This window comes from Dendrobates tinctorius, unplaced genomic scaffold (genome assembly GCF_039654945.1).
Source record: "Dendrobates tinctorius isolate UK_male_01 unplaced genomic scaffold, ASM3965494v1 ptg000028l, whole genome shotgun sequence".
NCBI lineage: Eukaryota > Metazoa > Chordata > Amphibia > Anura > Dendrobatidae > Dendrobates > Dendrobates tinctorius.
Window position 1 is genome coordinate 3,426,408 of NW_027361696.1, and position 144,179 is coordinate 3,570,586.

At 44.9% G+C, this 144,179-nt stretch overlaps 2 protein-coding genes across 23 annotated transcripts; one reads left to right on the forward strand and one right to left on the reverse strand.

The window, feature by feature from the left end:
- Window positions 1-14,829: 14,829 nt before the first annotated feature.
- KCNJ1 (potassium inwardly rectifying channel subfamily J member 1) lies at window positions 14,830-110,274 on the reverse strand. 4 transcript variants are annotated; one of them, XM_073569999.1, is made up of 3 exons: window positions 107,496-107,603; window positions 94,487-94,598; window positions 14,830-17,343 (listed from the first exon to the last, which is right to left on the reverse strand). In XM_073569999.1, the coding sequence occupies exon 3, from the start codon at window positions 17,319-17,321 to the stop codon at window positions 16,200-16,202; it is 1,122 nt and encodes a 373-aa protein (XP_073426100.1). In that variant the 5' UTR covers window positions 17,322-17,343; window positions 94,487-94,598; window positions 107,496-107,603; the 3' UTR covers window positions 14,830-16,199. The 4 variants fall into 4 exon arrangements, with proteins under 4 accessions (XP_073426100.1, XP_073426102.1, XP_073426101.1 ...); XM_073570001.1 differs by lacking the exons at window positions 94,487-94,598; window positions 107,496-107,603 and adding an exon at window positions 109,576-110,274; XM_073570000.1 differs by lacking the exon at window positions 94,487-94,598 and having other exon boundaries at window positions 107,496-107,627.
- Window positions 90,453-117,769, forward strand: KCNJ5 (potassium inwardly rectifying channel subfamily J member 5). Of its 19 annotated transcripts, none has more exons than XM_073569978.1 (7): window positions 109,127-109,254; window positions 110,283-110,470; window positions 110,740-110,826; window positions 111,543-111,598; window positions 113,018-113,097; window positions 113,942-114,894; window positions 117,048-117,769. In XM_073569978.1, exons 1-7 carry the CDS (start codon window positions 109,142-109,144, stop codon window positions 117,329-117,331), a joined length of 1,761 nt encoding a protein of 586 aa, XP_073426079.1. In that variant the 5' UTR covers window positions 109,127-109,141; the 3' UTR covers window positions 117,332-117,769. The 19 variants fall into 19 exon arrangements, with proteins under 19 accessions (XP_073426090.1, XP_073426089.1, XP_073426082.1 ...); XM_073569979.1 differs by having other exon boundaries at window positions 113,945-114,894; XM_073569980.1 differs by lacking the exon at window positions 110,740-110,826.
- The last annotated feature ends 26,410 nt before the right edge of the window (window positions 117,770-144,179 follow it).

Below are 144,179 nucleotides of genomic sequence, written 5' to 3' on the forward strand. Positions count from 1 at the left end.
TTGTTGCAACAGGTGGCTGAGACTGCTGGTTCCAGTGAACAACGAGTCCTGCAGAAGGAGATCAGAGCCCTGATGAAAAGACAACAGGTAGAACTCTCTGGCGGAGAAATTGGCAGTGTCAGAGTGAGTGATCCCTTCCCCACTGCAATACCCCCCAGATGTGAAATGTTGGTTTGGTGTCGGGCAGCTAAAGGTCTTAGAGGGAGAGATTACCAGGCATTGGTAGAACCAGTATACTCCGATAGCAGGCCCACTGTCCTGACAGCCAGAGGGGTGGTTGATGTACGAAAGGGGAGAGTACCTGTACGCCTTTTGAATTGTGGGGAGGAGGAGGCCACAATAGCTCGGTACGCCACAGTTGCTAAGCTGCTCACTGTCAATAACAACTCTTTGCAGGCAGCAGAGCCCTTGGTCTCATCCGATCAGGTGGAGGACAATGGCTCTGTGAAACAGATGGAGGAGTGGTGCCAGCAACTGCAGGTGGGAACTGACTCTACGCCCTCCTACCAGAAAAATGGGGTATACAGAGCGACACAAGAGTATGAGCGGGTATTCAGCAAACACCCACTAGATTTTGGGTAGGCAAAAGGGGTTCAACATCATATCCCCACTGGAGACCATCCACCCATAAAGGAGAGGTACCGACCTATACCCCCAACACAATACCAATGTGCTAAGAGTATGTTGAGGGAGATGAAGGAAGCAGGTGTTATCAGAGACAGTTGTAGCCCATGGGCAGCTCCCATAGTTTTTGTAAAGAAAAAGGATGGTACCATGAGAATGTGTGTTGATTACAGGAAAATTAACAGCATTACACATAAAGACGCCTACCCACTACCTAGAATTGAGGAATCATTAGCTGCACTTAAAACTGCTAACTACTTTTCCACCTTAGATCTCACTAGTGGGTATTGGCAGGTTCCTGTGGCAGAGGCAGACAAGGAGAAAACAGCATTTACCACTCCAATGGGTCTCTGTGAGTTCAATTATATGCCATTCAGGCTCTGCACAGCCCCAGGAACATTTCAACGGCTGATGGAGTGCTGCCTGGGACACATGAACTTTGAGACGGTCCTGTTGTACCTGGATGATGTCATTGTTTTCTCCAAAACCTATGAAGATCATCTGGAACACCTGGCTGAAGTGTTTGAAGCTTTGTCCAATTTCGGCCTGAAGGTGAAGCCCTCCAAGTGCCACCTCCTGAAGCCCAAGGTGCAGTACCTCGGGCATGTGGTCAGTGCAGAAGGTGTGGCACCAGATCCTGATAAGGTCACAGTCATCCGGGACTGGCCGAAGCCCAGCAACCTTCATGAAGTACGCCAATTCCTTGGACTGGTAGGCTACTACCGAAGATTCATCAAAGGCTTTAGTGAAATAGCCACCCCTATGCAAAATCTTCTGGTGGGGCAGTCCAAGAAGACCAAACAGAAAAATTCCACCTTTGAATGGACTGAAGAGTTGGAAAGGTCCTTCACCAGATTGAAGATGGCTCTCACTGGAGATGAAGTTCTGGCCTACCCAGATTATGACAAACCCTTTGTGCTGTACACTGATGCCAGCAATGTGGGACTAGGAGCTGTACTGTCGCAGGTACAGAATGGAAAAGAAAGAGTGATCTCCTACGCCAGCAGGAAGCTGCGTCCCATTGAGAGGAACCCTGACAACTACAGTTCTTTCAAGCTGGAGTTCCTTGCCATAGTCTGGGCTGTCATCGAAAGGTTCAAACATTACCTAGCCTCCGCCAAGTTCACTATCTTCACGGACAACAACCCGTTGACGCACTTGGACACTGCAAAACTAGGCGCACTGGAACAGCGATGGATGGCTCGGCTATCTAACTATGAGTTTACCATCATGTACCGGGCAGGGCACAAGAATGCCAATGCTGATGCGCTGTCCAGAATGCCTAACTTACCAGATGCAGGAGAAGACCCTGAGGCTCTTGAAGAAATAGAGTTACCTCCCTTCCACCGGCCACTTGCGGCCCAGCGTGCTCAAGGAGTGAGAAATAGACGGTCTGGCTTGAAGGAGGTCACCCTGAATCCATTGCCCCATCATGACTGGGCAGAAACGCAAGATAGTGACCCTGCAGTCCGCCTGGTGAAGGAGCTACTGTCACAAGCTGACTCACGCCCAGCGTCGGATGCTTCTAAAGAAACCCAGCAGTTGTGGAAGGAAAGAGGTCGGCTGTTCATTTATGACGGAAAGCTGTGTCGGAGGAGTATCAATGCCCGCACTCATGAGCTGGTTTGGCAGGTGATAGTCCTAAAGAGAGAGGCATCAATGGTCCTGGAAGCATACCACAATGGAGCTGGACACTTCGGATGGAAGAAGTTGGAAGCCTTGCTCCGGGAGAGGTTCTACTGGGCTGGTATGAGGAAAGCCATTGAGAGGTGGTGCCGGAACCTGCGCAGGAAGGATCGAAAGAGCCAGATAGCTCCTCTACAGCCAATCATCACCAAACAGCCCCTTGAGTTGGTAGCCCAGGACCATGTGAAGCTGGTTCCAAGCCAGTCAGGCTACATCTGTGCTCTTACCATTGTGGACCACTACTCAATATTCCTGGTAGTTGTGCCTGTCAAAGATCAGACAGCCAGGACAGCAGCCAGAGCATTCCAACAGCACTTCTGTAGACCACATGGATACCCTGAAAGAGTGCTTACAGATCAAGGTCCAGCTTTTGAGGCAGAAGTGTTCCAGGAATTCTGTAACTTGTATGGTTGTAAGAAGATCCGGACAACACCGTACCACCCACAGACCAATGGCATTTGTGAGAAGTTGAACCAGGTAGTGATTGACCTACTGAAGACTTTGCCCTTGGAGGAGAGGAATCTGTGGCCAGAGAAGTTGCCAGATCTGGTGGACCTCTACAACCATATTCCAGTGAATTCCACCAACTGTACCCCAGCCTACTTAACGAGAGCAAGACATGGTAAACTGCCTATTGATTTGGACATGGGAGTCCTTACGCCCGAAGTAACATCACCAGATGCTGACTGGGATACAGAAAGACAATAACAGTACAGAAGAATGCAAAAATGCATGGAAAAGAGTCTAGCCCAGGCAAGACAAAAAAAGGAAAAGCTTTACAATCAAAATGCACCTGCCATTCCTTTGTCGCCGGGAGAACAAGTCTTAAAAAGGAAGAGAAGATTGCACAAATTGGATGATCAATGGGAAGCTGAACCTTATACAATTCTGCCCTCAAACTTTGATAATACCAAGGTATGCCTTATTAGCAAAGATGGAGGAGAAACCTCAGCAGCAATATCAAGAGATCACCTGAAACTATGTCCTGACCTGCTGAAGGAAAGAGTGGAAGAACCGGATAACATCCAACCCATACAGGAAGAAGAGAAGGTCAGCACAATACTTGGGGAATTCCCTGCGAATTGGACTAAAGTAAATGATGCTATAGTGGTGCCGGTGTTAACGTAACATTTCCCCAATTGGTAGCACAGGAAGACGTGACTCAAAGAAATCCTGAGGGTCAGGAAAATCAGGCAGCAGATGCCACACCAGCAGTGGAGCCAGAGAACCCTCGCCCTGCCAGTGGTGAACCTGTTATGCCCCTGGTGAGTCTAAGAGTTCGCAGACAATCTAGGATCCCTGTGTCATGCAGAACCCCCAGTGGTGTATCCAGTACATTACCCCCTACACCAGTATTACGCAGGTCTACCCGCATTACACAAGGAATACCACCCATCACATACAGTGGGGAAAAAAAGTATTTAGTCAGTCAGCAATAGTGCAAGTTCCACCACTTAAAAAGATGAGAGGCGTCTGTAATTTACATCATAGGTAGACCTCAACTATGGGAGACAAACTGAGAAAAAAAAATCCAGAAAATCACATTGTCTGTTTTTTTTTCATTTTATTTGCATATTATGGTGGAAAATAAGTATTTGGTCAGAAACAAAATTTCATCTCAATACTTTGTGATATATCCTTTGTTGGCAATGACAGAGGTCAAACGTTTTCTGTAAGTCTTCATAAGGTTGCCACACACTGTTGTTGGTATGTTGGCCCATTCCTGGAACTCCAGTGTAACTCAGTACTGGGAGTACTTCTTTCGAATAAGCACTAGTAAGGAGACTGCACAACCCATCTACTGAGAGAGATTCCCTGAATTGCTTCCAGGCTAGCCTGCTCCAATACCATCTGTAATCAGGAACCTGGACTGCAGTTACCAAGTAAAGGTACAGAAATTGCAACTCGCTGTGTCTTGTCTGTTTCCTACCTTTCCGGCACCGCTACATCCCCGTGCCGACCACATCTACACTGCCCTGGGACTATAGCTTCACCTGTGGGGAGCTTTTACATGTTTGCTGCACCATACCATCAGTCCCAGCGGATCTGCATGCAGCGTCGGCTTAAGCACCACAGGTGGCGTCACGAACTATTCATCTAACTACATTCCACCATTCACAACATCCCCTTTTAATTGGGTGCCCAGGGCCACAGTCCGGGTCAGCGCTGCTGTGACTCATCCCGCTGACACCGGCCCGGCACCGAGTACCCCACGGCCCTGGGAGGGCGACCCACAAGGACTTGAGAAATAGTGTAAGCATCAGAAAGACTAACCTGCCACCACCTGCAGTAACTGCCGATAAACAGTACACTATTCCGTCGAGGGATAAGTATTTCAATTGTGAGTGTCCCATTCACAAAAAACCACACTCGTTGAACAAATGTAGAGGCTTCAGATCCAAAACCATGCAGGAGCGCAAGAAAATCCTCAGTGAACTTGGGGTGTGTTTCAAGTGCTGCGCCTCATTAGAACACATGGCCAAGGACTGCAAATCTGCCATTAAGTGTGAAGAGTGTCATAGCGACAAACACCCATCAGCCTTGCATCCGACCTCATCCATCAGCGATCCAGCAGTCACAGTGACCCGTAGTCCAGCAGCAAGCCATGGGGGGGAGCCACAGAACCATGACAAGTCTACCACAGCTGTCTCCTGCTCATTCATGCTCAGAGGTATGTGGGGAGAGCCAAAGTGATAAATGCTGTGCCAGGATATGCCTAATCAGAGTTTATCCAGAAGGGCAACCAGAGAAGAGAGTAAAAATGCATGCCATCATTGACGATCAGAGCAATCAATCCCTAGCAGGACCTAAGTTCTTTGAAGCCTTTGGAATCAAGGGACCAGCAACGCCCTATACTCTAAATACTTGCTCGGGCCGCACAGAGACTAGCGGCAGGAGGGCACAAAGTTTCATTGCTTCTCCTATCATTGAAGGCATAGAAATACCCCTACCTACATTAATCGAATGCGATCAAATACCTGACCAAAGGGATGAGATTCCTACCCCAAAAGCTGTGTTCCACCAACCACACCTAAGACACATAGTCAGCGTTATCCCACCTATGGACACAGATGCTGAAATTGTACTTCTGATCGGCAGAGACAATGTAAGGATACATAAAGTCCGTCAACAGTGTAATGGTCCTGACTACGCCCCTTATGCCCAAAAACTCGACTTGGGGTGGGTAGTAATAGGAAATGTATGCTTGGACCGAAAAAGAGTCGATTCCTTTAAGACCAGCGTATGCCGAGATGGACGAACTACTTTCTGCAAACCATGCCCTCATCACTATAGGTGAAAGAGGAGCCTCCAGATCCCGTACAGCTGCCTGATGTCATCCCTTCTCCCTATGCAGACAACTTGGGAAGATTGGTGGTTCATACAACTAAGGATGACAGCAAAGCAGCCCCGTCAATGGAAGACATGGAATTTCCTTAAAGGGAATCTGTCACCCTTTTTTTGGACAATCAGCTGCCGGCATTGACATCAGGAGCTTATCTACAGCATTCTGTAATGCTGTAGATAAGCCCCCGATGTAACCTGAAAAATAAGAAAAACACGTTAGATTATACTCACCGGAGGGGGCGGTCCAGTCAGATGGGTGTCGCGGTCCGGACCGACGCCTCCCATCTTCGTACGATGCCGTCCTCTTCTTCCCTTCCTGTAGTAGTACAGAATGCTGTAGATAAGTCCCTGATGTCAATGCTGGCAGCTGATAGGGCAAAAAAAAAGGGTGACAGATTCCTTTTACGGACGAGACTAATCACTGGGTTTTTCCCCTACCCTTCCGAGCTACCAGGGTAAGACTCCTGAACAATAGTGAACAAGCCTTGTCCAGATTCAACTCTCTCCAGCGCACACTTAGCAACAAACCGGAGATGAAAGAACACATTGTCACCTTTTATGAGCAAGATATTCCATAATAACCATGCGGAGCCAGCGCCTCCCTTAAAGGAAAATGAGGAGTGCTGGTACCTACCCTCATTCGGAGTATATCACCCATGGACAGGGGTGAACCTAGCCTCTCTGCTGACCGAGGCGAACAGCAAAATGATGCCCCCCGCACACAAAGTAAATTTTTATACTGTAGCCATATTGTAAAACTGAGTACAATAGTGGACATTTTGATTTAGATAAACAGAAAAAAATAAGGTGTCCAAACACAAGGATGTCAGCGGCATCACACGCACATACAAGAACAACACAGAAGTATCCAGAACAAGGGTCATTAATGGCAATGGTAGGCCTGGCACAAGGCCAGACTGGGACAAAAATGCAGCCCTGCCACACAAATCCCACCAGCCCACAAACTATAAAGCTATGTGCACACATTGCATATTTTTGTGCAGAATTTTCTGCACAAAAACTGCATCTCCTGCCAGAAACCGCAGGGTGGTAGTATTGCGGTTTTTATACGGTTTTTGTGCGGTATTTGTGCAGTTTTTGTGCGGTTTTTGATTGCGGTTTTCCTGCGGTTTTCATTCACTTTTTGATGCAGTTTCTATGCTTATTTCATGCATTTTTTGTGCGGTTTTGCTTGCGTTTTTCAGCCTGATTTGTCTGCCTTTTTTGTAAGCAATAAATAGAGAAGAAACTTCAAAAAAGAAAAAAAATGTGATGTCATTTCCTAGTCCAACCTCTTCTCATCAATCTCCATTTTGGAATCTGCACACTTTCGTCATCATGAGTGGTAACCGTGAAAATGAGCGTAGTGAACAACGAAGCACAGAGCATGGCGAAGAACACGGTGAAACTAATATATGGCTACGCAGGCCACAACGACTCCAGTCTTTGGGAGTATTGCTCAATTATCTGAATCAGCAAAGACTCCAGGTAAGCAACACTATGTGTAAAATATTGTTTTTGAGTCCTCATCATACATAGTGAGATGGCTAGCGAGATCGCTGAAACATCACAGCTGTTGTGACGCAACAGTGACCTCGCCAGCAATCTTGCTACATGTGACGGATATGGGCGACCGCCCCCCTGCTGGATATCGCTGATCGTGCTTGAATGTCCTGTCCATTTTTTTATCGCTGGTGTCCCGCTGGCCGCATGCATCGCTATGTTTGCTGCCAATGAGCGACTGCGATGGTGACGCAGAATTCAGGGCCATAGGCGGGAGTCGTCATAATAGCTGCTGAGTGACAAGGTCCCAATGACCGCTGAAGTTGTTACGGATCGCCGTATTGTTGCTGTGTAATTGAATAGATCTGCCTGTTTGACAGCTTACTAGTGACCATGTAGCGACGTACCAGCCATCTTTACCACATCACATCGTTCTCGTGAGCGCTGGAGCGTCGCTAAGTGTAACGGGACCTTAACCCATATTTTTGTATCTTACTTGCAGGCCAGAAAGAGACCAAGAAGAATGTGGGTACACCCCATTGTGGCAGAACGTACAGGAAAGGGTCACTTTCGTGTGCTATACCAAGATTTGAGAAGGTAAGTTAATCATATGTGAAGAGATTTTGTTATGTGAAAAGTTTGTCAGTAGAAGAAATCTGTATCTGATGTAACTTACTATTTTTTTACAGATATCCTGAGAAATTTGTGTCCTTTTGCCGGCTCACCATCCCGGCATTTGACCGGCTTCTGAGCATAATGGGAGAAGAGCTTACGTATATGGACACAGTGATGAGGAAGTCCATCTCTGCTGAGGAAAGGCTGCTCATCACCTTGCGGTAAGTATATTGTTTCATTTTTGGGTTTTTTGTGTCATAAGGCCTTTTCACCTGTCAGTGTCTCTGGTACATGTGGTCACACTTTTCACATGTCCTGGAGACACTGCCACACGTACACCCAATTCAATGATTGGGTCTATGCACATGTCAGCGTGGTGTGATGGAACGTGTGTACGTGTGCCTTGTTTTTGTGTTTTTTTTAATGGTAGCACGGTCCACAAGACACACATGGATGTACTCTCTGAGACACAAATTGGCGCCGCTGGAAAAGCGCAACAGTGCTGTTCCCTGGCGGCAGGTGCTGAAGATGCTCTCTCCCCAGCTCAGCTGCCAATTGGCGCAAACAGGTCATAATGAGAGATGTCTTTTGCACCTGCTGCGGCGAACCCACATTACTAGACTGGGCCCCCTCCATTTAAGTACAACCAAAATTATTATTGGTATTGTTGGACTAGGAAGTTTACGACAGCATTTCAGAATGTTGTACAAAACCATGAATGGCGGTGTCCGCATCTTATAGCGGCAATCATTTCTAATAATCATTTTTTTTTCATTTTCAGATTTTTGGCCACAGGAGAGAGCTATACATCCCTACACCTCCAATTTAGAGTTGGTAAATCCACCATCTCTCAAATTGTGAGGTGCACATGTAAGGTGATCTGTCAGAAGTTGCAGCCCATCGTAATGCCTTCCCCAACCGAGGAGACTTGGCTGCAGGTTGCAGCAGGCTTTCAGTCTGTGGCCAAATTCCCAAACTGCATAGGTGCAGTTGATGGTAAACATGTAAGAGTGCAGAAGCCACCACTATCAGGATCACGCTTCTTTAATTATAAGAAGTATTTTTCGGTGGTCCTGATGGCGGTGGCTGATGCACATTACAAATTTGTTGCCTTCGACGTTGGTGCCTATGGTAGTACTGGGGATTCTCGGGTGTTGTGAACGTCACAGATTGGTCAGCAAATTCTTCGAGATGGCGGAACGCTCCCAGCCCCAAGACCTTTGCCGGGTTTCCACACATCCAGTGCCCTTTGTGATGGTATCGGATGAGGCGTTTCCCTTAATGATCACCCTGCTGCGCCCATACCCACGGAGGGGACTGAATGCCCGGCGGAGGATTTTTAATTATAGGCTAAGTCGTGCACGCAGATATGTGGAATGCACCTTCGGGATCATGTGTAGGATAAATAATTTACAATTATTCTTAAAATTCAGACCAATCCCCAGAAAACACATCAGGAGTAGGGATCTTTGGTTCGACAGCATGTGACTGAGTGAGATTGGTGGAAATTCCCTGCACCTCAGCAGTGAGCTGCTCCACACAATCAGACAATTGCTTAATCTCCATTAGAGAAAAAAATCCTCCTACGGCCCCAGAGAAAAAGAGGAAAAAATACATATAAAAAAAAAATTCTGACACTTTTTTTTTTTAACAATTCTTTCCTGCTTTTGAGTACCCTAGAATCTGCGGTAAGGCTGGTGATTCTGTTATGATTGGGTCACCGAGGAGGGAAACAAGACCAAGCCAAGTCACAGAAAAACCAGAGAGGTTGGTAACTACACGGATTGCAGACCCCTGATCCTAACCACACAACTAACAGTAGCCGTGGAGCGTACCTACGATGATTCTAGATGCCTCGTCACAGCCGGAGGACTAAATAAGCCTAAAGCAAGAAAAGAGGAAATCTAAACTGCCCCAGAGCAGACCCCAAAGGAATAGACAGCCCCCACACATGTATTGACAGTGAGACAAGATGAAAGCACAAACACAGGTAGAAAAAAGGCTGAGCAAACGATGGGGCCCACACTAACTAGAAAGGACAGGAAAGGAAAGATACTGTCTGCAATCACGCCAAAAAAAACTGCAAAAATGTCCAACACTTCTGATAGCAAAAAACCCCCTGAAGTCACTAGACTTCTCCCACTATATCAGCACTCTGGCATATTCTGGGAACAGAGCAAAAAGAGGCCAATCTAATAAGGGACAAAAAGCAAACTGGCACATACAGTGACATAAGAATGGAAATTCAGCACAGCACCAGCCGTGGCTGGCTGACCACACAAAAATCTGAATAGACCAAACCAAATCAAATGTGAACATTAGCAGAGAACACTTAGCTTGAGAAGTCAGGAACTGAACTGGAAACTAAGATCTCAGGAGGCAGGAAAAATCACCAGCATGGGAATAGGGAGTCGGCTGTCTTAAATCCAGTCTGAGACTCCAGATGTCCAATCCTCATCCTCATTATCAGGTGGCAGGTCTCTGTTAATTAGATCAGCTTCATTACCTCCTGCCACCACCAGAGGGAGCCCGGAAAGAGAACTCACAACTCCTCTGTCAGCACAACCAGCTCCCTCACCAGAAACCAGAGGCAAACCAGAAAATGAGTACACAACAGACATGTATATGTGATGCTGGGTGAAGGATAAGTAAGTGCACAACAAAGGGAAAAGGGAAGGGGGTGCCCAAACACTGGGGAAAAGTGAAGTGGAGACCCCTAGTCAGATCTAAAATCACCCTGTCTGCCCTAAATGTCCCCATATAGGTTCTGCACCTATCACCGAGCAGGAACCTAGTCCCTGCCTGACCCTAGCAATAGGCCCTACATAGGGAGGGGGCGTGGTAAGCACTAGTCAGTCACCACTAAAACTAAAGACAGAGAGGTTAGACGGATGGGGAAACGCTTAGCTTGAGAAGATAACCGAGATGTCACGCCAGCAATCCTCCAAGGGTCCTCAGGGAAGACACTAACCAACTGCTAGAACTTCCAACAATACTGAGGCAAGTATGAGCTAAAACCTGCACCATGCAGCAGCAATTGAATGTATTTAAACCTTCAGCCCAGGTGTGTGATTAGCAGCAGAAGGTGGAGGTAACTATTGGGTCCTAGAGAGAGAAGGCTATCGCTCCATAACAGAAATGCAAAAATCAAGAAGGTATTTGAGCTAAACGCAAAGACCTTCTACAGCCGGATCCGGGTTGAGTGTCTGTCACACCTGACACACCTGTGACAGTATAGTACTATACTGCCATTACATTGTGCTCAAGCTGCACTTATTGTATGGACCTGGGTTTCCATTGTAGACGGAAAGATATCCAGATATTACATATAAGTATAAAGGGGGTTTTACACTAAGCGATATCGCTAGCAATATCGCTAAAACGTCATTGGTTTTGTGACGTTATAGCGATATTGCTAGCGATATCGCTATGTGTGATACTTACCAGCGACCGGCTCCCCCGCTGTCCATCGCTGATCGCGCGAGAATGTCCAGCTCCATTTCTCGTCGGGCGCTTCCTGCTGAGACTTCCTGCTGTGACGACGAGCGACGCGTGGAGGCGGGCGGGAGGACGTCAGGATCGCTGTGTGTGAATGGTAAGTATCGTGCGCTGCGTCGCTGCTGAATCGCTGTGAGATCTTTCTGTATGAAAGCTCACTAGCGATCATTTAGCGATGCACCAGCGATCCTGACCGGGTCGGATCGCTGGTCGGATCGCTGGTGCATCGCTAAATGTAAAAGGGCCTTAAGACTTGACATGTTCAGTGCTGAATATTCATGATGATAGATGCTGGTATGGAAGACATTGTATTGGCAGGAGAATGCCAGCTGTGCTCCTGACAAAAAAAATAATCTATAATCTGTTTACAGTTAATTGTAGACTTGTCTCTAATCTCCTCTCCATTTCAAAACTGGTAGAACATTTGGCCTCCTCTTATCTAATCTGCTGTTTCTCTGATAACTCCCTTCACTTTTTACCCTACGCCTAATGTAAACGACTGTATTGTTGCATCTTGAACTTGGCAGCTTTGACACTGTAGACCGCTCTGCAGACTTTATGGATCCCGCTCTCTGAGTTCTCTGTGTGCCTCACTGACTGCTCTTTCAGCGCCTGAAAATTTGCCGTCTCTTCTCCTTGGGATTCAAAGGGCTCAGTCTTACGTCTCCTACTCTTTGCCTAGGCTGCATTCAAATGTCCGGTCAAATCGGATTGAGATCGGACTACAATGCATGGATTGGCCGCAGGTTTCCAGAGCGTAAAAGTTTCATATATTTGTATTAGGCTGTCTCACTCAGGTCGGGAGACCCACGGACAATCTGTGAATTACAGACCTATCCCTGAACAATTTGAGCAGATGCCTGAATGCGCCCTGTCAGGATTTAATCCTAGTTCCCCTTCTTGTTCCCTTACTGTCGTGTTTCCTCAAGTCTTGGTCTTGCATCTCTTCCTATTCCCCTTACTGTTGAAATTGCTCAAGGTTTGGTCTTAGGTTCTCGCTTCTTCTTACTGTTAGGTTTTTCATGGTTCAGTCTTGGTTCCTTTCCTTCTCCCCTTACTGTCAGGTTGTTGACAATTAATTCTGCAATAACCTTGGATCAATGCAGGCAGAGACAGTGACACAGAAGTTTGGATCATTCAGGGCATCTCCTGTTCTTTACTGTTGGTGTATAAAACAAATAAATATAAAGATTTTTACATCCTGTCACAAAACATAAATTAAACCCTGCTCAGCTGTGCACTAACTCGTCATTTCTTTCCTAACTACCTACCTCCCAAAAAAGAAACCAAAAAGACATGCATCTCACACCAATGGCGCCAACTGGAGACTATCAGGCCTCAGTCACAGAGTCTCTTTGACAGACATGTTCTTTAGTTTTCTCCTTCATCATTTAATTTGAATAATTTTCTTTTTGATTACTGCAACTCATTTGCTCTTCCCTTCACTGAACTCTCCCCTCTCCAGTCGACCTTGAATTCAGCAGCCAGTCTCCTGTTTCTGTCCAGCCAGTACACTGATGCCTCTCCCATGTGCCAGCCACTGCACTGGTTTCTCATTAACTACAGAATACAAACTTTTGATACTCACCCATCAAACTTTCTAATGATAAGACTAGGGGTCCCTTTAGTCAGACTGGTTGTGATCAGCAGTCATTTGTTGCCTAGTTTAGACAAGCTGCACAGAATGACTGATGACACAGTTGTTATTTGTGCATAGATGTCATTTTCTTGGCAGTAAATAATGGTTACACGCGGCGATGACCTGTCGAGAATGACATTTTTTTTAGCAAACATAAACATCACCTTACCCATAAAGAAGCATTTTCCTTATATATCGGGAGGATAATTGTGAATACTCTTTTTCGATTATTGGCCTAATTATTTGGGTCTTAAAGGCTTCTTTACTGGGGAAGATTTTTGCCCTTAACGAGCACTTATCTACTATATGGGTAGGTTCAGGATGCCCCTATCTTCTCTTAGATTTTAAGCCCCCCTCCACACGTCCATCTCCTACACCTCCATACAAAATGTATAGCTGTTGGGATCATTCAGCCAACATCTATCTCTCCTGAGTCTTTAATACATCGGAGTGCTTAGCTTGCCTAAGGGCCCCGTCACACATAGCGACGCACCAGCGATCCCGACAACCATATGACCTTGTCAGTATCGCTGGTGTGTCGCTACATGATCGCTGGTGAGCTGCCAAACAGGCAGATCTCAGCAGCGATCAGGACAGCGACGACGTGAGTGACAAGCGCGTACGTCACTTAGTTACCCACTGTGTACCTTAGATACCAGTGTGCTGGTGCAGGGAGCTGGTAACCAAGGTAAAAAGCGGGTTTCTAAGCGCGCAAGGCGCTTAGAAACCCACTGTTTACCTTAGATACCAGTTCCCTGCACCAGCGCGCTGGTATCTAAGGTACACAACGGCTAACTAAGTGACGCGCTCCCTTAGTTACCCGCGGTTTACATTGGAAACCAGCTCCTGCTCACTGATCGCTGGTCTCCCGCCTGCCACACGCAGCGATGCGTGCTGGCCAGCGGGAGAACGATCAAAAAAATGTCCAGGGCTTTCGAGCACGATCAGCGATACCCGGCAGGGGGACCGGTCGCTGATACGTGTCACACACAGCGATATCGCTGATGAGATCGCTGTTGCGTCACAAAACTTGTGACTCAGCAGCGATCTCTCTAGCGATCTCGCTGTGTGTGACAGGGGCTTAAGGGACAGTCTAGCTTATCTTTTAGAAAACAAAAGGGAAATCTGATGTGCTCGATCTGTCTCTTCCCCCAACATTATCTGTCAGAGGAGAGTCAGGAGTTCCCCATATACCAATATCAGCGGGTGCAACCTACGTTACTGTAATGTATTTGGGAGCCAGAATAGATACATTATTATTCTAATTATATGACTGGTATTTATGACGGCTGAAGACATGTGGCTCTGACCTATTATTTTTCTTTTCTATACTCTATTTATATTCAGATGCAATGTGAGAACGTCTGAAGGTGTCCTGTTATTAAGTTAATTCCCCAGAGTTGCTCGCTGCACATTACACCAAGCATCATTTACTTATATCATTGGTCACTGGCTTATAATTACCGTATAAGTTGGACTGGCAGCGAATGCAGCTACAGACATATATGTATATTTCATTGCCTTAGTTACACGAAGCCTTGATCTTACTACTATACTGGTGAACATTTCCTCTACCACTAGACATTTTATTGTTGTTATTTCTACAATCTTTCTGGTTCTTCTTCAGAAGTTCACCTTCTACAATGTAATTACACGTGTTACTTTGTGTCAGTACCTGAAGATGAAGGTGTGTGTAAAACTGATGAGATGCACCGGCAATGTTTGAACATGGCAAATTATCGATGCCGTCACATCAGTGGAATGTCCGATCGCGTATTCAAGTCCCAGGGGCACAACAGGTCTGCAATGAAGTCATTCACACAGACATCTGCAATTAAAGTGGCTGTGAATGTCAATTAATGAATTAATCATCTAATTAAAAGTTTAATTTTCCAGTGTATTACAGATGACACTACATATAATAGTAATATAATTTTTATTTATTTTTTTTTGCAAAGCCTTGGTTTAATTCACAATGGCACATAAATATAAAGAGATGATTTTATAGCATGACTTTTCATACATTACAACCATGTTTACCCTCAGTTCTGCAGTGACATTAAAGCCAGGACGAAACGGTGACACTGAGATCACTGCACACATTGCAACACTGAATGCAACAATTTCCAATTATGTTACCTTGTCGCTACGACATAGAGTGTCTATTGTTTCCAAATGTGTTGGATTTTTCATTCCTGGTTGAAAATTGCACGCAATTCACTTTCTATACACTTTGTTGCAAGTCACACGCGACGTGTGCGCAACTTGTCTGCCACTTGGTGGTTTTATTTACAGAAAAGTCAGAGCCACTTTCTGGAGACTTGCGGTCACATAGTCTGTAGCCCTAGCCTTATAGTACAGACCTGTACGATGGATACAGAAGTCTCTGAAGAACTCATTGCATAAGCCCAATAAGTGATTTTGTTTCACCATACAGTATTTCTTTGGCCTCCACTATAATATACAATAGGAATCATTTGGGTTTACTTTTCCTGTGGAAATTATATTGCATCCATATATAAATATATATATATATATATACATATTAAAAAAATACTGATGATTCTTGTGGCTAATGATAGGTCTACACTGCTGCTACCTATAGATCAGGAAGTATTTTGCTTTCTTAATTGCCTTTTACTTTTTATCTGATAATGCAACTGTAGAAAAGAATTAGCGACAAGCAGCCGTTCATCTCTTCTCCCTGCAGGATATAGTGGAACAGAGTTGTGCATGCTGCCGGATTACAAAAGTGCTGTAATTCTACATACCTATAAGTGCTAAACATAGGTTTGATTCCTATAATTTATATCCCTTGGCAGCAAATTTCTGCTCACTGTATCTTTAAGGGTCTGTGAAATGAATAGGACCAGTGTATATATGAATATATATTTCCTTATACTACATGCAAGTATGCCATATGAACACTCTGTATGCAGATGTCAACATATTCGGCTTAGTGTTATACATAAATTGTGATTTTTGTGCTCTGCTTACAACATTATTGTGGTAATAGTATGAAAAAGACTTAAGCTATAAAAGATATAATAATTTTTACACTTAATATATCACTAAGGTAGTTACTGTATTGTATATTTTTTTGAAAGCCATCTTTCTCCTTTCGCCTATCTATTTAGTTGATGGATCTTTAATGAGACATTTGAGGACTTGGTTTGTATATTTTTCTTTCTCATAGAGAAGTTTTACAAATATTCAGTCCATTAGACTCTTTCTAGCTCCTCATGGAAAAACCATACTCCTTCCAAGGAAAAAAAAACCCACCAAGCCTTTACATTTTGGTTTCACTTGCTCCGGCGGTCTCTGAAATCTCTGTGACACTGAAGGCAGGGTTGTCATAGCCCATCTTAAGCTTGATTTTGGCCTCCCTCTCATTGTACATACAGAATGCACAGTGTGGAGTCTCCACCTCAATAGTCTTGCTGAAGTTACTGAAGTCTACGCGATACTTTCCTTCCTTGGTTTTTGACACGATTGGGGCAAATCTAAACCCCCAGAGCACTTCCTCAGGGATGTAAGAAGTTCGGACCTGGCAGGTGGCACTTGTTGCCTCCACCGTGCCGTCTAAAAAGACCACAAGCTCAAAATCATGTTGTAATAAAGTCTCTGCTGACATCTCAAAGAAAGGGCTGCTTTTATCAATCACATGGTAAATTGTCAGTGGAGACACAAAAAAGAGGTTCTCGTTTCCTGCATCCACTACGAACTCAATATTGACTTGATCTAAGATGATCGTTTCCCCCTCTGGGGTGAGCGTCGTTTTCAGCAGTTTTCCATAAATATGACTCCCGATCAGAAGGCTTTTCCTGAGATTTGCCACTCTGATAAGTAGACAAAGCTTCCCCCCTCTTTTACTAATTACCGCATTCTTGCTGAAAGTTATCGTCTTGCCTCTCTTTTTGGGTCTCGAGATTTTAGCTAGGATGGCTCCGCACATGAAAGAGTTAATAATGACCCCCAAAATTGACTGAGCGACCAGCAGGAATATAGCTGTCCCACACTGCTCCGTCACACAGCGAAAGCCATAGCCAATGGTGACTTGGGTTTCCAAAGAGAAGAGAAATGAAGAGGTCAGTCCATTAATATTTTCAACACATGGCGTGCGATTAGCTGGTGGGTCAAACTCTGGAAGGTCTTTATGTAAGTAAGCGACGGCATACCACAGCAAGCCAAACAGGAACCAGCTCCCCAGAAAGGCTGAGATGAAGATGGTCATCTTGTACCTCCATTTCAGGTCTAGGACAGTGGTCCAGATGTCAGCCAAGAACGCGACCTGTTCTTCCACATTACCAAACTCAATGTTGCACCTTCCATCTTTAGACACCAGTCGTGCCCGGCGACGCTTGTTTTCTTTGAGGTGGATGTTGAAAGTCTTCCTCAGGTAGGAGAGCATCCTAGCCTAGAGTCAATTCCACCTGCAATGACAGGGATAATATCAGTCTGACAAGTTGTTACAGGCAGACAAAACTGTAATGTGATGGATCAGCGATTATGTATTACATGAAGAAAACTACTGGGATTCATGCCAGAGATTTTGGTGCTAGGTATTGCTGCTGTTCCTGTTCATCCACATCAACATTCAAGTAAACATTGGTGATCTCGACCTATAGGGATTATGCCTCGCTGGATATCTGACATTTCTGACAATATAAAGTCTATTTCTAGATACATACCATAAAAATGTAGTTTTCCTGTACTTATTTCAGGCATAGATTGAGTAATTTTGGACTTAATGACTCCAAGTTCTAAGATCATCACTGAAGTTATATTTTTACTTCTCCTTGTGGATGGGACACTGGGGACGACCTAATAACTGTTTTTTGATTAACATTTACTGTACATTTAATGATTGCAGAGTCAAGTTAATGGTTATTTCAGTCTTTGCTGGGTGTGTTGATGAAATAGTAATCGTCCTGCCGCTGATTTAAGAAGTAACTGGCCTGCACTATTTCTTATTCAGTGTTGGCCGTGCCATCCTTTCTCTACTGGTGACCCTCCTTGGCTGTAGATGCCTTGTTAACCATATAAAGATCATTATGTTGAATGCTGTATTGACCTTTACTATCTTTAGATCCACTCTCTAGGTCATGCCCTGAGTAACTACATAGGATGTAGAAGCATGGCATTCCTGCCCGTACTTCAGTTTCCTAATCACAATTCCTAAAACTATGCACCTGGTGCCACCAGACGGTGGGCAGCATTCTTCAACCTTACCCTCCGGTCAGCAGATAATGACCCTGGAAAAACACGCACAGCTGGCCCAGTGTAATTCTGTAGCTCAGTATTTCATCTTTGCTAATGTTTTTAATTTTTCTTTTAGAAAAAGTTAAAATAAGAACTCAAAATTGTCATGCAATATACAGGTGCTTCTCACAAAATTAGAATATCATCAGTTAATTTATTTCAGTTCTTCATTACAAAAAGTGAAACTCATATTATATGGTCAGAGTCATTACAGAGTGATCTATTTCATGTGTTTATTTCTGTTAATGTTGATGTTACAGCCAATGAAAACCCAAAAGCCATTATCTCAGTAAGTTAGAATACTTTAAAATGATTTTAAAATCCGAAATGTTGGCCTACTGAAATGTATGTTCAGTAAATACATTCAATACTTGGTCGGGGCTCCTTTTGTATCAATTACTGCATCAGTGCGACGTGGCATGGAGGCGATCAGCCTGTGGCACTGCTGAGGTGTTATGGAAGCCCAGGTTGCTTTGATAGCAGCCTTCAGCTCATCTGCATTGTTGGGTCTGGTGTCTCCCCAATCTCCATCTTGACAATACCCCATAGATTCTCTATGGGGTTAAGGTCAGGCGAGTTTGCTGGCCAATCAATCACAGTGATACTGTTGCTTTTAAACCAAGTTATGGAACTTTTGGCAGTGTGGACAGGTGCCAAGTCCTGCTGGAGAAATAAATTTCCATCTCCAAAAAGATTGTCGGCAGATGGAAGCATGAAGTACTCTAAAATTTCCTGGTAGAGGGCCGCTCTGACTTTGATCTTGATAAAACACAGTGGACCTACACCAGCGGATGACATGGCGCCCCAAACCATCACTGATTTTGGAAACTTCACACTAGATCTCAAGCAGCTTGGATTGTGGCCTCTCCACTCTACTTCCAGACTCTGGAACCTTGCTTTCCAAATGAAACGCAACATTTACTTTCATTTGAAAACAACACCTTGGACCACTGAGCAACAGTCCAGTTCTTTTTCTCCTTGGCACAGGTAAGATGCTTCTGGCATTGTCTATTGGTCATGAGTGGCTTGACACAAGGAATGCGACACTTGTAGCCCATGTCCTGGATACGTCTGTGTGTGGTAGCTCTTGAAGCAATGACTCCAGCAGCAGTCCACTCCTTGCAAATCTTCCCCAAATTTTTGAATGGCCTTTTCTTAATAATTCTTTCAAGGCTGCGGTTATCCCGGTTGATTGTGCACCTTTTTCAACCACACTTTCTCCTTCCACTCAACTTTCCATTAATCTGCTTGGATACAGCACTCTGTGAACAGCCAGCTTCTTTAGCAATTACCTTTTGTAGCTTACCCTCCTTGTGGAGTGTGTCAATGACTGCCTTCTGGACATCTGTCAAGTCAGCAGTCTTCCCCATTATTGTGGCACCTACTGAAACAGACTAAGGGACCTTTTTTACAGGCTTAGGAAGTCTTGCAGGTGGTTTTTGTTAATTATTCCAATTTACTGAGATAATAACTTTTGGGTTTTCATTGGCTGTAAGCCTTAATCATCAATATTAACAGAAATAAACACTTGAAATGGATCACTATGTTTGTAATTACTCTATATTATATATGCGTTTCATTTTTTGTCCACAAAAGTCCTATTAGGACTGACTGATCGGTGTAATGATAATGTACTAAGTGGATCATTTTTTATCTAGTGCCTTGCTATATTCATCGCAGCAGCGGTTATCGCTCCTGCTCCGGTTCAGCCAGCAGGAATCAGCATAAGCATCCTATCAGAACCCACTGCCCACTCGGCGGCTTCCATCATCCATATAGTGGATATAATTTCTCTTACAGTCAGAGATTCACTGCATCAGATAGTGCTCCTGCTTACCTTTTTTTGTCAGCATAAAACAAGCACAAGTAAGTGCAGATGTGTTCCTTTAACTGGGACTAAGTGTCCAACCTATGGTCACCGGTACTAATCAAATCAAACTCCTTTTCCTGCACAGCACCGTGATATTGGTCCATGAGCAAGTAACACTGTACCATGCCAAATGGAATAGAGTACAGTGAGTACAGTGGATATACGAGGTGCAGTGTGGATTATTAACATTATTGGTACTCTAATTTTATCTTTATTACTCCACCAGTATCATCGGCTACTACAAGAAATCATCACTACAAAACTATGGGCGAAGTATTCGCTAGTTAGACACCTTAAACTACATAGAATATTCTACAATTCCTTCATTTGAAGTAAGTACCAACAACTGAACCAATAATCCCTTTATCTACTCACAACCAAAGACTTCTCTTTTTTCTGTACATCTGCTCAGTATAGCGTGGTAAGTCACATATTTACATGCTCTTTTCCAATTTAAAACAGGAACCGACACAGTCCTGTCCTCTTACCAGCTGCATCTGAGTTCTAATTTTTAGATAGGTAGCGCCCATGTATACTCCATCCTATTGAACAATAAAACATTGTTTTTCAACTTGCATCTTGCAATTTCAAAGAAGAAACATAATAAGCAGCAGTGCAGCAATAAAGGCACCCCAAATTAATACTGGGTTACACACCCTTTGGCATTGATGACATCCTCCAAACTTTTCTTGTAGCCATCGATAAACTTCCTGCACTTCTCAGATGATATTTTCTCCCACTCTTCCTTTGGAGCTCTTGAATGTTTGCAGGGTTCTTTTTCCCAATGGGAGATTTTAGCTCTCCTCAAACTTTTTCAAAAGTATTGAGGTCAGGACTCATTGCTGGCCATTTTAAAACAGTCCATTTTTTTATTTTTCAACCATTCCTGCATCCTTTCCGATGTGTGCTTTGGGTCCTAGTCTTTCTGGAGGACCCATGATCTTCGACACAAACCAAGTTTTCTTACACTACATTTCGCTCTAAAATCTTTTGATAATGCTCTGATTTCATGATTCCTGTGATCCGGTCAAGGCCTCCAGTACCAGACGCAGAAAAGTAACCCCACAGAATTATGGATCCTCCACTATGCTTATCTGTTGGTTGGGTGTTCTTTTCCGTCTAAGCTTCATTGTGCCATCTGTAAACAGATTGTTGCTATGCATTGCCAAAAAGCTCTATTTTTGTTTAATCTATCCACATCACATTTTCCCAGAAGGATTGTGGTTTGTTAAGGTACTCTTTGGAAAAAAATCAGGCTCCTTTTTGTGTCTTTTCTTCAGTAAAGGTTTCTTCCTTGGCCTTCGCCCATGAAGCTCTGCTTGGTTGTTAAGTGTGCAGCATGTGGTATTTGTTGAAACCATAACCCCAGACTGTTCAAGGTTGGCCTTCAAATCTTTGAATGTTTGGTGTGGTGTTTTTTCCACTATTCGAACCAACTTTCGAAGACCTCTCTTGTCAATTTTCCTCTATTCCCCACGTCCAGGGAGGCTTTTAATAGTTCCATGTTTGTCAAACTTCTTAATAACATTGCGCACTGTTAAAACTGGGATACCAAGGTTTTAGGAGATGGCTTTCTACACTTTGGAAATATGTTGTTTGCTAATAGCAGTTCTGATGTCATCAGACAGCTTATTTGTCTTCAGCATTGTGACAAAGCAACAAGGCCTGCAATGTGGCTTTTTAAAACACTGAAGTCCTCATTCCAGGAGCGTAACAATATTGTATCTTACAGTTATTAGGTTCTTTAGAAGGACGTAGATCTGGGGATTTATTCTAATGGAATATAGGCTGAACTGGATGGACAAATGTCTTTTTCGGCCTTGCTAACTATGTTACTATGTTATTCATTGGCTATTTCATGTCACATGAGCACCGACAATCACAGATGATTTTTCATTCTCATGTCAGGTTTTTCTATTTTTCCCTCTCATTGTTTTTTTGTTTTAATTATTATTTGCTCTTTTGTATTTAACACGAGTACTCTATACAACAAAATCTTTTACTTGATTCATTTTTTTCAGGAGATATTCTACATGATGTACTTACATTTCATGGATGCCAATAAAGATGATCAGGACGGTATACTGCTATTTTTGCATGTAGAATGTTTTAGAACAGAAGGATCTGAGACTATTGTTGTCAACTGGTTGATTGTTTTCCCTGTATGAGCAAGAATATAGAAATGTATGTATGCTCGCAGGGCTGTTAATAACTGTTTACCTTAGTTCTCCTGTTATAACTTCCACATGCCTGCAGACAGGTCAGCATCATACCTTTACATTGCAGCGCATTCATGGTTATGGTTATAATTTGTACTCTCCTGACCAGTCACAACATTAATTATGAAATGTAAAAGAACAAACTCTAAACACAGTGTGTATATACATTACATTACTGATTCTGAGTTACATCCTGTATTATACTCCAGACCCGCACTCACTTTTCTGCTGGTGCAGTCACTGTGTACATACATTACATTACTGATCCTGAGTTACATCCTGTATAGAGCTGCACTCACTATTCTGCTGGTGCAGTCACTGTGTACATACATTACATTACTGATCAGGAGTTACATCCTGTATTATACTCCAGAGCTGCACTCACTATTCTGCTAGTGCAGTCACTGTGTACATACATTACAGATCCTGAGTTACCTCCTGTATTATACTCCAGAGCCGCACTCACTATTCTGCTGGTGCAGTCACTGTGTACATACATTACATTACTGATCCTGAGTTACATCCTGTATTAGGCTAAGTGCACACGTACCGGAACTCTCGCGGAAATTACCGCGAGAATTCCGGAATTCCAGTCCGCGGGAAAATCGCATTTTAAATTCCTGTGATTTTCCCGCGGAAAAACTAGCATTTTGCAAGCGTATTTAGCTTGCAAAATGCTAGCGTTTTCCAAGCGATCTGGAGCATCGCTTGGAGAACTGATTGACAGGTTGATCACACTCGTCAAACATAGTGTTTGACGAGTGTGACCAACTTTTTACTACTGAGGCCGCCTATGCAGCATCAGTAGTAAAAGATAGAATGTAAAAAAAAATAAAAAATAGTGTTATTCTCACCCTCCGACGTCCCGCGCATCCGTTCCCAGTAATCCTTTGCGAAAATGCCCGCGATGACGTCAGTTCTCGCGGGATCGCGAAGTCTCGCGGTAATTCGCAATGACGTTGCGCGAATGACCGCGAGACTTCGCGATCCCGCGAGAAGGGACGTCATCGCGAGCATTTTCGCAAAGGACTACTGGGAACGAGAGCGTGAAGAGAAGCGGGAAGGCTGCGTGGGACGCCGGAGGGTGAGAATAACAATATTTTTTATTTTTAAATTCTATTTTTTACAGGGATATGGTACCCAAAGCCCGGAGGACAGTCTCCTCTCCTCCGGACCATGGGTACCATCCGCAATTGTTCTGCTTACTTTCCGCATGGTGTGCACAGCCACATGCGGGAAATAAGCGGAACAATGCATTCCTATGGGTGCGGGATCGCCGCGATTCCGCAAATTAATGAGCATGCTGCGGTTTTTACCGCGAAGCGATTCCGCCGCGGTAAAAACCGCAGCATTAGCACAGCATTGCGGAATCCCATAGGAATGCATGGGATGCTTATTTTTCGCGTTTTCGTGGCAAAATCGCGCGGTTAAAACCGCCGCGGAAACGCGAAAAAAACGCCACGTGTGAACTCAGCCTTATACTCCAGAGCTGCACTCACTATTCTGCTGGTACAGTCACTGTGTACATACATTACATTACTGATCAGGAGTTACATCCTGTATTATACTCCAGAGCTGCACTCACTATTCTGCTGGTGCAGTCACTGTGTACATACATTACAGATCCTGAGTTACCTCCTGTATTATCAGGGGCGTATCCAGGGGGGGCAGCCGGGGCATTTGCCCCGGGCGCAGCTGTCAGGGGGCGCCATCGGGCCGCCTGATGCGGCCGTCCAAGCAGGAGAGTCGAGACTCCCCGTCAGCGGCATTCTGCCGCCCCCACACTCAGTTGATTCTCCCGTTCTCTGCCTTATCTGCAGAGAATGTGCTGCGCGTCAGTGTACTAGCGTCTTCAGACGCCAGTACATACATGTGACTTGTTGTTCTGTAAGTGCCAGCGGCGCCTCACCGCCGCCGACACTTCCGCATCAATGAAGCACCAGCAGCGTGATCAGGTCACATGATCACGCTGCTGACGTCACACGCCTGCGGCCGGCTCTTCAGAGGCGAAGACTCAGGCAGGCAGCGTTGCGGTTGGTGGTAAGTGCTCCAGACGGGTAATGGAGCTGAAGACGCCGAAGAAGGTTATTGATGTAAATTAGGACATGCTCTGGGGGCTAGGAAGGGATGGTTAGGGTCGGGGATGGACGCTAGCGGCTATATGGAGTCAGTGCAAGGGAAGATTGGGCCCGGACAGTGTGTGAGGAGCAAGGCCATGGATGGTGCAGACATATTCATGTGGTGTGGTGGAGAAAGATGAGGAACATATGGGGGGGAGGAGAAACCTGAGGACATTATGGGGGAAATCTGAGGATATTATGGGGGGAAACCTGAGGACATTATGGGGGAAACCTGAGGACATTAAGGGGGAAACCTGAGGATATTATGGGGGGAAACCTGAGGACATTATGGGGGAAACCTGAGGACATTAAGGGGGAAACCTGAGGATATTATGGGGGGACCTGAGGACATTATGAGGGAAACCTGAGGATATTATGGGGGAAACCTGAGGACATTATGGGGGGAAACCTGAGGACATTATGGGGGAAACCTGAGGACATTAAGGGGGAAACCTGAGGATATTATGGGGGGACCTGAGGACATTATGAGGGAAACCTGAGGATATTATGGGGGAAACCTGAGGACATTATGGGGGGAAACCTGAGGACATTATGGGGGAAACCTGAGGACATTAAGGGGGAAACCTGAGGATATTATGGGGGGACTTGAGGACATTATGAGGGAAACCTGAGGATATTATGGGGGAAACCTGAGGATATTATGGGGGAAACCTGAGGATATTATGGGGGAAACCTGAGGACATTATGGGGGAAACCTGAGGACATTATGGGGGAAACCTGAGGATATTATGGGGGGACCTGAGGACATTATGGGGGAAACCTGAGGACATTATGGGGAAACCTGAGGATATTATGAGGGGAAACCTGAGGATATTATGAGGGGAAACCTGAGGATATTATGGGGGGACCTGAGGATATTATGGGGGGAAACCTGAGGACATTATGGGGGAAATCTAAGGACATTATAGGGATAAGTGGGGATAAGGGAACATAATGTGTTGGGGGATTTTGAGCGGGGAGGGGGGAACATAATGTGTGGGGGGATTTGGAGTAGGGATATTTAATGTGTGGGGGATTTGGAGTGGGCATGGGGGATACTTATGTGTGTGGGGAGATTTAAGGACACAAATGAAGAGTGTATGTATGAGGAAACAGTATGGGGGATGGGTGCAGGCACAGTATGGTGAGTGGGGGATGGGTGCAGACAGTATGGGGAGCCAAACGGGTAAATGTATGTGGACACAGTATGAGTAGCGATGGAAAAAATCTATGTGGACACAATATGGGGAGTGAGGTGATGGCATGTGTGCAGACACAGTATGGGGAGTCAGGGGGTATGTGTGAGCAGGCAGTATAGAGAGTGAGGGGGTAATATGAGGAGACAGTTTGGTGAACAGGAGGGATGTTAGAGGAGACAGTATGAGGAGGGGAATAGTGTGAGAAGACAGTATACACTGTATTGCAGATATTTTTATTTAGGAGCATTATAATGACACTTCTCTCTTTAAGGGCATCATGTGGAGATTTGCTGCAGAAGACTGGAGAAGATGGAAGTCTGCAGAGATGAGATGTGGATGAGAAAACTCATCAAGGGGTCTGGACAAGAAGAAAAGAAGGAGACTGACTCCAGAGACGACGTCATCTATAAGGTACCTGGATGTAAATATTATTTGTGATACTGACTAATTCTCATGTTTTTTATTTATGTCAGGAGCATTACAGGGGTTGTCCAGGTCTGTGCTGAGTCTGCAGACATTCTATGTGACTGCAGACTTCTGAATTCTCACAGTGCTCACTGAACCTGTTAGGATTCTCTCGTGCCGGTAATTTACATACATGCGGTCACATGCTGACTAGACATGTGTGGCCTCACTCAATGATAATTACAGAGCGAGGCCGGGCACGTCTAGTCGGAATGTGGCCAGAAGTATATAAATCACATACTTGTGCTGACATGACCGTGTACTCTTGCCATCTTGCCACCAGTACGGGGGAATCCTAAGTGTGCAGTGCATTTGTTGTGAGAATTCAGAAGCTGCAATGTCAGGATTCAGCTCTGCAGGTTCCAGTAGTCATCACATGGACACTTCACTATGAAAATCGCATACTTATGGTCTTGTGACGAGCTTCTCTTCCTGCTTCTTTCAGTTTTTCATTGAACATTGAGATCATTAGGGAGAGCAGCTCGTCAGTACATGACCAAGTTTGGAAATCGCTTATGTACTGGTGGGGGGGGGCGCCGAACAGACCTCTTGCCCCGGGTGCCAGAAAGCCTAGATACACCTCTGTGTATTAAACTCCAGAGCCGCACTCACTATTCTGCTGGTGCAGTCACTGTGTACATACATTACATTACTGATCCTGAGTTACATCTTGTATTATACTCCAGAGCTGCACTCACTATTCTGCTGGTGCAGTCACTGTATACATACATTACATTACATTACTGATCCTGAGTCACATCCTGTATTATACCCCAGAGCTGCACTCACAATTCTGCTGGTGCAGTCACTGTGTACATACATTACATTACTGATCCTGTACTGATCCTGAGTTACATCCTATAGTATACCAGGGGTGTGGAATCAGAGTCGGTGTCCATTTTTGTGGAGTCTGAATCGGTATAAAATGGAACGACTCCTATCACATACAGTATAACACATTGGGTGCAGTAGTTCAGTGCATGATGTGCTGTAAAGGTTTTTATATGAATTTGGGAAAGTCATAAAATATCCTATAAATGTCTGTTCTGTTCCTGATTGTCATGATCCAGGTTGGATGATGACAGTTAAAAGCACATGTAACCTTTTTTTTCCCTTAAGCTTGTGCTTAAGATTTGGTTTTGCCCCTGGTGGCCATTAGGATTATTACACGGTGGTGTCTTTTGTTCTAGCTTGCCCCCCCCCCCGGTGATGGTGAGCATCATTGCACTCTGGTTTCTTTAATTTAGTGCATGATTATAAAGCAGGTGATTGCTCTGGCTCTGCTATAAAAGAGTGTCAGGTGTTGCAATCACTGTTGGTGATAGTGTTCATTTCCAACCATCCTTGGTGGAGAAAGGAGCTAGAGAGAGAGTTCCTTGCAGCACAGTCAGAGCCCTGGTGTGGAAGGAGTCAGAGGGGATTTCCTTGCAGCCCTGACAGAGCTTGGTGGCAGCTTTTCAGGAGGAAAGCTGCATTCTGGTGGTGGACTCTGTTGCTGGGAGCAAGAGCAACAGAGCAAAGCTAAGTGGGGCTTCCCTGTTTGTGCCTTTCCTTTATGTGTGTTTCAGTGCAGTGGTGGGATTAGTCTCTGCACCGGCCATTTCACTAGAAAGGGGTAGGTGCAGGGTGAGCTAGGGTTTAAAGGTATCCTGAGCGGCGCCCGGTGCGGAACCGGTCTAGGGATCGGTAGGAGTGTAGAGACACTGAATCAGGGGAGTGCAGGAGGTCTCCACGTCCCCGTTCCCTATTGCAGGGCCCACCATTGTAATCGTTTCCTTGGTGTTTCCCCTCATTATTTAAATTCGCCCTGCTGGAGGTGGTCTATCCGCTTTCACGTGTATTTCTGAAATTTGCCTGCTGGAGGCGGTGTATCCGGCTGCACGTTTTATTGTTTAAATTCGCCCTACTGGAGGCGGTGTATCCAGGGTCACGTCTGTCATATAAATTCGCCCTGCTGGAGGCGGTGTGTCCAGTTACACGTTGACCATTACACTGATCTTAGGATCTCAGCTTTAAGTTGAGATGAATCTGTGCTGCACTTTATGTACGTGATTAGTAGTGAGGAAATGCTGTTGAATCGTGAGTCGAGGAAATTGAAGAGTTGGAAGTTTGGCTTACCGACTCCACAGCCCTGTATTCTCCGGAGCTGAAGTTACAATTTGAGGCTTCAGAGCTGAAATTATTCACTATTTTCTTTGACTCTCTTAGAATAGCTCTATACAGTATATCATTTTTAATATGGAGGTTTGAGCAGGCCAAAAATATGTTGTTGCGGTCGGTCATAACTTTTTCTTAAACATGTGTTTTCTACAGCTGCTGCATTTATTTGCAGGGGAAGGGATGGAGAGCAGCAGATCCTTGATTTCCTGTTAATGATGGCATGTTCAGAAGTAGCTGAGGTGTGGGGCACACATAGTAAGGATTCTGGTATTTCTGGCAGACACTGTATGAACATCAATCATAACTTGTGCATGAAAACTAAATTTGTCAATTTTCTTCTTATGTCCGTAAATATTTGCTTTTTGTAAATTGATTGCAATTTTTGATGCCCCACATTCTGCCCCCATGATGCCGCCATAATGGCCTCAGTCCTCACTAGTGTTGAGCGATACCTTCCCATATCGGGAAATATCGGATCGGATCGGACCGATACCCAAAAAATATCGGGTATCGCCGATTCCGATACCGGAAACCCATGCAAGTCAATGGGGCACAAATAGCTTTCCTTGTACATCCAGTTCGGGAGGGGGGAAGAGTGTGGGCGGTGGGTGGGTGGAGACTGTGCGTGTGTGTGTGTGCGGGCGGGGTCTGTGCGGGCCTGCCGGGGGGTCTGTGCGGGCCTGCCGGGGGGTCTGTGTGTGTGCAGCCATCGTCCGATGGGACTACAAGTCCCATCGGGCTATGCCTGCTACAATGACAGTGATTGACACATTAGCCAATGATGGGACAGTAGTAGTCCCATCATCCGGCTAATGTGTTGAATGTAAAAAAAAAAAAAAACATACATACTACATACATACTACATATATACAACATTCATACAACATACACACATACTACATACATACTTCATTCATACGACATACATACATACTACATACATACTACATATATACTACATTCATACAACATACATACATACTACATATATACTACATTCATACAACATACATACATACATAGTACATACTACATACATACAACATACATACTACATACTACATGCAATACATTCATACATTCATACAATACATGCATATAGACATACAGTACATATAACAGAGTACATACTCACCATCACTTGTCACTTTGATCCCCGAAGCCAGTGTCATCTGTAAAAAAATATTAAAATAACAAACAACCAATATACTCCCTGATCCTCAGAAATCCACGAGTGTCCCACAAAGATCTCCCGTGGAGAACAGCAGCATCAGCTGATGCGACCGCTCTCTAGGGGCTCCAGGAATACAATGACGGGAGGTAGGTATCCTTCCGCACTGTATTCCTCCGCCACTGTAAAAAAAATAGTCCCTAGTCTCACTTTTGGCATTGCTTTGTGAGAAAGTTCCCATGCAGCTTTTGCCATAAAGTGAGACCAGTGAACTATAGTAACCTCTCAGTGATGCACTGCAGGAGATCGTCATGGGACACTCATGGATTTCTGCGGATCAGGGAGTTTATTGGTTGTTTGTTATTTTAATATTTTTTACAGTGAGATGACACTGGCTTCGGGGATCAAAGTGACAAGTGACGGTATGTACTCTATGTTATATGTACTGTATGTCTATATGTATGTATTGTATGAATGTATGTAGTATGTATGTTGTATGTAGCATGTTGTATGTATGTTGTATGTATGTAGTAAGTATGTAGTATGTATGTATGTTGTATGAATGCAGTATATATGTAGTATGTATATAGTATGTAGTATGTATGTTGTATGAATGTAGTATATATGTAGTATGTATGTATTATGTAGTATGTATGCTGTATGAATGTAGTATATATGTAGCATGTAGTATGTATGCATGTTGTATGAATGTAGTATGTATGTAGTATGTATGTATATTGTATGAATGTAGTATATATGTAGTATGTATGTATTATGTATGTATGCTGTATGAATGTAGTACGTATGTAGTATGTATGTAGTATGTATGTATGTTGTATGAATGTAGTATATATGTAGTATGTATGTAGCATGTAGTATGTATGTTGTATGAATGTAGTATATAAGTAGTATGTATGTAGTAATGTAGTATGTATGTATGTTGTATGAATGTAGTATACATGTAGTATGTATGTATTATGTATGTATGCTGTATGAATGTAGTATATATGTAGTATGTATGTATGTTGTATGAATGTAGTATATATGAAGTATGTATGTACTATGTATGTATGTTGTATGAATGTTGTATATATGTAGTATGTATGTAGTATGTATGGTTTTTTTTACATTCAACACATTAGCCGGATGATGGGACTACTACTGTCCCATCATTGTAGTATATATGTAGTATGTACTGTCCCATCAATGTAGTATATATGTAGTATGTATGTATGTTGTATGAATGTAGTATGTATGTAGTATGTAGCATGTATGTATGTATGTTGTATGAATGTAGTATGTATGTAGTATGCAGTATGTATGTTGTAGGAATGTAGTATATATGTAGTATGTATGTATTATGTAGTATGTATGTATGTATGTTGTGTGAATGTAGTATATATGTAGTATGTGTGTATGTATGTTGTATGAATGTAGTATATATGTAGTATGTATGTAGTATGTATGTATGTATGTTGTATGAATGTAGTATATATGTAGTATGTATGTATTATGTAGTATGTATGCTGTATGAATGTAGTATATATGTAGTTTGTATGTAGTATGTATGTATGTTGTATGAATGTAGTATATATGAAGTATGTATGTAGTATGTATGTATGTTGTATGAATGTTGTATATATGTAGTATGTTTGTTTTTTTTTACATTCAACACATTAGCCAGATTATGGGACTACTACTGCACACACACACACAACCCCCGGCAGGCCCGCACAGACCCCCGGCAGCTAGCACAGACCCCCGGCAGGCCCGTACAGACCACCGGCAGGCCTGCACAGACCCCCGGCAGCCCGCACAGACCCCCAGCAGGCCCGCACAGACCCCCGGCAGCTCGCGCAGACCCCCGGCAGGCCCATACAGACCCCCGGCAGGCCCGCGCAGACCCCCGGCAGGCCCGTACAGACCCCCAGGAGCCCGCACAGACCCCCGGCAGGCCCGCACACACCCCCGGCAGGCCCGTACAGACCCCCGGCAGGCCCGTACAGACCCCCGGCAGGCCCGTACAGACCCCCGGCAGGCCCGAACAGACCCCCGGCAGGCTCGCACAGACCGCGCATCATGATAACATCATTTCAGCAGCCAATCACAGCCATGCCATTAGGTTACATGGCTAACACAACTGGCTCATTGCATTATGGGAACTTCCGATTCCAGTATTCGATATTGTAAAAATATCGGAACTCGGTATCGGAACTCCGATACAGCGAATATCGGCCGATACCCGATATTTGCAGTATCGGAATGCTCAACACTAGTCCTCACATATAAATTAAGATATTACTAGCTTGACCCATGTGAAATTTTCGCACATCGATCTTCGGGGGCGCAGGCAATTTCAGAAAAAGCAAGCTGGTCAAATGTAAATGTATTTCATGAGCTGATGAACACAGACAGGTATTTATATATGTAGATTGGTAATACAATAAATTGTTTTGATAAGTAGAGGCAAAAAATGTTTTCTGGTTGAGGTGCTAACTGCAATTCATTGTGTATTTCTGCAGGTTTATGAACATGAATGTTTAAACTGTATTTAGTGATAAAATCGTGAATGTGTGGTTTTTTGGCTGTTTTCTTGCTGAAGGGAACAAGTTTACATTTCAAATAGTGTACCATGTGTGTGTGGGGCGAAGTAAGCAACAAAAAACAGTGCATGTCTACAAATGTGTTGGTAGTGTGCTTTGGGGTACTGTGGTGCCACCTGTAGGTCATTTTTCCTTACTGCAAGTTTATGAAAATTAATGTTTAAAGTGTATTTTGTGATCAAATCGTTGATGTATAGTTTGTTTGGCTATTTCCTTGCTGAAGGGGGCAAATTTACCTTTCAAATGGTGTATCATTTGTGTGTGTGGGTGCAGTATGAACGGGGATACAAAGTAATCACTGAAAAACAGTGTTTAGAAATAATACAGTAGATTATGTGAGGCAGCGACAAGTGTTATATGCGAGGGTCGCTATGTGTCCACCAGGATGTGCACAGAAGCATATTGAGACCGCTGGAGTGCATTGCAGTCACAGTCATGGCTGTGATTGCAGTGCAAAATAAAAGTAAGTTTGGTCTTGAGCAAGCTATTTGCCCAAGGCAGATTTAAGAAAGGCAGATTTAAGAAAACCTTGCATGGGCTTTTGTTTTTTGGAGTGGACTACAGGATGGTAGTGGGGCTGTCCCCTTCCTCCAGGCCAGGTCTTACAAGTGGCTCATTGACACAGATTTAATTTAAAAAAAAACCTGCCGGAAAGGGTTGGGTGTGTCAGTGTTGGTTTGTAAACTGCAGAGCAGGTGGCTCTGCAAAGCTTCAGCCTGTGTGAAGTAACATGGAGCCCTGCGGAGCCAAAGCATACAAGGCGTCCCTCAGCATACACGGTGGTGCAGTCGCCCACGGCAGCAGTCTGGAATACGGACTGTCTTGTTTCCCAGTTGCGATCCGGGGGATACCATTTGTTATCCGTTTGTGAGTGCGCTGTACATTAGAGAGACTTTGCTTTGAACTTTCCTGTGGTCACTGCCTGTCTGTCACACTGCACTAACCCTGCTGAACTAAAATATCCAATGGCTAATTGTAACAGTCATATAAATCCATTATAACCTCAAACCCTTGGGTGGGAAATGTAAGTAAGCAGGACACTTATTAACCAGGTTAATGTTACATGTTATTTTGAGTTCTGCATGGAAAATTTCTTCTGTGGCATTTCTGCATGGTCGGCCTTCTGTTTCCTGCCTCTGAGCCAACTCATTACAGGCCTTTACTGTGGGCACTCCAAGAAAACAAAAAGGGACATTATTTTAGTGAATCTGTAGTGTGGGGGGTAAAAAATGGAGCTGGAAAAAAAAAACAAAATTGCTTTAGGGTCTTATCCCAATAACAAAAGATGTCAGTAGCAGGGAATTTGCTCACCTGGCAAAGTTGTATGACCACAACAATATGATGGTAATGGTAATGGCTGCTGAAGACCCGCGAGATGATCCATGATAAATAAATGAGGAATAGGGTTGTTCTGCGCTGCCGAGAAGTTCAATATTGTGTCTGCAGATCGTGGATGAACAGACCTAGGAAATCATGAGAAATTCCCGGGGGGGGGGGGTTTATTGACCACACTTTTCGAAATTCACGTACTTCTTCTTCAGGACAAACTACAATCACAACTGTTTCTTCTGAAGTAGTAGTATGTGAACTTCGAAACAAGTTGACAATAAATATGCACTCTGGTCTATTCATTCACTTTCTCCAGTCCCAATATTGGATGTCTTATCTGTGCAGAAATAAAGCCTATTCCTTATTGATTTATCCTAAACTTGGGTGTGGCATTTTCAGATATGTATTTATCTAGAATTTTATCAAGTTTCAATAGTTTTATGAAATATGAGTCTGATGGTGGCAACACAAGTTGTTCCCCCTTGATGTGTCCATCCACTGAAGTGAGGTTGCCTTAAAAACTGTGGACTCTGTTTTACCTCCTTTCTGTCAGTGTCCACCTACTTTGCACAACGTATGCAATGCAGTTGTGCCACTCACAATAAACGGGCACGGATAAAAAGGAGAAGAATTGCGTAAAACATCTTTGTGTGTACCCCGGTTGTCCCATAAATGACCTGTATTTATATGATAAATGAAGGGACCAATCATGCGCCTTGCCGGGCTACCTCTTGAACCTCATCAAGAGAATGCCAAGAGTGTGCAAAGCAGTAATCAAAGCAAAAGGTGGCTACTTTGAAAAACCTAGAATATGACATATTTTCAGTTGTTTCACACTTTTTTGTTAATTATATAATTCCACATGTGTTAATTCATAGTTTTGATGCCTTCAGAGTGAAGCTACACTTTTCATAGTCATGAATATAAAGAAAACTCTTTGAATGGGAAGGTGTGTCCAAACTTTTGGTCTGTACTGTATATAAAAGTGAATGTATGTGTGTGTATCAATTCACACCCATGTCACAGCCCCGCCCAGTCCACATAGTCACACTCACTCCACACGCAAAGCCCCATATAATAAATATCTAAATATATATATATATATATATAAAACTAGCTGAAGAGCCCAGCGTTGCCCGGGCATAGTAACTAACTGTGGTTAGTTATAACAGATTATAATGATTATCCTCCATCCCATAGTCCAGTGTCCATATACCCATCATACATATCCTCCATCCCATAGTCCCGTGCCCATATACCCATCATACATATCCTCCATCCCATAGTCCCGTGCCCATATACCCATCATACATATCCTCCATCCCATAGTCCCATGCCCATATACCCATCATACATATCTGCCATCCCATAGTCTCATGCCCATATATCCATCATACATATCCTCCATCTCATAGTTCCGTGCCCATATACCCATCATACATATTCTTTCTCCAATAGTCCCGTGCCATGGTGACTGTGTTGTCATAAAAGGATGCAACCATTCTGACATCATCGTTGCCATGGCAACCTTTCAGTGCATCATCGTCGCCATAGCAACCTATTATAACATAATCGTCACCATGGCAAGCTATTATGACATCATCATCGCCATGGCAACCATTATGACATTGTCGATACACACATACACTCGTTTTAAATATATATAGATATCTAATAAATATATATAATAAATATAAGAAATATCTAATATATACATTTCATAGGCACATCTTCTTGACCACAACAGGTTACACTGCCTGCTGCTCATAGCAACCAATCACTAAGCATCTTTCAATTCACCAGAGCTGTTTGAAAACTGAAAGCTGAGCTGTGATTGGTTGCTATGAGCAAGTTTTCCTTGTATACAGTTGGGGTAACTGAGGCCTATTATTATTACTATGGTGTTATTGTCATTCTGTAAGGCTATGTGCACACGTATGCAGAAAATTTCTGCATAAAAACAGGACTCCTTCCCAGAAAACGTGCATTTTTTTCCGCGTGTTTTCTGCGCGTTTTTATGCATTTTTTTCTGCGTGTCCCCAGACACATAGAAAGCCAGAAATGCGGAATTTTTTGCGGTAAAAAACGCAGCAATATGCACAAAAAGTGCAAAATGCATTAAAATGAATGGGAAGCTTCTTTTAAGCGGTTTTTGAGCGGATTTTTGGTAAATCCGTGAAAAAAATGCTGTGTGTGAACACAGCCTAAAGCTGGAAATAACACAAGTAATTACCGTGCCGACACAGACTGCAGGGGGAGCCCAGAATCAGGAACTTCTCTTTGTCTGGCATGAAGAATCTCATAAACTTAAAAATTCAAACACAGATTAAAAAAAAAGAAACACAAGATTTCTCCAACCCAGGTATCATTTTAATCGGTGTAACAGCGCCAACCTGACAATGCCTGGTTCGCTTTAAACTTATTAATACAGCTACAAGTAATGGCACTCTAAATTAGTCCTTCTTTACAATTTCTAACTAAATGGTATCATACTCAGGGGGCGTAGCCACCACACTGAAATGCTCTGTGCTGCTGGGACACTGCGCCTCCACCGTGTACAGACAGGAGGGAACCTGGAGATGACATACAGGTATATACTATATACAGAGGGAGATGACATACAGGTATATACTATATACAGGGGGATACAGGTATATACAGGGGGAAATGACATACAAGTATATACTATATACAGGAGGAGATGACATACAGGTATATACTATATACATGAGGAAATGACATACAGGTATATACTGCATACAGGAGGAGATGACATACAGGTATATACTATATACAGGAGGAGATGACATGCAGGTATATACTATATAGGGGAGATGACATACAGGTATATACTATGTACAGGGGAGATGACATACATGTATATACTATATACAGGAGAAGATGACATACAGGTATATACTATATACATGGGGAGATGACATACAGGTATACACTCTATACAGGAGAAGATGACATGCAGGTATATACTATATACAGGAGGAGATGACATACAGGTATATACTATATACAGAGGGAGATGACATACAGGTATATACTATATACAGGGGGATACAGGTATATACAGGGGGAAATGACATACAAGTATATACTATATACAGGAGGAGATGACATACAGGTATATACTATATACATGAGGAAATGACATACAGGTATATACTGCATACAGGAGGAGATGACATACAGGTATATACTATATACAGGAGGAGATGACATGCAGGTATATACTATATAGGGGAGATGACATACAGGTATATACTATGTACAGGGGAGATGACATACATGTATATACTATATACAGAAGAAGATGACATACAGGTATATACTATATACATGGGGAGATGACATACAGGTATACACTCTATACAGGAGAAGATGACATGCAGGTATATACCATATACAGGAGGAGATGACATACAGGTATATACTATGTACAGGGGAGATGACATACAGGTATATACTATGTACAGGGGAGATGACATACAGGTATATAATATATACAGGGGAGATGACATACAGGTATATACTATATACAGGAGAAGATGACATACAGGTATATACTATATACATGGGGAGATGACATACAGGTATACACTCTATACAGGAGAAGATGACATACAGGTATATACCATATGCAGGAGGAGATGACATACAGGTAAAAACTATATACAGGAGTAGATGACACACAGGTATATACTATATACAGGGGGAGATGACATATAGGTATATACTATATACAGGGGAGATGACATACAGGTATATACAGGGAGAGATGACATACAGGTATATAATATATACAGGGGAGATGACATGCAGGTATATACTATATACAGGAGGAGATGACATAGGTATATACTATATACATGGGGAGATGACATGCGGGTATATACTATATACATGGGGAGATGACACACAGGTATACACTCTAAACAGGAGGAGATGACATACAGGTATATACTATGTACAGGAGTAGATGACATACAGGTATATACTATATACAGGGGGAGATGACATACAGGTATACAGGGGAGATGACATACAGGTATATACTATATACAGGGGAGATGACATACAGGTATATACAGGGGGAGATGGCATACAGGTATATAATATATACAGGGGAGATGACATACAGGTATGTACTATATACAGGAGAGATGACACACGTATATACTGGGGGAGATGACACACAGGTATATACTGGGGGAGATGATATACAGGTATATACTATATACAGGAGGAGATGACATACAGGTATATACTATATACAGGGGAGATGACATACATGTATATACACTATATACAAGAGGAGATGACATGGTATATACTATATACAGGGGAGATGACATGGGGATATATACTATATACAGGAGGAGATGACATACAGGTATATACTATATACATGGGGAGATGACATGCCGGTATATACTATATACAGGAAGAGATGACATACAGGTATATACTATATACAGTGGAGATGACAACAGGTATCTACTATATTCAGGGGGAGATGACATACAGGTATATAATATATACAGGGGAGATGACATACAGGTATATACTATATACAGGAGGAGATGACATACAGGTATATACTATATACAGGAGGAGATGACATACAGGTATATACTATATACAGGAGGAGATGACATACAGGCATATACTATATACAGGAGGAGATGACACGCAGGTATACAATATATACAGGGGAGATCACACGCAGGTATACACTGGGGGAGATAACACACAGGTATATACTATATACAGGGAGATGACATACAGGTATATACTATATACAGGAGGAGATGACATACAAGTATATACTATATACAGGGGAGATGACACAGAGGTATATACTATATACAGGAGGAGATGACATGGTATATACTATATACAGGGCAGATGACATACAGGTAGATACTATATACAGAAGGAGATGACATACAGGTATATACTATATACCGGAGGAGAAGACATACAGGTATATACAATATACAGGGGGAGATGACTAACAGGTATTTACAGGAGAAGATGACATACAGGTATATACCATATACAGGAGGAGATGACATACAGGTAAATACTATATACAGGAGTAGATGACATACAGGCATATACTATATACAGGAGGAAAAAACATACGGGTATATACTATATACAGGGGGAGAAGACAAACAGGTATATACAGGGGAGATGACACGCAGGTATATAATATATACAGGGGGAGATGACATACAGGTATATAATATACACAGGGGAGATGACATACAGGTATATACAGGGGGAGATGACATACAGGTATATAATATATACAGGGGAGATGACATACAGATATATACTATATACAGGAGGAGATGACATACAGGTATGTACTATATACAGGAGAGATGACACACGTATATACTGGGGGGAGATGACACACAGGTATATACTGGGTGGGATGATATACAGGTATATACTATATACAGGAGGAGATGACATACAGGTATATACTATATACAGGGGAGATGACATACATGTATATACACTATATACAAGAGGAGATGACATGGTATATACTATATACAGGGGAGATGACATGGGGATATATACTATATACAGGAGGAGACGACATACAGGTATATACTATTTACATGGGGAGATGACATGCCGGTATATACTATATACAGGAAGAGATGACATACAGGTATATACTATATACAGTGGAGATGACAACAGGTATCTACTATATTCAGGGGGAGATGACATACAGGTATATAATATATACAGGGGAGATGACATACAGGTATATACTATATACAGGAGGAGATGACATACAGGCATATACTATATACAGGAGGAGATGACACGCAGGTATACAATATATAGAGGGGAGATCACACGCAGGTATATACTATACACAGGGAGATGACATACAGGTATATACTATATACAGGAGGAGATGACATACAAGTATATACTATATACAGGGGAGATGACACAGAGGTATATACTATATACAGGAGGAGATGACATGGTATATACTATATACAGGGCAGATGACATACAGGTAGATACTATATACAGAAGGAGATGACATACAGGTATATACTATATACCAGAGGAGAAGACATACAGGTATATACAATATACTGGGGGAGATGACTAACAGGTATTTACAGGAGAAGATGACATACAGGTATATACCATATACAGGAGGAGATGACATACAGGTAAATACTATATACAGGAGTAGATGACATACAGGCATATACTATATACAGGAGGAGAAGACATACAGGTATATACTATATACAGGGGGAGAAGACAAACAGGTATATACAGGGGAGATGACACGCAGGTATATACTATATACAGGGGGAGATGACATACAGGTATATAATATACACAGGGGAGATGACATGCAGGTATATACAGGTGAAGACTGCATACAGGTGTATACTATACAAAGGAGATGACATACAGGTATATACTATATAAAGAGGGAAATGACATAATGACATACAGGTATATGCTATATACATGGAGAGATGACATGCATGTATATACTATAAACAGTAGGAGATGACACGCAGGTATACACTATATACAGGAGAGAAGACACACTGGTATATACTATACAGGGGGAGATAACACAGGTATATACTATATACAGGGGAGATGACATACAGGTATATACTATATACAGGGGAGATGACATACAGGTATATGCTATATACAGGAGGAGAGGACATGGTATATACTATATACAGGGGAGATGATATACAGGTATATACTATATACAGAAGAAGATGACATACAAGTATATACTATATACAGGAGGAGATGACACACAGGTATATAATATACACAGGGGAGATGAAATACAGGTATATACAGTGGGGCAAAAAAGTATTTAGTCAGTCAGCAATAGTGCAAGTTCCACCACTTAAAAAGATGAGAGGCGTCTGTAATTTACATCATAGGTAGACCTCAACTATGGGAGACAAACTGAGAAAAAAAAATCCAGAAAATCACATTGTCTGTTTTTTTTTCATTTTATTTGCATATTATGGTGGAAAATAAGTATTTGGTCAGAAAAAAGCAATCAAGATTTCTGGCTCTCACAGACCTGTAACTTCTTCTTTAAGAGTCTCCTCTTTCCTCCACTCATTACCTGTAGTAATGGCACCTGTTTAAACTTGTTATCAGTATAAAAAGACACCTGTGCACACCCTCAAACAGTCTGACTCCAAACTCCACTATGGTGAAGACCAAAGAGCTGTCAAAGGACACCAGAAACAAAATTGTAGCCCTGCACCAGGCTGGGAAGACTGAATCTGCAATAGCCAACCAGCTTGGAGTGAAGAAATCAACTGTGGGAGCAATAATTAGAAAATGGAAGACATACAAGACCACTGATAATCTCCCTCGATCTGGTGCTCCACGCAAAATCCCACCCCGTGGGGTCAGAATGATCACAAGAACGGTGAGCAAAAATCATCCCAGAACCACGCGGGGGGACCTAGTGAATGAACTGCAGAGAGCTGGGACCAATGTAACAAGGCCTACCATAAGTAACACACTACACCACCATGGACTCAGATCCTGCAGTGCCAGACGTGTCCCACTGCTTAAGCCTGTACATGTCCGGGCCCGTCTGAAGTTTGCTAGAGAGCATTTGGATGATCCAGAGGAGTTTTGGGAGAATGTCCTATGGTCTGATGAAACCAAACTGGAACTGTTTGGTAGAAACACAACTTGTCGTGGTTGGAGGAAAAAGAATACTGAGTTGCATCCATCAAACACCATACCTACTGTAAAGCATGGTGGTGGAAACATCATGCTTTGGGGCTGTTTCTCTGCAAAGGGGCCAGGACGATTGATCCGGGTACATGAAAGAATGAATGGGGCCATGTATCGTGAGATTTTGAGTGCAAACCTCCTTCCATCAGCAAGGGCATTGATGATGAAATGTGGCTGGGTCTTTCAACATGACAATGATCCAAAGCACACCGCCAGGGCAACAAAGGAGTGGCTTCGTAAGAAGCATTTCAAGGTCCTGGAGTGGCCTAGCCAGTCTCCAGATCTCAACCCTATAGAAAACCTTTGGAGGGAGTTGAAAGTCCGTGTTGCCAAGCGAAAAGCCAAAAACATCACTGCTCTAGAGGAGATCTGCATGGAGGAATGGGCCAACATACCAACAACAGTGTGTGGCAACCTTGTGAAGACTTACAGAAAACGTTTGACCTCTGTCATTGCCAACAAAGGATATATCACAAAGTATTGAGATGAAATTTTGTTTCTGACCAAATACTTATTTTCCACCATAATATGCAAATAAAATGAAAAAAAACAGACAATGTGATTTTCTGGATTTTTTTTTCTCAGTTTGTCTCCCATAGTTGAGGTCTACCTATGATGTAAATTACAGACGCCTCTCATCTTTTTAAGTGGTGGAGCTTGCACTATTGCTGACTGACTAAATACTTTTTTGCCCCACTGTACAAGGGAAATGACATACAGGTATATATTATATACAGGAGAGATGTATTTCTGGTGGGCTGTATTTCAGCATTTCTGGTGGGATTCCATCCGGGCCACTGGCTTTTCTACACCTTATGGAAGAGATTCTCTCTGTAACTTACTTCCTGTAGTGTGATTGGTGTATCCAGTGGGTTTTGGAAATGTTTTATTTTTTTCTCCATTGCTTTTAGTTGTTCCGTTATGTTTTTCTGTTCTTGGCTTAGTTCTCCTTCGGGATGTCTTTGTAGAGGCCTCCGAAGTACTGAAGCCAGATATTGCCATTTTGGATATGGATGTTGTTTTGTTGCTTTTTGTACCCACGTGGTTCCATAGTTCCCAGAAGGAGTTGTCTTGGAGGGTGTCTTGGAGTTGGTTAAGTTTGATGGAGATGTAGCTCTGCTTCTTCCTCTTGAGGATGGTTTTGTATTGCCTTTGTATGGAGTCGTAGGCATCCCTCAGACCCGGATGGTTGGGGTCTCTGTGTTTCTTGTTTGAGGCTGCTCTCAGGGTCTTTCGTATGGCTTTACATTTTCTGTCAAACCAACCATTGGTCTGTTTTTCTTTTGACCTTTTATAGATGACTTTTTTAAGGTCGAACGATTCGACCATGATGTACTATAAACAGGAGGAGATGACATACAGGTACAGTATATACTATATACAGAGGGATATGACATACAGGTATATACTATATACATGGGGGTATATACTATATACAGGAGGAGATTACATGCAGGTATATACCATATACAGGAGGAGATTACACACAGGCATACACTATATACAGGGGAGATGATACGCAGGTATACACTGGGAGAGATGACACAAAGGTATATACTATATACAGGGAGATGACATACAGGTATATACTATATACAGGGGAGATGACATACAGGTAAATACTATATACAGGAGGAGATGACATACAGGTATATACTATATACAGGGGAGATGACATACAGGTATATACTATATACAGGAGGAGATGACATACAGGTATATACTATATACAGAAGGAGATGACATACAGGTATATACTATATACAGAAGGAGATGACACAGGTATATACTATATACAGGTGGAGATGACATACAGGTATATACAGGGGGAGATGACATACAGGTATATACTGGGGGAGATGACATACAGGTATATACTATATACAGGGGAGATGACATACAGGTATATACAGGGGGAGATGACATACAGGTATATACTATATACATAGGGAAATGACATACAGGTATATACAGGGGAGATGACATACAGGTATACACTCTATACAGGGGGAGATGACATACAGGTATATACTATATACAGGAGGAGATGACATACAGGTATATACTATATATAGGAGGACATGACACACAGGTATATCTAATATATAAAGCTCAAGTGTGTGTATGTGTGTATGTCCGGGATTGGCATCCGCACCGTCGCAGCTACAGCCACAAAATTTGGCACAGTCACACGTCTGGACCCCGAGAGTGTCCTAGGCTATGTTGTGAGGTGAAATTTTTAACCCCGCGTGTTCCAATTCACCAAACAAGTTTACCCCTATCTACATAATGGGGAAAAAGTGTGTGTGTATCAAGCCCCGCCCCTCATTATGATGTCATAATGGTTGCCATGGCGACGCTGATGTCATCATAGGTTGCAAGCCCCGCCGCTCATTATGATGTCATAATGGTTGACTATGGGATGGAGGATGTGTGATGGGTATATGGGCACTGGACTGTGGGATGGAGGATATGTAGGATGAGAATATGGGCACGGGACTATGGGATGGAGGATGTGTGATGGTTATATGGGCACTGGACTATGGGATGGAGGATATGTATGACGGGTATATGGGCACGGGACTATGTGATGGAGGATATGTATGATGGGTATATGGGCATGGGATTATGAGATGAAGGATGTGTGGGTATATGGGCACTTGACTATGGGATGGCGAATATGTATGATGGGTATATGGGCATGGAACTATGGGATGGAGGATGTGTGATGGGTATATGGGAACTCGACTATGGGATGGAGGATATGAATGATGGGTATATGGGCACAGGCCTATGGGATCTTGGATATGTATGATGGGTATATGGGCACGGGACTATGGGATGGAGGATAAATATAATTTGCTATAACTAACCACAGTTAGTTACTATGCCCGGGCAGCGCCGGACTCTTCAGCTAGTACTATATACAGGAGGAGATGACATGCAGGTATATACTATATAGGGGAGATGACATACAGGTATATACTATGTACAGGGGAGATGACATACATGTATATACTATATACAGGAGAAGATGACATACAGGTATATACTATATACATGGGGAGATGACATACGGGTATACACTCTATACAGGAGAAGATGACATGCAGGTATATACCATATACAGGAGGAGATGACATACAGGTATATACTATATATAGGAGGAAATGACATACAGGTATATACTATGTACAGGGGAGATGACATACAGGTATATAATATATACAGGGGAGATGACATACAGGTATATACTATATACAGGAGAAGATGACATACAGGTATATACTATATACATGGGGAGATGACATACAGGTATACACTCTATACTGGAGGAGATGACATACAGGTATATGATATATACAGGGGAGATGACATACAGGTATATACTACATACAGGGGATATGACATGCAGGTATGTACTATATACATTGGAGAGGACATACAGATATACTGTATACAGGAGGAGATGACATACAGGTATATACTATATACAGGAGGAGATGACACACAGGTATATACTATATACAGGGAGATGACACACAGGTATATACTATATACAGGAGAGATGACACACAGGTATATACTATATACAGGAGAGATGACACACAGGTATTGTATATACTATATACAGGGGGATATGACACGCAGGTATATACTATATACAGGGGAGATGACACACAGGTATATACTATATACAGGGGAGATTACATATAGGTTTATGCTATATACAGGAGGAGATGACATGGTATATACTATATACAGTGGAGATGACAACAGGTATCTACTATATTCAGGCGGAGATGACATACAGGTATATAATATATACAGGGGAGATGACATACAGGTATATACAGGGGGAGATTACATACAAGTATATACTATATACAGAGGTGATGAAATACAGGTATATACTATATACAGGGGAGATGACAAACAAGTATATGCTATATTTAGGAGATAACATACAGGTATTTACTATATACAGGGGGAGAAGACATCCAGGTATATAATATATACAGGGGATATGACATACAGGTATATACAGGGGGAGATGACATACAGGTATATACTATATACTGAGGAGATGACATACAGGTATACAGTTAGGTCCATATATATTTGGACAGAGACAACATTTTGGTTCTAGACATTACCACAATGAATTTTAAACAAAATAATTCAGATGCAGTTGAAGTTCAGACTTCCAGCTTTCATTTGAGGGTATCCACATTAAAATTGGATGAAGGGTTTAGGAGTTTCAACTCCTTAACATGTGCCACCCTGTTTTTAAAGGGTCCAAAAGTAATTGAACAATTGACTCCAAGGCTATTTCATGGACAGGTGTGGGCAATCCCTTCGTTATGTCATTCTCAATTAAGCAGATAAAAGGCCTGGAGTTGATTTGAGGTGTGGTGCTTGCATTTGGAAGGTTTTGCTGTGAAGGAAACATGCGGTCAAAGGAGCTCTCCATGCAGGTGAAACAAGCCATCCTTAAGCTGCAAAAACAGAAAAAACAGATCCGAGAAATTGCTACAACATTAGGAGTGGCAAAATCTACAGTTTGATACATCCTGAGAAAGAAAGAAAGCACTGGTGAACTCATCAATGCAAAAAGACCTGGGTGCCCACAGAAGACAACAGTGGTGGATGACCGCAGAATAATCTCCATGGTGAAGAGAAACCCCTTCACAACAGCCAACCAAGTGAACAACACTCTCCAGGAGGTAGGCGTATCAATATCCAAATCTACCATAAAGAGAAGACTGCATGAAAGTAAATACAGAGGGTTCACTGCATGGTGCAAGCCACTCATAAGCATCAAGAATCAAAAGGCTAGACTGAACTTTGCTAAAAAAAAATCTTAAAAAGCCAGCACAGTTCTGGAAGAACATTCTTTGGACAGATGAAACCAAGATCAACCTCTACCAGAATGATGGAAAGAGAAAAGTATGGCGAAGGCGTGGTACAGCTCATGATCCAAAGCATACCACATCATCTGTAAAACACGGCGGAGGCAGTGTGATGGCTTGGGCATGCATGGCTGCCAGTGGCACTGGGTCACTAGTGTTTATTGATGATGTGACACAGGACAGAAGCAGCTGAATGAATTCTGAGGTATTCAGAGCCATACTGTGTGCTCAGATCCAGCCAAATGCAGCCAAACTGATTGGTCGTCATTTCATACTACAGATGGACAATGACCCAAAACATAAAGCCAAAGCAACTCAGGAGTTTATTAAAGCAAAGATGTGGAATATTCTTGAATGGCCAAGTCAGTCACCTGATCTCAACCCAATTGAGCATGCATTTCACTTGGACTAAACTTCAGACAGAAAGGCCCACAAACAAAAAGCAACTGAAATCACCGCAGTGAAGGCCTGGCAGAGCATCAAAAAGGAGGAAACACAGCGTCTGGTGATGTCCATGAGTTCAAGACTTCAGGCTGTCATTGCCAACAAAGGCTTTTCAACCAAGTTCTAGAAATGAACATTTTATTTACAATTATTTAATCTGTCCAATTACTTTTGGTCCCTTTAAAAACAGGGTGGCACATGTTAAGGAGCTGAAACTCCTAAACCCTTCATCCAATTTTAATGTGGATACCCTCAAATGAAAGCTGAAAGTCTGAACTTCAACTGCATCTGAATTGTTTTGTTTAAAATTCATTGTGGTAATGTCTAGAACCAAAATTAGAAAAATGTTGTCTCTGTCCAAATATATATGGACCTAACTGTATACTATACACAGGGGAGATGACATACAAGTATATACTATATATAGGAGGAGATGACATACACGTATATACACTATATACAGTGGGAGATGACATACAGGTATATACTATATACAGGGGGATGACATACAGGTATATAATATATATAGGGGAGATAACATACAAGTATATACAGGGGGAAATGACATACAGGTATATGCTATATACAGAGGAGATACCTGTATTTCATCACCTCTGTATATAGCATGAAACCTAGAAAGGAGAAAAAGTATAAGGAAAACATTGACTTATTGCGGTCTTGTCCACTTCGAAAGACTGCAAGATCCTGAGCCGATATAGACAGAGCTACAAAGCCCAGTGAGGAAAGACTGTGCCAACACTGTGACCAGGAGGCCCTGGAGGATGAGACCCACTTCCTGCTACACTGCCCCAAATACTCAGCAGTGAGGGACACTCACTTCAGGAAACTCTCACATCTCTTCCCGAATTTCATCACCATGAAGGAGGAGTAGAAAACATATATCCTGCTGGGGGAAGAAGAGAGAGCAGTGGAGATAGCAGCGCAATATGTGAGCGAATGTCATAGACTGCGAGAAAGAGAACTGTGATATGCCATGGACTTCTATGGCCCCCACCCTGGATCTGTCCCATGCCCCCCATTCACCTTCCCTATGCCATGGACTTCTATAGCCCCTCCCTGGATCTGCCCCATCCCCCCCCATCCACCTTCCCTATGCCATGGACTTCTATAGCACCATCCTGGATCTGCCCCCATCCACCTTTCCTACAGTCCCTATCCCTATTCCCTTTTGTACACTTGCTTTGGCAAAACTAATGTGTATTTCGTCCTGCCAATAAAGCTTATTTGAATTTGAATGTTTTTTTTGGACTCCCAGTAATCACATTTTTCTACCCTGTGGCTGAAGAGAAGAAAGTTGTTTATGGGACAACTCCTCCTTGAAGTCGAAATGAACATTAATCTTCCTATTCTCACATACAGTATATGGTAGACATTTATTGTTTTAGGGTGATTTTGTTATATGGTGAGATAACTATAGGTTTATAGTTTATATCTAGGTATAGTATAGGGGAAATGTGTAATTCTCAAATCCTTGGCTCAGTGGTTAACATTGCAGTGTGGCTCAGTGGTTAGCACTGTTGCATTCAAATCGCCCCAAGGTCAACATCTGGAAGAAGTTCATATGTTCTCTCCGTGTTTGCGGGGGTTTCCTCTTTGGGTTCTCCGGTTTCCTCCCACACTACAAGGACACAGTGATAGGGGATATAGATTGTGAGCCCTGTTTATGATGTCTGTAAAGTGCTGAAGAGTTAATGCTGCTATATAAGCAAGTTAAAATAAATAAAATCCCTGTAAAGCAACCTTCACTAGTGTTATTTGCATTCAAGGATAACATTATAGACTCAAGGGGTCGGGACTCGGGCCTTTAGGGACCCGAGAAATACAGACTTCTTTTCCCGTATGCTCTGTTTCAGCAGCGCTGTACAACAGGTACTATAGAGGGATGAGCTGATTATCACAGCTGCGACTCCATCATTCTGAGGATCGATGGGGATCCTGACAGCTCCACCTGCACCAATCCTCAATTTACGACATGCCCACCATACTGTTTGGTCTCATTATTTGATCAGCAGCAGCATAAATATAGAAGAGTCTTTGCATCTCCATGCTGATCCTGGCTTGGGGGTGACCCCGGCAGATTTGTTGGATCCTGGGAAGGATGTTTTTGCCTGATAATTTTATTTTTTTTAAATGTGGTTTTAAAAGGTTGTGAACAATTGGAGAAAAGATTCACCACTTATGTCCATGATGGAGTGGGTTATGCTGACAATAGTGTGGAGCGAGGCTGTAGCTTCTCACTATGAATAAATTTTTTATTAAAGTATACAGGCAAACAGGGTTGGACTGGCCCACCATAGAACCGGAGAATCCTCTGGTGGGCCCTGGCTTCTCCTTCAGGAGAATTCATAGTGCAAACCTTGCAGCTGCTATGGGGCTCTTTAGTGGGGGAAGAAGGTGGGCCCTCAAAATCAAATCCTTTGGTGGGCCCAGTGTTCTTCAGTCTGACACTACAGGCAAAAATCTGCTTTCTTTGAGTGTGTTGCCAGCCTCAAATGGGAAAGCAAGTCAAACGTTATTCCCGACACAAAATATTACTCACAACTGTAGAAACTAACAGAACTGGGTCCCCAATCTCTGTAAGGTGGCCGTACATTAGTGATTTCAGACAGCGCGTTCTGGTGACTCGAATAACAAAAAAAACTATACGGTAAAGTCACAAATTGCCAGTTTATCTCTGCTGCGATCTGAGTCTGACTTTCCATTGATGATATACTATCTGTGAATTGATAGAAATGGTTTTCTAACTATGGTACACGATGGCATTCTAACATGGACGATCAGTGTTTTTCTAGATATCTGCTTGCTTGGTCGGTAACTGTCAGTGCCCGGGTGTCTTGAATAGGCACAAACAGTTGACAGTAAATTGTCTAAAGTTGCCTTTTGGACAGTGTAAGGCTGTGTGCCCACGTAGCGTTTTTTAAGCATTTTTGATGCGTTTTTTGGGGTCAAACCGCATCAAAAACGCTTAAAAGAAGCATCCCATTCATTTAATTTAATTTTTATTTTATTTTTGTGCCAATGAATGCGTTTTTTACCGCTAAGGAAACGCTTAGAGGTAAAAAACGCAGCATGTTCATTAATTTCCTCTTAGGTCCGTGTTTTTTGGCTATTTCCAATAGTCCAAAAGACGTGCGGAAGAAACCCATCAAAAAACGGCAAAACGCGCGTTTTCAGGGAAGGAGAACTCGTTTCCTGAGCATTTAAAAAATGCTACATGGGCACACAGCCTAAAATATCTAAGCTATGGCCAGCTCAAGACTGTGCCCCAAAAGCGTAATTCTGTAGATCAAGATTGGAACCACTTCTGCGGCTTATGGCGCAATTTTATTTTACCAAAACAGAAGTGGACAAAACAGCAATAAGTCAATGTTTTCCTTATTCTTTTTCTCCTTTCTAGATTCATTTCTGGCAATATACATTATTTCCCACATACAATCAGTTAACTCTTTCTTGTGACTAAGCCTTTACTCTGTGATTTTATTTCCTTATAATAAGTGATAACATCTTTGTCTGCATTGTCTTGGAGCTTAGAAAGTAATGACGGACGTGCTCAGATGTGTTTTGTAGAGAGGGGTTAGGTTATCACTCAGACCTGCTGACATGTCACGTTATAGAGAAACTTCATTGTAAAAGTTTTATGGTAACGTGCTGAACCCGAATTTAATCAGGCAGGTTCATCAAATACGCTAATCCAATGTGGCGCCAGCTGGATGACTGCCTTAGTGACTGTCATATTTCTTTCTTCTATTATTTTATTTCTTGGTTGAATATAAAAGCTCTTATTTGGAGCAATTGTAATGGCAAACAATTCATGGAGGGTTGTTGCATCTTGAACACTTGTGACCTATCGACAGGATTTGCCGTAAATGTCAGGTGCAGGTCCCTCCTCACCCAGGTATGCTTGGCAGTTTTTGGGACTCCCTTTGGAGTGAGTGTAGGAAGCCTCACATGTGATGTCTCCTCTTCATTCCCTGCGATGTGAGATGGGGTGCAGTCCTCTATGTGGGACACACACAGGTGCGGACTGGGACTGCAATTCAGCCCTGACATTTGATATCACACAAGCCCATGTTGTCCCCATCCCCAAGAACCAGATGGGATATATTACTAATATTACCCTGGATGGAGGAAAGGGAGATTTACTACAAGACCAATATTTCTAATCATACCCTCGGCCTGCTGGTGTAAGTGACACACAGTATAGGTGTCTTGAGAACACCGATTCTGTTAGCAGCGTAGCAGACAAGGCAACCCACGACCAGACAGGCCCTTCTGGCATTTGCCAGAATTGCCAGATGGCCAGTCCGGCCCTGGACACACAAATATTCTTAAAGATCAGAAATGGAATACCTTGTTAAGGGCTCATTCACAAAGCAGTGTACAACATGGGTTGTAGAGAGCCATAACCTGGCATCCGTGGATGTGAGCAGAGATATACAGAAGCTTCCGGGGAATCGTATCTTCTAACCTGAAGTCATACTGAGGCATTATGTGGCAGCGGGTGCTGTACAGTATATATGGCAGCCGCCTGTATCCCTGCTGTGTCTGAGGCAAGATACCGGCAGAGATTACAGTACATCTGTGATTATATGCTGCCTGGCCTCATCAGTGGCAAATGTTCTCAGCTGATATCTCTTATCCCACATGAAAGCAAGCAATCCTTGCAATGCTATCTCACCAGTAATGTAATGATGGCCTTAAACAGGATTTCCCCTTCAATATTATGCATCCCTATGCTGGAAACTTGCCTCACTGTTTCCAGACATTGCTTGGGTCTGTTACATCTGATTACTAATAGGAGCGTACGTTACATGAAGCCTCTCATGTCAGGACACATGGATGCGGGTGTGACCGGTGTGCACCACAATTGTCTACTGTAAGCTAATGTACCATAGTCATCATCCACCACAATGCCCATCATCATCTAGTCATCTGTCTATTATACAGTTGTTCATTTAGTTCCTGCATTGTTCTCCTACTTACATCACTGTCACATTAACAGGAGGACCGGTCAGCGTGGAGAATGTTATCCGCTCCCATCCACTGACAAAGGCTTCAGCAGGACTTGCTCACACCTTGCAGATTTTATCAGTATTTCAAAGCCAAAATTAGGAAATATTGCAAAGAAGAGAAGCCGTATAAATTGAATCATTTTATCTCCTCCGTGTTATAGAATCCAGGCTTGGCAAATTGTCTGTATCTGCAGTGTGTACACAGGAGCTTAAGCTCCAGAAATTCCTGAACTCCCCTTGAAAATAAGACTTTTTATTTTTAGTGACCAAAAAAAAATAAAAATCGCTGCGTCTGATTTTTTTTCTTTCCCCCCTTGGGGGGAGGGTGAGGAATCTTGTGCAGATTATTGTAATTCTCAGCATATCCCAACAGTTCTCAGTGACCACTGGAGTTTTTGTATCAGAATTCCTATATCCTTATATTATCTTTACAATGAATTACCATGCAGCTGTATCACTTTTATGTGTTCTATTGCAATGATAACGAATGCCTTGTATACTCACCTGGTTACCCCGTGTCTACAGACTTGGTGTGAACTATCTCCCTTTCCTAGGGCTGTCCTTATATACAGGTGTCGGCAGACTCTGGCTGCTTTATATGCTGGTCCATGCTTAATGTGACTGGCTCAAAACGAGAGGGTGGAGGTGAAGGGCAGTAATAAATGTTATGGTCTTGATGTTAACCATTTCATTGTTACAGGCTTCACTGTTCAACATTTAATAATCTGGAAATAGGAAACCTGTGGATATATTGATCATAACTGCCTTGGTGCACAGACTGGGGATTATGCTTATTTTTTCTGTGCCCACCTTTACTGTTATTGTATTTAGTACCCCTATAGGTGTATATAATTATTGGAGATTCTGAACTCTTCATTATGTTTTGCCCTGAAAAATGTTACAATTATCATACACAGTCATGTGTGTCAAAAATACTACCAGCTATCGAAAAAATGGAGTAAAGAGCCAAACGTGCTTCACTGCAGAGGGCAGATTATGATTACCATCTCTATATGCACAACAGCGTTAGCAAAGAGGGTAAGAATAGAGAGAGGACGTTTCACTTGATATTTAATTTAAGCTGATGAGCACTTCCTCCAATTGCTGCTGTTCCATTGATTTTGAGGTATCTTTTTCTTCTGTGCCCCCCAATTCCAAAGTTATGCCTACCTGGAGATTCAAGGTTTCCCTTCAACCAACTGGGCGTATACCACAGATCATCAACGTGGCGTGACATGGAGGCAATCATCCTGTGGCACTGCTGAGGTGTTATGGAAGCCCAGGTTGCTTTGATAGCAGCCATCAGCTTGTTTGCTTTGTTGGGTCTGGTGTCTCTCATCTTCCTCTTGACAATACCCCATAGATTCTCTATGGGGTTACGGTCAGGCAAGTTTGCTGGCCAATCAAGCACAGTGATACTCTTGTTTGTAAACCAGGTATCGGTACTTTCGGCAGTGTGGACAGGTGCCATTTCCTGCTGGAGAATGACATTTCCATCTCGATGTGAGAAAGCTTGTCGGCGTAACATATGGAAGCATGAAGTGCTCTATAATTTCCTGGTAGACGACTGTGCTGACTTTGGTCTTGAACTCAGTTGACCTACTGTCATGCTCACCATGTCTGTTATGTCCGCCATGTCTGTTTTGCCTCATGACCCTGGAGCGGTGTGCACGCGCATCTCATGTCTGCTATCCTGCTTGTTCCCTAGAGCAGTGTGTACACTCACCTCATGTCTGCTGAGCTGCAAGATGCCTGCATTTCTGCTTTGCCTTCTGCGATCTTATCGTCATGTCTAGAAACCTTGATCATGTGACGTTTCCTAAGATCCTGCACTGTCTGGTTCTGCAATCATCTCGTCATGTCTGAAACTCTGATCATGTGACCTTTCCTAGGATCCTGCATTGTCTGGTTCTGCAATCATCTCGTCATGTCTGAAACTCTGATCATGTGACCTTAACTAGGATCCTGCACTGTCTGGTTCTGCAATCATCTCGTCATGTCTGAAACGCTGATCATGTGTCCTTCCTAGGATCCTGCACTGTCTGGTTCAGTGATCATCTCGTCATGTCTGAAACCCTGATCATGTGACTGCGCTCTGTGATCCTGGAGCATCTGAACTAGGAAGTTCTCCCCTGGTCCTGACCCGGAAGAGGAGGTGTTGTGCCCTATATCAGACCACCCCTTCCTTTGCTCAGGGCCTGAGTATTGTGTTGTGTCCCTGCATGGCTCTTGGTCTGTGGGGTTGCTCCCTCTATTCTGTGCCCTTGCACTCTGCTCTGTCGTGCGTCTCTGCACACGCTCCGTGCTCGTACTCCATCTCTTGTCCCGTGCCTTGTCTTATGTTTGTCCATTGTTCCATGTTCGTCTTTGTCCTGCTTGGACTTGTAGTCCTTCTGTTATTCTCTGCCTTGCCTGTTTTTGCCATGTCTTGCCTTCCCTATACTCTGTCTTGTTCCTCCCTATGGTCTCAGTCTTTGCTTGCTCTGCCTTGCTCTCTGTGCTATGGTGCTCTGTAGTGCTCCCTGGCACACGCACCATTCCTCCTCACTTTCCGTTTGTGCTCTTTTCCATGTCTAGTCCCAAGGATCTGCCTTGGCCCGGCTCTGGGCTTCGGCCTACACTCCGCTGCTAGCTCTCTTCTTGTTCTGACCTGATTCCGTTTTTATGCCTATGCTTCTGTCCCTGGTTCTGCTGGTTCTGTACTCTGTCTAAGCTCTGCCTGGTTTCTTGCCTTGTCTTCCCTTGCTGCTTCATGTGCTCTTTGCATATGCCTGGCCTTCCTAGCCTCCTGTTTGTGCCTCAGCCGTGCCCGCCCTAGCCGTGCCCGCCTGCTTGTGCCTCAGCCGTGCTCGTCGGTCAGTGACAGCTGTGTCGCCTGCCATGCCTCAGTCGGGTTCGCTGGAGTCTTGCCCGTCTGTCAGTGCCGCAGCCCGATCAGCTAGCCAGTGCCCCAGCCGTGCTCTCTGTGCTCCCTTGCACCTCACGCTGTTTCTGCACTGTGCTCTACGTGCTCTCTATAGCACGCGCAGGCCTCGCCTGCCCATGGCATACCTCCCCGTGCTTCTTTAAAAGTGCGCGCAGGCTTTGCCATGTCCAATGTCGTGCGCACTTGCACGCACAGGCCCTAACCCTGTCCTGGAACCCTGACCCTGGCGTGCCTCTCTGCACGCGCAGGACTCTGCCTCGCCTGACCCTGGCGTGCCGCTCTGCACGCGCAGGACTCTGCCTCACCTGACCCTGGCGTGCCGCTCTGCACCCGCAGGACTCTGCCTCGCCTGACCCTGGCGTGCCTCTTTGCATGTGCAGGACTCTGCTTTGTTACCTTGTGCCTTGGCATGTCTCTACACACGCACTCTCTTACCTTGTGCTTTGGCGTGTCTCTACACACGCACCCTGTCTCGTTTTGTGAACCCTGGCGTGTCCCTTACACACGCACCTTGCCTTGAACCTAGCCTTGAACCCTGGCGTGTCCCCTACACACACACCTTGCCTTGCACCTAGCCTTGGACCTTGGCGTGCTCCCTAACACGCACCATGCCTGGATATCTGTCGTGCCTCCTTGCCTGAAACCTGGTTTGCCTGCCAGATGCCCGGAACCTGCTGATCACTGCCAGAGATCGTAAGCTGGATGACTGCGGCCTGATGTCCAGAGCTGATGTCCGCAGCCTGATGCCTTGATCATGTCGATCGTTGCCAGAGGTCCAGAGTCCGATGCCATTGTGCCTTTACCTGTACCTAGGCGTGCCACCTGGCACGTACCATGCTATGGACCTTGGCGTGCCCACGCATGCACTTTGCACGTTTTGCTTGTTCTCATGTTTTTACACTGAATGTGATTCTGAAGTTATCCTAATGAAGATACCTTGCACCTACATCTTGTCTTGTCTTGCTTCTTGCTCGTCCTGTTGCCAGACACTCAATAGTGTCCCCCTGAGCCGGCCGTCTGGTCCCAGCTGCCGTGGTGGCTCACCCCCTTGGTCTTGCCCCTGACACTCCCTGTACAGGGGGTGGGTTCTCACTATGTCAGCTCGCCCTAGGTGGGTGGGTGCCACGGTCCAGAGGGTCCACTCTAAAAAGGAAAATGGGCTCAGCAGAAGCTGAGTCCATCACACCTACAACAGTAGATGACATGGCTCCCCAAACCATCACTGGTCGTGGAAGCTTCAAACTAGACCTCAAGCAGCTTGGATTGTGGCTTCTCCACTCTTCTTCCAGACTCTGGGACCTTGATTTCCAAATTAAATGCAAAATGTACTTTCATCTGAAAGCAACACATTGGACCACTGACAACAGTCCTGTACTTTTTCTCCTTGGCCCAGGTAAGACACTTCTGGTGTTGTCTATTGGTCAGGAGTTGCTTGACACAAGGAATGTGACACTTGTAGCTGATGTCTTGGATACGTCTGTGTATCGTGGCTCTTGAAGCAATGACTCCAGCAGCAGTCCACTCCTTGTGAATCTCCACTAAATTTTTGAATGGCCTTTTGCTAACAATCCTTTCAAAGCTGCAGTTATCCCAGTTGCTTGTGCACCTTTTTCTACCACACTTTTTCCATCCACTCAACTTTCCATTAATATGCTTGGATACAGCACTCTGAACAGCCAGCTTCATTAGCAATGACCTTTTGTGGCTTACCTTCCTTGTGGAGTATGTCAGTGACTGCCTTCTGGACATCTATCAAGTCAGCAGTCTTCCCCATGATTGTCAAGCATACTGAAAGAGGCTAAGGGTCCTTTTAAACCCTTCACGACCTTCGGCGTACTAGTACTGCTCTGAGGGAGGTGCATTTCTGACCAGAGCAGTACTAGTACGGCACCGCGATCACCGATCGCTGAGCGCTGCGGCGATCTCGTGCGGGTGTCAGTTGTATGCGGCAGCTGACACCCCGCAGCTGCGCCCACGATCAGTGCTAGCACCTATCGTGGGCATTTAACCCCTCTGATGCCACTGTCAGTAGTGACAGCGGCATAGTGAAGCATCGCGCAGGGATAGGGCTCCCTACACGCTTCCCTCAGAACGACTGCATTGTTCTGGTGTTCTCCATGGAGACCCCTGGCACCAAGATGGCCGTGGGGTCCTTGCAGGTCCTGCAGGGAGGTGGCTTGTCAGCGCCTGCTGAGAGCAGGACCTGAGAAGCCTCCTTCCCTGCCTGTAAGATCGCTGATCTGATACTAAGCAGTGCTAAGTATTAGGTCAGCGATCTGACATTATATAGTAATGTCCCATACTGGGATAATGTAATAAAGTTAAAAAAGTATATATTCTAATGTGTAAAAATATTTAAAAATCCCCAAATAAAGAAAAAAATAAATATTTTACCAATAAATACATTTCTGTAAATAAAAAAAATAAGTAAAAGAACACACGTTTAGCATCACCACGTCCGTAACAACCCGCTTTATAAAACTATTCCACTAGTTAACCCCTTCAGTGAACACCGTAATAAAAATAAATAAAAAACTAGGCAAAAAACAATGCTTTATCATACAGCCGAACAAAAGTGCAATAAAACGCTATCAAAAAGACAGATGTAAATAAAAATGATACTGCTGAAAAAGTCATCTTGTCCTGCAAAAAAGAAGCCGCCATACAGCTCCATCAGCAGAAAAATAAAGTTATAGCTCTCAGAATAAAGCGATGCAAAAATAATAATTTTTTCAATATAATAGTTTTTGTTTAAAAGCGTCAAAACATGAAAAAAATGGTATAAAAGAGGCATCGCTGAAATCGCACTGACCCAAAGAATAAAACTGCCTTTTCAATTTTACCACATGCTTCGATTGCTAGCACCGATCGTGGGCATTTAACCCCTCTGATGCCACTGTCAGTAGTGACAGTGGCATAGTGAAGAATCGCGCAGAGAGAACGATCGCATTGTGCTTGTCTCCAGAAGCACAGGCTGGGCATAATGTACTGGTCACTACAGTGTACTGGTCACTACAACAGCAGTTTTAATTTTCACTCTGCAACATCAACTGCTTCAAGTGACTCCATTTAGAAAATTATATATAACCCTTTAGGAATTTATCTACAGTGGTAGGATGTTGAAGCTCTTCTCCTCACAGCACAGTGGTAGGATGCTGCAGATCCTCTTCTCACAGCACAGTGGCAGGATTGAAGGGTGATTCTGCTTTTCTAGCACTTAGGGGCACTTTATATGGAATCTACTAGGAAAATCTGCGCTCCACTTGACAAATAGCACTCTGTCCCTCCCGAGTCACTCCGTATGGCAAAGTAGTACTGTACAGCCACATATGGGGTATTTCTACATTCAGCAGTAATTGTGGGACAAATTCTGGTACCATTTTACCCATTTCCCAGTGTGAAAGTGTAAAACTTCGGGCTAACACACAATATTGGTAGTAAAATGTAAATTATTTTTTTCTTCACTTCCCAATGGTATGAAAGTTTGTAACACACTTGTGGTGTCAATATAATCACTGCACCCCTAGATGAATTCACTGAGAGGTTTAATTGGTAAAATTGGGTTACTCATGGGGGTTTCTGTTGTCAATGTAACATGACACCCTCAAGCAAGTGCAGCAAAATCTGCACTGTAATATGGTGCTACTTCCCTTCTGAGCTTTGCACTGTACTTCAAAAATAGTTTTCGACCACATATGGGGTATCGGTCAACTCAGGAGAAATTGCACAACTAACTTTGGGGTCCATTTTCTCCTTTTACCCTTGTGAAAATACAAAATTTGTGATTTCTTTTTAAAATGTTTTATTTTTTTTAATTATTTTCACAGTTTATGAATATTAAGCTAAAGAGATTTATTAGGGAAAAATGTGTTTTGTTTTTTAATTTCCGCGGCTCTACGCTATAAACTTCTGTGAAGCGCCTGTGGGTTCAAGGTGCTCAATACACATCTAGATAAGTTCCATATGGGGTCTAGTTTCCAAAATGGTGTCACTTGTGGGGGAGTTTCCACTGTTTAGGCACATCATGGGCTCTTCAAATGCGACATGGAGTCCTCTAATTAGTTCATCAAATTTTACATTCAAAAACTGAAATGGCGCTCCTTCCCTTCCGAGCCCTGCCGTGTGACCAAACAGTAGATTTACCCCATTTATAGGGTATCGGCATGCTCAGGAGAAATTGCACAACAAAATGTATGGTCCATTTTCTCCTGTCACCCTTGTGAAAGTAAAAAAATTAGGTCTAAAGGAAAATTTTTGTGAAAGAAAAGTAAATGTTTATTTTTTCTTTCCATTTTCCCAAAATTCCTGTGAAGCACCTGAAGGGTTAATAAACTTCTTGAATGTGGTTTTGAGTACCTTGAGGGGTGCAGTTTTCAGAATGGTGTCATTTTGGGGTATTTTCTGTCATATAGGTCCCTCAAAGTCACTTCAAGTGTGAGGTGGTCCCTAAAAAAAAAGGTTTTGCTGTAAAAATGAGAAATCGCTGGTAAATTTTAACCCTTATAACGTCCTTACAAAAAAAATGTTTCCAAAATTGTGCTGATGTAAAGTAGACATGTGACTCTCTGATTCAAGGGCATAAAAATTAAAAGGTTGAAAATTGTGAAATTTTCGTCAAATTACCGATTTTTTTCACAAATAAACGCAAGTCATATTGAAGAAATTTTAACGCTATCATAAAGTGCAATATGTCACGAGAAAACATTATCAGAATCCCAGGGATCCGTTGAAGTGTTCGAGTTATTAGCTCTTAAAGTGACAGTGTCATGATCCAGGACGGGGTTTCGCTTTGACCAGTCCTGGTCTGATTGGGGGTTAATTATTCCGCCTCTCCCTGGCAGAGGGCGGCTATTTAATGCTCACTGGACCTAGGTCCGGTGTCAGTTATACTCCTGCCCTCGGCTGAGTTAGTTGACCTTGTGTGTACGTGTGCCTTGTGCCTGATATCTTGCTTGCTTGTTTGGTTTTGATTCGGTTCTGTCCCTGTTACGAGTTCTGCCTGTCCCTCTTGTACTGTGTTACCTCTCGTGTATGACTCTCTGCTTGTGGCCCGACTTCTCTCTGCTCGTCCCCTTGGTACCACGTCGCCCTCTTGTGTATGACCTTTGGCTTTGTCTGACCTCCCGTCTGTCTACCCCTTCTGTACCTCGCTGTCCGTACTGTGAACGACCTCCGTTTTGCCTGACTCTGAGTTTGCTGTCTTCTGTGAAAGCAGGATGCTAAGCCCCGCCCCCTTGCAGTCACATGACCGTAGGTCCCGTGCCGGCTTGCTAAACTTCATCACTAAGGTCCTGTGCACCTATACTTTCTGGCTATTCTGGTCCCCAGGGGTCCCTACAGTGCGGGTGAGTCCCTGCTCAGCGGAGGCTGTACGCCGGCGCTGTCAGGATCCTGATAGACAATGGTCAGAATTGTAAAAATTGGCCTGGTCAGAAAGATGAAAACAGGCTAGGTTTCAAAGGGGTTAAATGCTTAGAAGGTGTTTCTTGTTAATTATTCTAGTTTACTGAGATAATGACTTTTGGGTTTTCATTGGCTGTAAGCCATAATCATCAACATTAATAGAAATAAACACGTGAAATATATCACTGTTTGTAATGACTCTATATAATATGAGTTTCACATTTTGTATTGAAGAACTGAAATAAATTCACTTTTTTATGATATTCTAATTTTGTGAGAAGCACCTGTATGTGATAGAGGCAAGGTATCAGTGTAGCTGCTGCTGTCCAATGCCCAGGCATATAAAGCGTCCAGCTGCACCCACTTAAGTATGTAATAAAAAGGAAAGGGTAATGCTGAAAAATCAGGGGAAAGGCAGTTCCAGTGTGGCGTCTCTGAGGGTTGTTGCCACAGAGGTACTGCACCTCATCCAGAGGTGTAGTATCCCACTTCCAGGTAAGATGGAGACACCTGACCACACTCACACACCTGCACCTAACACACACTTAGAACAGCAGGGCACCCTTTATGACCCCTGCCTTGTTCATGAAGGGTGTTGCGAGGTGGGTGGAGCTTAGGTTGAAAGCGGGAGAACTGTAGGAGTTAGGACAGTTCCCCCTTAGGGGGTGAAGTGGAAGGACATGTCTGCAGCAGCTCCTAGTCAGGAGGAGCTGCTGGACAGAGTGATCTTTGGAAGGAAGTTTCCTGAGAGGGAAAAGAGTTTCTCCCAGAGGCACAGGTGGAGAATGGTCTCCGCAGGGCTCGTTCCACACTGACGGACATTAGGTGGGGGAGAATCCAGGTCGCAGAAGGCTCTCAGCCCTAGTCTAGTGGGGTGGACATCAGGACTCAGCTAGAAAGTAGACAACTGTGGCAACTTTAGGGGCCTCAGCCATTAACCACAGTTATCTTTTCCGGAAAGGCAGCCATACAGGATCAAGGAAACGAACTGTGCACGTTATCCGACAGGATCCGCAGCAGCCGGCCTGGAACACTGACTGTGAGGTGTTGCGTAAGGAGAGGCGAGAAAGCAACACAGTGAGACGGCCAGGGAAGGCATATACTGACAGGGAGAGCTGGAAAGGTGTGCGTCATCTGCCTGGAAGTTGGCTGGATCCCTCACCTGGAGGACATAGCACCAAGCGGGCATCTGTGCTGCAACCAGAACTGTGAGTAAAGCTTTTTAACTGCATTCAGCTGTGTCTCTGCCTTCTTCCTGCATCAACCTTTCAGCACTGCTACATCCCTTTGCCTAAACACTACACCATCTACTTCAACATCTATTACAACTGCCCTGGGACTATAGCTCTGACTGTGGAGAGCTATTACACCTCTGCTGCGTCACACCATCTGTCCCAGAGGATCTGCACTGCAGTGCTGGTTGCCTCTGACCAGATACCACAGGTGGTGTCACGAACTCATTACAAAAACTCTATTTCTCATTCCCTTGTAAATATCCCCTTTTATTGGACGCCCAGGGCCACGGACCGGGTCACCGTCGCTGTGACACTGCCTTTTTAAGAAGCGGCCCGGTACAGAGTACCCCACGGCCCTGGCGGGCTCTCTAACATGGCATCACGAACAAGATATCGAAGCCCAGTGTCACTGGGTCCTGTGTGCCGAAGATTTGATTGAATTGAGAAATGACCAAACAAAATGTGCAAAGGAGCAATTTTATTGGATTGTGAATTGGACGGTGGCATTTTGACTGTAAAGATGGTGGCTATGGCAGTCCTACAAGGTGTTCAGTGAGGTGTGCCATCATGGGTGGCACCCAAGAAAGAACACTAAACAACATGAACTTCCCCTGCCTGTACTTCTATGCAACTGCGTCATGGCCGACACAAAGAGGGGTCCGGATCCTGGCCTGGTATGGTGGCAAAGAAAAAAGACACCGCCCCCAGGGGTTGGAGAGAAGCTGCGCGGTGGGAAAGAGAGTGGAGAAGAAGCCAGAAGACCAGGAGGCCATCATGGAGAACAGAAGGAGGCCTGTGGAGTGCGGTGGAGAGATACTAACTTCTCCCGACTCTGTGGAATCAGGCTCCGGCCCGTCAGCAGACCTCAACCTGGTGCAGGTGGAGAAAGAGATCGAAGAGCTGAACAGGAGTCTGCAGCAGCGACAGGCTCTGCTTGCACAGAGAAGACAGGCTGCTCAGGAGGAGTCCACCATCTTGGTACTCCCACCACCAGTACCCGTTGCCAGTCCTCAGTACCATCACCACCAGTACCCACAGTCAGACCCCAGGTACCCTCACCACCGGTACCCACCTGCAGTCCCCCGGTACCATCATCACCGGTACCCGCTGTTGCACCAGTCTCCCCGTCACCGGAGTCTGTGGAGGATCATCGCGGCCCTGGAGGAACAGGTACAGCTGTCACCATTGGGACATGGGAGGCCCTGCTAGGTCCCATCGGGTTACCACCAACCCCAAAATCTGGCCAGGTGGTAATGGATGTTGCCTTGGACCGGAAAGTAGCGCCCAGGAGAGGCATACTGGAACCTGTCCCCATACCACGGTCACCTCCAGTGTGCAGCAGGCCAGGATTCCCCAGTGGGAAGGAGCAGATGTAATGGGGTTCCCTATATCAACAGAGGAGCCGTTTCCGCAGGCAGATCCTCAAGTTTGAGCAGGAGGAGAGGGAGCGACAACAACAGAGACTGGCTCTGGCAGAGTGGGATCTCAGGAACAAGAGGCAGGTTCGAGGGGAGTGCCTGGATGAGTCCTCAGTTTTGATGTCGATAGAGGGTTTGCCTTCATCCAGGACTCCCAGAAGGCGCCTGATCTCTTTGTGAACTGGCGAGACCTGGAGATGCATCTCATTAGGGGGGCATTCAGAGCTGTTCACTGGAGAGTATGTGTCCTTTACTCGCCAGCTGGCAGCTCGCGGCTGGTACGCACTTCATGTCAGGAGGATTCCTGCAGAGCTAGCAATCCCACATAACCACCAGGGGGCAACAGTACCAACCTCAGCATCCCCAACAGCTACCACAACGGCTCCAGTAGTGGCACAACAACCTGCGCAACCCACAGCAGCAATGTCACCGGCTGCTACCAAGCAACAAGCTGCCATAATTCCACAACTGGCAGCTCTTACTCCAGCGCAATTGGATGAAGCACTGCAGTACACGCTGATGGAAAATGCTTGTCTCATACATCCTAACAGGAGGAGCGCAGAGATTCTACCCTGGAGGCAACAAAAGCCAGATGCTTCCAATTCATAAGAGCTGAACCAGTCAGCTTAATAGTATCCAGCAAGTCTTGAAAATAGTTTACCCCAGGAGGGTATTTGGCAAAATGTTACACCAGTTTTCTTTTATATAATTAGGCACAATTAAGGAACAGACTGAGTGATCATGGACAGTGAATGGTCCACAAACTGTCTTGTATATAGTTCTGCATTTATTTAGGTGCTTCTATTTGGTTTTACAATGAGACTAAAATTCTACTTTTCTAATGATGACCACAGAACAAAAACCAGTTAGGTGTGGCCGAATATAGGTGGTCCAAGGGGATGACCAACTATGTCTGGCAGCCCACCCAAGACCAACGTTGGAGGTTTTGAGCGGGTCCTCCATACAGCAAAAAGGACACTAGAAGATACCCCAGCTGGGAGAGTATCATGGACACTACCTCAAATAAATCTGAATGTACCTAATAAAAGTGTTACTATACTCGCACTTTTATGACGCACTTAAAGTATAGCATATGACTACTGATATTTGATAGAAAACAGTTATGATGCACAGTATAATATAAAAATGTTTTATAGGCAGAAACATAACTATAGTTTTGATATTTGCACAGGTGTGTAATAATAAAACAATGTGAATTGTCATAAAAGTACTTGAGAGTATAAGGTTTTGAATAGTAGCAGGCATGACTTAATGTATAATGTTATGTAGAACTGGACAGCACTTGTTGTAGGGAAGAATTGCAGCACCTTTGGAAAACAGAAGAAGTAGAATTGGTAAATGTGAACAAAGAAGAAAAGTAGTGTTGCAGGAATAATGTGTCCAGATCTGGTAGTGAACTACTTAGCACGGATACTACCAATAAATAAATGATAGTATAGGATATAGGTTTCAATTTGTTATGATGATAGTGAAGGCTTACAGCTAATAATGGAAAATGGTATTAGGAAAAGAATGTTTAATGAAGGTAAACTATAATGTTTAGCAGGAATGTAGTCTCGTAATTTTTATAAGTGGGTATGATGATAGAAGGATATAAAACCCGTTGGTGGCGAAGCTGATGGCGATAACAGTTGTTGCCAACATCCAGTGAAGAAAGATGATGATGGGTAAAGTGTAATAAATAGAAGGAGAATGCAATGGTATGACTGTTTGTAAAATTTAGAACTAATTAGGACAGTAATATAAGTATTGTTATTATGTAACGTTAAAAACAAAAATGCCTCTCCTCAGGAATGATGTTTTTTTATATTTTTTATAGTAATATATATATTGTTAACTGCTGGCAGTATTGAAAATATTTTTGTATGTTCCCCTGTAACATCTTGTACTCTATTTTAGCCCACGGGCGTTATGTTTTTAATGTGGGTATGTGGCACCCCTGAGGGTTCAGTCGCCACAGAGGTACTGCACCTCAACTAGTGGTGTAGTATCCCATTTCCAGGTAAGATGGAGACACCTGACCACACTCACACACCTGCACCCAACACACACTTAAGGCCCTGTCACACTAAGCGAGATCGCTAGCGAGATCGCTGCTGAGTCACTAGAACTGTGACGTTATAGCGATCTTACCAGCAAGATCGCTGTGTGTGACAGTGACCAGCGCACCAGCCCCCCTGCCGGGTATCGCTGATCGTGCCCGAAATGTCTGGACATTTCTTTGGTTGCTCATGTCCCACTGAGTCGCTTGTATCGTCACGTTTGACACCTAGCCTAACGACCTCGTTAGCGACTCAGAAGCAAGACAAGGCGGGGATTAGCGTTCCCGTTTCCACGCCTACTTCGGCTCTGATTGGTGGTCACTACAGCGTCCTGATTGGCGGGCTTCCTTTTAAAAGAAGCTAACAAAGTAGAGCTTCAGTTCTTTGTTCCTGACCCGGGTGTGTCCAAGTTGAGATCCTGTTTTTGTCCAACGGCTGCGACTCCATTTTGGATCATCTGCTTTTCCATCTTCGTTGCTTCTCTAGCCAGTTAATGGTAGGTATTTTTTGGGGGTCTCAACAGCGATTCCACATATTTGTTGGTTTTTTTGGTTTATTTTATTAGGTTTTGGTGGTAGCATTCACCATTCAGAGCTGAGAGGGCGTGAGAAAGGGAGCGCAATCCACGCCTGTGTAAATACAGCGTTACAAAGTACATCCCTCATCGAGGTGTGAATCGTCAATGGAACATGCAATGTGACAGGGTCCCAACGACCACCGACATCATTACAAAGGTCGCTATGACACGCTAGATCGTTGCTCCGTCGTTGGGTAGATTGGACTGTCTGACATCTCAATAGCGACCACATAGCGATGCGGCAGCGATCCCTGTCGTGTCGTGTCGGGATCGTTATAGCGTCGCTAGGTGTGACGGGACCTTTAGAGCAGCAGGGCACCCTTGGTTTAACTTTAGGGGCCACAGCCATTAACCACTGTTATCTTCACCGGAAAGGCAGCCATATAGGATCAAGGAAACGAACTGTGCATGTTATCCGACAGGATCCGCAGCAGTCAGCCTGGGACACTGACTGTGAGGTGTTGCGCAAGGAGAGGCGAGAAAGCAACACAGTGAGATGGCCAGGGAAGGCATACACTGACAGGGAGTGCTGGAAAGGTGTGCTTCATCTGCCTGGAAGTTGGCTGGATCCCTCACCTGGAGGACATAGCACCAAGAAGGCATCTGTGCTGCAGCCAGAACTGTGAGTAAAGCTTTTTAACTGCATTCAGCTGTGTCTCTGCCTTCTTCCTGTGTCAACCTTTCAGCACTGCTACATCCCTTTGCCTTAACACTGCACCATCTATTTCAACATCTACTACAACTGCCCTGGGACTATAGCTCTGCCTGTGGAGGGCTATTACACCTCTGTTGCATCACACCATCTGTCCCAGAGGATCTGCACTGCAACGCTGGTCGCCTCTGACCAGGTACCACAGGTTGCGTCACAAACTCATTACAAAAACTCTATTTCTCATTCCCTTGTAACTATACTCCTTTTATTGGATGCCCAGGGCCACGGACCGGGTCACCATCGCCGTGACACTGCCCTTTTAAGAAGCGGCCCGGTAATGAGTACCCCACGGCCCTGGCGGGGTTCTCCACCAGCATCTGAGCATCTCGGCAAGATAAATAGACATGCTGTGGTCTAGAAAGACATAAAATCCCCTCCACTATGCTGTAACATCTGGACGCTGTGGATTGGACGCTGCGGCTGTACACAGCGTTTACTGACCGTGGAAATATACCCTTAACAAGCTGAATAATTTTACACCAAAAACCGCAAAATGAGGGCAGCAGGACCATGCGACAGGTTTAGGCCTCTTTCACACATCAGGTTTTCGCCTTCAGGCGCGATCCGGCGCTTTTGACAGAAACCGGATCCGGCGAAATGCAATGCCGGATCCGGTTTCCCCCCCATTGACTTGCATTTGCGCCAGATCGCGCCGGATGGCCATGCGTTTCATCCGGTTTTCGCCGGATCCGGCAATGTGTCCGGATCCGGCATCTGGAAAAAACGTCTACTGTAACGTTTTTTGTCTCCGGCGAAAAAGCCGGACACGCCGGATCCGGCGCGTCCGGCTTTTTCACACAATGGAAGCCTATGAGCGCCGCAATGCGCCGGATCCGGCGAAAGCCGGATCCGGTGGCCGGATCCGTTTTTTTTGGTCTGAGCATGCTCAGTAGCCACAAGGGTCAATTTTAAAAACCGGATCCGGCGTAATCCGTCGAAAAACGGATAGAAAAACGGATGAACCGGATGAGACGGATCCGGTTTTGTCTGTCAAGAAAAAGACGGATCCGGCAGAAAACCGGATCCGTCACATCCGGTTTTACAAAACATTTGCCGGATCCGGCGTTCCGGCACGACGCCGGATCACGCCTGACGCCGAAAACCTGATGTGTGAAAGTAGCCTTAGGGTAGAAGGACATGTGCACCGTAGTTCCTGACTTTCTTTATTGTATTGAGTTTTTATTTTTCTTCCTCATGTTTTTCACCAGAGCTCTGTATTTGTTTCCCTGGGATAGAAGTAAAAGCCTCTGATCTCCATATTCAGTACCAAGTATACCACAAGGCTACCCCGCCTCAGGGAACAATGGAAAGCTGTGGAACATATTTACCAGGTTGTAGAATAGCGGCTAATCCAGTCACCTGATGGTAGAGTACAGGGGTTAATACCGCACTGCTGCTGTTTAATGGCAGATTCCCCATATCCTCTATATATCCTCCTCACTGACTGGCCACAGTTGCATTGAACGCCTCCATGATTACATCCTGCATCCAGATCTGCGGCTTTTACTGGATGTAAGTTACAATCTTGTAAGAACATTATTGCAGTGCGCACATCATGTAACTTTAAGACTGTGATTTTATGGAAGATCTTGTAACAGAAGTTCATAATTCTAAAATTAAGAATGTTTGTCTATTGCCATAAGATGCCACTATTGCCAAATTTGGTAGTATATCACCCTTGAGGACAAACACAGTGACTTAACCAGTTTATAGGGAGGTTCCCCTGAGGAAAAAAAAGTGCTGACCTGTGGTAAAACTGCCTGTCCATTCAGTGTTTACCATCGTTGTGGCTGTTCTGTCTGTACCTGAAAACTGCACACATCCTGGGTCACTTTTTTGAAGCCCTGTTCACTTTGTGCACCGCCCTGGCATTCATAGCCAGATCCAAAAATGGTGCCTCTAGTGTTTTTTCCAATATCACAATAGACCCGTTCCCACATCATTTTTTCTCTGACGTTTTTGTACCGCTTTGTGGGTAAAATATACAAGACGGATTGGCCGGATATATTAAAAATAGACCTTATAGGATTCTTTCCATCTTCATATATGGTTACTGATGAATATTACTTGTAAAAGTAAGCACTTTAGCAATTTAAGGTAAATATCACAAGAATGGCTTCAAATGTTAATACTTTTCTTTTGTTTCCAGCTAGTTGTCTAGGGGACCGACCACTGCTGCTGTCTAGATTGTTAGCACTGATCTAAAGCCAACAGTGCGCTTCAGTGATCCTGGCCAAAACATAACAGTGCTTAAATACAAAAGAGCTTGTAAGCACTGCGCTTGTTTTGCTGCCTAGCAGTGGTGGTCGGTCTCCAAGGCACCTAGCTGTAAACAAGTGTTAATATCTCAAGAACAGCTGAAAATTTTAATAAGAAGCAAATTGTCAAAATCATTGTATTCAGCTTGAATTTTGGCTTAGTTTTGACATCATCTAATTTAATAGGACATTGATGTCTGACTATTAATTGTGCAACACTGAAACCAGTATTATCTCTTAAACCATTTAGCCTTATCACATTCTCCTTCCCTGAAATTAATTTTCCTTAGCCTATTTCTTTATGATCGGTTTATACTTTTGCATAAATTGCGGCCTGGGGAGACTGTTATTGAATTATGTTTTCTAGCTTCTTCTATACTAGTTAGTACATATAGTATTATGCACTACCCATAGTCCAATAGAGTGTAATGCAGCCAGCCCATAGAATATAATGTAGCCCCCTCAGAGTATAATGCAGCCCTTTCATACAATATAATGCATCTCCCCCATAGAATATAATGTAGCCCCCTCAAAGAGTATAATGCAGCCCCATAATAGAATATAATGTAGCCCCCTTGTAAGGTATAATGCAGCTTCCCCATAGAATGTAATGCAGCACCCCTCATATAGTATAATGCAGCCCCCATATATTATATGTTGCCCCCTCAAAGTATAATGTACCCCCCTTAGAGTATGATGCAGCCCCCCTCATAGAATGTAATACAGCCCCACACCACAGTCCAGTACTCGCACACTGATATATTAAAAAAAGTAAAAAACAGTCCTCACCTCCTCGTTCCCTGCGCTGCTCCAGGCTCTGCTCTGCGGCTGCACTGCCCGGCACACAGCGGGTATGCGATAAAGTGATGTCATCGCACACCCGCAGTGTCAGAGGCTGAGGAGGAAAGATGGAAGAGGGAGCGTCATCTGACACTCTCTCCTCCATCATTGCTTTCAACTGTATCGGCATCTGTGATGCTGATACAATTGAATGCGGCTCACGGGGGGTGGGGGAGGGGAGCAGCTGCTAGCGCCGAGCGGGCCCTCCTGACTCACGGGCCCCATATCGGCCATGTGGTGTGCCGCTAGAAGCGGCACGCCACTGGCTGGGGGCCCCTGGGGAAGCAGGGGACCTAGGCAGCTGCCTAGTCTGTCTGCCGCTAACGCCATCCCTGGTCAGAACAAGGAACTCTTCAGTAAAATGTGTCTGAGGTTGTAAAATGGATCATATATTGGTAAATGCTTCTCTAAAATTTCTGAAGTTTAAAAAAAAAAAAAAAAGCATTCAGTATGTATTGTGGACATCTGTATCTTTGTAGGCGTAGCAGACTGACCCTAAAGGGGGTTTTACACATAGCGATATCACTATAACGTCACTGATTTTGTGACGTTATAGCGATATCGCTATGTGTGATACTTACCTCCGACCGGCTCCCCCGCTGTCCATCGCTGATCGCGCGAGAATGTCCGGCTCCATTTCTCGTCGTCAGCTTCCTGCTGGGGCTTCCTGCTGTGACGACGAGCGACACGTGGAGGCGGGCGGGAGGACGTCAGGATCGCTGTGTGTGAAAGGTGAGTATCATGCGCTGCGGCGCTGCTGCATTGCTGTGAGGTCTGCCTGTGTGGCAGCTCACTAGCGATCATTTAGCGATGCACCAGCGATCCTGACCGGGTCGGATCGCTGGTCGGATCGCTGGTGCAACGCTAAATGTAAAAGGGCCTTAAGGCTTTGTGCACACGTTGTGGATTCTGCTGCGGTGTACAGTACCTTTAAAGTCTATGGAAAATGGAAAATGCAGTGCACATGCTGCAGATTTTTCCGTGCGGATTTGCTGCGGATTTGAATCTGCAGTATGTCAATTCTTTTGTGTGGATCCGCAGCGGTTTGACACCTGCTCCATTATAGGAATCCGCAGGTGTCATAACACAGGTGAAATCCGCACAAAAACTGCAGATAATCTGCAGCAAATCTGCACTAAATCCGCAGGTAAAATGCAGGTCCTTTTACCTGCGGATTTAGCCAAATACACGCAATAAAATCCGCAGCACCTTCAACTATGTGTGCACATACCCTTAGTGTGCAGTGGATATATAAAGTCTACACACTCAATAAATGCCATGTTTTTGCTGTGTGTTACAGAACCCCCCAGCACACCGAATAGGAGATGTATGCCCTTAATGCAGCAACCGACCGGCTGCGACCCCCTGGGCAGAGGTAAACAAGATATCCCACTTCTGACCTCCCCCCACCTTTGCAAATCCCACGTGCGTCTTAAATGGAGCCTGTTATCTACTGGCAAGGCACACATTGATTGTCCTGCCCTGTGTATGTATATATATTCTGAGACCGATGAGTAAAATGTTGTCACACTGGAAATATACTGTGTGCAGAATTATTAGGCAAATTAGTATTTTGATCACATCATTCTTTTTATACATGTTGTCCTACTGCAAGCTGTATAGGCTTGAAAGCCAACTGCCAATTATGTAAATCAGGTGATATGCATCTCTGTAATGAGGAGGGGTGTGGTCTAATGACATCAACACCCTATATAAGGTGTGCTTAATTATTAGGCAACTTCCTTTCCTTTGGAAAAATGGGTCAGAAGAGAGATTTGACGGACTCTGGAAAGTCAAAAATTGTGAGACGTCTTCCAGAGGGATGCAGCAGTCTTGAAATTGCCAAACTTTTGAAGCGTGATCACTGAACAATCGAGCATTTCATGGCAAATAGCCAACAGGGTCACAAGAAGCGTGTTGATAAAAAAAGGCGCAAAATAATTGCCCATGAATTGAGGAAAATCAAGCGTCAAGATGCCATTTGCCACCAGTTTTGCCATATTTCAGAGCTGCAACGTTACTTGAGTATCAAAAAAGTACAAGGTGTGCCATACTCAGGGACATGGCCAAGGTAAGGAAGGCTGAAAAATGACCACCTTTGAACAAGAAACATAAGATAAAACGTCAAGGCTGGGCCAATAAATATCTTCTTAAGACTGATTTTTCCAAGGTTTTATGGACTGATGAAATGAGAGTGACTCTTGATGGGCCAGATGGATGGGCCCGAGGCTGGATCAATAAAGGGCAGAGAGCTCCACTCCAAATCAGACGCCAGCAAGGTGGAAGTGGGGTACTGGAGTGGGCTGGTATCATCAAAGTTGAACTTGTGGGACCTTTTCGGGTTGAGGATGGAGTGAAGCTCAACTCCCAGACCTACTGCCAGTTTCTGGAAGACACCTTCTTCAAGCAGTGGTACAGGAAGAAGTCGGTATCGTTCAAGAAAAACATGATTTTCATGCAGGACAATGCTCTATCACATGCATCCAAATACTCCACAGCATGGCTGGCCCGTAAAGGTCTAAAAGAAGAAAAAATAATGACATGGCCCCCTTGTTCACCTGATCTGAACCCCATAGAGAACCTGTGGTCCTTCATAAAATGTGAGATCTACTAGGAGGGAAAACAGTACACCTCTCGGAACATTTTCTGGGAGGCGGTGGTGGCTGCTGCACGCAATGTTGATCGTAAACAGATAAAGCAACTGACAATCTATGGATGGAAGGTTTTTGAGTGTCATCGTAAAGAAAGGTGGCTATATTGATCACTGATTTTTTTTGAATGTCAGAAATGTTTATTTCTAAATTTTGCGTTATATTGGTTTACCTGGTGAAAATAAACAAGTGAGATGGGTATATATTTGGTTTTTATTAAGTTGCCTAATAATTCTGCACAGTAATAGTTACCTGAAAAAACAGATATCCTCCTAAGATAGCCAAATCTAAAAAAAACCCACTCCACCTTCCAAAAATATTAAGCTTTGATATTTATGAGTCTTTTGGGTTGATTGAGAACATAGTTGTTGTTCAATAATAAAAAGAATCCTCTCAAATACAACTTGCCTAATAATTATGCACGCAGTGTACATGGAGTAGCAGTGATCTTTTATATGTTCCCATGTTACAAAGTCTTTCGAACCAGCGTCCTTCATTCAGAAGTGAGGAAAACCAGAGTGGACCTCCTGAGAAACAGGGTGGTAATGTAAAGAGGTATTACAGCACAGAAGACCCTGTTACACTCGGCTCCCCCTTTTCAGCGACGCGATCGGCATACACAGTGTGATCCTTAACGGATCGGCTTGGGGATGACCGAAGTCTATGGGGTTGGTACAAGTTCCGTTTGTTGACTTAGTCCATCGGCATTACCATTTTGTTTGCCGGGTCTGTAGTGGATGGTGAAGTCTAGAAGTTGTAGAGCTAAACTCCACCGCAATAATCTGGCGTTGTCTCCAGAGACCCGATTAAGCCACACTACTAGGGGATTATGGTCCGTTAGGAGGGAAAACTGTCGTCCATACAAATATGTTTGTAACTTCTTGAGTGCCCATACTACTGCCAGGCACTCCTTCTCGATGGCCGCATAGCTTACTTCGCAGGGCAATAGTCTCCGACTCAGGTAAGCTACCGGGTGGTCTTGACCATCCGGCCCGACTTGGCTCAGCACTGCCCCCAATCCAAACATAGAAGCGTCTGTGTGAACAAGGAAACGTTTAGTTGGATCGGGTGCGGCCAATACCGGGGTATTTGTGAGGGCATCCTTTAGCTGGCAGAAGGCTTCCTCACACTCGGGGGTCCAGGTTACGTGGCGGGGGGAGGTTCTTATGGCTCAGATCAGTGAGGGGCTTGGCTACTCTGTTGTAATTGGGGACAAATTTCCTATAATACCCTGCTGTCCCTAGAAACACCATGACCTGGGTTTTAGTGCGTGGGGTGGGCCATTTGGCTATGGCCTCAATCTTGGCTGGTTCTGGTCGCCGTTTCCCACTTCCCACCCAATGTCCTAAATACTGAACCTCTGCTTTGCCCACGTGACACTTGTTGGGGTTCAAGGTGATTCCGGCCTTGAGGATCCTGTCCAATACTGTCTCTAGGTGATTTAGATGCTCATCCCATGTCGCGCTGTAGATGGCGATGTCATCCGGGTAGGCACAAGCATAGTCCTGGAGACCATCCAGAAGCTGGTCAGCCAGCCTCTGGAAGGTCGCAGGGGCATTCTTCATCCCGAATGGCATAACTCGAAACTGGAATAAGCCGAACGGGGTGACAAATGCAGACTTGGGAATAGCGTCAGGACTTAGGGGGATCTGCCAATAGCCTTTGCATACAGTCATATGTTAAAGTTTGGGCACCCCTATTAATGTTAACCTTTTTTCTTTATAACAATTTTGGGTTTTGCAACAGCTTTAAACAAAATTCGACCTGTGCAAAAGTATGGGCACCCTTATAATTTTCTTGATTTGAACACTCCTAACTACTTTTTACTGACTTCCTGAAGCACTAAATTGGTTTTGTAACCTCATTGAGCTTTGAACTTCATAGCCAGATGTATCAAATCATGAGAAAAGGTATTTAAGGTGGCCACTTGCAAGTAGTTCTCCTATTTGATTCTCCTATGAAGAGTGGCATCATGGGCTCCTCAAAACAACTCTCAAATGATCTGAAAACAAAGATTATTCAACATAGCTTTTCAGGGGAAGGATACAAAAAGTTGTCTCAGAGATTTAACCTGTCAGTTTCCACTGTGAGGAACATAGTAAGGAAATGGAAGAACATAGGTACAGTTCTTGTTAAGCCCAGAAGTGGCAGGCCAAGAAAAATATCAGAAAGGCAGAGAAGAAGAATGGTGAGAACAGTCAAGGACAATCCACAGACCACCTCCAAAGACCTGCAGCATCATCTTGCTGCAGATGGTGTCACTGTGCATCGGTCAACAATACAGCGCACTTTGCACAAGGAGAAGCTGTATGGGAGAGTGATGCGAAAGAAGCCGTTTCTGCAAGCACGCCACAAACAGTCGCCTGAGGTATGCAAAAGAACATTTGGACAAGCCAGTTACATTTTGGAAGAAGGTCCTGTGGACTGATGAAACAAAGATTGAGTTGTTTGGTCATACACAAAGGCGTTATGCATGGAGGCTTAAAAACACAGCATTCCAAGAAAAACACTTGCTACCCACAGTAAAATTTGGTGGAGGTTCCATCATGCTTTGGGGCTGTGTGGCCAATGCCGGCACCGGGAATCTTGTTAAAGTTGAGGGTCGCATGGATTCAACTCAGTATCAGCAGATTCTTGACAATAATGTGCAAGAATCAGTGACGAAGTTGAAGTTACGCAGGGGATGGATATTTCAGCAAGACAATGATCCAAAACACTGCTCCAAATCTACTCAGGCATTCATGCAGAGGAACAATTACAATGTTCTGGAATGGCCATCCCAGTCCTCAGACCTGAATATCATTGAACATCTGTGGGATGATTTGAAGCGGGCTGTCCATGCTCGGCGACCATCAAACTTAACTGAACTGGAATTGTTTTGTAAGCAGGAATGGTCACAAATACCTTCATCCAGGATCCAGGAACTCATTAATAGCTACAGGAAGCGACTAGAGGCTGCTATTTTTGCAAAAGGAGGATCTACAAAATATTAATGTCACTTTTATGTTGAGGTGCCCATACTTTTGCACGGTCAAATTTTGTTTAAATGCAGATTGCACATTTTCTGTTAGTACAATAAACCTCATTTGAATCTAGAAATATAACTGAGTCCATCAGTTATTAGATATATGAAACTGAAATAGCTGTTGCAAAAACCAAAATTGTTATAAAGAAAAAAGGTTAACATTAATAGGGGTGCCCAAACTTTAACATATGACTGTAGATCGATGGTGGAAAAATACTTTGCCCCCGCCAGCCGGTCTAACAACTCATCCACATGCGGCATGGGATACGAATCAGTCACCGTTTTCTCATTTAGCTTGCGATAGTCTACACAAAACCGGGTAGTCCCATCCTTCTTGGGCACTAACACTACGGGGGATGCCCAGGGACTGACTCTTCAATGACCCCTATACACAACATCTCTTTTCACATCCCTTCTCATACAGACTCAGGGACGCGGACAGGGGGGTTGTCTCAGGGAGGTCTGATCCTGGGTCTCAACCTTGTGTTGTGCCAGGCGGGTGTACCCCGGTCTCTCTGAAAACATCCTCTGTCGCTGCCTCAACAACGCCTCCGCCTGCTGTCTCTCCCGGGGCCCTAGGTTTTCTCCCAAGTGTACCTGGTCCCATGTTTTAGACTGAGTCCTCTCCCCTAAGACATCAGGCAAGGGGAGTCCTGCTAAATCCTCTGCTTCGGGTGCACAGATGGCTACTACTTCTTCAGTGCGCTCCCGGAAGGGCTTCAGCATATTCACGTGGAACATGCGGAAAACCCTGGGGTCGTCACAATCGGTGACATTGTAGGTGGTGTCGGTTATTTTCCCCACTACCTGGTAGGGCCCCTGCCATGCAGCTTTGAACTTGTTCTGCCTAGTTGGTTCTAACACCAGGACCTTCTGTCCTATCTCAAAGGTGCGTTCTCTGGCCCTCCTGTCGTACCATACGCGCTGGCGCCTTTGGGCCGCCTGCATGTTCCCACGTACAGCCTGAGTCAGCTCCTGTAGGTGGTCCCGGAATTCCACCACATAGGGCACAATAGGTATCCCTTCTATGGTTCCCTCCACTTCCCAGTGTTCTCGCACTAAGTCTAGGGGTCCCCTTACCCGCCTCCCGTATAACAGTTCGAACAGGGAGAACCCCGTGGATTCTTGGGGCACCTCCCGATAGGCAAACAGGAGGTGTAGCAAGAATTTCTCCCAGTCCCTGTAGGTCCTGGTAAAAGTCCCAATGAGTTGTTTTAATGTTCCGTTAAAACGTTCACACAACCCATTGGTTTGCGGGTGGTACAGGGCGCTTCTAATGGACTTTACGTCGCACAGCTGCCACAGTTGGTTGGTAACCTCTGCTGTAAACTGGGTACCCTGGTCCGAGATAACCTCCCAGGGAAATCCAACCCGTGAGAAAACCTGGAGCAGGGCAGCCGCCACTGTCTCTGCCAGTATGTTAGGTAATGCAACTGCCTCTGGATACCACTGTCAATATATACTTTTTCCCTGACGGACTGGGTTTGGCTAACGGCCCTATCAAGTCGACTGCTACTCAGCTAAATGGCTCCTCCACAATGGGGAGGGGGTGTAGTTTGGCCTTGCAGTGATCTCCCCTCTTGCCAGTGCGCTGGCAACTGTCACAGGTCTGGCAGTACTGACGAACATCATAGGTTACCCCAGGCCAAAAGAAGTTTTGCGTCAGACGATGCCTGGTGCGACTGACACCGAGGTGCCCGGCGAAGGGTATGTCATGGGAGATTCACAGTAGCTCCTACATATACTTCTTGGGAACTACCAGCTGTCGTTTTATAGTAGGGCTCGTCCCGGTGTATAGCTGCTCTGTAACCCAGTAGAGGAGTCACTGATGCCACACAAACTGTTCCCCTTCCAGTACTCCTCTCCCCTCCTGTGCCTTCCCACGATACCCCTGTAATGAGGGATCCTCAAGTACCTCCCTTTTAAACTCAGCTGGAGTGGCCCAAGAAATCTGTCTGGCTATGGGGATACGTGTAGGGCTGGGGTGTCTTACCTGGGCCTCCTCTGAGTGTGATTTCGCCTCCGCAGCTCGAGCTGGTCTCCGGGTGGTCACAAGATAGGTCTCAGCCAGAGGGGCGACCAAGAATGCAGACAACATGGGCCCGAAGTCATTTCTCAGCAAAATGTCTGCAAGCAAATCCTCCATCAGGCCGACCTCAAAAAGGCCATCCCCGACTCCCCAGTTCAGGTGAATCCTGGCAGTGAGCAGTCGATGTATGGCTTCCCCTGCTACACGGACGGCCACTGTCCAGTCTGCCTTCTCTTGGTCCCGGACAAGATGAGGCTTCACAAGGGTCAAAGTTGCTCCGGAATCTTAGTCCCTGCATACATTTCCCATTAACCCACACGACCTGTCGCTGCTGTTGTCGATTATCTGCCCGGGCTGCCTGCACGGGGTCTACTTCATGCAGCACTTCCTCCATCTCTTTCATCCCCAGATTAGTCATAGCCCCAATGCCGGGTCAGCTTTGCCCTGGTAGTAGTGTACAGCGGCCCAGTTGACGGTAGCCGTTCCCGCCTTTGGCCACTGTGTACGCTGAGTCCAATTGGGACATTGTCTTTGCAGGTGGCCCAGCTGATGGCAGGTGTGGCATCGCACCCCAGGGGGACTCTGGTAAGCCAGGGTTTTAGCTGGTCCCCCGACAATCTTCTGTGGTTTAGGGGCCTCCAGACCCATGGGAGGGCCTCTAGTGACAGTCTTTGATTCTGACAACTGAGACCTCCTGGCATCATGATGTTCATCGGCCAGATGAGCGGCTTCCTCAAGAGTCATTGGCCGTCTGTCCCGAAGCCATTCTTGTGTCTCAGGGTTTAGTCCAGTAAAGAATAGCTCTTAACAAGAAGAGCTGGAGGACGTCCTCCTTAGTGGTTGCTTGGCTCCCTTGAACCCACTGTAGCAGTGACCGCCGTAGTTTACAGGCCCATTCAGAATGGGTATCTGTTACCTGTTTTATAAGTCCGCTGAACTTTTGGCGGTATGCCTCTGGTGTCAGCGCATACCGGGCCAAAATCACTTCATAGTCCATCAGTTCTCATCAGATACCGTGCGATAGGCGTCCGCTGCCCGGCCTGTCAGCTTGCTAGCCAGAACCTGAACCCAATCCTCCGGCTTCACTTGATGAAGGGCACACTGCCGCTCAAAGTCCTGCAGAAAGCCATCAATGTCTTCCTCTGCCTCCCCCAACTGTCAGAAGGCATTATACTGGATTTTTTGTGGCTTACTGCTGACGATACCTGGGCTTAGGCAAGAGCTCCCCCTGCTCGCTGACTCTCCTCTCTCCGCTCTGCCATCTCCATCTTGGCTAGCTCTACTTTGGTCCGCTCTGCCATCTCCATCTTGGCTAGCTCTATCCTTGTCCGCTCTACCATCTTTTCCTTCAGATCAGTACGCACATCAGCCATCACCTCTCTTACAATCTCTACTGCAGGGTTTGGGCCATAGAACGCCAGTCTGCTCTTTACCTCCCTCTAGAATTCAGTCTCTTCCATGTTCACATTGGAGGGTGCTGCACTGTCGTGTTCCATGATGGCTGCTATCAAATCTGCTTTTGTTTTGTTGCTGGCGATTAACCCTCGAGCTTCCACCAGGTCTTTTAATGTATTCCTCTTTAACTTCTGGTAGTTGTTTTCCATTCAGTCCTTTACTCCTATAGACGGGGTATCATATCCCGCTGTCTGCCCCCAGTGTGACAGGGTCTTCTGTGCTGTAATACCTCTTTACATTACCACCTCATTTCTCAGGAGGTCCACTCTGGTTTTCCTCACTTCTGAATGAAGGACGCTGGCTCAAAAGTAACAAGGGAACATATAAAAGATCACTGCTACTCCATGTATTTCCAGTGTGACAACATTTTACTCATTGGTCTCAGAATATATATACATACAGAGGGCAGGACAATCAATGTGTGTCGTGCCAGTAGATAACAGGCTCCAATTAAGACGCCAGACTTAAGGTACTGTCACACTTAGCGATGTACCAGCGATCCCGACCAGCGATATGACGCGGTCAGGATCGCTGGTACATCGCTACGTGGTCGCTAGTGAGCTGCCACACAGGCAGATCTCACCAGCGACATCGCTGGGGACGGGGGTCGCTACATACCTGTCACACCAGGCGATCCTGCGTCCTCCCGCCCGGCTCCACGCGTCGCTCGTCCTCGCCGCAGGAAGCAGACGACGAGAAACAGTCCTGAACGTTCTCGCGCGATCAGCGATAATCAGCGGGGGAGCCGGTCGTAGGTAAGTATCAGACATAGCGATATCGCTAGCAATATCGCTATAACGTCACTAGTTATAGCGATATTGCTAGCGATATCTCTTAGTGTGACATGCCCTTTACATTACAATAGCTGGGATTTACAAAGGTGGGGGGAGGTCAGAAGTGGGATATCTTGTTTACCTCTGCCCAGGGGGTCGCACCTGGTCGGTTGCTGCATTAAGGGCATACATCTCCTATTCGGTGTGCTGGTGGGTTCTGTAACACTGTGTATAAAATTCCTAGCAAGAATAATCATTTAGTTTCCACTTAAAGATATCAGTTTTTTTTCAAATGCATTTGTGCAGATTATGAGCGATATTTGAGGGACAAAATAAAAATACCAAAACTAAAATAATGCGATTTGCATAAAGGCTCTTGTAGATGTCCGTGCTAATTGGTCTGATCTCGGCCTGCAGTGCACAGACTAGTCATGGCTCTCCTGATCCAAACATCATTGTTCCATATTATTTCTATTACCGTATATATAATATAAAAACGCAAACGCTTAAGTATGGTTATCCTAAATAAGGAGTCAGTGCAACTCTGAAATACATTGACAATAAGCTTACATTTTACTTTACTATTGGATTGTCTTGACTTCAGAGAGCGCAGAATTACTTCTATTCCTGATATTTCATTCTGGTATATTTCTATTAGGCTGTCACATAGAGGTCAGGAAAGCCGGGACCAGTCAGTTCATTGCAGTCCTAGATCAGACAGATTTGCATGGATGTCTCCATGAGCCCTTAGTCTGAACAGCCTCCTGTAATTGAGATGTGGTTGTTTTCACAATTATAGAATGCTGTAGATAAGCCCTGAAAGGCGGTGACCATATCATATATCGGCCAAAACTGCTGACAGGTTCCCTTTAACCAATCACATTTACCCTCATGTGACAAAGCAATCAGTGCACATGTGGGGAAGGTGACCTGACGGACTTGTCAGAATAGAGAAAGGAAGGTTTTCACAGTTTAGACAGGTGTCAGTTACTACAGTGGGGAAACAGCTGAGAAAGTGTAGTGGACGTGCAGTACCTAGGGTTGACCATTAGAGGGCAGGGAGGAGTGTGAGCAAAGGATTTGACATCAGCTTAGGGCTTAGGAAACCGTTGGTCATGGGGGGCGGAGTTACAGGGAACCCGGAATGATATAAATTTGACAGGAGGGTTCCAGAAAGATCCAGTCCCCAGGGGGAGCTCCAGTGACAGGAGGACTACGACAGTTTGTGCACTGTGAGGAAAACCAAAGTAGGGGGACTGAGGAGATAGAACGTCAGGAGGGTGGTCCTGACAGGAAGAACCACATTATAGACGAGGCACGGGGTGAAGGACACCATATTTGGAACGACGAAACTGACCAGTAAAGTGCTGATGGTGTATGGGCCTAAGGCGGCCACAGTGACTGAGCTGACAGGATCGTCACAGAGTGAAAAAGGGGCGGTACGTATAAATACGTCCCTGGTGTAAAGTACGGTGTGTGAAGCGGCCCTGGACACGGAGGGCCGTGAGAAAGATATTGCGGTGTGCTGTGAGGGCCGTCAGTCGGACGGTGGAAAATAAACTTGGACTTGTTGCACCCGAAACCTGCCTCTATCTTGTGTCTGTACGTCACTGCGCGGTATACAGAGGGACCACCCCCCAGCCCGGCCCACCAACCCTACACACAGTCACCACCATTCACAGCAATTTCTGTTTCACCCCATATAGGTTTGCTTTTTTAGGAGGATTTTCCTGACATTTTCTTAGTTGCATTTTACAGCACTAGCCATGGCCTGTAAACCTATATCCCTCTTTTAATTGATTCCTCTGTATCCTGACAACTTTCTGTTATACTTGCTGTGCATACAGTCCACATGTATATTTATTTCACTCCAATATCTACTTCTAAGACTGACTGCTTTGTAAGGTCGTTATTATTATCCAGATTTATTTTACTAATATGTGCAATTAACAGGGTATGTGGAGTTAGGTCTGACTATATACTTTATGGTATTCTATACTCTATACCAGGGGTAGGCAATTAAATTTCCCGAGGGGCCACATGAGAGACCATGACTGTTGTGGAGGGCCGAACCAATAGCTTGAAATTCTAATCAATTTATTTTATTAATATTAATTGTTTCACTTAATATTGAGAATAACTAAGCATGCTGACAGCCCCCTATATATCTTTGAACCCCCACAGCCCTTTATATACAGCATAAGCCTCACACAGCCTACTACATATGCAGTATGAGCCCCACACAGCCTCCCTATATACGGCATGAGCCCCACACAGCCTCCCTATATGCGGCATGAGCCCCACACAGCCTCCCTATATGCAGCATGAGCCCCACACAGCCTCCTCATGTATGACATGAGCCTCACACAGCCTCCCCATGTACGGCATGAGCCTCACACAGCCTCCCCATGGACAGCATGAGCCCCACACAGCATCCCCATGTATGACATGAGCCCCACACAGCCTCCCCTTGTACTGCATGAGCCACAGTTTCCCCTTATACTGCATGAGGCCCCACACAGCCTCCCCATAAACTGTATGAGCCCCACACAGCCTTCTTATATACACCATGAGCCCCAAAGTCTCTCCACATACTGAATGAGGCCATACACAGTCTCCCATATGCTGCATGAGGCCCCCAAAGCCTCCCCATATACTGATTGAGCCCCACACAGCCTCCTCATATATTGCATGACAGTATACAGCCTTTTACCAAGTGGACAGGCAGCGGGGCGTGCTCCCTGAGCGTCAACAACCTCTCTTTCCAGATGGGAGCATATAAACACCATAGCATACCCTTTTTTGAAGAATAGGTACCGGTTCACACTTATCTCCTCCCCCAGGAAAGCAGTGTGATAAGGCATCTGCCTTAATATTTTTGCTCCCCGTCCAATAAGTGTCTAAAAAGTTTAACCTAGTAAAGAACAATGCCCATCTGGCCTGACGAGGTGTTAGGCGTTTCACCGATTCCAAATATACCAGATTCTTGTGATTACCATCACTGGGTGAACTGCTCCCTCCAAAAAATGACGCCACTCCTCAAAAGCCCATTTGATTGTTAAGAGTTCCCTGTTACCAATGTCATACTTTTTTCAGCCAGTGACAGTTTTTTAGAAAAATAAGCATATGGTTGCCATTTACAAGGAGACACACCCTGTGACAATACAGCAGTCACTCACGCCTCAGACACGTCGACCTCAACGATAAAAGGCTACGAGACGTCAGGCTGAATAATAATCGGCGCAGAAGAAAAACACCTCGTTCAAAGTATCAAATGCGCTCCGTGGCAGGACTGGACCACTTGGAGAAGTCCATCCTCATTCTGGTCATATCCGTAAGAGGTTTGGCTATTACTGAAAAGTTCTTTATGAATTTACGGTAGTAGCTGGGAAAACCTAAAAACCTTTGTAACGCCTTCAAATACTCAGGACGATCCCAATCCAAAACTGCCCAGACTTTCGCCAGATCCATGCGAAAACCAGTGGAAAACAACACATTTTTGGAAAGGAATCTCCTCAGCCAAGAACATACACTTCTCAGGTTTGCCATACAATTTATTGTCTCGAAGTATATGTAAGACTTGCCTTGCATGTATCTGGTGTGACTCAAGGTCAGGTGAATAAATTAGTATGTCATCCAGATAGATGACAACGAATCTGCCTACCAGGTGACTAAAGACGTCATTTATAAAGTGTTGAAAGACGACTGGCACGTTTGCCAACCCAAGAGGCATCACCAGATTCTCACTGTGTCCTTCAGGCGTATTGAATGCAGTCTTCCACTCATCCTCCTCTTGCGGATAAGTTTATTTGCCTCCCCGAGGTCCATCTTAGAGAACCACTTTGCCCCTACAATTTGATTAAGGAGGTCTGGAATAAGAGGGAGCGGATACCGATTATGGACAGTGATTGCATTGAGTTCCCGGAAATCCAGGCAAGAGGGTAATCCCCCATCTTTTTTCTTTACAAAAAAGAACCATGCAGCAATGGGGGATGAGGATGGTCCGATATGACCCTTAGACTAGTTTAACACTAGCGTTTTGAGGCGCAGCGCACGCTTGCCACTAAGCTCCGCCCTCCTCCGGTCATCTCCGCCTATGGGTGCATGACGCTGCATGCAACCTGCGTACCCTATCTTTAGCATTGGATACGCATACCGTGCGCAGGTATACTTTTGCCGTACATGAGTCCTTTTGACGGTGCGCTGGCTGCACCAAAATGCAACACAATGCTTTTGGCGCAGGTCGGCGCACCGTCAAAAGGACGCATGCGCCGGCAAAAGCATACCTGCGCACGGCCTGCGTACCCAATGCTAAAGATAGGGCACGCAGGTCGCATGCAGTGTCATGCGCCCATAGGTGGAGCTCACCGGAGGAGTCGTGGCAGGCGGCGAAGCTTAACGGCAAGCGTGCGCTGCGCCTCAAAACGCTAATGTGAAACTAGCCTTAGCCAGGCTTTCCGCGATGTAGTCCTTCATGGCCTGTCTCTCTAGACTAGAGATATCATTGAGCCTGCTCTTGGACAGCTTGGCAACCAGGAACGAGATTAATGGTACAATCATAAGGACGATTAGGAGGAAGTTCTTGACTCCCCTGCTTAGAGAACACGTCCCCAAAATCCGACAGGTAACTAGGCACAGACTGGATATCCACCCTAGCCAACAGGGTAGCCAAACAGTGTACTTGACAATACCCACTCCATTTTACTGCTTCCCGAGTCCACCAAACCACTACAGGATTGTGCAGAGCGAGCCAAGGAAGTCCCAGTACCACAGATGAGGGCAGACCCTCTAGCACATAATAGTTTAACACCTCAGTGTGCATGGCCTCCACCTGAAGCCGCAAGTCTCAGACAAATTGAGTAAAGTGCTCTTGTATCAAGAGGGCGGAGTCTATGGTGATTATGGGTATTGGTCTGGACAAAGTATGTGGGATGAGTCCTTGGACCTGGACGTACCTAGCGTAGATCAAATTAAACCCTGCCCCACTGTCTGGAAATACAGACATGTCCATTTAATTCCACCCATGTGGATTAAGGCGGGTAGAAAAAAACTGTTATACCCACACAGGTGATAAGTACACCCGGGTTGCAAACCTCCCTTCAACCTAGGCCATCTAGTTTTCCGGAGGTTGTTTACTAAGTGGTCGGGAAGGACACATGTCCACGAAGTGGCCCTTTTTACAACAAAAGAAACACACTCCCCCCTTACGCTGGACGACAAACAATTTACCAGAATGTGATGCCGCACCCACCTGCCTAGTTTTCTCAGTAGGTTCAGTGCTGACCTCCCTTGACCCCAGACCTCCCGCACACAGAGATGACTCCCTATGTCCCTGGCGAAGATGTCAATCAACCCAGATCGCCAGAGACATGGCTACCTCAAGGGAGTCAGGACTCTCATACCGAGCTAAGGCATCATTCACCTTGCTGCAAGCCCCTCACAGAACTGACTACGGAGTGCAGGGCCATTCTACTTGGTATCCGTGGCCCTCCTCCGGAACTCAGAGCAATATTCCTCCGCAGGTTGGTCTCCTTGCTGAAGCTGGCGCAGTGTGGACTTGGCTAAGGAGACGGGGGTCATCGTATATAAGGCCCAGTGTCAGAAAAAATCCCTCCACCATCTGAAGCGACTGAGAGTCAGACGGGAGAGAAAACGCCCAGGCCTGGGGGACCCCCTGAAAGAGCGAGATTACTATCCCCACACGTTGCTCCTCTCTACCTGAGGACACAGGATGTAACCTGAAGTACAGTTTACAGGTTTCTCTGAAAATAACAAACTTGTCATGCCTCCCAGAGAACTTGTCAGACAACGCGACCTTGGGTTCCACTATGGTTTGCCTCACAGACAAGATTCCTACAATAGATGTATTAGGCTGTGTGCACATGTCCGAAATTCCCACGTATTTTATGCGTTTTTGCCGCTTTTTTTGCGGCAAAAACGCATAAAATAAGCAAGCCATTGTATTCATGCTGTGCTAATTCTGCATATTTTTCTGCGGCAAAATCGCATCACAGAAAAATACGCAGCATGCCCATTCTTTGTGCGGAATCGCAGGAATTCCGCACACATAGGAATGCATTGTTCCGCTTACTTTCTGCATGTGGCTATTGCCACCATGCGCAAAGTAAGCGGATCATGTGCGGATGGTACCCAGGGTTTGGAGGAGAGGAGATTCTCCTCTCGTACGTCAAAGGTCATTGTCGCAAAGCATCGCTGGGAACGGGACTTGCCGGGAGCATCGCAAAGATCGGGACGCTGCACGGGACGCCGAAAGGTGAGAAAAACACCATTTTTTATTTTTTTATTATTTTTAACTTTATATCTTTTTACTATTGATGCCGCATAGGCAGCCTCAATAGTAAAAAGTTGGTCACACTCGACAAACACTATGTTTGACGAGTGTGACCAACTTGTCAATCAGTTTTCCAAGCGATGCTACAGATTGCTTGGAAAACGCTAGCATTCTGCAAGCCAATTACGCTTGCAAAACGCTAGTTAAAACACGGGAAATACGCGGGATTTACGTATGCGGAATTCTAGCCTATTTCCTGCGGCAGGGAGTTGCGGAATTCCCGCGGAAATTTCCACGGCAATTCCGCAATGTGTGGACATAGCCTTAGGGTGCTGCAAAACCACTGTGCATAAACCCGCCACCTCCAGACTGAGCTGCCACAATTGCTCCATCAGAGTAGAGATAGGATCCATCATGGATCAGATAAAATGGTAACGGTCAGACTTAACATCACAACATAGCTGTCGGGTCACCAGGGACCAGGGGCTCCTTCCTTGTCCCTAACACTAGGGGGCGCCATAGCTCGCCCTGCTCACCGAGATAATTCAAATGGGATGCTGGGTCTCCGCCCTTGCCTTATCTCCTGTTAGCCCTCCATCTATTCTCCCCAGGGAAAAGGGGGTGCTACTGGGCAGCGTAGTACACCAACGTGACAAACAAGGCTACACAGAAAAGGAAAACTCCAGACATACAAAATATTTCACTCCTATATAACAAAGGAATGCAGCAGGGTGTGAAGGTAGGGGAATAAACCAAAACAGAAAAGGATAAGGAATTACCAAGCATACAAACCAAGCAAGTGACTAATAACTCCTTCAATTCTCTTTCACATATGTGCTCTTCTCCCACCAATAGCGATGCAACAAATGCTAGCTCTGATGAGGATTATTAACAGAGCCCAGATTATAAAGGGAAAAGGAGTGGCTAACTGAGCACAGCTGTGAGCACAGGGATTTCCAACATGGCCGATTAACCCCTGTTCTGCCAGAAGAAAAACATTTAAAATGAAGGAGAAGTGCTTCTTCTCAGCGCCTGAGTAGGAGCAATCAGATGCTGCAGTCTTCTGGCTCCACACTGTCGCGGTAACTCCATGACATGACCCGGTCCTCCCATGTAGTTCTGGACTGTTCTTGACCTTTCTCAGAGTCATCCTTACCCCACGAGGTGAGATCTTGTATGGAGTCCCAGACCGAGGAAGATTGACAGTCCTCTTGGGTTTGTTCCATTTTCTAATAATTGTGCCAAAAGTTGTTGCTTCTCACCAAGCTGCTTGCCTATTGTCCTGTGACCCATCCAAGCCTTGTGCAGATCTACAATTTTGTCCCTGGTGACCTTATACAGGTAACAAGTTCACATAGGTGCAAATAGTACTATGTAATTGTTGCAGTGACAACAAAACCCACACCTATTTATGGGTTACAATAGAGTATTTGCAAATGTGTACCTGATAAATATATTGCTAGTCAACAAATTATTAATGTAGATTTATGCAACCACGTTATTTTGGTTTGTTTTTTTGTTTTTTTTACTTTTTTCACCCGAAAATATTTCAGTTTATTTTTCAGTTGACTTTTACAGATTATGGGCAAAAAAAGTTTTGAAATAATCCTTCTTGGTATTATTTATTTTTTTACATGATGAAAACCTGGTATTTTACAAGGACACGTAAACTTTTTACATCTAGTGGAAATGCTGTTGTTTTTTTTTTTTGTTTTTGGAGCAAAGAATGAATGGATTGTCTTTTTAGTCTCTTCCAAAATCTGCTGGTGTTTTGAGACTGAGATGATAAAAAGTCGCCCCTTCATATGTTTAGATCAGTCACTGCCTTCTTTATAAGCCCAGTGATACAGCACACTCCAGATCTAGAATTCCTTTCTCCAGGCTGATGCATATTTGGCGCAAGTAGGTTTTTTTTATCTTTTCAGGTGAAGTAAAGCAGTTGTAAAACTTAATATATAGAAGGTCTTGACATAAGAATGTGCAATAAAACCAGGGTTATGTGCACATTATAACCCTGAATAGCAAGACAATGGTGTAGTTATATTTTTATACAAGTCTTAATGTAAGTTATATATCTAGGTGAAAAGAAATACAGAAAAGAAAAAATGCACCAAAAGTCAATGTTGGTATTAATGTGCTTTTTTTTTTATTTAGCTAAGCACTGGAGTGAGAATGCCTAAGAGACGCATGTGTGACGAGCCTTCAACTTTGTTTTCCTCTTTTTGGGGTAACAGTTATATGAAGAAACAACTATAGCAATATAAGTGAAAAGTGTACCCACTCCATCCATGTGCAATGTATAATATTTACCGTAGTTTAGTATTTGTGTCCTTTTCTTGTGATTTCATTATACATTTATAATGATGTAATCCAGACTTCAGGATTTACTTTGTGTGCATTTAACACCAGAGCAAGGACTCCTATAAATTTCACAGCTACTTTTTTACTGGTTATAAACCATCCCCTGTGTCCCATGACTCTTCGTCTTGCGGTATAAAATAATAAAACGCAGTGTGATGTTATCGCCGCTGCCCTGTATGGCTTGATTTCATCACTTTATTACCCCTTATCTTCTGATTTTTCCCCCATAAACTTGGTCTTCTGCACACTTCCTGCAATTTCTGCCTGATGTTCTTTCTTAGTTGAGTCGCCATGAATACACAGATTTGTTATTCCGAAGAGCATCAAACACTGCTTGATCTAACATAATTAATGATGAATTTTCGTTCTTTTAGGCTATGTTAACACGTTACTTTTTTGCTGCTTTTTTAATGCACTTTTTAGGCTGCATTTTAGAATACCAGCAAAAGCTATGAGATTTCAAAAATCTCATGGACGCACGTTTTTTTATCTAACTTATATGGAAAACTTCTGCGTTTTTGAAAGAAGCAGCGTGTCACTTCTTTCTGCGTTTTTTGCAGTGTTTCTTCACCCGTAGAAAGCAGAGAGAGGGTAAGTGCAAAAATGTAGCAAAAAACCTAGGTGTGACGGAGTCAGCTTATGCTGAGTGGTTTTCATTAGAGTGGACCCTCTGGGTCGTGGCACCCACCCACCTAGGGCGAGCTAACCTTGTGCGGAACCACCCCCTATACAGGGAGTGTCAGGGGCAAGACCAAGGGGGTGAGCCACCACGACTGCTGAAACCAGACGGCCGGCTCAGGTAGACACTAAGTACGAGTGTCTGACAACAAAGGACATGCAGGAAACAAGACAAGACGTGAAGTCAAGGTATCTTCATTAAGGCAAACTCAGGGTTACATCAGGTGCAAGACGCGATAACAGGAAAACATAGCAAGGTGTGTGCGAGGGCACGCCAAGGTCCATGGCATGGTACGTGCCAGGTGGCACGGCTGGGTACAGGCAAGGGCTCAATGGCATCGGACGCCGGACAGCTGGCAGCGATCGACAGGATCAGGGCATCAGGCTGCCGACATCAGCTCCAGACATCAGGCTGCAGTCATCAGGCTTACAATTTCTGGCAGGGATCGGCAGGTTCCGGGTATTCGGCAGGCAAACCAGGGTTCAGGCAAGGAGGCACGACAGATGGCCAGACATGGTGCGTGTTAGGGAACACGCCAAGGTCCAAGGTAAGGTTCCAGGCAGGGTGCGTGCTAGGGGCACACCAGGGTCCAGGGCAAGGTGCAAGGGAAGGTGCGTGTGTAGGGGACATGCCAGGTTCAAAGTACAAAACACGGTGCGTGTGTAGGGGACACGCTAGAGTTCAAAGTTCAAAGTACAAGCAAGACATGGTGCGTGTGTAGGAACACACCAGGGTTCAAGGTCCAAGGCAAGGTCCTGCGTGTTCCGAGGGACACACCAGGGTCAGGGTACAAGGCAAGGTCCTGCGCGTGCCAAGGGACACGCCAGGGTCAGGGTTCAAGGCAAGGTTCTGCGCGTGCCGAGGGACATGTCAGGGTCAGGGTTCAAGGCAAGGTCCTGCGGGTGCAGAGGGACACACCAGGATCAGGTTCAAGTCAGGGTGCATGCTAAGAGACACGCCAGGGTTCAGGCAAGGGCCTGTGCGTGCAAGAGGGCACGACAAGGTACAAGCTAGGGCCTGTGCGTGCAAGAGGGCATGACAGGGTATAGGCTAGGGCCTGTGCGTGCAAGAGGGCACGATAGGGTACATGGCAAGACCTGCGCGTACTTTTACAGAAGCACGGGGAGGTATGCCAAGGAGCAGGCTAGGGCCTGCGCGTGCTATTAGAGAAGCACACAAAGCACAGTGCAGAGACAGCGTGGGTGCAAGGAAGCACAGAGAGCACGGCTGGGGCACTGGCTAGCTGGTCGGGCTGAGGCACAAACAGACGGGCAAGACTCCGGCGAACCCAGCTGGGGCCTAACAAGCGACACAGCTGTCACTGGCCGACGAGCACGGCTGAGGCACAAACAGGCGGGCACGGCTAAGGCGGCACGGCTGAGGCACAAACAGGAGGCTAGGGAAGGCCAGGCGCATGCAAAGGGCACACGAAGAAACAAGGCAAGGCAAGACTAGGCAAAGTACAGAACAAGGAGCGGAACATAGGCAGAAGCACGGAGCCGGGTCAGAGAGAGTATAGGGCTAGCAGCGGAGCGTAGGCCGAAGCCCAGAGCCGGGTCAAGGGAGAACCTTGAGACTAGCCATGGAATGTGCTAGCGAACACCAGAAGACAGAGTAAGGAAAACCAAGCAAAGACAGGGAACATGAGAAGCACTACAAGGCTCAGATTAGCAAAGACCAGACATGGCGAAACAGACAAGGCAGAGAACATAGGAAGTACTACAAGGCAAAGCATGGCAAGGACAAGACATGGCGAAAACAGGCAAAGGCAGAGAACATAGAAAGTACAAGTCAAAGCATAACAAGGACAAAACACGGCACGGGAGACAACACAAGATATGGCACGAGACTAGAGGCAGAATACAAGCACAGAGCGTGTGCAGAGACGCACTACAAGGCAGAGTGCAGGGGCACAGAATACAGGAAGCAACCGAGCAGACCAAGCAGCCATGCAGGGAAGCAACACGATACTCAGTCCCCGACCATAGGAAGGGGCGGTCTGATATAGCACCATAGCACTTGCACTTCCGGATCAGGACCAGGGAAGGACTTCCGGTTCAGATCTTCCAGGATCATAGAGAGCATTGCTAGATCAGACAGGGCTGGACCATAGAGAAGGTCACATGATCAGGGGCTCCAGAAACACTGAGAGGTTAGCTGGGTCAGACAGTGCTGGAACATAGGAAAGGTCACATGATCAGGGGCAGGACCACAGAGACAACCACAGCAGGCAGAGCAGAGACGGGCGTGCACACAGCAACGGCGTGCAGCCATGAGGTACGCGTGCGCCTACACACTGCTCCAAGAGTCACGCAGCACAGCAGTCATGAGGTGCGCAGGCACACTGCTCCAGGGATCTTGCAGCATAGCAGACATGAGGTGCACGTGCACACTGCTCCGGGTATCTTGCAGCATAGCAGACATGAGGTGTGCGTGCACACTGCTCCAGGGATCTTGCAGCATAGCAGACATGAGGTGCACGTGCACACTGCTCCGGGGATCTTGCAGCATAGCAGACATGAGGTGTGCGTGCACACTGCTTCAGGGATCTTGCAGCATAGCAGACATAGCGGGCATGACACTAGGTATCCGGTTTTGCTGCGTTTTCGGTGCAAAAACCTAAGGAAGGAAGTGGTTAGCACTGCAGCTTTGCAGCACGGGGGTCCTGGGTTCAAATCCCACCAAGGACAACATCTGCAAGGACTGGAGTTTGTATGTTCGCCTCTTGTTTGCATTTTTTTTTCTATGGTTTCCTCCCACCCTCCAAAGACTGATAGGGTATGTAGATTGTGAGCCCCAATGGGGACACTGATGACGTCAGTAAAGGGCTGTGCAATATCATGGTGCTACACAAGTGAGCACAATAAATTATAATTTTGATACTTGCACTGATTTAGACTTTTTATACATTTGATTATGTGGTGATTAAAGCAGATCTGTAACCATATGCCATAATACAGACTGCATACGTTACTAAATAGATCTGCCAGACCTGGGGAGGCTGGTGTACTTGCTGTGAAATCCATAGCCAACTTTGAATCGCCTTCTCTGCCCACCTAGCCGGATTAACAGTCCTTCAGTGTCCCCTCCATTCTGCTGCAGAAACCCTGCCCACCTTGCCTGATTGATAGTTTGTCAGTTTTCTCCCCATTGCTGCTGTGATCTCACACTGCTCAGTACAACTGGCGGAGACTTATTACAGTTGGAGTAACGCTCATTATAATATCAGGATTATACAAACATTCTGAAATGGATTTTCTCAGCAAGAACACCTGACTCATCAGGTTTAAGGAATAGCAATGTATGCAGCTTTGCATTGTGAAATTTGGTGACAAATCAGCTGTATAGTAACTGGCCTTTACTGTGAAACCTCATGTTTTTCCTCTCTTGCCCCCTCTGGAGACACTGCAGATATGTTTCGAGTAGTGATCCAGCAATAATAGGTACTAGTGTAGGCTATGGGCTTAGTTGAGCCATTGTTCATAAAAAGGAAGAACTCAAAACTCTGTGTGTGTGTGAAGTATCTTCTTAAAGGGAACCTGTCAGCTGTTTTGGCCGCTATAAGATGCGGCCGCTGCCTTTCAGGACTTATCTACAGCATTCTATAATGCTGTAGATAAGCCCCTGGACCCACCTGATCAAGAAAAATAACTTATTATACTCACCCGGGGACGGGGGGGTCTGATGCTGTCCGGTCCAATGGGTGTTGCAGGTCCGGGTTCGGCACCTCCCATCTTATTGTGACGCCGCCCTCCTGCTTTCTTCCTCCCTTCCATCACTGCACTTCTGTTGAGGGCAGAGCAAAGTACTGCAGTGCACAGGCGCCGGGAAAGGTCAGAGAGGCCCAGCGCCTGCGCAATGCAGTACTTTGCTCTGCCCTCAACAGGTCACAGAAGTATGCCTGCGCAGAAGTGCGATGCCAGGAGCAATGAATCAAGCAGGAGGATGGCGTTTCAAGAAAATGGGAGGCGCCGGACTAAGAATGCAACACCCATCAGACCAAACCGCCCTCCCGGGCGAGTATAATAAAACTTATTTTTCTTATCTTGCAGGTCGGATCGGGGGCTTATCTACAGCATTATAGAATGCTGTAGATGAGCCTTGAAAGGCAGCAGCCGCATCTTATAGTGGCCAAAACAGGTGACAGGTTCCCTTTAACCCCTTTCTGTCATGTGACGTACTATCCCGTCTATGTGCCCTGGGACTTAATTCCCAGGGACGGGATAGTACGTCACAGCGATCAGCGGCGCCCACGTGGTGAGCGCCGCTGATCGCGGCCGGGTGTCAGCTGATTATCACAGCTGACACCCGGCACAATGTGTCAGGGGCGGTCACGGATAGCGGTGTACCAGGGGGTTAAAGGGAAGCATTAGCAGGGAGGGGGCTCCCTCCGTGCTTCCCTGAGCCCCCCACAGCAGCGCAATGTGCAGCACTACTGCGGGGGGCTCCATCCCTGCAGGTCCCCGAATCCAAGATGGCGACGGGGACCTTCGGGGGCCTGCAGGGAGATGGCTTCCTCAGTGCCTGCAAAGCGCAGGCATGAGGAAAGCCTGTGCAGTGTCTGTGACAGATCGCTGATGTAATAAAGTTTAAAAAAAAAAAAAATGTAATCGCTAAATAAATATTCACTAATAAATTCATTTTTCGGAAATAAAGAAAAAAAACAAACAAAAGTATACATATTTGGTATCACCACATCCGTAACGACCCACCCTATAAAACTGTCCCACTAGTTAACCCCTTTAGCGAACCCCTTAAAAAATAAAAAACTAAGCAAAAATAATGATTTATTATCATACCGCCAAACAAAAAGTGCAATAACGCGCGATCAAAAAGACGCATATAAATATCAATGGTACTGCTGAAAACGTCATCTTGTCCCGCAAAAAACGAGCCACCATACAGCATCAGCAAAAAAATAAAAAAGTTATAGCTCGCAGAATAAAGCGATGCAAAAATAGTTTTCATTGCATAAAAGCGCCAAAACATAAAAAAGACCTAAATGAGGTATCGCTGTAACCGTACTGACCCGAAGAATAAAAGGGCTTTATCAATTTTACCGCATGCGGAACAGTGTAAACGCAGCCCCCAAAAGAAATTCATGAAACGCTGGTTTTTGTTCATTCTGCATCCCAAAAATCGGAATAAAAAGCGATCAAAAGATGTCACGTGCCCGAAAGTGATACCAATAAAAACGTAAACTCATCCCACAAAAAATAAGACCTCACATGACTCGGTGGGTCAAAATATGGAAAAATTATAGCTCTCAATATGTGGTGATGCAAAAACTATTTTTACAATAAAAAGCGTCTTTTAGCGAATGACAGCCGCCAAAAATAAAAACCCGCTATAAATAGTAAATCAAACCCCCCGCTATCACCCCCTTAGTTAGGGAAAAATAATAAAATTAAAAGAAAATGTATTTATTTCCATTTTCCCGTTAGGGTTAGGGTTAGGGCCAGGGCTAGGGATAGGGCTGAGATTAGGGTGAGGGGTGTGCTGGGGTTAGGGTTGGAGTTAGAATTGGGGTTTCCACTGTTTGGGCACATCAGGGGCTCTCCAAACGCAACATGGCATCTGATCTCAATTCCAGCCAATTCTGCGTTGAAAAAGTCAAACGGCGCTCCTTCCCTTCCAAGCTCTGCCATGCACCCCAACAGTGTTTTACCCCCACATATGGGGTATCAGCCTACTCAGGACAAATTGCAAAACAACTTTTGGGGTCCAATTCCTCCTGTTACCCTTAGGAAAATAAAAAATTGGGGGCAAAAATATCATTTTTGTGGAAAAAGCACGGGGGGGGTTCAAAGTGCTCACCACACATCTAGATAAGTTCCTGCGGGGTCTAGTTTCCAAAATGGTGTCATTTGTGGGGGGTTTCCACTGTTTTGGTACATCAGGGGTTTTCGCGACATGGTGTCCGATCTCAATTCCAGCCAAAAAAGTCCAATGGCACTGCTTCCCTTCTGAGCTCTGCCATGCGCCCAAATAGTCGTTTACACCCACATATGGGGTATCAGCGTACTCAGGACAAATTGCACAATAACTTTTAGGGTCCTGTTACCCTTGGAAAAATAAAAATTTATAAACTTCTGTGAAGCCCTTGTGGGTTCAAAGTTCACACCACATATCTAGACAAGTTCCTTGGGGGTTCTAGTTTCTAAAATGCAGTCATTTGTGGAGGGATTTCCACTGTTTAGGTACATCAGGGGCTCTCCAAACGTGACATGGCGTCCGATCTGAATTCCAGCCAATTTTGCATTGAAAAAGTCAAACGGCGCTCCTTACCTTCTGAGCTCTGCCATGCGCCGAAACAGTGGTTCCCCCCCAACATATCAGGTATCAGCATACTCAGGACAAACTGCACAATAACTTTTGCAGCCCAATTTCTCCTGTTACCCTTGGTAAAATAAAAAAAAAATTGAATCTGAATTATTTTTTTGGTGAAAAAAAGTGAAATATTTATTTTTTTTAAATATTCAAAAAATTCCTGTGACGCACCTGAAGGGTTAATAAACTTCTTGAATGTGGTTTTGAGCACCTTAAGGGGTGCAGTTTTTAGAATGGTGTCACTTTAGGGTATTTTCTATCATATAGACCCCTCAAAGTGGCTTCAAATGTGATGTGGTCGGTAAAAATAAAATGGTGTTGCAAAAAATGAGAAATTGCTGGTCAACTTTTAACCCTTAACTTCCTAACAAAAAAAAAATTTTGGTTCCAAAATTGTGCTGATGTAAAGTTAACATGTGGGAAATGTTACTTATTAAGTTTTTTGTGTGCCGTATCTCTGTGATTTAAGGGCATAAAAATTCAAAGTTGGAAAATTGCGAAATTTTAAATATTTTCGCCAAATTTCCGTTTTTTTCACAAATAAACGCAAGTTATTTGAATGAAATTTTACCACTAAGATGAAGTACAATATGTCACGAGAAAACAATGTCAGAATCACCAGGATTCATGGAAGAGTTTCAGAGTTATTACCTCATAAAGGGACAGTGGTCAGAATTGTAAAAATTGGCCTGGTCATGAACGTGCAAACCACCCTTGGGGGTTAAGGGGTTAAATTCTGCCTTTTATTTCTTTTGTTCCCCCATGTCAGGGGTGGGCAGTTAATTTTCCCGAGGGGCCACATGAGAGACCATGACTGTTGTGGAGGGCCGAACTAATAGCTTGTAATTAATTCTACTCAATATTAATTTATTAATATTAATTGTATCACTTAATATTGAGCATAATTAAGTATACGGACACCCCCCTATATATCTTTTAACCCCCCACAGCCCCTTATGTACAGCATGAGACTCCCACAGCCTAGTACATATGTGGCATGAAATCCAAACAGCCTCCCTATATACAACAAGAGCCCCACACAGCCTCCCTATATACAACAAGAGCCCCACACAGCCTCCCCCATGTACTGCATGAGCCCCAGTTTCCCCATGTACTGCATGAGGCCCCACACTGCCTCCACATAAACTGCATGAGCCCCACAGTCTCTCTACATACTGCATGAGGCCCCCACAGCCTCCCCATATCCTGATTGAGCCCGACACAGCCTCCTCATATATTGCAGGACAGTATACAGCCTTCCCATAGCCTCACCATGTGCAGTAGGACACCCCCATAGCCTCCCTGTGTGCAGCATGATACCCCCATAGCCTCCTTATTTGTTGCATATCACCCCCATAGAATCCCCATGTTCATAGACATGGAAAAAAAAAGAAAACCACCACATACTCACCTCGGTCCCGTTCCCAGGCCCTGCTTCTGCTTCTTCTGCTGTCTCTGATGTGCTGACTCTCCGGTGGTACACAGCTGACGCGATGAAATGACGTCATCATGTCAGCTGTTTCACACACTGATTGGTGGAGGAAGTGGCCGGAGGCCCCTCCTCCACCAATGCTGACTGTAGGAGAAGGCAAGCGAGTGGTCCTGGTGCGACCTCAGGTTTTCTACCCCACGGCTGTCTCGCTCCACAGGCTGCACTTTGCCCAGGTCTGCCCTATGTTGGTTACAGTCAGTGTCTACCTGTCTGTGGTTGCACATATAGAGCCTAACAGTGTGTACCTCTACATTGTGTTAAAAAAATAAAGCTTTTCCATTTTTAAAATGAATGCAGAATATAATGTGTAAATAATGTGTAAATATCACAATTCACATTGACTAACAAATTCATATTCAGCACTGGGTAAAACTCCAAACACTTTGAAACTTTCAAGACATTACCTTATTTTAAATTTAATTAAATGAATTTTTGGGCTAAAAATCAGTTATGCGATAGGAGTTCATTACACACTAAGGGCCCCGTCACATATAGCGATCTCGCTAGCCAGATCGCTGCTGCGTCACAAGTTTTGTGACACAACAGTGATCTCACCAGAGAGATCGCTGTGTGTGACACTGACCAGCGACCGGCCCCCCTGCTGGTATCGCTGATCGCTGTAGGAAAGCCCAGGACTTTTCTTGGGTCGCTGGTCTCCCGCTGGGATCAGCTGGTAACTAACGTACACATCGGGTATCCAAGGGACGTGCGTCCCTTAGAAACCCGATGTGTACGTTAGTTACCAGCTCCCTGCATCAGCGCACTGGTAACTAACGTACACAGCGACGCCACGCGCTCGGCGTCCCTGTGCTGATCGCTGGTGAAGCAACTTACCAGCGATCCTGAAACATTGATATCGTTGTCGGGATCGCTGATGAGTCGTTATAAAAGTAAGGGCCCAGTCACACATAAGTGTTTTTGTTTGATTGTACATTTAGTCTTTGATGTGTTCATAAATCAGCTGAGACGAGCTCAGAAAGACTTGCGTACTCACTGACAGATTCTCAGAGGACTCACTCTGCAGCCACCAATAGACAGTGAATTCCTGCATTGCAGATTTTTTTGGTAAAGTTCAATGACAATTTTTTTTTTAGACCCAAAGTATATGCAATTTAGTAAATGAAAAATTGTTCACAAAGGGGATAGCACCTTTAAAGGGAATCTGTCAGCAAGTATCTGACAGCTGTGGTTTGGATAGTTTTCTCTTCTGCAGCTGTAGCAGTGTTCTGAGCATTATGTGACCCTGCTCTCACCCCTGATTGGCAGCTTTCGGTGTATAACCCCGCCCACACTCCTGATTGACAGCTTTCTGTGTATAACCCCACCCACACCCCCTGATTTGCAGCTTTCTGTGTACACTGTGCACTGTCACCAAGCTGCTAATCTGTGCTGGGGATTGGGATAGCAAAGAGCAACTGACAAGTAGTGATAATCTGCTGATAAAACACTGATTTGAAACAAAAGCACACAGTCCAGTAAGTGACACAACCCCTGGAATCAAGGTCTCAACCCCTAGTTCATGCTGCTTTCAGATTGTGTAGGGAAGTAGACTGACCTATGGACCTGTCTGAAAAGGAACAGTAAATGTAAGATGTGTAGTAAATATACTTGACGTGAACTGGTGTATATGTATGGGGAAACAGCTAGAATTAGGAAGAGATGGTGCAGGACCGGGTTTTGGCCACTAGGGGGAGACAAAGAATAGCAGGAGAAGGAGACGTGCAGTACTGAGGTTTGGCCACTAGAGGGAGACAAATGGAAGCAGGGAAAGGACTTAGCAGCTAATGCTTAAGAAACTGCATAGTCATGGTGGGCGGAGTTACAGGGACTCGAGAGGGGAATTCCCAGCCAGAGGAATAAAACGGAGAGAGAGAGTCCAAAGGTTCCAATCCAGGAGGAGTTCAGCGCAGCTCAGCTGACTGAAGGAGGACAAGCACTGGAAGGGACTGGAAAGAGAGACAGTCAGGGGCGTGGCCCTGACAGGATAGCCGCAGGACAGAAGACGACCGGGGGTACCAGACGGACGGACTCGGACAGGTGAAGCGCTGTGGTGGTAGGCCTAGGGCAGCCACAGCAAGGGACATCACTATAGGAGAGAAAAGAAGGTGCAAGGTACCCGGGCCTGTATGTACGGAAGCTGTCATGTTGCTGTGGTCGTCGGGAGGACAGCCAATAAAGAGGACCTGTTGAGGGTACACCGGTTTCTGTCTCCAGTCTGTTCGCAGCGAAAAAGGGACCACCCCCAGTCGGCCCACGTTACTACAATTGGCGTAGTCGGCAGGATCATCACCTCCTAATACACCAACGCCAGCGGTGAGACCACACTGAAGATTAAAGGGACCTGGGCTCAGCAGATTGAAGACCGTGCCTGAAGTGCATTACAATTTGGAACCATGCTTGGAAATTGCCGGATTGGACTAAAAAGAACCCTGAAAGTGACTTTGGTGAATCAGCGCAATGGCGGCTGTCGAAGTGGAGGACTACAGAGCCAAAAGAGATTGCTGGGGTGAGCTATGCCGAGCCCACCCCTGGGGGGAGCAGTGTACATCCAGTGACAGCCGCCCGTTCCCCCTGATCGCTGACAAATGGGTGGAGGGGCCGGTCAGAGCCCCACCCTGGAGTGATACTGGTAAACAGGCTGGGTGCGGCTGCCTTGCACAACTAAGCTTCTGGACATCGGACACTATGCGACGCTGTAGCTGCCATGGCCTCGGACGCCTGGAGTGGAGGTAGCGTCAGGAGACCGAGGCCCGTCGGGTGACCTGCCCCACTTTCGGCCCCGGCTGCGGCCTATTCACCGGTACCCATGGTCGCCTCTGCTCCACTCTCGGCCCTGGCTGCGGCCTACTCACCGGTGCCCGCGGCCGCCTCTTCCCCGCTCTCGGCCCGGCTGCGGCCTACTCACCTGTACCCGCGGCCGCCTCTGCCCCGCTCTTGGCCCTGGCTGCGGCCTACTCACCTGTACCTGCGGCCGCCTCTGCCACGCTCTCAGCTCCGGTCGCGGCCTACTCGCCAGGCTCTGCGGCCTATACCGGGCCTTCTGTCTGGATCGCTGACGTCATCTTGCAGAAGAAGGCCAAAGAGCGAGAGGTCTGGGCGCTGCTGCACGAGAAGGGGGAGGCGGCAATATCTGTCCCTCGGTGTACCGGGCAGCTCGTGTACACGAATGTCGAGAAGGGCTATGATTTTATCAGAGAAGAGGAGACTGGCCACAAAGTGTACCTGAAAGCGGCCTCCATTAAGCATGGGCGGGCCTTGCGGATGGAAGACCGGGTATCCTTTTATAAAGAGTACTGCCCCCGCGGTTACTATGCTGTAACCGTAATTGTGTACCCCGAGGAGCATGGACCGCCGTAAGGGGGATATGGACTCCTGGGTCTCGGGCACTGAGGACACTCGGGGCACAGGAACAGCCAAGACATCCCGGGGACTCCACGGCTGTGAAGTTCCTTGCTGTTGGCGGAAAGATCGGCCATCAGGAGATGGCCCGGAGCACAGCTGAATATGGACTACTGGGACTGCTGTGCGCTGTTGCGCAGCATGGGGACTGTTCTGCGTCCCCTCGGGGTAAGAGACCCCATCTCCTGACGGCAGGGATGTGTGGGGGTGCTTCCCACAAAGGAAGGGGGCGCACCACTGTTTAAAATGTTGTTGATAAAGGTTTGAAACATTGCATCATGAAAAAAGTTTAATAATGATGCACAATTTAATAAGGTTGTAGAAATGGTGTCCGTGAAGAAACGGAGATTGTGACTAGTTTAAATGTTGTCTATATTAAAACTGGAAAATGTTCAACAGGTCCCGGGTACTAAATTGGAAGAAAATGCTTGTCATGACTGATTATACCTGAAGGTACAAGATGGTTTGTGGACTTGGAACAGACAGCGGTCCATAGGTCAGGTCCTTAGTAGCACAAATACCCCAAAAAGAAGGGGTGGAGCACACAGTGACCTGGTAGGCCAGAGCCTCGGTCGTGTTACCCTAAAGAGTTGCAAGCAATTTTGAAGGCAAGAAAAGTGTGGGAGAGCACCCACTGAGAACTCTGGGTGGTCCTACCCCAATGAAAGGAAAATTGTTGTAGAGGCGCACGCGCCTGCGAGTAGCCGTAAGCTACTCGGAGCAGGATTGCTCCCGGCTGTGTTCAGCATCCCACGTAGAGCTAAAAGGCTCTGCTCGACAGCCGGTCACACGGACAAAAAAGTGGGGAAGCTTAAAAAGGGAAAACGAAGGGGGATGAGATTGACGAGGATGACAATGGTAAAAGGAAGGGGGTATGTAGGGAAGTGGACTGACCTATGGACCTGTCTGAAAAGGAACAGTAAATGTAAGATGTGTAGTAAATATACTTGACGTGAACTGGTGTATATGTATGGGGAAACAGCTAGAATTAGGAAGAGATGGTGCAGGACCAGGTTTTGGCCACTAGGGGGAGACAAAGAATAGCAGGAGAAGGAGACAGTGCAGTACTGAGGTTTGGCAACTAGAGGGAGACAAAAGGAAGCAGGGAAAGGACTTAACGGCAGCTAATGCTTAATCATAGAATCGTAGAGTTGGAAGGGACCTCCTGGGCCATCTGGTCCAACCCCCTGCTCAAAGCAGGATTCGCTAAATCATCCCAGTCAGATGTCTGTCCAGCCTCTGTTTGAAGACTTCCATTGAAGGAGAACTCACCACTTCTCGTGGCAGCCTGTTCCACTCATTGATCACTCTAACTGTCAAAAAGTTTTTTCTAATATCTAATCTGTGTCTCCTCCCATTCAGTTTCATCCCATTGCTTCTAGTCTTTCCTTGTGCAAATGAGAATAAAGTTGATCCTTCTACAATGTGACAGCCCTTTAGATATTTGTAGACAGCTATTAAGTCTCCTCTCAGTCTTCTCTTTTGCAAACTAAACATTCCCAAATCCTGCAACCTTTCCTCATAAGACAGGGTTTGCAGACCGGTCACCATTCTGGTCGCTCTTTTCTGAACTTGCTCCAGTTTGTTGATGTCTTTTTTAAAATGTGGTGCCCAAAACTGGACACAATATTCCAGATGAGGTCTGACCAAAGAGGAGTAGAGGGAAATAATGACTTCACGTGATCTAGACTGTATGCTTCTGTTAATACATCCTAGAATTGCATTTGCCTTTTTTGCTGCTGCATCACACTGTTGACTCATATTCAGTCTGTGATCTATTAGTATACCCAAGTCTTTTTCACATGTGCTGTCACTTAGCCCTATTCCTCCCATTCTATATATGCTTTTTCCATTTTTATTGCCCAGATGTAGTACTTTGCATTTCTCCCTGTTAAAAACCATTCTGTTAGTTGCTGCCCACTTCTCCAGTTTATTTAAATCTTTTTGAATCCTCTCTCTCTCTTCTCTAGTATTAGCTATCCCTCCTAGCTTTGTGTCATCAGCAAATTTAATCAGTTTACCCTCAATTCCTTCATCTAAATCGTTGATAAAGATGTTGAACAATACAGGGCCCAGGACAGAGCCCTGTGGTACCCCACTTGAGACATTCTTCCAACTGGATGTGCAGCCATTTACGACCACTCTTTGGGTCCGATCACTAAGCCAGTTATGAATCCACCTAACAGTTGCCTTGTCCATTCCATACTTAATCATTTTTTCAATAAGGATTGTATGAGAGACTTTGTCAAATGCTTTGCTGAAGTCAAGATATACTATATCTACAGCATTTCCTTGATCCAACCAATCAGTGATACCGTCATAGAAGGAAATTAAGTTAGTCTGACATGACTTATTAGTTACAAACCCATGCTGACTCTGTTTAATCACTTCATTCTTATCCAGGTATTGACATACATGTTGTTTAATAATTTGTTCAAAGATCTTTCCTGGTATAGAAGTCAGACTCACCGGCCTATAGTTACCTGGGTCCACCTTCTTCCCCTTTTTGAAGATAGGAACAACATTTGCTCTTCTCCAGTCTTCTGGCACTTCTCCTGTTCTCCAAGAATTTTCAAAGATTATAGAGAGGGGTTCAAAAATTTCTTCTGCTATCTCCTTCAGTACTCTGGGGTGTAATTCATCTGGACCTGGAGACTTGAATTCATTTAGGCTAGCTAAGTGTTTCCTCACTATCTTTCTGTTTATAGATATCCTGGATTCTTCTATTCCCTTAATAGGACAGTGAATAACAGTTGATGTTACATTTCCTTTCTGAGAGAAAACAGATGCAAAATAGGAATTTAAAAGTTCAGCCTTCTCAACATCCTGTCTTACCATTTCATCATTTTCATCCTGTAAAAATCCTATAGCATCTTTGACTTTTCTTTTACTTTTGACATATCCCCAAAATCCTTTATTATTGCTTTTGACATCTCTTGCAAGCCTCAATTCATTTTCAGCTTTAGCTAATCTGATTTGTGCCCTGCAGGTTCTGCAGACAGCATTATATTCTTCTTTAGATATGCCTCCCTCTTTCCATTTTATAAACATTTTTTTCTTCCTTTTTAGCATGTGCTTAAGTTCTGTGTTCATCCATCCTGGTTTCCTTAACTGCTTCCTATTCTTCCCTCTTTTCGGAATTGTTAACAACTGTGCTTTGAGAATTTCATTTTTCAAGATTTCCCATCCTTCCTGGACATTTTTGTCTTTAAGGATATCCAGCCAATGGATCCCTCCAATTCTCTTTCTGAATCCCTTAAAATCTGCCTTTCTGAAATCTAACCTTGACGTCTGAGTCTTCACAGGTCTTCCGCCTCTAGTTATCCAAAATTCTAAAATAGCATGGTCGCTACCTCCTAGGGTCCCAGCCACTTTTACCTCCTCAACCATTTCCTCCCTGTTTATAAGGATTAGATCCAAGGTAGCAGTTCCCCTTGTTTTCTCCCTTACCTTTTGGAAGATAAAGTTGTCAGCAAGAGAGGATAAGAATTTCCTTGACCTGTTAGTTTTGCCTGAGAGAGATTCCCAACAAATGTCTGGATAGTTGAAATCTCCCATGACAACTATGTCATATTTTTTGGAGAACTTGGCCATTTGATGCATAAAGAGTTCATCCATAGCTTCAGCTTGCACAGGCGGCCTGTAGTAAATGCCTACAATGGTGTCCTTTCCATTGTTCTGTCCTTGTATTCTTACCCAAACAGTTTCCACAGAACTCCCAGTCTCTGAAGCTTCAATCTCTGTGCAGATATACGCGTTTCTAATAAACCACAGTCATGGTGGGCGGAGTTACGGGGACTCGAGAGGGGAATTCCCAGCCAGGGGAATAAAAGGGAGAGAGAGAGAGTCCAGGGGTTCCAGTCCAGGAGGAGATCAGCACAGTTCAGCTCGGAAGGAGACAAGAGACTGAAGGAGGACAAGCGCTGGAAGGGACTGGAAAGAGAGACAGTCAGGGGGGTGGCCCTGAGAGGATAGCCGCAGGACAGAAGACGGCCGGGGGTACCAGACGGATGGACTTGGACAGGCAAAGCACTGTGGTGGTAGGCATAGTGTAGCCACATTGATAGAACCGCGAGGGACAGTAAAGAATCCGCGTCTGTGAGTATGCTTAAACCTTCTTTCCTCCAGACGTAGAGGATGCCCCCTTGTCCCCTTCACAGGTCTAAGAGTAAAAAGATCATTAGAAAGGTCTTTGTACTGTCCCCGCATATATTTATACATTGTAATAAGATCACCCCTAAGCCTTCGATTCTCCAAGCTAAATAACCCCAAGTGTAATAACCTGTCTTGGTATTGCAGACGCCCTAGTTCCCTAATAACCTTGGTCGCTCTTCTCTGCACCCTCTCCGCTTCAGCTATGTCTTTCTTATACACCGGAGACCAGAACTGTACACTGTATTCTAAGTGTGGTCGCACTAGTGACTTATATAGAGGTAAAATTATGTTCTCCTCATGAGCATCTATGCCTCTTTTAATGCATCCCATTATTTTATTTGCCTTTGCAGCAGCTGCCTGACACTGGCCACTAAATGTGAGTTTGTCGTCCACCCATACACCCAGGTCTTTTTCAGTGACAGTTTTGCCCAGTGTTTTACAATTAAGCACATAATTATACATCTTGCTCGTTCTACCCAAGTGCATGACCTTACATTTATCCCCATTAAAGCTCATTTGCCATTTATCAGCCCAAGCTTCTAGTTTACATAATTATTATTTATTGTTATAGCGCCATTTATTCCATGGCGCTTTACATGTAAGGAGGGGTATATATAATAAAAACAAGTACAATAATGTTAAACAATACAAGTCTTAACTGGTACAGGAGGAGAGAGGACCCTGCCCGTGAAGGCTCTACGAGGGATGGGTGAGAATACAGTAGGCGAGGGTAGAGCTGGTCATGCAGCGGTTTGCTCGATCGGTGGTTAGTGCAGGTTATAGGTTTGTCGGAAGAGGTGGGTCTTCAGGCTCTTTTTGAAGGTTTCGATGGTAGGTGAGAGTCTGATATGTTGTGGTAGAGAGTTCCAGAGTAGGGGTGATGCGCGAGAGAAATCTTGCATGCGATTGTGAGAAGAGGAGATAAGAGGGGAGTAGAGAAGGAGATCTTGTGATGATCGGAGGTTGCGTGCAGGAAAGTAGCGGGAGACGAGGTTACAGATGTATGGAGGAGACAGGTTGTGGATGGCTTTGTATGTCATGGTTAGGGCATTGTACTGGAGTCTCTGGGCAATGGGGAGCCAGTGAAGGGATTGACAGAGTGGAGAAGTTGGGGAATAGTGGGGGGACAGGTGGATTAGTCGGGCAGCAGAGTTTAGAATAGATTGGAGGGGTGCGAGAGTGTTCGAGGGGAGGCCACAGAGCAGGAGGTTGCAGTAGTCAAGGCGAGAGATAATGAGGGCATGGACTAGGGTTATTGTAGATTTTTGGTTGAGGAATGAACGGATTCGTGAAATATTTTGAGTTGAAGTCAGCAGGCAGTGGAAAGGGCTTGGATATGTGGTTTGAAGGAGAGATCAGCGTCAAGGATTACCCCGAGGCAGCAAGCTTGTGGGACTGGGGAGAGTGGGCAGCCATTTACTGTAATGGTTAGGTTCGTTGGGGAGGGTCACGTGAGATGGGGGAAAGATGATGAATTTTGTTTTGTCCATGTTAGGTTTCAGAAATCTAGCGGAGAAGAAGGATGAAATAGTGGACAGACATTGAGGGATTCTGGTTAGTAGGGAGGTGATATCTGGTCCAGAGATGTAGATCCGTGTGTCATCAGCATAGAGATGATACAGAAAGCCATAGAGATTCTATAAGCTGTCCCAGGCCAAAGGTGTAAATGGAGAAGAGCAGGGGTCCTAGGACTGAACCTTGTGGGACCCCAACAGATAGGGGGCGAGGTGAGGAGGTGGTGTGTGAGTGGAAGACGCTGAGTGTCCTGTCTGTTATGTATGATGAGATCCAGGATAGGGCCAAGTCTGTGATGCCAAGGGATGAGAGGGTCTGTAATAATAGGGAATGGTCCACTGTGTCAAAGGCAGCTGACAGGTCCAAGAGGAGGAGGACAGAGTAGTGTCGCTTGCTCTTGGCGGTTAAGAGGTCATTGGTGACCTTAGTAAGGGCAGTTTCAGTGGAGTGGTGTGACTGAAAGCCAGACTGTATGCGGTCAAAGAGGGAGCAAGAAGAGAGATGGGAGGACAGTTCAAGGTAGACATGTTGTTCCAGTAGCTTGGAGGCTTAGGGGAGAAGTGATATAGGGTCGATAGCTAGATACAGAGGATGGGTCAAGAGAGGGCTTTTTGAGGATAGGTGTGATGGAGGCATGTTTAAAGCTTGAGGGGAAAACACCAGTTGTTAGTGATAGGTTGAAGAGATGGGTTTGGGTTGGGATTAAGACTGTGGTGAGGTTTGAGATGAAGTGGGATGGGATCGGGTCAAGTTCACAGGTAGTGAGATGTGATCTTGAGAGTAGAGTGAAGAGTCGATCTTCTGTAATGGTGGAGAAGTTGGTTTTGGAGGTGGAGGGCTGGGAAGTCGGGAGGAAGGGCTCTGGGGGTTGTTGACCAAAACTGTCTCTGATGTTATCAATCTTCTGCTTGAAAAATGAGGCAAAGTCTTCAGCTGAGATGAGTGAGGAGGGAGGAGAGAATTGAAGGTGTTTAATAACTGTTTTGGGTTGTGAGACAGGGAGGATATGAGATGAGAAGTAGGTTTGTTTAGCTGTGGCGAGTGTGGTCTTGAAAGTATTGAGGGACTATTTGATTGTGATGAAGTGCTCGTTGGAGTGGGATCTTTTCCATCTGTGCTCAGCAGCCCTGGAAGCTCGCCTCAGTTCTTTGGTCAGGCTGGTGTGCCAGGGCTGTCTGTTGATTTTGCAAGCTTTGGTATGTGTAAGTGGGGCAGCAGATTCCAAAGCTACAGCTATTGTGGTGTTATATAGAGCAGCAGCGTCATCTGCATTGTGTAAGGAACTTATATCTGTGAGAGGGAGGAGGGATTCAGAGAATGAGTGTAGGTCAAGGTGTTTAAGATTTCTGCGAGGGTGTGAAAGTTTGTGGGGTAGGGATTGTAGACATGGAGTGGAGAGGGAAGAGAATGTGAGAAGGTTGTGGTCAGAGAGAGGAAGAGGTGAGTTAGAGAGGTTAGATAGGAAGCACAGGCGGGTGAAGATGAGGTCCAGTGTGTGGCCATCTTTGTGGGTGGCTGTAGAAGACCATTGAGTGAGGCTGAAGGAGGAAGTGAGAGATAGAAGTTTAGTGGCAGCTGAGAGGGAAGTGTCAATGGTGATGTTGAAGTCGCCTATGATGATAGTAGGGATGTCCGCGGAAAGGAAATGAAGTAGCCAGGTGGTGAAGTGGTCAAAGAAGGTGGTGGCTGGCCCTGGGGGGCGGTAGATGACAGCCAGTTGGAGGTTGGAGGGGGAGTAGATGCGCACAGAGTGCACCTCAAAGGAAGGGAGGGTAACAGAGGGTGGCAGTGGGATTGGGGTGAAGGAGCAGGTATCTGACAGGAGAAAACCAACTCCTCCGCCATGTTTGCTGCTGGGGCGGGGGGTGTGAGAAAGGTGGAAGCCACCATATGAAAGTGCAGCAGGAGAGGCTGTGTCAGAAGGGGTGAGCCAGGTTTCGGTGATGGCGAGGAAGGAAAGTTTGGTAGTAACAAAAAGATCATGGATGTAGGAAAGCTTGGTGCAGACAGAGCGAGCGTTCCACAGAGCTCCTGTTAGTGGGACTGGGGAAGAGGGGGCTGGGTGAATGGGTATAAGGTTGGAGTGGTTACGGAAGGTTGTGATAGAGCGTGGATGGGAGGTAGAAATGACTGTGGTGAGGAGGACCAGGATTTGGAGAGATATCACCAGCAGTGAGAAGGAGCAGAGAAAGTGTTAGCAGGTGGGAGCAGGAGAGGGCATGAGGGGGCTGTCTGTGTTTGGAGACAGAGGATTGTATGTTAAGGAACAGATTTGAGGAGGATTGAAGAAGAGATGAACAGTTCCTTACTAGGAGTAGGGATTTGGGGAATTAGCAGAAAGTGAAGGATTATAGGGGTGAAAGTGAAAACAAACAAACATTGTTTACAGTGACTGTGTACAGTTACCTTCAGTTCCCTTCTGGTTCAATTCTGGTTTTAATTCTAAAATTTATCTTCACACTTCTAGGAATCACACTGCAGACTGAAGTCTATGCAGACTTGAGCTATGCAATATATGTACAACTAAGTGCATTTAGGTGTGAAGCAGAGAGGAGTGGTCTCTGCTCATCTTGGTCAGACAATTAAGAGTGGACCAGATGCATACAATGAAGCATTGAGTAAACAAGGTCATAAATAACACTGGGGTAAGCTGTGGTTAGCTGAAATGCATACCATGTGAATGCTATGTGCAGAGGCAAGTCTATGTTCAAAGCTGGGTGATGTACTATGTGCACTTCATAGACAGACAGCAAGAGAGCAGGAGCATAAATCCTCCTGTAATATAACATTGTCCTCCTCTGTATTGATTACAATACAGAGGTTAGCGTCATCTGCAAATATTGAAATTCTATTCTCTATGCCCCCTACAAGGTCATTAATAAATATGTTAAAAAGAAGTGGGCCCAAAACTGACCCCTGTGGTACCCCACTGCTAACCGTGACCCAGTCCGAGTGTGCTCCATTAATAACCACCCTTTGTTTCCTATCCCTGAGCCAGTTCTTAACCCACCTACACATATTTTCCCCTTTCCCCAAGTAGGATTTTTATAGGGGCCAAGTCCTCTTTGTGAATGTCTAAATAGTTACATTTCATTTTATGGAGGGGGAACTTGCCTCCTTTTAGTGCTGAAATCAGTAAAAGAATGACAGAACTCCCAATATCTGCATCACAAGTGATGAGAAGATCTCTGAATAAGTAGTGACAATGTAAATTCAGAAAGCATACACATCTTTAGCCACCGCTGTGCGTGTAACTTTCTGATGTATCCATGTCGTAGTGGAAGACTAAACGGTCCAGATGGATCCAAGGGTTTGTAAGCACAATCGATTTAGTTAAGTTATTAAATGTATCATTGCAGAAAAAAATGGAGCAAACTGCACAATTGTGACCACCTAAACCAACAGTGACCTATAGGACATAATGGTGTCTGCATCCTTCCTGTGTTGGGTAGGGAAATGTCCAGTTAGTGATGAGCGAGAATACTCAGATGAAACATCAGCAGGCAGAGATGCTTACCTGCCGGCAAGCTGCAGCGGACCCAATAAGATGGCACAGCTGCAAAAATACCTGATGAGGCAGCCAGTCTCCAATCAGGACATGGCCGCTTGGTATGATAATGCACAAAACTAGAATCTGTATGTGGCAGTGTTCACACTGAAAATACAAAGCATCCGGCTGAACCTATTAGTGACGCCCATACTATTAGATCAGGCGGGCCAGCCAGTCCTAAAAAATGCATCCCGTGTGAACAGAGGCCACAGTTTGCGCAGTCATCTGGGCCCAGCTGCACCCTGAAAAAATATACAGTGCAAAAAACACGTGGCGACATACTGTATGTGAGGTATTAGTTGATATTATGGCCACAATACGTAGACTCGTAACCTCCGTCACAGATCCCCAATTTTTTTCGAGTCCCTACTCTAACAAGAAAAACACCAAAAGAGACTAAGTTAGATTAGTATGGGCGTCACTAATCGGTTCAGCCGGATGCTTTGTATTTTCAGTGTGAACACTGCCACATACAGATTCTATTTTTGTGAATTATCATACCATGCGGCCATGTCCTGATTGGAGGCTGGCTGCCTCATCAGGTGTTTTTGCACCTGTGCCATCTTTATGGGTCCGCTACAGCTTGTCAGTGCATTTGTTCTGTGACCTGGGCAGGTAAGCATCTCTGCCTGCCTGCTGGTGTTATCTCTAACTTAAGTCTTTTTTGGTGTTTTTCTTGTTCGAGTGATCTCTAAGTATTTTGGCGTGCTTGGAGATTTAGTTTTCATTGCCTAAGCTGCATGATTTGCTACTGCTAGACAGGCTGAATACATGTGGAGATTCCCTAACAAACAGGTATTCCACACATGTATTCAGGCTGGCCAGCAGCCGCAAGTCATGCAGCTGAGGCGACGAAAACTAAATCTCCGTGCACGCCAAAATACTCGGAGGACACCCGAGCATGCTCAGAAAAACCCGAGCAACGAGTGTACTCACTCATCACTAGTCCGGATCAGAGGAAGTGGGCGATAAGCCGCACGTTGAGCTCTGTTCATACTGTCAGGTGAAGTTTATCTGTGAAGCTCAGTCAAGAATGTTCTGTGGTGACTGGCTTCCAGGAGGAATAACCCTTTCACCTCAGGAATCTGCCCCATCTTCTGCTCTTTCACCCTGTATGTGTGTTTGCTGATTAGCAGTAGGTGTCCTGTACTAGTTGATTTAATTGATTTTCACTCTTGCATCAATGGATATAATTAGCAAAAGCAAACATTTGGGACATAGCTGTATGTTCCAAAATAGATACCTTGCATCAAAAGGTTAAACTCTGCAATTGAAGTGGAAACCTTTCTTTTGTTCTTCTCCAGCACAACCCATCCTGATGTAATAACACAAAACATACATAAAACATGAAGATCTGAACTGCAGCCATGTATATCCATCTGGGGGGATGGGTAGCGGTAAAGGTCTCTTGGGTCAATGGGGGCAGATACTTTTGTGGGAATCCTTATCCATTTATGCCATTCCCCTCATCGCTGCTCTCTGTGGAGCCTTCTGGGGGGGAGTAGTGAGTGAAGGGGTTAATCACATTGCTAGAGACAGAGGATGGGGAATGTCAGAGCAGTAGAGACTGGAATCACAGAGCAGAAGAGACTCTGCAGACTTCCATCTGAGACACTTCTGCATCCCAAACTTATTTTGTGAAGGGCACCGCTGGCACCTGCTGAAGTGTGGGCACCGCTGGCACCTGCTGAAGTGTGGGCACCGCTGGCACCTGCTGAAGTGTGGGCACCGCTGGCACCTGCTGAAGTGTGGGCACCGCTGGCACCTGCTGATGTGAGGGCACCGCTGCCACCTGCTGATGTGAGGGCACTGTTGGTTCCCATAAGGCTGGGTGAGGACAGATTTCATTAACTCTTTGTACGCTGTAATCAAGGCTGTGGTCCTGTGTGTGATGTATCTGGGATCCGTGAACTTGCCTATAGATGATACGCTGTGTGATAACACTGGAAGGATTTCCGTGTATATGATAATAATGTGTATCATATAGATGTGTACATATTTACAGTATATCACCTAGTAATGTAAATGCTGAAAAATCAAATAAGGTGCAGATGTGTAAGTGAAGAATTATATAATAAAATCCCACTCCTGTTCTGTTAGGTAGAGTTCCCAACTTCTTCAGGAATGGTGACACAATTTGTCATCCTGATGGGACCAGTAGCAGGAAAGTTTTGGTACTTATTTCAGGTTGGCTTGCTAGTGTAAATTACTTTTTCTGTTTACTTTTGGTAAATCTCAGTATAAGGCTAAGTGCACACGTACTTTTTTGCCCTTCGGATTTTTCCGCTCAGAATTGAAGAAATCCGCAGGTCAAATGTCCTGCATTTTTCCTGCGGATTTCTTCCTTTTTTATTGCAGTTTTCTTGCGTTTTTTGTGCGGTTTTCCCCTGTGGATTTCCCCATGCGGATTTGGAGAATGGAGCAGGTGGAAAACCGCACAAAAGAAGTGACATGCTGCATATTTTGTATCGCAAGAAAACCACGCGGAAAAATCCGCAGCGTCTGCACAGTGTTTCTTTTTTTTAAATTGATTTACATGCTACTGTACATCACAATGCGGATATGCAGCGTTTCTGCGCGGTAAAATCAGCTGCGGATCCGCTGGAAATCTGCATTGTGTGCACATGGCCTTAATCTATTCTTTGGGTGCATGGGTGGCGAGGATGGGTTATCACATTTTTAGTGACGATTTCAGATTATGTCACTGCTTCTATGAAGATGATTTAGACAGATGGGTGTTCATTTCCAGTACTCAGATGACAACTTGGTATCAAGTAATGGGAACTCTTGTCGGTTTCAGTGAATTTCTTCCGTATTTAATAGACATTTCAAAAGATAATTATTACACAGCGTGATCCTTGTGTTGTATAGAACTGGCAATGAAATGCTTCTTCTGCCCACAGAGTGGTCGTCTCCAGGACTTTGTGGAGCTAACCCAGTAACGTGTCTGAGGAGTTGGGTACGATTTGAGGATACGATCTCCTGTGATGGAGCATAACCACAGAATAGATCAGATCTGATGTCCAGAAGAGTAAAGGTATGTGCACACGTTGCGGATTTTTCCGCCTGGATTTGGCTAAATCCGCAGGTAAAATGACCTGCGTTTTACCTGCAGATTTCCCCTGTGTTTTGACACCTGCGGATTCCTATAACGGAGCAGGTGTCAAAACGCTGCGGATCCGCACAAGAGAATTGACATGCTGCGGATTTAAATCCGCAGAAAATCCGCAGCATGTGCACAGCGGTTTTAATTTCTCATTGACTTTAATGGTACTGTACAACGCAGCAGAATCTGCAACGTGTGCACAGACCCTTTAAGGCTATGTCCACGTGTGACAGGAAGAAATCCATTTTGATTGGTAACATTTTGTCATGTATTTGCTGCAAAGTTCCAGGTATTACATGGGGATTTTGTTGCAGATTTGATCCAGATTTCATCCAACTTATTGCAAAGAGTGAAATCCAAAGCGAAAATCTGCAGGAAGAATTGACGTGCAGCAGATTTAGAACCTGCATGCCAATTTCTGCTTAGAAATGTCTTTGCAGAGTGGAGATAAAACTATTCAAAACCTTGTTCAGGTTACCATTAGCAATACACTGTGGATATTCTTCCCGCAAATCCAGAGCGAGAATCTGCAGCATATCCTCTGTGTGTGAACATGCCCTAATGCTGGACGCATCTGTAATTTGCTGGAATTTTCCTTATCTTGTTCAGTGTCAGTGGATTTGTTGGGGATTGCCGAGACTAGATGGAGAAGACTTACTACAGAGATGTTTAGTCATAGGTCATAATGCAAAGTGTTGGTGCTTATATTGCTTGCAAGTTGATTTCCCTTGTGTTAAGGTGACGGTACAAATACCCTCCTTACTCAGTCATTTATTTCCGTATGGATTTTCTTTCATCAGTGACATTCATTGCTCACAGCTGTACATCATTGTCTCTGATAACCTGTAGTTCCATGGTATATAACATATACATCATGTACGATAAAGCATTAAACCTCTGCTGGCTGTAATCTGTGTTGTGTAGTCCAGGCCTGACTTCTGTTTTAATTCTTCAAATATAGGATGACATTTTACCATTTCAAACATCTCTAGGTTTTTCATATTCATCCAGAATATAAATGGAAAGCTGGGGTTATAAAGTAATAATGGTGATGGATCCATTTCTTAGTTGTGGAGAGCATGCTCGCTGCCGTCCTGTTACCATCCATCAATTGTGAATGTTCTCAGCTGACATCGGCACACCTGATAATCCAGAAATAAATCCTAATATGTGAAATGCATCTTCCTGTCGCCTATACATTATATGTATATTATATGTCCATAAAGGTATTGTGCAGCATCGTTTTCTTCCATTGATGTGCCTGTGTTCCAGGCAGGACCTGGAAACTGCTTTACTGGCCAGAGTGCTTCATCTTCAGTATACATAAAACTTTATTTGTCTCCCTGTCACAGGTGAGTGGTGTGAGAACTGGAATTTCATAAATTTGGGGACTCTGCTACAAAATGTAAAACCAAAAGTGTGACGCCTTTTGTAGGTATGTTCTGCGCTCCGTAGGAATTTAATGCCCCTATAGAGCAGCTACTGCTGTTATTACATTACTTACTGAATGACTTTGTGCTTTGCACCCTTTTCTCCACCTCTTATTGGATTCCTGACTTATATTTTTTTTTTTGTGCAGGGGAAATGCAGTTATGTCTGACATCTGAGCAGTGACGGCTTCAGTATACACAGATGATGTGGTTGTTAGTCAGCGCTCACAATAGAGGCCCCCATAGACGTGGTGTCCCCAGCAGCCTTCTCCACATACTTGGGAAAACTTGGCAGATCACTCCTGTGTAGTCTTGTGTCATGAGTCTTATATTGGCGGCAAACAAAAGGAGCCGCCATTGTAATTCAACAGGCCAGATCCTTCTTTCCCACCCCACATCATCTGCCGGGTAGAGAGGCCCCATAAACTGGTTGGGGCCTTTATTATATTGGTTTCATAGACTGTTTTGTTTTTAATAACACTGCAGTGTTTCATGGAGTTTTTTGAGCCAAAGCCAGAATTGGATCAATCAAGCGGAGAAGTATAAATCCTTCCTTTATACATCCTTCCTTTTGTATCTAATTCTAGCAATGGTTTGCAAAACTGGCAGAGAAATTGCTTTGCTTTTACAAAAAAAACACCCTGTATAAAGTCCCCCTTAGTCTGTTGTTTACTGGGCCTGATAAATATAATTATTTCGTATTTAACTTGAGTTGGATTAGCTTGTCATACGTTGATTTCAATGAGTCTTTTGTTTTCTCATCCAGCAGCAACATACCCATCATGGCAAGAGACTCAAGAGTTTCCATGGACCAGGACCTTACAGTTGATATAATTCCCAGGGAGCCTAAAAAGTTACCCAAACAGGCTCGAGAAGACTCGGGCTTGAATGTCAACCGCTCCCATCAGTTCTACGAGCACAGAAAGCCGCGGCAGAGGTACATGGAGAAAGATGGCAAGTGCAATGTTCACCATGGCAATGTGAAAGAGACCTACAGATACTTCAGTGACCTCTTCACCACCCTAGTGGACCTCAAGTGGCATTTCAGCCTGTTCATCTTTACCCTGGCATACACGGTCACGTGGCTATTTTTTGGAGTTATTTGGTGGTTGATTGCTTACATCAGAGGAGATCTTGAACATGTAGGTGATAAAAGCTGGGTCCCTTGTGTGGAAAATCTTAACGGCTTTGTGTCTGCTTTTCTCTTTTCCATTGAAACTGAAACCACCATTGGCTACGGATTCCGGGTGATAACGGAGAAGTGTCCAGAAGGAATCATCTTGTTGTTAATTCAAGCCATTCTGGGCTCCATTGTTAATGCCTTAATGGTTGGTTGCATGTTTGTAAAGATAAGCCAACCCAAGAAACGGGCAGAGACCCTCATGTTCTCTAATAACGCAGTCATTTCCCTCAGGGATGGACAAATGTGTCTGATGTTTCGTGTAGGAGATCTCCGCAGTTCACATATTGTGGAAGCCTCCATCAGAGCTAAACTTATCAAATCCAAGCAGACGAAGGAAGGAGAATTTATCCCGCTCAATCAGACGGACATCAATGTTGGCTTTGACACCGGGGACGACCGCCTCTTCCTCGTCTCCCCACTGATCATTTCACATGATATCAATGAGAAGAGCCCATTTTGGGAACTGTCTCGTTCTCAGCTGGAATCAGAAAACTTTGAAATTGTCGTCATATTAGAAGGCATGGTGGAAGCGACGGGTAAGTTGTGTGTGTTCTGCTGTAAAATAGTCAGTGTCCAAACATAAAACACAGGATTATGGATGAGGCTGTTGAAAAATCATGGTGGAAATGAATAAGTAGTATTTCTTTTATTGATTGCATTGAACGATCACATGACACCACATTCAGGCCTTAGATTAGGGGGATATTTATATATCTAGGTTTTAGTACTATGTATTGGTATATACATCCTCTCATCATTTGTCAGTTGGTATATAGTTTGGTATTTAGATGGAAACATGAAGCCTGTAAATATGACCCTATGTGGCCTAGCAGCGTCTTATAGAGACCAGTAGTAATCTTACAGCATTTACCATTTGTGGTGTATAAAACACGATGTGAATTACCAGTCCGTGTGGATTCCGGCACATAAATCTGTTCAGAGCTGTCTGTCGGGAGACATTGTGGTTTTCTCATTTTCTACCTGGCTCCACACTTATCTGCCGGCAGCCCTGAATTCTGGGGATTCTGTAGGTTTCTTTATGTTGCGGGGTATATTTCCCTCAGAGTGTAATCCTTCTGTCCACTGAGGTGTCTTATAGGGCGCTTGTTCCTGTCCCAATCTCACACACTCAGAACAGGGTAGACACCAGTAGTAATTCATGTACGCTTGACCTTGGATTGGTTTTCCATTTTTTTGGTTATATATGATTGATTGTTCATACTGACAAGTGTTACTACAAAGCAATCATTTAATTATTATTTTGCATGATGTGTTATCTCCTCATGTCTGTTTTTTTTTTTTTGTTTTTTTTTTGGGGGTGGGGGGGGTGTAAGGGGAAGTTTGTTATCTATCAAACTAATGCCAACCAGGATTTCTTGGCTCGTACTAATGCCACGCTCAACTGTATCAGTGACATTGGGACATTATTACTATACAAGTGGCTCTCGGCAATTACTACTTTATGAGGGGGGACTGAGGACATTATTACATTTTTAGGGGGCAGTTTAGACCGACGGTTGTGTGGAGTAGTTGCAGGAACCCGTGTCCAGATCATAGATTTCATCCAATTAGAGACAAAAGTCTAACGAGTTACTAGTATGTCAGTCTTTGCTGGACTCTGACTCTAGTATGGAAGCCGTAAATCCCTTTCTGATTGTAGGACCTCCTGTTCATTCATGATCTCTTTAGTGTCACACCCCTCATAATATCACAAAACCAACATTGACCCCTGCATGAATCAGTAACGCTTTCTCCATCGTGATTATTGTTGGACAGAACTTGACACTTAATGACTAAAGTTCTGTACAGCTCGTGGCTTCATAAACGCTTCGTCTGATGGCAAAGGTTTGACGGGAGCTAATTGAGGAAGATTCTAAGTCTTTTGTTGACCAACGACATATTTGTGGGGTCACACATGCTTACTTATATTGGAGACGTTGGACCCTTGTTACTAAGATCAGTGGCTGTCTTAGCAGGCTGACCCCAACAATTATACATTCCTCATCTCTCCTGTGGATTGATGGTCTATTTGTGGAACACCCCCTTTATACTATCAGACTGTATCACTTTTAACTAGAGAATGAGGGGTGAAAGCTTGGTCTATTAGCAGTCCCCCCTGATTGTGTAGGAGGTGACCAATGGCTCTGCACCTTCCTGCATCAGACCCAGCTGGGCAGTGGGTACATCCTACGACATAATCGCCCCCTTCCCCTTTGACTTACCAACCTTATATACATCTGACATTATTTTGTATCCTGATAATATTGTGGCTGATACATACTGCCCATCGCTTGGCACCTGATGTAATTCTTGGTCATGGTCTCCATTATTTTCCATTACTTCGTCAATATTTTTCCATCCTTGTTCCTGCAATAATTGTGACTTGGGTACAAATGTGAACTATACAATGTGTCAACGGTGATTCTCCTATAGCTTTGTTTGGCACAAGAACCTATAAATCATTATTTGACCCCTGTGACTCTCAGGTTAGCTCTAAAACTAACTTTATTCCCTGTTTCATGGGACATTAAGCAGGACAATAAATAACACAGGCCATTCAGTAGCACAGGAGCTGTAGACTGAAAGCTTTAACCCCTTGATTACAGACAGAAAACTGCCATGGCTGACAGACATTAAAGAGATTTTTGTGCATTACCACTTTCATGTTTTTTTTTTCTGATCCTTGTAGGAATGACTTGCCAAGCACGCTGCTCCTATGTGGATACAGAGGTTTTATGGGGACATCGGTTCACCCCAGTCCTTACCCTGGAAAAAGGATTTTACGAAGTGGATTATACAACCTTTCATAATACTTATGAGACCCCCACACCCACCTGTAGTGCCAAAGAGCTGGAGGAATTACAAAGAGAGGAACATCTCGTCCACCCACTCTACACTTTGCATAGGAACAAAGGTTCGCAGAATGGTGCCCCCAGTTCGGAGGATGGCAACATCGGGGCAATATCAGATTAAACTGAGAGAAACTAGATGACTTTATTACTTGTCTCCTTCTACGAGAGATATGATCTGATTTCTGGGATTAGATCCTGTCGATATCTGTCCAGATGAATGGAGAATTATTAAGTCTGCTCTGCACTAATATGAAGAACAGAGAGAAGCGTCGGGTCTTTTCTGCTTCACAGAAAGTAGGATACAACCAGCCAGCCTGTATCAGGTAACATGGTCAATGGTGAAGCAGAAAACTAATTATAACCGGGGAGACATCCTAATATTTCTTTTTTTTACACTGAGCGGAATAGTCTAGTTTTTTACGTCACTTGTGAGCACTCACAAATGCTGTATTGTGGTCCAGATATCTACAGTATGCAGGAACAGTGGGTTGTGTATATTGGGGTAATGTTCACTAATATTGTAAGCACCGTAATAGATTAAATAAATTACAAAAATGAAGTGTCTCCTCTCATGACATAGCATACCAGTGGAATATTACATTGGCTGTTTTTGTGGTGGGTGGTGCAGTTCCTGAGTCCACAGCATTAATGGCTTTTCCTTTATTCCTTCTTAAACGTTCTAGTGCCCCACATAGGATGAAAAGACAAATACACTCGCCTCCTGGACCAGTGTCATTCCTGCATTGTGCCAGTCTTTTTTTTAAAAAACATGGGGCATTTTGGCAATCTAACTGCGGTTAAATGGAGCTGTAGTGGATAAGGACTGGAGGAGATGATCACCGGTCCTGTCTGCTCTCTTCTGTAGTGATCAGTGAATGATTATTTAGTAGAAAACACCATTTATTGCACAAACGTTAAAACAAAATTACACTTTGGGTATCCAAATGACCCTATTACCCTGCAAAAGTAATTCAGATGGTTTGTTTATTGTGAACAGTATAAAAAAAAATGGAAAAAAAACAACTTTATTTTCTGTATACATTCGCACAGTCAGGATTCAGCTGTGACGTATCTTGACTCAGGACTTTTTCTTACAGTGGACATTCCCTTTAAGGCCGGGGTCACACTTGCAGGTCTCACATCAATACCTGGCACTGCCACCAGCACTCGGGACCGGAGTACACGGCTGCATATAAATACATGCAGTTGAACACTCCGGTGCAAGTGCCGGCGGCAGTGCCGGGTATTGATGCGAGAGACTCACAAGTGTGACCCCGGCCTAATGGTGTAAAGAGTAAAGGCCCCGTCTCACATAGCGAGATCTCTGAAACGTCACAGATTTTGTGACTCAACAGCGATCTCGCTACATCTGACACATAGCGGCAACCGGGCCCCCGTTGTGATCTTGCTGATCGTTCTCGAATGTCCTGGGCCATGTTTTGATCGCTGGTGTCCCGCTGGCCAGCATGCATTTTTGTGTTTGACGCCGACGAGCGACCTCGTTGGCAATGCAGAACTCAGGGACGCAGGCGGGAGTTGTCAGAATAGTTGCTGTGTGACAAGGTCCCAACGTCCACCGCGGTCGTTATACGGATCGCCAGATCATTGCTGCGTTGCTGAGTAGATCTGTCTGTTTGACAGCTTACTAGCGACCATGTAGCGACATACCAGCGATCCTTACCAGGTCGCATCGTTGTCTGGATCGCTGGTGCGTCGCATAGTGTAATGGTACCCTAACTCTCCCAGCTCTCCACTACCTGTGTGGACAATGGGTAACGGTGACTGCACAATTTTGTTTTGAATTTGGTTCTTTTGGATGTTTACAAGTTTTAAGTTTTTGCCTTTTTCCACTTCAGTGATTAATGTTATATTGTTATATTTCTACAAGGAAATGTGCTGTAATCTGTTCTGCTAACAATCTGAAGGTTTTTCTGCATGTGTTGCCCACCATACTTGTGAGATGGTCACTGCTTAGATTTGCTGGGGGTTGGTTGTGCATGGGAAGAAGCGCCCGGTCTTGTGGGTCTGGAGGCCACAGTGCTTCTCACTCTCCTAGGTAAGAAAGTGCACATTAGGGTGACCGGATCTCATATGGGGGGGAAAAAATGTTGGAATCTTGTCCGTCTGGACCCCACAAAACGATTCCCCTTTCCAGATAGCCAAAATTTGAGCTCGATCAAACGACGTTAACCCGTGCCGCTCGTTGCTCAAAGTTTGAAAAAATGCAAATTGAGGTTTAAGATTTAGGTATTTTGCATAGTCTGTTAGACTATAAAGAATGTGACAACAACATTGCAGAAATAGCCCTGACCAAATTTTCGAACCATTTGTGGTATTTGAATGCAGAGTTGGTGGGATTATCGTTTTTTGATCCCACCATTACAGACAATGAAAAGTGGCTAATAAATTGCTCAGTAGCACAGATGAACCATCAGAGCACGCTAACCTACATGAGTTGATAATTTTACATAGTTATCTAATCTATTCTAGAGCTTTTGTTAAAGTAGTTTTTGAAACGTCAGAATATAATGCTCGGCATTTGCTTACAACTTGCAGGACATATTGCTTTTGTTCTTCATCTTTTGTCAGAAGGTCGTTAAAGTCGGTTACTTCCTACCTCTTTTAATTTTTCTTTCCTAACTTTTGGCTTTACAACCCTAGCGTGCTCTGATGGTTCATCTGTGCTACTGAGCAATTTATTAGCCATTAACAACTTTTCATTGTCTGTAATGGTGGAATCAGAAAACGATAATCCCACCAACTCTGCATTCAAATACCACAAATGGTTCGAAAATTTGGTCAGGGCTATTTCTGCAATGTTGTTGTCACATTCTTTATAGTCTAACAGACTATGCAAAATACCTAAATCTTAAAATACCTCAATTTGGATTTTTTCAAACTTTGAGCGACGAGCGGCACGGGTTAACGTCGTTTGATCGAGCTCAAATTTTGGCTATCTCAATATCTGGAAAGGGGAATCGTTTTGTGGGGTCCAGATGGACAAAATTCCGACATCGATTTTTTGCGGTCACCCTAGTGCACATACATCAAGGAGGTGATTGTCATTTTAGTATCTGGATCTGTAGCTTTCTTATCTATTAACTCTTTCCCATAGAGACTGTTATTCTCTAACCTTGATACGCAAACATGGTGTAGTTTCTTCTCTCCTATTGCTGTTTTGCAGTTCACAGATTGGGTCAAACGTCCATGTGTGTGGAGCAATAAGCCAGCAGTGGAGGATGACTGGAGCTTGCTGATCCGCCTGACAGATGCCGTCATTCTGTAATTGTCCTATTGACATTCAGCAGCCCCACATACTGTACAATCGAAAATGTTCTGCTCAATACAATCCCATTGAGGGGATGATTTATTTTTTTCATGTGAATAGACAATTGTCGTCACATTTATCCATCAAAGAACACGGATCCATGTTCCCTCCAGTTTTTCCTCGCCCACCTTTTCTTTTCTACATTCAATGGCACTGATCCAGGCTTTTCTGCTAATGGGAATAGTTAAATGAGGGGAACTGTGACAACCCTCATCATTGTTGCATGCATCACTTTGGAGAATAGTGTTTACCAAGCGAGTCCCAGGTTAATGCTGTGCAAATATGTGGCAGTGGTGGCACATTATTGCTAATAATCAGCATTACAAGCAACAGTTAATGGACATCAATGGAGATTCCCTTGACTCTGGCTCTATAATGTAATTCTCCAAAGGGAAAAGCTGCCATACTTAATGAGCTCATCCATACATAATGTATGCATGTTATGTCTTCATGGTGATGGGATAAAGATACCTTACAGATGCAACAGCAGCGCCATGGAGGTGGCCGGCATGCATAGGTTTAATAGTGCCATCCAGGTTTATAATTGATGTTTAATAGAAAGCTTTGAACCTTCTAATACGGTATACTGCATGTTTCCGTTTCTTACCATTTTCAAGATCTCTGCTTACTGTCAGTGAATCAAAACTTTAAAGTTTACATTCAAAAACTCATTTGTTCCTCTGTATCAGTGACGGTGAGAGCAGTCATTCAGGCTGATGTGTGATGATGAAATGTGTTTTTCTGCACATACATTGCGGCGGCGTTGAAATATCAGAGCAGTTACGGTGTCTGTGCTGTCTGCTACTGTAAACTTCTTCTAGTAGTTTATTTTCTTGTGTTGGACTCGTGATGTGATCATCTTCACCGTTTGGATATTTGACATTGTAAGAAGTTTAGATTTCTCTTTTAGTTGTATGTTTTGTTTTCACAACTTTTGTGCACAGTTACAGCTGCCATGTGTTGCTGATGTCTGAGTTGTTGTGGGGGCATCCTCCAGACAGAGCTGCCTCATCTTCCTCATACTTTCTTCCCGGAAGCATCAAACTTATCTGCAAGACTGTTAGGAGACATATCACCTGCGGAACGGGGGGCAAAAACATCTGCGGAACGAGGGGGGGGAAACATCTATTTGTTAGAACAGGGAAAAACGACGATCCAAGAAGGTTTTTTCGGCCCGTTTTTGCGGGAGACCGCAAAAATCACGGCAATACGTGAAAAAACAGTCTGCAAAAAAATATTGGCAAGTGTAAAACCAGCCTCAGGAAACAATGTAATGTCTGCCCCATTGCTCGATGTCTGTAAATTGCATTTAGAAAAACTTTATTCACTTGCATTTCCTTTACCATTGGTATGAACAGGCCCTGAGTTTCTCCTTCATACCTTTCCGTCCTCTGCCTGGGATATCTGATCCATACCCCATTATGGTTATTCGCCCCTTTCCCCTCTTCTACCTATGAGTTTGCGTTACCGTACATTGATTTATGCCTGAATCGCAATAAAAGTTCACATAAAGCTTCTGTTTCCAAGTCAGTGATCTTTACTGCTTCCTCGCCTGGAGGTATTTAACCTGCTCCCGGAGAGCAGTGAGAACGGTGACTCCTCTTAAAGGTAAGATATTTTTTTTTTATTTTTATTTTTTTTGCAAATCCCCTCCGCTCTGGATGACTTGTTAATGTCATGTGTCAGGATGTCCTTGACTGCAAGAACTCCGCTGACCTCAGAGGATTGACAGATGTTTCCATGGAAACTCCTAGTCCGTGGACCCAGGACTAAAGCCGCGATACGCTCGACAACTTCGACTTTACCACTTTATACCCAAATGGTAAAGTTAGATTTACAGACTGCACTGTGCGGTGATTTACCGGACTTGGAAGGAATTTCAATATGTTGTGTCACAATTCTCCATGGTTGTGACTGGCATTATGACACAGCCTGATTCAGGTGACTGCCAGACAAAGCATTGGACAACAGTATGTACGGAAAAAAAGTAGCAATTATGTATAGGATTAGCCTCTACATGGAGGAGAGGGGGAGCATTGTCATATAGCTGTTTTATAGGCCGTCGCATGAATTGCAGCAATGTGTAACCCCGGATCGTCTCTTCAGGTCTGTAACTGAGACTCTGGGCGTGTGGGAATTAGAGTTCACCCAAAAAACGATATGCTGACATATTACTGAATACAAAAGGAAGAACTTTGGTTGAAAGAGGCTGTGCTACCCAGAAAAAGTATATTTATTGTACAGATCATAAAAAAATAAAATGTGATTTTCCATTTAAAGGCATCAAAATAAATAAAGCGAGTCGGCGTTCTGATGTTTCCTTACATAGTATGGCGCCCTCAGGTGTTCAGTGTATAGTGATATGGACGTCCACGTAATGAGCCGAGTGCTGGACATACGCAATCACAGAAGGGGCTAGCTTAGCTGCAGAAATGCGCAGTCGGCACTACTCACACACAGCGTGGATGTTGTCCCTACGCAAGAAGCGCACAAAGCAAAAGAGGGACTGCTGCGACCAGGGCCTGTAGCTGATACTTAGGGCACCTTCATTTTAAGCCTGGAATTTTGTTATGAAAATGGTGACAAACTAATGTCATCACCCAGTAAACTTCTGGCATTGAACTGGTGCTTGAGAATTATGGGCATTATACCCAGGCCCTAGATCGTTTGCCCTTTGCTCCCAAAGTGAGGAGAGATGACACTTTGGTGCTGGAGACGGCTGTTTTGTGACGAGAATTATTTAACCTGTCATACAGGAAAGATATGAAGTTGTTGTAGATGTTAAATTTGTCGTTGTCCAGGCGCTGTACACTTCTGAAGCAGATAACTGCGAGGACGCTCGTCTCTGGAATGTGAGAATGTGACATCGCATGGCGTGAAGTCCATTGTGCCCTCATTCATATCAGAGCATTTATCTGGGTAAGGACAAGATAATATACCGCACACATCCAGTGTCTGTGTATTAATAGTCTGGCCGGTGATCCTGAGCGCCGCGGGCCGCTGATGTCATCTGTCTAAGGCTATGGTCCGACACTGATATTAACCACATTGTTCAGCCTGTAATGTGACTAAACTTGTAGTTTTTCATTTCTTGTAGCAGATTTAGTGGAATTGATCTTTGACCATCTGAATCCTGTGACTCCAACAATTTTGTCTAAAAAGGCACAAAAACGCTCAACTTATCCTCAAGCGTGAGCAATGGACCTGTAGACTTCCTATTGAGCCTCTACACCACTCTGCTCACACATTTGCTGAGCACTTCTGCCCCTTGTTTTGACCAATTAGCTGGAGTCTCAAGGCTCGGAGCCCCTCCTATCCACATGACTGTACATCAATGCCGCAACCTGCTATTACATGCACATGTTGGTGGCTTCTCTTCAGATCTGCCACTAGGAATTTCAAGGCCCCCTTGAGACTCCGCCCAGGCTCTACCCCTCGAACTGTCCACAGCCCCATCACTTTCTCTTGGAAAACTCCACTTCTCGCCAATCACACATTAACAGTTCCCTTCACCACATCACACATATACGTAGCCAGCAGCTTTTATTTTAGCCAAAAGATTTTTTTTAAGCCGCCACCACGACAAGGTAGACTCTTTTGGCCGAGCCCTAATCTACTCTATCCTATTAGTCATTTGTTAAAATATCCAATACAATTTAGATATTTTTATTTATTTTTCATTTTTTTAAATGACTAATATCACATACAAGAGACAAATACCAGAGCACTATGATCAGACACCATATTACCACCACAAAGAGACCTATAATACCACATACAAGGGAAAAATACCGCCACACCATGTCCAGACCACATATTACCACCAGTGACCGAATAATACCACATACAAAGAACAAGTACCAGCACACCATGACCAGACCACATATTACCACCACATAGTGACCAAATAAGAGCACATACAAGGAACAAATACTGCCATACCATGGCCGGACAACATATTACCACCACATAGTGACTGAATACTACAATACTGATCAGTAATAAAAAAACACAATGCTAATATTGCCATAAGTGCCATTATACACAGGAGATCTGTACTTAGTATGAAGTGTCTTTGTACAGGTAATACAGTGATTACCGGTGACATTATACACTGGAGCTCTGTATATACACTATCAATCAAAAGTTTAGGGAAACTTAGAAATTTCCTAATTTTTGAAAGAAAAGCACAGTTTTTTTTCCAATGAAGCTAACAATAAATGATTCAGAAATACACTCTATACATTGTTAATGTGGTAAATTACTATTCTAGCTGCAAACATTTGGTTTGTAATGTAATATCGTCATAGGTGTATAGAGGCCCTTTTTCAACAACCATCACTCCAGTGTTCTTATGGTGCTTTGTATTTTCTAACTGTGTAAGAAGGCTAATGGATAGTTAGAATACCCTTGAAAACCATTGTGCAAGTATGTTAGCACAGCTGAAAACAGTTTGGCTGATTAGAGAAGCTATAAACCTGACCTTCCTTTGAGCTAGTTGAGAATCTGGAGCATTATATTTGTTGGTTCCATTAAACTCTCAAAATGGCCAGAAATAATGAACTTTCAAGTGAAACTCAACAGTCTATTCTTGCTCTTAGAAATTAAGGCTATTCCATGCGAGAAGTTGCTAAGTGTTAGCAGTCGGATTCCTGCGTTTACTCAGCAGGGATCCAGATCCTCACATTCTCACTCTCCTCCTATTTTTCCACTGCAGAGGAGATTGCAGTGGAGATTGCCTTGCAGCAAATCTCTCCTGAGGCTAAGTCCTTCTGTCCTCTTACTGGTCATACTCATGGGACTATCTCCCATTGGAGATCGGGAGTCATGTGCTCAGGTCTCGCTCCAGTTCTCATTGGTCCATCTCAGAGATCTGGAAGCGTGCAGAAGGTCAGGGCTACTATAAAAGGCGCGCATGGCTGTTCCGCCATGCGCTAGTATAGTCATACTTGCTGCTGTGTGTATGAGGACAGATGCATGATTCTGGTGACTGACTCATTTGAAACCCCTTCCCTCTGATATTACGCATGTAAATAGGGACTGAGTTAGTATCAGCGCCAGCACTCCTCTGCTTCAACTTGCACAGCTGCTAGCGTCCGACATTGCACTTGCGCCTTGCCTTTGTCATTTGGCGGCAGTGTCCACGCCGCGCTGCAGTAGCAGCCTCCTTTGCGTTTGCAGTTGCAACGCCACACACACGGTAGGTCTAGACGGACGTAGTGCCGCCGTCTTGGGCTACTCCTGTGACCGTATACCGTGTGTGCATTTTTTACTGAGTACTGTGGCTACAACAGGTTCAGTTATGTGTTTGTACTTTTGGCATCTCCGTGAGTTTAACTGAGATTGCTCTGCGACCTGGGTGGAGTTTAACCCTGTGTGCAGTTCCGCCATATTGCTCCTGCCACCACTTAGCAGCGGTTATTTCACCTACTGCACGGCGAACACACTTTATTTATATTTTTAATTAGTGCGTTCTGCCGTTCCTAACACCAAGAAACTGAAGATTTCCTACAACGGTGTGTACTACTCCCTTCAGAGGAGAGCACAAACAGGCTCCAGCTAGAGTAGAAAGAGAAGTGGCAGGCCTCGCTGCACAACTGAGCAACAAGACAAGTACATTAGAGTCTGTAGTTTGAGAAATCGATGCCTCACAGGTCCTCAACTGGCAGCTTAATTAAATAGTACACGCAAAACGCCAGAGTCAACGTCTACAGTGAAGAGGTGACTCCGAGATGCTGGCCTTCAGGGCAGAGTGGCAAAGATAAAGCCATATCTGAGACTGGCTAATAAAAGGAAAAGATTAATGTGGGCAAAAGAACACAGACATTGGACATAGGAAGATTGATAAAAAGTGTTATGACAGACAAATCCAAGTTTGAGGTGTTTGAATCACACAGAACATTTGTGAGACGCACAACAACTGAAAAGATGCTGGAAGAGTGCCTGACGCCATCTGTCAAGCATGGTGGAGGTAATGTGATGGTCTGGGTTTCTTTGGTGCTGGTAAAGTGGGAGATATGTACAAGGTAAAAGGGATTTTGAATAAGGAAGGCTATCACTCCATGCCATACCCTGTGGACAGAGCTTGATTGGAGCCAATTTCATCCTACAACAGGACAATGACAAACTTGGGGGAGAGGCTTTTGGAAGCATGGGGTGAAATTTCTCCAGATTAGCTCAGCAAATTAACTGCTAGAATGCCAAAGGACTGCAATGCTGTAATTGCTGCAAAGGGAGCATTCTTTGAGGAAAGCAAAGTTTGAAGGAGAAAATTATTTCAAATAAAAATCTTTTTTTCGAACCTTGTCAATGTCTGGAGTAGATTTTAAATTCATTTGGCCCCTTATTTGATTAATAAAAGTATGAGATTTCATGGAAAACACAATTGTCTGGGTGACCCCAAACTTTTGAATGGTAGTGTACAGCTCTGGCAAAAATTAAGAGACCACCACATCAAAACCCTGTCATGGCCAGCCCAATCTCCAGACCTGAACCCCATTGAAAACCTCTGGAATGTAATCAAGAGGATGATGTATAGTCACAAGTCATCAAACAGATGAACTGCTTACATTTTTGCGCCAGAAGCAGTGTGAAAAACTGGTGGAAAGCATGCCAAGATGCATGAAAGCTGTGATTTAAATATCATGGTTATTCCCTAAAATATTGATTTCTGAACTCTTCCTGAGTTAAAACATTAGTATTGTTGTTTCTAAATGATTATGAACTTGTTTTCTTTGCATTACTTAAGGTCTGCAAGCACTGCATTCTTTTGTTATTTTGACCATTTTTCTTTGTCAGAAAAAAAATACAAAATTTATTGCTTGGAAATTCGGAGACATGTCAGAAGTTTATAGACTAAAAGAACAATTTACATTTGACTCAAATATACCTATTAAGAGAAAAATCAGACAAACTGAACATTTGAAAGTGGTCTCTTAATTTTTGCCAGAACTGTAGTGTCAGTGTACAGGCAATACAGTGATCAGCAGTGACATTACACACACGAGCAGTGTATCTATTGTACAGGTTATACTGTGATCAATGATATTATACACAGGAGCTCTTTATATAGTGTCCGTGTAAAGGTAATAAAGTGATCACTGGTGACATTGTACACAGGACCGCTGTATATAGTATACAGTGTATAGAGTCAGTGGACAGGTAACACACTGACACCAGAGACGTCTCTAGGTGAAGTCCTTCATCTTTGCTTTTCATCTTCACCCAGCCAGGGTTCGCCTCTGCAGGAAATAACAGTTGTCTAGAGGTCCGCTTGCAAAACACATTACTTAATTTTTTCCTAACTTCTAAACTACACCAGATGAAGAAAAAAAGGCGACATAGTGTCACTCTGCACATTAACATGATCGCCTCCACGATTTAAAACAGTATCCTCAAAAAATAAATACATCACTGCAGTAACAATATTGCTTAATTAGCCCTTATGGTAATAAAATCCCCCATCCTGGCCCCCCGTATGTCTCATTCCTGACTCCAGCCCAGAGGCGTAGCTAGGGTTTTGGTTCGGGGGGGCGAAACTTCTGAGTGGGCCCCTAACTAGGTAACTTTGATTACAACTCTGTGACGCCCCCTAATAGTGGATGTAGGAGATGACCGTGCTGTTACTGAAAATAATCCCTATATAAAGACCAACATGGATATTACCGCCATATGGTCAGTGGTAAATACCAGTCCTACAGAACAAATAAGTGATTACTACACAGTTATAGTTGGTGTCTTACCGCTGACGATCTTTCTGATGTGATCGTTCACTTTTCACATCTTTTCCATCTGGCCCAGACCGACATGACAACTCCTCCAGCCACGACTCTGCTACAGAGAATACAACAACGACATGTTTCACTTCTCATATTCCAGGTACATAACCATGTATTCCCAACCTGCGCAAACCCCTCATCCTGCTGATACCCCAATACTGAGCCGATGCTGCCAATGTGTCCCTATTAGTGCACGATACTCCAATGCAGAGCCACTGCTGCCGTATGTGTCCCTATTACTGCGCCTGATACCCCAATGCTGAGCCGCTGCTGCCGTATGTGTCCCTATTATTGCGCCTGATACCCCAATGCTGAGCCGCTGCTGCCGTATGTGTCCCTATTACTGCACCTGATACCCCAATGCTGAGCCGCTGCTGCCGTATGTTTCCCTATTCACCCGATACCCCAATGCTGAGCCGCTGCTGCGGTATGTGTCCCTATTACTGCACCTGATACCCCAATGCTGAGCCGCTGCTGCGGTATGTGTCCCCATTACTGCACCTGATACCCCAATGCTGAGCCGCTGCTGCCGTATCTGCTCCTATTACTACACCTGATACCCCAATGCTGAGCCGCTGCTGCTGTATGTGTCCCTATTACTGCACCTGATACCCCTATACACACACTGCTCCACTCCGCACCCCCTATACACACACGGCTCTGCTCCGTACACCTTGTACAAACGCGGCTCTGCTCCGTACACCTTTTACAAAGGCAGCTCTGCTCCGTACACCTTGTACACACGTGGCTCCGCTCCGTATACGCTGTACACACGCGGCTCCACTCTGTACACCTTGTACACACCTGGCTATGCTCGGTACACCATGTACACACGCAGCTCCGCTCTGTACACCTTGTACACACGCAGCTCTGCTCCGTACACCCCGTACACAGACAGCTCCGCTTCGTACACCCCGTACACAGACAGCTCCGCTTCCTACACCCCATACACACACAGCTCCGCTCCATACAGCTTGTACACAAACAGCTCCACTGCGTACACCTTGTAACAAACGGCTCCTGTTATGATTGAGTCACCGTAGGAGGCAAAAACAGAAATGCTAGCTAAGTCCAGAAAACCAGAGAACTTTGGCAGCTATCGGATTGCAGACCCCTGAACTTATCAACACAACTAGCAGTAGCCGTGGGGGGTTCCTACGATGCCCTAGACCCCTCGATCACAGCCGGAGAATTAAATAGGCCTAAAGAAAGAAAGGGGAAATCTAAACTGCCCCAGAGCAGACCCCAAAGCAATAGGCAGCCCCCAACATATAATGACGGTGAAGCAAGATGAAAACACTAACACAGACAGAAAGATAGACCGAGCAAAGATTGGGCCCAAGCTAACTACATAGGAAAGGACAGGAAGGCTGCTGTCTGCAATCCGTGAAAAACCCTATGAAAATAAGAGCCAACAGACTGACAGTGAAAAAGGCCCTGAAGACGCTAGGCTTCAAAAAAGCTATGTCAGTACTCAGGAATATTCTGAAGACAGAGCAACAGGCAAAAGGAGATTCAGCTCACCCCAGCAGGGAAAGGCAGAATCCAGAAAAGCAAGGGAAACAAAAACAAAATACAAATGCAACAGGCAAAGCAAAAAACTTAGCTTTAGGGGAGCAGGAATCAGACTGGTGTCCTAGAAGTCCACAGAGAAATCACCCGCAGGGCAGAAGGGCGTCGGCAGCCTTATATCCAGTCCGTGACTCCACTCAGCCAGTCATCCTCATTAGACTCAGGTGCCTGATAATCAGGCTCATTACCTTCCTTTACCAGAATAGGGAGTTCACAAGACCTCAGTGACGAAGGGGAAAATGAACTCACAACAGTGCCTCCCCCTTGAGGAGGGGTCACCGAACCCTCAACCACGCCACCAGGACGATCAGGGTGAGCCCGATGAAAGGCACGCACCAATCTTTTGGCATGAATATCAGAGGCAGAGACCCAGGAATTATCCTCCTGACCATAACCCTTCCACTTAACCAAATACTGGAGTCTCCATCTAGCCAAACGGGAATCCAGTATTTTCTCTACCTCATATTCCATGTTACCTTCAACCAATACAGGGTCTGGAGGTGCCACCCCAGGAATAACTGGTTCAACAAACCTCTTCAACAAGGACTTATGGAACACATTATGGATTTTAAATGTGACGGGAAGAGCCAAACGAAGAGACCGGATTAATAATCTCCAAAATCTTGTAAGGTCCAATAAATCTAGGCTTAAACTTAGGAGAAGCCACCTTCATAGCAAAATTTTTTGATGATAACCACACCATATCACCAATCTTAAACTGGGGACCAATGGTCCTATGTCGATTGGAAAACCGCTGGGCCTTTTCCTGGGAGAGAGATAACTTATCCACCACTTGGTCCCAGATCTTGTGCATTCTCTCCACCACAGTGTCAACACCTGGGCAGGCAGAAGTCTCCACCTGCCCTGAAGAAAATCGAGGATGAAACCCAAAGTTACAAAAAAAAGGTGACATCAAAGTGGCAGAACTAGCTCTATTATTTAAAGCAAATTCGGCCAAGGGCAAAAATGAAACCCAATCATCCTGATCAGCGGAAATAAAACATCTCAAATACGATTCCAAGGTCTGGTTTGTTCTCTCTGTCTGCCCATTGGTCTGGGGGTGAAAAGCAGAGGAGAAGGACAACTGAATTCCCAGCTTGGAACAGAAAGTCCTCCAAAATCTAGACACAAACTGAACTCCTCTGTCAGATACAATGTTCTCAGGAATCCCGTGCAAGCGAACCACCTGTTGCAAAAACAGGGGCACCAACTCAGAGGAAGATGGCAACTTAGGGAGTGGTACAAGATGAACCATCTTAGAGAACCTATCACAAATCACCCAAATAACAGTCATTCTTTGAGAGACCGGCATATCAGAGATGAAATCCATTGAAATATGGGTCCATGGCCTCCTGGGGACCGGCAAAGGCATCAACAACCCACTAGAGCGAGAACAAGATTTAGACCGGGAGCAAGTCCCACAGGACTGCACAAAATTCCTGACATCATGAGACAAGGTGGGCCACCAAAAAGAGCGACTCACCAGATCTCTAGTACCAAAAATACCTGGATGACCAGCCAATGCAGAGCAATGAACTTCAGACATCACTCTCTTCTTCCACTGGTCAGGAACATACAACTTTCCACTGGGACAACGCTCAGGTTTGTCCTCCTGGAACTCTTGCAGAGCAAGTCTCAAATCGGGCGAGATGGCAGAAAGAACTACCCCTTCGCCTAAGATGGTAGCAGGCTTGGTCACCACAGGAGAATCAGCAAAGAAATTCCTAGAGAGGGTGTCTGCTTTGACATTCTTAGTTCCAGGAAGAAAAGAGACCACAAAATCAAAACGTGTAAAAAACAAGGCCCACCTAGCCTGTCTAGGGTTCAAGCGTTTAGCCGACTCTAGGTAAATCAAATTCTTGTGGTCAGTGAGGACCACAACTTGATGTTTAGCTCTCTCCAACCAATGTCTCCACTCCTCAAATGCCCATTTCATGGCCAACAGTTCCCGATTCCCCACATCATAGTTACGTTCAGATTGAGAGAACTTTCGGGAAAAGAAAGCACAGGGATTCATTTTAGATGTTACAGGATCCTTTTGGGACAAAACAGCTCCTGCACCAATCTCAGAAGCATCCACCTCTACCTGGAACGGGAGTGAGACATCAGGTTGCCGCAAAACCGGGGCGGAGGTAAATCTTCTCTTCAGCTCCTGAAAGGAAGCAACAGCCTCCGGAGACCAATTCAACACATCAGCACCCTTCTTAGTCAGATCAGTCAATGGCTTGGCAATACTAGAAAATTTTGCTATAAATTTCCGATAAAAATTAGCAAAACCCAAAAACTTCTGGAGGGCCTTCAAAGAAGTGGGCTGAACCCAATCATAAATGGCCTGTACCTTGGCCGGGTCCATTTCAATAGTTGACGGAGACAAAATAAATCCCAAAAATGAAATCCTCTGTACTCCAAAAAGGCATTTCGATCCTTTGACATACAGGGAATTCTCCCTCAAGATCCGGAACACAGTCCGAATATGTTCCACATGAGAATCCCAATCCTTGGAGAAGATCAAAATATCATCCAGATAGATAATCAAAAATTTATCGACAAAGTCTCGGAAAATATCGTTCATGAAGCACTGGAAGACAGAAGGGGCATTAGTGAGCCCAAAAGGCATCACAGGTACTCAAAATGTCCCTTCGGAGTACTAAACGCCGTCTTCCATTCATCCCCCTGCTTAATGCGGATAAGATTATACGCCCCCCTGAGGTCAAGCTTGGTAAACCAGCAAGCACCTCTAACACTTGAGAATAGATCCGAAATCAGGGGTAACGGATACTGATATTTAATAGTAATTTTATTGAGGGCACGATAATCAATACAAGGCCTTAAGGAACCATCCTTTTTGGCCACAAAAAAAACCCGGCACCTAAGGGTGAAGAGGATGGTCTAATATGACCCTTCTCCAACGCCTCCTTAATATAGGACCGCATAGCCTCGTGCTCGGGTATAGATAAATTGAAGAGCCGACCCTTGGGAAATTTACACCCCGGACTTAGTTCAATTGCACAGTCATAACTCCTATGAGGAGGCAAGGACGCAGACTCATTCTCACTAAATACATCTAGAAATGCAGCACAAAAGTGGACTAATACCCACAAATTCTCACGATACAAAGTAGTAAATCAGCAATGGAGAAATAACATAAAACATAACTTTTAATGATTATTGTAAAAGCTACCAAAGATAATAGTGCAAAATAAATCACTAGATCAAATGCCACAGACCATAATGGAGGTAACTGTATAAGTCTCTGTAACAGATTACTACCAATATACACTCACTGGCCACTTTATTAGGTACACCTGTCCAACTGTGTGTTAAGACTTAATTTCTAATCAGCCAATCACATGGCGGCAACTCAGTGCATTTAGGCATGTAGACATGGTCAAGACAATCTCCTGCAGTTCAAACCGAGCATCAGTATGGGGAAGAAAGGTGATTTGAGTGCCTTTGAACGTGGCATGATTGTTGGTGCCAGAAGGGCTGGTCTGAGAATTTCAGAAACTGCTGATCTACTGGGATTTTCACGCACAACCATCTCTAGGGTTTACAGAGAATGGTCCGAAAAAGAAAAAAAATCCAGTGAGCGGCAGTTCTGTGGCCGGAAATGCCATGTTGATGCCAGAGGTCAGAGGAGAATGGGCAGACTGGTTCGAGCTGATAGAAAGGCAACAGTGACTCAAATTGCCACCCGTTACAACCAAGGTAGGCAGAAGAGCATCTCTGAACGCACAGTGCGTCGAACTTTGAGGCAGATGGGCTACAGCAGCAGAAGACCACACTGGGTACCACTCCTCTCAGCTAAGAACAGGAAACTGAGGCTACAATTTGCACAAGCTCATCGAAATTGGACAGTAGAAGATTGGAAAAACGTTGCCTGGTCTGATGAGTCTCGATTTCTGCTGCGACATTCGGATGGTAGGGTCAGAATTTGGCGTAAACAACATGAAAGCATGGATCCATCCTGCCTTGTATCAACGGTTCAGGCTGGTGGTGGTGGTGTCACGGTGTGGGGAATTTTTTCTGGGCACTCTTTGGGCCCCTTGGTACCAATTGAGCATCGTTGCAACGCCACAGCCTACCTGAGTATTGTTGCTGACCATGTCCATCCCTTTATGACCACAATGTACCCAACATCTGATGGCTACTTTCAGCAGGATAATGCGCCATGTCATAAAGCTCGAATCATCTCAGATTGGTTTCTTGAACATGACAATGAGTTTACTGTACTCAAATGGCCTCCTCAGTCACCAGATCTCAATCCAATAGAGCATCTTTGGGATGTGGTGGAACGGGAGATTCGCATCAGGGATGTGCAGCCGACAAATCTGCGCCAACTGTGTGATGCCATCATGTCAATATGGTCCAAAATCTCTGAGGAATGCTTCCAGCACCTTGTTGAATCTCTGCCATGAAGAATTGAGGCAGTTCTGAAGGCAAAAGGGGGTCCAACCCCTTACTAGCATGGTGTACCTAATAAAGTGGCCAGTGAGTGTATACATGTGGCTATTCCAAGTCCAAAGATTTGAAAAGATTGGACCAAAAAATATTGCTTAGTCTAAATAGGAAGAAGACCAAGTAAAAAATGAACAGTTTCCTTATCAGAGGAACTAAAGAGACCTCTACCCTGTAAAGGATATCAAGGAATATGCCTATTCATGTATATAATGAAGACATCAAAATAAGAAAGCCATCAACTTAATGTGAAAAGGAAGGATCTCACCACATGAAGATGGAAGATGTCCAGGGTCAGATGTCCCATCAGAGTCATGTCAGGTCAGGAAGAAAAAGGGAGGTTCACCCTATTCAAGCCCTGTTTGAGCTACAAATTCTAACACCCATGACTCCCGCCCTAACAAGGGCAGTCCACATCTAATCCCTATAAACCATAGCCCTACAAAAGTCCCTGTGCATCCCAATTGTTCATTTTTTACTTGGTCTTCTTCCTATTTAGACTAAGCAATATTTTTTGGTCCAATCTTTTCAAATCTTTGGACTTGGAATAGCCACATGTATATATTGGTAGTAATCTGTTACAGAGACTTATACAGTTACCTCCATTATGGTCTGTGGCATTTGATCTAGTGATTTATTTTGCACTATTATCTTTGGTAGCTTTTACAATAATAATTAAAAATTATGTTTTATGTTATTTCTCCATTGCTGATTTATCACTAAATACATCATAAAAGTCCGCCAAATAGTCAGGAACATCATGCGACTGAGGAGAGGTGGAAAAAACCGGAGCCTCACTAAAGGCACACCGACAACCCCAACTCACCACAGACACAGATTTCCAATCCAAAACTGGATTATGAATTTGCAACCAGGGAAACCCCAGAACAACGGCATCATGCAGACCATGCAACACCAAAAATCTGCAATTTTCTTGATGGTCTGGGGCGACCCGCATGACCACCTGGGTCCAAAACTGAGGTTTATTTTTAGCCAATGGAGTAGCACTGCAGAGGTGTCATCGGAAATCCACAACGTTTAGCAAAATCCAAGTCCATTAGGTTTAGCGCTGCTCCCGAATCCACAAAAGCCTTGGCGGAAAATGTGGACAGGGAGCAGATCAGAGTAATTGCCAGAAGAAACTTAGGTTGAACACCACCAACAGAAAACGTGTGTGCAAAACGTTTCTCTCGTTTAGGACAAACAGAAATAATATGCGAGGCATCTCCACAAAAAAAACACAGCTTATTACGCCTTCTGAACTCCTGACGTTGCGCCTTAGACAAAACTCTATCACATTGCATAGGTTCAGACGTCTGTTCAATCGGTGGCAACACCTCTCGTGCAATCCTGCGTTCACGCAAACGCCGACCAACCTGAATGGCTAATGACATAGAATCGTCCAGACCAGAGGGAACAGGAAATCCCACCATAGTATCTTTTACGGATTCTGACAAACCCTTCCGAAAGAGAGCAGCCAAGGCATTATCATTCCAGGTAGTAAGGACCGCCCACATTCGGAACTTTTGACAGTACAACTCTGCAGAATCTCGACCCTGGTTCAATGCCAACAGGGTCTTTTCAGCCTGATCAATAGCATTAGGTTCATCATACAACAACCCCAAAGCTTGAAAGAATGCGTTCACATTAGTCAGAATAGGATCATCTGGTTTCAAAGAAAACGCCCAATCCTGGGGATCGCCACGCAGCAAAGAGATGACGATTTTAACCTGCTGCGCGGAGCTCCCTGACGAGTTAGGCTTCAAGGCAAAAAATAATTTACAATTATTTTTGAAACTCAAAAATTTAGATTGATCCCCAAAAAATACATCAGGTGTAGGGATCTTTGGTTCAACAGCATGCGAATGAGCAAGGTAGGCGGAAATTCCCCGCACTTCAGCAGCGAGCTGCTCCACCCAATCAGACAATTGCTTGATCTCCATTGAGAGAAAAAAAATTCCCCCTACGGCCTCAGAGATATAGAGGAAAGAATATACACACACCTTTTTTTTTTTTTTTTTTTTTTAAGCACAATTCTTTCCTGCTATTGAGTACCCTAGGATCTGCGGTATGGCGGGTGATTCTGTTATGATTGAGTCACCGTAGGAGGCAAAAACAGAAATGCTAGCTAAGTCCAGAAAACCAGAGAAGTTGGCAGCTATCGGATTGCAGACCCCTGAACTTATCAACACAACTAGCAGTATCCGTGGGGGGTTCCTACGATGCCCTAGACCCCTCGATCACAGCCGGAGAATTAAATAGGACTAAAGAAAGAAAGGGGAAATCTAAACTGCCCCAGAGCAGACCCCAAAGCAATAGGCAGCCCCCAACATATAATGACGGTGAAGCAAGATGAAAACACTAACACAGACAGAAAGATAGACCGAGCAAAGACGGGGCCCAAGCTAACTACATAGGAAAGGACAGGAAGGCTGCTGTCTGCAATCCGTGAAAAACCCTATGAAAATAAGAGCCAACAGACTGACAGTGAAAAAGGCCCTGAAGACGCTAGGCTTCAAAAAAGCTATGTCAGTACTCAGGAATATTCTGAAGACAGAGCAACAGGCAAAAGGAGATTCAGCTCACCCCAGCAGGGAAAGGCAGAATCCAGAAAAGCAAGGGAAACAAAAACAAAATACAAATGCAACAGGCAAAGCAAAAAACTTAGCTTTAGGGGAGCAGGAATCAGACTGGTGTCCTAGAAGTCCACAGAGAAATCACCCGCAGGGCAGAAGGGCGTCGGCAGCCTTATATCCAGTCCGTGACTCCACTCAGCCAGTCATCCTCATTAGACTCAGGTGCCTGATAATCAGGCTCATTACCTTCCTTTACCAGAATAGGGAGTTCACAAGACCTCAGTGACGAAGGGGAAAATGAACTCACAACAGGCTCCGCTCCTCCGTACACCTCATACATGCATATCTCTGCTCCGTACACCTTCTACATACACGTCACCGCTCTGTACACCTCACACACACACAGCTCTGCTACATCCACCCTGTAAACCCCTCCTGACCCCACACAGAAACTTCACCTCATCCAGCCAGCACCATGACAACCAGCACAGCAGAGTCCTGCAGCCACTGAAGCCCCTGATCATGTGACCCCTGACTCCGCCCCTCCTGTGACCTCATCACAGGTGCTGTGCGCACAGAGTAGCCCAGGACGACATTGCAGGCTGAGAGGTGGGGGGCATACTGCTAGCCCCGGGGCCCCCCACGCCTTCTCAGGGGCCCATAGCGGCCGGGCAGCAGAGTAGGGAGATCGATTCTCCCTGCTCTGCCGCAGAATAGTGGTGTAGTGTAGCTCCGGTGGGCCCCCTCAGAGCGTGGGGCCCGGGGCCACCGCCCCCCCAGTAGCTACGCTACTGCTCCAGCCATATGTTCTCCCATCCTGCCCTCGTGAGTATTCATTCTGCCCCCATGTGATGTCCCGTGATCTTGCCCCATCTGTCTCCATTGTATCCATCCTGCCCCATCTGTCTCCCATGCTGCCCCCGTGTCTTCCATGCTGCCCCCGTGTCTCCCATCCTGCCCCATCTGTCTCCCATCCTGCCCCATCTGTCTCCTATCCTTTCTCCTGTGTCTCCCATCCTGCCCCCATGCCGCTTTCAATTTAAAGAAAAACAAACTTGGCGATGCTCCCTCCATGTAGTTCAAGCGCGCACTCTTCGGCGACTGACAGTGACGTCATACGCCGGCGACGTGCGCACTGACGTCAGCTGCCAGCCTCTAATTGGCTGGCAGCTTATAACTATTGCTGTGCGGGGCCGCACGGCAATAGTTTAACTGAACCAGCGTCTCGGTTACTGCACCGGCAGAATGCTGCCGCTAGGGCTCAGTGAGCAGATGAGACAGGGCCTGATGCGGGCCCCATCTGTTCATCTGGCCCCATACGCCAGTTAGGGCAGTAATGCCCTGATGGTGGCCCTGGCAGTATACCATGTGCTGTATTTGGGCATACTCAGGGCTTTGTAAGCCAATGTTAATAAATGGGGCTGCAGGAGTAAAGAGAGCCTGCTTCATTATGAGGTGCACGCCACTTAATGAACTATGTGCATCTTACAACTGGTGTCTGCCTTAGTCAGCAATGTTACTCCAGTCAGGTATTGGAGCCAAGCACACGAGTAACACATCTGGTGTAACTTTGATGAATCCTATCAGCAGGCTACATCATTCCCCTGTCCCAGCTCCCTGCACATTGGCAAAGCTTGATAATTAGGCTAAAAAAGTCTGAAAGATGCAGTTTTTGAAGGATTTTTTAAAAGACAGAATACAGGGGAAGATGCCTTCATACACTGCTAGCATAAAATTTTTTTAAAAAATCACATACCATACAGATGCGGCCTTTCCAAAACCCTGTCTGACGAACAAATGCACTACTAGCAGGATGCAGCAGGCCTCCACTAATAAAAGCAAGGAGCAGCACAGGTGCAAGCTACTGATAAAAACAGCCACCCCACACCTTCCAGATTATGGAGGGGTTGGCTAGTAGAAAACAATGCACACTAATAAGGCTTGCATAGGACCCCATTCCAACAGATAAGTGCGATGCAATGTGTCTGGTTTACAGCCTATTAATGACTCCCATAGTTTTATTAGGCGGGCTGTCCAGCACTATAATATGCACCACACAGTGACAGATGCCCTATTAAACCAAGCCAACAGAAAGAGGCCTAGCTGCATCCTGCAAAGCGATATGATAAAAAGTGCACAAAATTAATGCATATAATAAATACATTAAATGAGATATTGGTTAATATTTTGGCCAAAATAGATAAGCTCGCAACCCACGTCGCGGGTCCTCATTCTTGCGAGTCCTAACACAAATAAAAAGTGTGATGCAATGTGTCTGGTTTACTGCCTATTAATGACGCCCATAGTTTTATCAGGCGGGCTGTCCAGCACTATAATATGCGCCTTCATGAATCAGCCCCTTGGTGTGTTCACAGTATAAGATAAGCCGTTCCCTATCTTGGGACCTTGTCTGTCCTGTGAAGTCTGCCTGCCGGAGCATGGTGCTGCCCAATTGTTTATCAACCAAGTTTAAGATTACAAAGTTGGAGCACTCCTATAAGGCTGGGATCACACATACAAGAAACTCGGAGGAGTCTCGCATCTTAATACCTGACACTACCGACGGCACTCGGATCGGAGAGTGTGGCTGCACAGCAATATATTCCACTCCTGTGTGCCGGCGGCACTGCCGGGTATTAAGATGAAAAACTCGTCCGAGTTTCTCGCGTGTGTGATCCCGGCCGAATAATGATTCTCTGACACAGATTCACTAGCATCGGTGTATTGTTCGCCAGTCTAGATCCCAGGGTGTGCCTTTTCCTAGACCCCATGTAAGCTGTACAGGGCGGTGTCCAGTATTGGGAGTCCCCATTCTGCATTAGATGGAGATTTTGTTACTATAACGCCTGTTTGTCACTTTTCTGTATATGGCCCCTTCTTCCGCTAGAACCATGGAAAGCAACCAAGATAATGGATTCCATGCATCTCTGCATGAAGAGAAGCGTTCCGAGCGGCCACTAGGGTTTAATCAATAACCTGGCTGCAATGATTACATCTAATGTGAGATCAGAGCGATGGGAAGTGACGGAGCAGTCAGTGGAGGGTAATTGTACCCACTGTCCACTTGTGCATTTATACACCAATACACCAGTCTGTCTCTTCCTGTAAAATCAGGTACTTGTATTGTAGAGCACAGATTGTAATCACTCCCATCATCCCTGCACCCAGGAGCTCACAGTCTACTAGTCCATGTCATACACGGAGTCTGGTTACCCTAATAGTAAGTTCTAAAATGTTCAAGTAAAAAAAAAACATGAAAATTCCAGACAGATGTGGATACTGGTCTGAAGCAAACCCTGAGTAGCAGTCCAGTGCTCCTCTCCATAGTGCGGCATTACTATACCTTTCCAGGGACCAGCTACAGATTGCTGTATGAGACTGTTGTGTGTATTGATGGGATGTGACACGCCACATACAGATATACTATGTACTGTGCTCATTCATCAGAAGAAGCCGGTGCTGGTACATGTGTAGGTCACAGTGAAGCCACGCGGGGACAGTGATTGATGGATGTGCACAGGACTGAACTTTGATCCATTCCAAACCACATCTGACTCCTGTGCTTGCTTACTAAATGCAGGACAAGAAGGGCAATGAACAGAACTGGGGGTACTGAAGCCTAAAGGAAATCAATCAGTGGGTTTAACCCTCTTGAGCTGCCTAAATGGACATGTGGGTCATAGGAAGCTGAATAAAATGATACATTGATATCTACAATCCAGTGTATTATTCCAGAGAAATCCACTTTTTTATTATATGCAAATGAGCTGTAAAGTACTATGGGCAGGTCATAGATCTTCATCTCCTCCAGATATTTACATGATCGGGGGGAGTTATCCGTGTAACCAGTGATGGCCTCTCTCTACTCTCCTCATCTCACTGCAGAGCTATGTGTGCCATCACTGACACATCTGCAGCTTCCATCTCACAGGAGCCCGTACAATACAGAGCAGCTGTAACAAATGTGCTTGTAAGGCGACAACGTTCAGATCTCCTGTTGTATGTTATTACACGACTCACACTGGTAACACTCCCTGTCAAATAAGTAAAATAAGCTCTGGAGGAGGGGTCTTGCTGAGATCTATGCCACGCCCATAGTCCTGAACTGCTCATTTACATATAAGAAAAACATGGATTTCTCTAGATGGTTTTGGGGTTGGACAGCTCCTTTTAAATTTGTGAGAACTTGCAGTGGTCACCATTACAGGGTTAATGATAAAAGGATGGATCATATTTATTATTTCACTTAAAGGACACTTCCATCATTTATTTTACCTGGTAACAAGCAATATGTGATTTTTTTTCTTTTTTTAAGTCATTGCATGCAATATCGCTAAAGCGTCACCGATTTTGTGACGCAACAGCGACATCGCTAGCGATCTCGCTACATGTGACACTCACCTCCGTTCGCCCCCCACTGGCTATCGTTGATCGTGCGAGATCGTCCTGGTCCATTTCTTGTCGTCGGCTTCCTGCTGGCGCCGACGAGCAACTCCATGGACACGGGAGGAAGTCGTCAGCAGAGCTGCCGTCTGACAGGTAAGTAACGACCGCAGACCGCTGCTGCATCGCTGGTGAGCTGTGCCTGTGTGGCAGCGCACTAGCGACCATTTAGCGATGCACCAGCGATTCTGACCGCGTCATATCGTTGTCGGGATCGCTGGTGCATCGCTAAATGTAAAGGGGCCTTTACTCTGGTTATAATCTGATCATTCACAGAATACACAACAATAAAATCACAATCCATACACATCTAAAGCTGGCAGCTCAGGTACAAATATCTAGCAAGAAACAAAAGAATAAATGCAGTATATATAGTACCTATGTGCAGGGCAGCAAATCAAAAAACTTTAGTGCATTGGGGAACATAGGAGCATTTAGAGAAATGCGCACAAAAACGTTGAGAGTTTAAAAATTGTAAAGCTTTATTCAAATTATGTTAAGACCAACAAGAAATAGAAAGTGGACATGGGTGAATGTAGCAAAATCACCAATAGATGGCACCACAGCACTGTTAGGTCAATGTGATGTAACGAAGCATGTAAAATACCAGTACATAGGGGAAGTTCAGGATGATAAAATTGTTCTTTGTTCACATTTCTCTATATGCAACTAGCTAGGACAAGGTAGAAAAAACGTTTTGTTTTTTTCCTCTCGTTCGAGAAAAACGGTTAAAATTCAGATGACACTAATAAAAATCTGATTAAATGCTGAACAAATTCACTGATAAAACTGGGACAATTTTTCTTGTACATGAAGAAAACTAATGCGTGAATAAGCCCTTACACTGCACCACTAACATTTCCCCCCCCCCCTCAACACTTCACACCTTATCTCTACATGTTTCCTCCTCTCTCTTACACTGTGCCCCCATAGATCATCCTCTCTCTTACACTGTGCCCCCATGGGTTCTCTTCCTCTTACACTGTGCCCCCATGGTTCCTCCTCTCTATTACACTACACCCCCATGGTCCTCTTTCTCTCTTACACTACCCACATGGTTCCTCTTCCTCTCTCTTACACTGTGCCCCCATGGTTCCTTTTGCTTAAACAGTGCCCCCCCACTTTTCCACTTTCTCTCTTACACTGTGCTCACATGGTTCCTCTTTTCACTTACACTGTGCTCCCATGGTTCCTCCTCTCTCTTATACTGTGCCCCCATGAATCCTCTTTCTTACACTGTGCCCCCATGGTTTTCTTTTCTCTTACACCATGCCCTCCATGGATCCTCTTCCTCTCTCTTAGGCCTCTTTCACACATCAGTTTTTTGCCGTCAGGCGCGATCCGGCTTTTTTTTGTAAAACCGGATCCGGCAAAATGCAATGCCGGATCCAGTTTTTCCCCATTGACTTGCATTAGCGCCGGATCGCGCCGGATGGCATTGCGTTTCATCCGTTTTTTGCCGGATCCGGCTACTTGTCTCATTCCGGCGTCTGGAAAAAACGGCTACTGTAACGTTTTCTGTCTCCGGCGAAAAAGCCGGAAGCGCCGGATCCGGCGCTTCCAGCTTTTTGCTACAATGAAAGTCTATGGGCGCCGGAATGCGCCGGATCCAGGAAAAGACGGATCCAGCCACCGTATCCGTTTTTTTAAGTCTGCGCATGCTCAGATCCAATTGGCCAGCCCCCAGGAAACAGATATAACCTGCTAGACGGATCCAGCAAAAAAACGGATCCGTTTCTACAGTTCTCCAAAATTTATGCCGGATCCGTTTTTTCTAAAAATAGCCGGATCCTGCCTGACGGCAAAAAACTGATGTGTGAAAGTAGCCTTACACTGTGCCCCTCATGTTTTCCCTTCTCTCTTACACCATGCCTCCATGGTTACTTTTTTATTTTACACTGTGCCCCCCATGTTTCCTCTTCCTCTCTCTACTGTGTCCACATGATTCCCCTTTTCATACACTGTACCCAGATGGTTCCACCTCTCCTTTTTACCGTGCTCCCATGGTTCCTTTTTCTTATACTATCACCCCATGGTTCCTCTTCCTCTCTCTTACCCTGTGCCCACATGGTTCCCCTTTTCATACACTGTGCCCCCATGGTTTCTCTTCCTCTCTCTTATACTGTGCCCTCATGGTTCCTCTTCCTCTCTCTTACACTGTGCCCCCATGGTTCCTCTTCCTATGCCTTATACTGTGCCCTCATGGATCGTCTTCCAGTCTTACACCGTGCCCCCATGTTTCTTCTTCCTCTTTTATACTGTTCCTACATGGTTCCCTTTTTCATACACTGTGCCCCCATGGTTCCTCATTCTGTCTTATACTGTGCCCCCATGGTTCCTCTTCTTCTCTCTTATACTGTTCCCACATGGTTCCCCTTTTCATACACTGTGCACCCATGGTTCCTCTTCCTCTCTCTTATACTGTGCCCCCATGGTTCCTTTTCCTCTCTTACTGTGCCCACATGGCTCCTCTTTTCATACACTGTGCCCCCATGGTTCCTCTTCCTCTCTCTTCTACTGTGCCCACATGGTTCCTCTTTTCATACACTGTGCCCCCATGGTTCCTCTTCCTCTCTCTTCTACTGTGCCCACAGGGTTCCTCTTTTCATACACTGTGCCCCATGGTTACTCTTCTTCTCTCTTATACTTTGTCCCCATGATTCCATTTCTTCTCACACTATGCCAACATGGTTCCTCTTCCTCTCTCTTATACTGTGCCCCCATGGCTCCTCCTAATGTCTCCTACTGTACCCCCATGGTACTCTTTTCTCTTACACTGTGCCCCAGTGCTTCCTCCTCTTACACTGTGCCCCC

Excerpts from the sequence above, each read along its gene's own strand:
- KCNJ1 (XM_073570001.1), bottom strand. The coding sequence starts at position 17,321 with ATGCTCTCCTACCTGAGGAAGACTTTCAACATCCACCTCAAAGAAAAC.
- KCNJ5 (XM_073569978.1), top strand. The coding sequence starts at position 109,142 with ATGCGGCCATGTCCTGATTGGAGGCTGGCTGCCTCATCAGGTGTTTTT. Across the intron at positions 109,255-110,282 it reads TTGTTCTGTGACCTGGGCAG|GGCACCGCTGGCACCTGCTG; the intron begins GTAAGCATCTCT and ends TATTTTGTGAAG. Across the intron at positions 110,827-111,542 it reads AGTTTTGGTACTTATTTCAG|AGTGGTCGTCTCCAGGACTT; the intron begins GTTGGCTTGCTA and ends TTCTGCCCACAG.